Genomic DNA, 141,568 nt, shown 5'->3' with positions numbered 1-141,568 from the left:
CAAAAAATTAATAGACTTTCATTATTTTGAAAAAAATACTACTTGAAAAATATACTAAATATTAGAAACTTAAAGCATAGAATGAATCTAAATCTTCAGCGCGCAGTGATTATAGTCAAAATTCGATCATTACGATAGTGAAAATATTATTAATTTTATAAACACACATACATCTATGTAGAATACAATAATTGACCGGTATCGTAAAATCCGATGATACACAATTGAATTACAAATGTTCATAATATGCCGAGTGTTATGATATATTTTAGGACTCGTACATGATTATGATGTCATCGCGCGACGGAAGCCGACAACGCGATGTCACGATTGACTTTCAAACATGCTGACCGAGTTTCGTATGTAAGACTGAAGCTTTTATAAACAAATAAAAAAGCTTATCTTGTCATTCAATATAACAACTGGTGGTAGGACCTCTTGGGAGTCCGCACGGGTAGGTACCACTACCCCGCCTATTTCTGCCGTGAAGCAGTAATGCGTTTCGGTTCGAAGGGTGGGTTCGAAGCCGTTGTAACTATAATGAGACCTTAGAACTTATATCTCAAGGTGGGTGGCGCATTTACGCTGTAGATGTCTATGGGCCCCAACCACTTAACACCAGGGCTGTCAGCTCGCCCACTCATCTAAGCAATAAAAAAAAATTACAATGACCTTTTCCATTTCACTCAAGATATTCGGTATTTCAGGAGATGTTAATATTACTGGTGGCCCGGGTGTGGGCCAACACCCTGTCCATTTCTGCCGTGAAGCAGTAATGCGTTTCGGTTTGAAGGATAGGGGCAGCTGTTATAATATAAAAGCTGAGACGTAGAAGTCGTGTCTCAAGGTGGGTGGCATAGGTGGTTTGATGTTTATCAGCTCCGGTGACCGATTAATACCAGGTGGGCCGCGAGCTCGTCCATCGATCATAGCAATAAAAAATAGAATAGAAATTTCGTTTATATAATATTCGTTGACTTGCATGTTACTGGCTTGAATGAAACCAGCATGACACATTCTGTGTGCTATTCAAAGCCATGAAATAACATTTCGTGGAAATATGATACACGGTTAATGGAACAAACAATTTTGACCGTGTAATAATAAATGCGATAGAACTATGTATTTTTTTATCATTAAATTTTTTACTGTATCTTTTTTGTGCGATACAAGCTGCGCTTATTGCAGAGGCTTATTGAGAGATTATATTATCTATGTATATGATAAGTTTCTTGCAAATAAATATTCAATTTCAGTTGATGAATTTCAGATTTAAAAAATCGTCTGTGTGGTGAAGGACAAGTTTGAGGCCCACCTGGTATTGACCAGAGTCCATAGACATCACCACCGGAATGCCTCCATCCACCTCGGAACATTAGACGAAATCTTCTTAGACTTTCACTCACTTCAAAACGAACTCACGACTGCTTCGCAAAACAAACAGGTCTATGTGCCATTCAACTAAGATGCTGTGTAATAGATACGATCTCATTAATTAAAAAGTTTATATTTTCATATAAATATTACACTTGTTTTTAACCGATTCAATAAAAAGGAGAAGGTTATAAATTCGACTGATCTTTTGTAATCGTGTGGTACCACAGCCATTTGTTCTAGGTGAAACAATTTGGAAGGTTCTTTTCTGTTTATTTGAAAGCTGATTTTCTAATTTAATCCTGTTTAATTTTAATTTTGTCAAGACCAAGATCAGGCCAGCAGTTTGAGTTAGTTTGCATTATAATACACTATTAACTGCCTTTACTACATTGAATATACATTTAATTTTATTTAATGAAATCAGTTTTCGTTATTGCAAAAATTTTTTAGTATGTAAATACATTATACATAACAAACCAGGATCATAAGTCAGCGTGTGCTTGCTACGCGAAAGACGTTTCCAGGGGTGTCTCTGGACTTGTAATCAGTTTATCGGTTCAATCCCTGCACGTGTCGACTAACACTCAAATAATATATTAGACACTAGCTGACCCGGCAGACTACGTAGTGCCTCAATCAATAAATAAAAGACCTAAAATTTATTTAATTTCGAGAATTTTCATATTTATCTACCTTTTAAACCTTCCCTGAACTTCCACAAATAATTCAAGGCCAAAATTAGCCAAATCGGTCCACCCGTTCTCGAGTTTTAGCGAGACTAACGAACAGCAATTCATTTTTATATATATAGATATATAGATAGATAGATAAAAGCAACACAGAAACTATACAATAAACAAAAAAAACGTTTATTTTTCTTCTTCCATTGTCACGGTTCGGTCTCGTTAGCCGTCTAAAATTGTACAATGCGTCCTAATGCTCTAGTCCGAACGACCTTTTCAATCATTACAGTAAAATAATGGCTTTTGTTAAAATAACACACAGCTGAAACAGCAACAATATTAAGTTAATGAGCTCATTACGCAATATTTTCTAGTAAATACAACTCCATTTTCCTACATAGAAGAGAGCTCGTTTGTAAATAAACGAATGATAAATGATTTGCAAACAGTTGAGAATAAAAAGAGTTCTAAGTCAACATATGATTGCAGATGTTTTCACGAACTTAAAACATTGCGTATTCAAAAACATAATTTACAGTTTCATCTGTGAGATATAATAAAATAAATATAAACTACGTATCTGTGAGATAAATATAAACTATGTATATTAAATCTGGGAAATTGTAAAATTTATCAAAGCACAAAATTGTTTCAAAATATTTTAATTAATCTATATATAAAAAAGAAAGTCGTGTTAGTTACACTATTTATAACTCAGGAACGGCTGAACTGATTTGGCTGAAAATTGGTGAGGAGGTAGCTTAGAACCTTTTAACTTTTTATCACGTTCCCGTGGGTCGTGACATAAAAAGTGGTTTAACAAAACGCAACTGATATGGAATAGCAAAACGCAACTGACAGCTAAACGTAATATATTCTATGGTTAAAGTAGAATTTTGAAGTTGACCGGTTGATGTGTTTGAAACAAACCGTGTGGCGGAACAAAGTTCGCCGGGTCCACTATAGTTTAGTATAAAATATTGAAAGCATATTAGTAACAGTATGTAATTAAGTAGCTCCTGCTCCACCGAGCGACGCCAAGTTGTACAAATGGAAAAATTTGATTCGAGCCCTACACCCCAGCAGAGGGTAATAGGAAAGCATGATGATGATGATGATGTAATTAAGTATGTAGATTGCTTTTTTTTTTAAATCGCCTTATACGTATACCGTGGTAATTTTTTTTGCATAGGTGATCGTGTCCACCCGTTATGTAATTGTCTGGAAAATTTTGCTCTTACCGATAAAATAGCCTGTAATGTCTATGTATATGATAAGATTCTTGCAAATAAATATTCACCTATTGATGAATTTTAGATTAAAAAATCGTACTTTCCGTTTTTAATGTTTTTATTTTATATCGGTTTACAATGAAGCATACTTTACTCTAATTTATGTTCTATGTTTACTTATTTTCTTTACAATACTATGTAGACCCTATTAGATGTCCATAACAATTGACACATCCTTACGCGATCCATTTCCCATCGCCGACGTTAAGGATAATTGTACATTACATCGAGGCTTCCGTCCCATCGTGTTGCTGGATGAGGTGGGCAAGCTGCTGGAACGCATTCTGGCAGCCCGCATCATCCAGCATCTGGTCGGGGTGGGACCCGATCTGTCGGCGGAGCAGTATGGCTTCCGAGAGGGCCGCTCAACGGTAGACGCGATCCTTCGCGTGCGGGCCCTCTCGGAGGAGGCCGTCTCCAGGGGTGGGGTGGCTTTGGCGGTGTCGCTCGATATCGCCAATAACACCCTGCCCTGGTCCGTGATAGGGGGGGCGCTGGAACGACATAGAGTGCCCCCCTACCTTCGCCGGCTGGTGGGTTCCTACTTAGAGGACAGATCGGTCACGTGTACCGGACATGGTGGGATCCTGCACCGGTTCCCGGTCGTGCGCGGTGTTCCACAGGGGTCGGTGCTCGGCCCCCTTTTGTGGAATATCGGGTATGACTGGGTGCTGAGAGGTGCCCTCCTCCCGGGCCTGAGCGTAATATGTTACGCGGACGACACGTTGGTCGTGGCCCGGGGGGGGAGTTTTGCTGAGTCTGCCCGTCTTGCTACGGCTGGGGTGGCGCATGTCGTCGGCAAAATTAGGAGATTGGGCCTCGACGTGGCGCTCAGTAAATCCGAGGCCATGTGGTTCCACAGGCCCCGGAGAGTGCCACCTGTCGATGCCCATATCGTGGTTGGAGGCGTCCGTATCGGGGTCGGGGTGCAGTTGAAGTACCTCGGCCTCATTCTGGACAGTCGTTGGACCTTCCGTGCTCACTTTCAGAACCTGGTCCCTCGTTTGTTGGGGGTGGCCGGCGCGCTAAGCCGGCTTCTGCCCAACGTCGGGGGGCCTGACCAGGTGACGCGCCGTCTCTATACGGGGGTGGTGCGATCAATGGCCCTATACGGGGCGCCCGTGTGGGGCCAGTCCCTGGCCGTGGGGGTGGCGAAGCTGCTGCAACGGCCGCAACGCACCATCGCGGTCAGGGTCATCCGTGGTTACCGCACCATCTCCTTTGAGGCGGCGTGTGTACTGGCTGGGACGCCGCCTTGGGTTCTGGAAGCGGAGGCGCTCGCCGCTGACTATAGGTGGCGGGCTGAACTTCGTGCCCGGGGCGTGGCGCGTCCCAGCCCCAGTGTGGTCAGAGCACGGAGGGCCCAATCTCGGCGGTCCGTGCTGGAGTCGTGGTCCAGACGGCTGGCTGATCCTTCGGCTGGTCGTAGGACCGTCGAGGCGATTCGCCCGGTCCTTGTGGATTGGGTGAATCGTGACAGAGGACGCCTCACTTTCCGGCTTACGCAGGTGCTCACTGGGCATGGTTGTTTCGGTGAGTTCCTGCACCGGATCACAGCCGAGCCGACGGCAGAGTGCCACCATTGTGGTTGCGACTTGGACACGGCAGAGCATACGCTCGTCGCCTGCCCCGCATGGGAGGGGTGGCGCCGTGTCCTCGTCGCAAAAATAGGAACCGACTTGTCGTTGCCGAGTGTTGTGGCATCGATGCTCGGCGACGACGAGTCGTGGAAGGCGATGCTCGACTTCTGCGAGTGCACCATCTCGCAGAAGGAGGCGGCGGGGCGCGTGAGAGACGCACAATCCCGCCGCCGTCGAGCGGGGGCCAGGGAGGCGGATTTCGCCCAAGCCCTGGCCCTCTAAGTGTTTCGGGTCCCCCTCACATGTCGGTCTGGGGACCGGCGAGGGGGGCCTAAGAAGACGACGTGCAAGCTGCTCTGCACGCGTTTTACGCAAGAGCATCCGGGTGATGGAAGGCCGGCTATCCTCGACCCACGCTGGTTCTGGCCCAGCGGGGTATTCCGTAGGGTAACCCACTCTAACCGGCGCCATCTAGGCGGGCTTCGGACAGTCTGCCGACCGAGAGGGCTGGTGGTCGTGGCGCCGACGACCGCCAGTCCGGCGTCCCGAGGGGGAGGGTGATGGGAGAGATGTGCTCCGCACTAAACGCTTCACTTTCCCCCCTTTGCCTTGTCATGAGTTCAGTCTCATGCGAGGTTTGGACGTTGGTTGTTGAGCGACAGGAGGTTTTAGTCAGTTCGACTCTGACATACCCCGCCCAGTATCCCCAGAAAAGGGCGGAAGTCCGGCGATTTCCTCCTGACCAAAAAAAAAAAAAAACATCGAGGCTTCTGGAAGGTACTGGCCACGATCCTTAAATATGAAAACTAAGTCTAGCAGGAAAACGATATTGTGTTTATTATCCTATTTATAATTACTATCTATATATTTACTATTCTATTTGTTATTATTATTATACATTTTATCTCGTAACAAACACAATTGTCGTGAAAACAAAAGTGAGATAAGTTATGTTCCATTTTTTATTGAAATTCAGTGTCGTCAACAGCATTTAATCTAATATACATGTATGCATCGATAGACGAAGTATACAGCCGATTTAGAATGTCTTTAAAACGCTTTTATTAGCTTGGTGTGTATATAGATAAGTCTGTAATTAGCGGAATATTTGAACGTCATTTTTACCAATTTCAGAACGTCCGGGAAACATGAAAATTTGCATACGCATCAAGGACCGATGATAATACAATAATTTTATAACTTCGCTGTAATATCCTGAGCAGTATCAACCGTATAAAAAAGATGAATTGTATTTTTTTTTCCTACCTAATCGCGGGTAGTCTCAAGGAATCAGCAAAAGAACTGCTCTTGATGGGGCCAATGTTACCAATTCTCTCAGGTTGAGCCCGTGAGCTCACCTATCCGTCGGTGTAAATATCTCCGAGTTAATTGTTAGTTCGGTTTGCTATTTAAACGTGCTTTACGTTTTATTCAATAAAAAAATTTACTAGTGGTAGGACCTCTTATGAGTCCGCGCGGGTGCGTACCACCACCCTGCCTATTTCTACCGTAAAGCAGTAATGTATTTCGGTTTGAGGGGTGGGGCAGCCGTTGTAATTATACTTGAGACCTTAGAACTTATATCTCAAGGTGGGTGGCGCATTTACGTTGTGGATGTCTATGTGCTCCAGTAAGAACTTAACACCAGGTGGGCTGTGAGCTCGTCCACCGATTTAAGCAATAAAAAAAAGTCAACGCCGAAGGATCTTACAGTGTAATAAAGGGATCGGCTATCATCATTCTTCTATAATCTATCTGCTTAATCTTCACGCATCATCGGACCAAAGTTGACTTCTGTATCGTGAAATAAGTAGCGGCATTTACGGTATGTGTTATGTTAGTCTGCCTATTTACGACTATTAAAAAAAAATTGGTTGTCTGTAAGGTCGGTTTACTGACGATAGTTGAACGTGACAACGTCATAAGAAAATACTGATGGAATGGTTTCATTTTTCAATAGAACATTTTAATTTTATTTGTTTGATAGATATTTTGTATGGACAATTGACACCACATTCACTTTTCATTGAACTTCATACTTGACGAAAACATGTAAATGTATTATTGTACAGCAGCTGTCCACGCGGATGCATCGCTCACTCGAGACAGATGTCGAACGCTGCCGAACGCGGAGACCGATTGTGTCTCTTTGTCGCTCGTTGCGCGCTCTCGCTTGCACTTCAAGCCTTAAATGGAACGCCTCAATGAGTCATGTTTTTTCGTGCGTGCAGTCAGCTCCATCGAATTATAAGACGTTGTCACGTCAAAAATACCTTGTTCCATTATTATAATTATAATTAATCAAATCTAAAATATGTTGTGAGTATTGTAAGTTATTTTTCATTGTTTGTCGTTATGGAGAAGGCATTTGGAACAGTATCATTAACATACAACAGATTACGAGCGAGTCATTCCAACAAATGTAATGTATTTTGCATATTTAACGAGTGACAGCGAAGCGTGGCCGGGACTAAATAGTATTTAACGCAATAGTATCTATATATTAATACGTGAAGGAAAAACTTTGTACCCCTTTTTACGAAAATTGCGCGGACGGAGGAGTATGAAATTTCTCACACTTATAGAGAATATAGAGGAGTGCAGAATGTTTTTTTTTTTAATTATGCCTAAAAATACATTAAATCAATAAAAAAAACATTACACTCACTACCGTGTATTTGACGCACACACGCACGCATACTATTTATTTATTGTCAAACTTTTGTTCTTGACGTTTGTGGTAAAATTGAGAATAGATTTAAATATTGTTTGTCTTTATTAATATTTTTCCATAATGTAGTCTTGGCAAAATTTGTGATTATAGAAGTATAATAGTCTTTGAAAATAAAATCATAATAGTGATATATAATAACTTATAATTTCAATTAATTATAGTCTAATTTCGACTACCGGGCGACCACTAGTCTCTCTAAAATGTTCAAAAATCACGTATTATTGTTTTCGTTCGTTCCAATTTACCAATGTCATTTAAACATTGACATTTCGGTGATATCGTAACAGAAATCAGTTCTGGTGTAGAATTGCAAAAGTCTTAAAGAGCGTGCCTTATTCATACCGATTCGATATACTTATCAAACTTTTTAGTCCAAGGCGATGTTCACTTACAAATTCACATTTACATTTATGTGATTTGGCGTACCGATGTTAGGTACACACGGTTAATGTTTAAAAACCATTACGAATTAATTGCGTCTTTATTACTACACTTTTATGAAGTCTATTTCAAAAACATCTAATTAAACTTTTGTGAGTGAAAAAAAAAATTGTCCTCAGGTATAAATACGCTGCGTATTTACTTAAACATGCGAATACAAGGGTCTAGGCTCGGAATATGTTTTTGGTGCCGTGGTCCGTGGGGTCCTAGCGCTACAAGGCTTTTTAAGGAAATAGCAAAAAGGTGAGTCGACATCACAGGAGACCGAAGAGCTGGCAGCTACCTCGGAAATGTATACTTATCTCAACTTCACTTAAAAAAATTATAAATGTAGTTTGAAAATTATTAAACATACGTTTAAATATCAAACGTAACTAGCAATTAATTTCATATTTTTTAAACCTGTTGATTCTGATCAGAATATTAGAGGGACGATATAACATAATTGTATTATAGGGTTCTCTGTGTGTGTTCGGATTTTTAAGTTAATCGGACGTATTGAAATCAGCGAAAATGACATTCCAAAAGTGCGTTACATACTGTGGTTACATACATACATATATTACGGGTTCGAATCCCGCCAAGGGAAGATATTTGTATGATAAATATAAATGTCTTTTCCAGGGTTATGGATGTATATTACATATATGTATGTGTATAATAAAAATCTTACATTTATTTCCGTTATCTGGTACCTGTAACACAAGTTCTTTACGAATTTATCAAGGGACCAGTTAACGTGGCGTGATCGTTTTAAATATATATATATATATATACAGTCGTGGTCAACTAATTAGGGACAATCTCTAGTTAAGCCAAATTGTGAATATTTTTTTTATTTTCCAACGAGTCTTAGCAATATTCCCTATCTTTGACATGTAAGTGTAATTAGTCATTTATGTGCGCGATTATACAAACAATAACAACTTCTTAAACATTAAACCTCTTTACAGTATAGCTGATACAATATCATAGTGCTATTGGTTCAAAGAATGCTGGTTGGCCATTTAATTAGGGACACTGAGGTATTGCGTTTTAATTTCAAAATTGGAATTTTAATACTTTTTTGTTTCTTTTCTTATTGTTTAGTGGTTGTTTTGGCGGCAATCCAGATTTTTTATTTTAAGTTTTGAGAATTATTTTGAAGAAAAATGGGCAAAAATAAAAGTTGCGATCCAACACTACGAAAAATTATCATGAAGTTTGTCGAGCGTGGTTGGTCTTACCGAAGGATAGCACAACATTTAAATTGTTCAAAAACTATGGTATCCAATGCAGTGCAACATTTCAAGCGCTATAACACAGCTTTAAATGTGTCAGAACAAAAAGATCGAGAAAAACGACTCCGCAAGAAGATAGAATGATAACCAGGTTAGCTAAGAAAGATCCGTTTCTAGGCTCTATTTTAATTAAACACGAAGTGTTTGGGGCAAACGAAAGAGCCGGTGTATCTGCGAGGACCGTTCGACGACGTTTGGTAGAAGCAGGGTTGTTCGGAAGAGTGGCTCGCAAAGTACCGTTGTTGAAGAAAGAACATAGAAATGCTCGATTGGCATTTGCACGTAAATATGGACATTGGACCTACGCCCAATGGCAACATGTACTTTTCTCTGACAAGACCAAGGTTAATTTGATTTCTTCAGATGGAAGGCAATATGTACGGCGTCCTGTAAAAGCGGAACTGAATCCAAGATTCACAAAAAAACAGGTGAAACATGGCGGTGGAAACATTAAAATATGGGGTTCATTTTCTGAACGTGGAGTGGGACCTGTGAGGAAAGTTCAGGGTAAATTAGACCAACATCAATACAAGGCAATATTGGAAGAAACTATGCTTCCCTATGCTGAGGAGCATCTCCCTATTATATGGATGTTTCAGCAGGATAACGACCCGAAACATACCGCCCATTCAGTCAAGTCGTTTCTTACCAGTCAGTTTGTACCGGTGCTAGATTGGCCAGCAAATAGCCCGGACCTCAACCCAATTGAGCACCTTTGGCACGAAATCAAGAAAAAAGTTGTCACTTATCGTAATACAAATTTGGATGAACTTCATGAAGCTTTTTGTGAGGCATGGGCAAACATTCCTGTCGAAACATGTCAGAAACTGATAATGTCTATGCCACATCGGTGTCAAGCGGTAATTACTAACAAAGGTTTTGCTACTGGGTACTGATTTTACACGTAATAAAATGGAGCTGTTAAAGATATTATAACACTGAAGATTATAAGTTTTGTGTAACTGTATTTTTCATTATACTTTACTGTCCTTAATTAAATGTCCACTACAAAATTGTACCTTAATATTTAATACATGTTTAATCTTTGATATTAAATACTTTTTCTATTTATTAATTCTTTTATTTACAGCCATTTATAGCATAATAATCGGACCACATTATGCAAATGATAGGTGCTGAGAAATCAATAGGGTTTTATATTTAAATGTACATAACCGGTTATAGCCCTTCACTATCTTGAATGTCCCTAATTAGTTGACCACGACTGTATATATATATACATATATACCAAGCTAATAAAAGCGTGTTAAAACGTGCGTATAAAAACTTATTATATTTCAATTTTTCTGAAAAAAAATAGCTAATATAAATTCATATTAATAAAACATAAATATATGTATATTTAGACAAGGCAATTAAACTCACCTGTATCAACAAAATTGTACACAGTCTATTGCACGGTGCATTAATGCAGAATAAATATTTGCTGTTTAATGGGGTAATATTTGCAACGATATCAGTCATTACCGATCTACGCTAAACTCTTGCAAAGTATAATAATAGCAGGCTCGTTTATCCACGCCTAAGGTTTTAATTTAATGACTTTACTGGAACTATATTAATTGTAATATTCTTAGGTCTGTGATAAATCCATATTTCGGTGGTGCATTGATAAATGTTGATTTTGATCTTGATTCGTTTCAAAATATTTTTCTGAAGAATGGTAGGGTTGAATCATGATTAGCATTGGTTCTATGGTATATACTGGTTGGTAATGTGGGATGTGATGGGAATCGAACCCACGACCCTCAGCGCAACAGTCAAGCCGCTAACTATCACTAAGTCAATCAGGCTACTCACGGTTTTCCGATAATAATTACGGTGCATCTCAAAAAAAGAGGTGCTTTTATTTTTCTTACTGAGACTTTAAGAGTTCTATTTAGTCCTACATTCAATGTCTTCAATTTGATTTGCAACATAAAGTTTCTTCAGCAGCTTTCGGCTTCAAAAGCATTATGGTTGGTATGTAGACGAAGTTTTATTCACTCTTATTTAAAAAAAAACCAGTCTAATAATAATTCCTAAGCTATCAAAACCCTTTTCACATAAGTAAAAGGTTATCCTGAAGCTAACTTTGTGTAATAATTCGGTCGGACCCATACATAGGTCTTGTTTTGTTTTAATTGGAAAACGACGCAAAAGGTCCTCGATCGGGGATTCTTCTAGAAAAATTATGAACAACGGTATTGTTAAACTCCTTTTCAGTTATTTAGCGAAAAAGTAGGCTTTGCAATTCCCTACTACGTTAAGGACAAAAAGACAAAGTTTTCGTTTGAATTACAAATGAATAATTAAATTTTCATTGGTTGTGATTTAAAATTTACTGTTTTCGATTTAATTTTTAAATTAATAAAGTACTTACGAATTAATTCAAAGATGAAATTCAATTTTGTTCTTGAAACTCAAATTTGTTTTTGCAACAGTTTTTGTTTAGCATTCCAAATTTGTTTTTGTAACAGTTTAAAAAAAGCCGGCCTAGGGATTTTGGGGGGGGTAACTTTGTAAAACCAACCGACCACCATGACGTTTCCAGAAGTCCTTCCACAAAGTTCGAAATGACTTGTCTACAATAAAAAGCGATGCACTAGTGCTATCATCATAGATCATGTGACTTCGAAGACAGTAAAAAATCTCATATTATTAGATTGATCGGATCATATCAACTTCAATTCTCCAAGATCTGTCAGAATCATATATTTCGGAAAACAATTATTACTCTACAATAGGGGCTTAAATCTACAACTACAACTTGGGTATATCAGACGCTGTGGAATTTCCTTTAAAAAAAAAATACTTGCGACTAATTTCTAGTTATTTTTTGGATTTACCGAGGATTTTCTGTTGTTACCCTCTCGGTATTATAAAACACACGAGGGAGAACGAGAATCTCAATTATCAATGAATAAATCAATTTAGGTAGGTGTTGCCATTATTTCCTTTGCCTTCCTCTACGCGACTGGGAAAGAAACTTTGTATATAGGTACACAAGTACGGCGATGGTCGTCTTAAAATCGGTAAAGTCAGTATTATCATGAATGCGAAGTACACATCCGCAGTACTCATTCCTATACGTTAGTTGGCTGTGAAGGTCATATCAATTTCTAAAATTATCACTTCGTACACTCGCTTCACACATTTTATGAATGAAAACAAAATTATTAAAAAAAATACCAGTCAATCATCCGTGGTGTTTCCTCATCACTGAGACATGTTCCTCTTCAAATGAGATTTAAGGATACTCCCCGGTCATCGTTCTCGTCAAACCCGTAGCCTGCGAAGAAGGACTCGGCGAGTAATTAACCCACAGACACTGCGTTTCCGATCCGGTGGTAGATTCGGTGAAGCACCCTTGCTAGGGTTAGTGTTAGCAACGACATCAAGTTTGAGCCCCGTGAGCTCACCTACTCGTTAGGGTTACGCTGAAACGGTATCTCAAGACCATAAGCTTAGGTAGGAAAAAAAAATCGGATAGTCTATAATGTGTCCACGGCAGAGGTAGACACTTTCGCTAGACTGTCTTCGACGGCAATGTGGTATAAAGACTGGAATTCGTTGCATACCAACTTGCCGCCGAACTGAATTCGTTCAATGTCAATTCGAAAATGGTCGCACGTTCGGAGTTTAAAATCCTAATGTTGATTTGTAGATTTTGCCCAGATTGTTTGCGAGAGTGTACAGTGGTCATTAGAAGAGAAGAGTTGCTTTTTTTTCTATTTTAGTTACGCAACAAATATTTACATTGGTTTATTGTAATAATTATCTGACATACAATAAACACCACAATTAATTTACTCGTATGCTGTTTTTTTTTTATTTGACGGAAAAAACTTTTTTCATGCGTATTTACATCTATATAAAATCATTTGCCATTGCAAAATATGTATGACAAATCAGTTGTGAACGGTGCGCCAATTTACCAGTTTTTTTCCACTGTATTCGTAATTGGCGGGACAAAGTTTGTAATGAAGTTCCTTTTTAAATCCGCGTGAAAAAATCGTACTTAGCGATAGTTACAGTTGAGCGTGAAGTTTCGAGAAACGAAAAAAGGGATTGACTTTTGTTATAAGCAATTTGGTTATCAAAACGGGTGCAGGTCGCAGGTTTAGTAAAAAAAAACCACTTGATATACCTCATGTTCATACAGAGTCACATTGTATGTTGATATATAAACGACGTTCAATACAAACCCGCATAACACTTTGTTGTTTGTTCTAATTTATCATCCGCCCTTTATCATCACTTAATATAAAAACTGGTTCAGTTGAATGTCCGGTCATTTTCGTTACATTATTATCATATTGCATATGTTTATAAAGTATGGATATATATATATTAACAATGAATTTTGTTATATACATATATGCATGCATTACTGTGGTAAAAATAAAATTTAAAATTTTGTCATAAAACCAAATACTAAGAAACATTGAAATTAATAACCATACTGCACAATAAATTTTGTATTCTAAATCTTCGGTTAGACTAGCTTATCTTCACTCAGAAGCAATAATAAAGATGGGTTTCAAAAGCAATGCAGCAAATAAGACTTCAGTTTTGGGTCTCTACGTTGACAGCATTCGATCCAATCAAACCCATCCAACTTAGCCAGTAAAACTTGAACCCACCCCATCCTCGTCAATTAAATTTATTCACTACAAGGCAACTGCATTAATATTATTTTTTTAACTAATTCTAAAACAAGCACTGATGGCTATATACAATTACTTCCATCATCAACATCTACAGTCATATGGTACCACTAAAAGAAAATTATTAATATTCTATTAATCACATGAGTAATATGCGAATATAGTTTACTTAAGGAAAATACCTAATTTACTCTGTAATATGAACATAATGTATTCTATTCTGTTTTAGTGTGATAAGAAGGATTTATTAGCTTTTTTGATCTAAAAACTAAGACATTTTTATTAAACCACTAATTATTATCCTAACTACACACATGAATAAACATAAATTGTAAAATATGTTTTAATAACTCACAATATAGTTATGTGTGTAAAAAATAACTAGACTCATGAAACTTAAAAATATTTAATTTTAAATATTTTTTTATAAATATTTATTTTAAATAATATATTTAAATTACGTTATAGTTATTCATTCAGATATATTCTAAATTGTTATAATGTTTTTTTTATGAGTAAATGTTTCCGGACTAGTACTGTTTGTTATCACTTAGTACTGATAAAATCTCAACGAGTCGCATACCTGATAACAAAAACTATATCAATGATTGAATTTTATTTAAGTATTATGTAGTATATTATTGTTAGGTATATTATAATTAAAATTTTATGATTATAAAGATTTTTAAAATATGTTTGTTTATATTCAGAAAAATTTGTTATTAAACAAAACATATCATGTTTACATTTCTAATCTCATAAACTGGTCACACACTTCACAGACAATTTTCTAAATTTAGAATACGTACATGCATTAAACTCTTAACTCTAATTCATAATCATGTTCCCATAATTTTTGGATCGATCAATAACAAGTAATTGGCCATAAATATAACACTTACCTTAAATGACAATTAGTAAGATAATTTATGTTTGTATTCTGCTTGATAATTCACTAAATTCGCATTAAATCACAACAAAAACAAGTCTGTCGGAAAAAAAATACGACCTACAAAGTTCCGAATGTCATCATTTAAATTTCTACCCTTAAGCGGTTAGTATTTAATAGAGCACACGAAATTATGTTACACAATCGCGTCACTATATATCGGTGAAAGTGTCACATAAAATAGCGAGAAACACAAAATTTCCACAACGTAAATACACTGACTGCCGCAAACTGCAATGCTCACAGTACTGACGTTTGACAGAACCCACGAAAAAAATTAAAATGTTGCCACAATAATTATGCAATTCTACGGACTCAACGGACTTTCGGATTGAAAACTGGGAATTTATACGAACAATTTATGTTACCGTGTGCTAGAACTTTGTAACGATAGAAAAACTGAACAAATAGACTTGTGTAGTTTATAACAATGGTAACATTTCTTTACAAGTTATTCTGTATTAAATTGAGAAAATTTATTTGATTTGATTATAAATATTCAGCGATTTAATATATATATTTCGATTTTTCTCACTCTTATTAGTTTATTTTAGCATAAATTCAGACTTCTAGGAATCATGGCACATAGAATTAAGCTTGTAACACCACGATTGCGCTACGTTATACGTAGAATCTGTTTGTGTATTAAACTGGTAAATCATGGTTGTAAAGCAAAAAGATATTCAATTTTTAAAGTCAAACAAAGTAAAATACATTCAATTTAATACTCTGTAAATATAAAACATTAAAACGATGCAACTCGACGCGAAACCAGATTTGTTTAGTCGAGGTATCTAGATAGTATCTGTATATAATTGTTGCTAAATAAAACTTCAATACGGGCTTTTTCGCAGTTAGCTTCAATTAATGGTACCGTCACCGTTTAGTACTTATTACGTACCAACAGGACCATGCCGTAATTGAGATAATAATATCGGCTTTAAGCCGACTACCGAATAAAAGTGATGTTTTTTAAATGTATATTTGTGTGTGGTGTGCCAATAAGGATTCTGACGGATTCTAATATTTGAGGTGTCTTTAGATTCGTCTCAGTGGTGAAAGTGATTTATGGTACATTATTTGCAAATTGTGAATTCTATAGTAGAATAACAACATAAAACTAATTTATTTCATTGATTATAAACCAATACTATAACTAAAATTGTGAAATAGAAATAAAAAAAATCTGCTGCGTTAAAATTATTAATGAATGAGCGAAAAATTAAACGTGTTTCAGTGCGATTCAAACGTTTCCACTTAGCACCCTTTGTCCCCCGTTGCAATGTTTTATTAGATTACTAGCTGTACCCGTCCGCTTCGCTGGGCATTTAAAATTAACATTATTATTTCTCACCCCCACGAAGATTCTCATCATTAACGCCTCCGCAACTGGTGTAGGGAGTCCAAAACTCATATAAATATTAGCCTATCCATTAAGTACATGTATTTTCTACATGGATACCAACTTTCAAGTCAATCGGATGTACGGTTCAGACTTCAGTAGTTATAACGGAACACCCGTAAAAACCACTGTAGATTTACATATTAGTATAGATTGTTTTAGTTTTATTAGTTACTATTATGAATGCTTTTATGAATTTTTTTTAACTCATCTCTGCAGAAGTTTTCACTACTAACAATATTTAAAAATAATATACCTATGAATGCATGGACAATTCGTAAATGGGCGGTCTCATACATACCTACTCATGGGTCTAACTGAACCAACGCCGTCAAATTGGCGGACAAAAGCTAGTAGTATAATTACGAGATACGAAGCATGTGATGACACAACAACACAATCGCTCACACAAAGTTTCAAGCAGCTATTAAATGGATATTGTTTTACTGATTTACTTTCGGACCATTTAAATAATGCATTATTCAATGTTATTTAAAACAAAGTTCGACGTAAACACCAAACTTTTGGATAAATTTAATGCCCCGTAGCAATGATGTTATAGTAAAAAGACTATAACATCATTGCCCCGTAGTTATTTTTTTTAATTTCACCATATAACAAGCGATTGGGAGAAAAATAGACGTTAAAATATTCGACGAAGCACCGACCGGCGCGCGGCTCCCATTGTACGTTTTAGTAAAACTGGCGGGAAAATACGTGAAAAATGAAAAAAAACAACAAAATGTCCGCTCGAAAAATTCGAACGAAATCCGTGATTGTTTCGTTGAAATAAAAGAAATTTTTCGAATTGTAAAGTACTTCTTTATTACTTATGACTAAAAGAAAGCTGTGTATGCCAAAATTATTTTTTTAAATATTGTTCAGAGTTGATTGTTGAACAATTTACAAAAATGTTACAAAGATTCATTAAATCAATTTTCCGGTAGAAGGTACTACATGTACCTATTCGGTTTAAAATACACTAACTCCTTAGGAAATAATATTGTCCAAGTCATTACTTTTTACATTTACCGATTTACTGTTGATATAAATCTTATTATATACTTATAATTCATTTCGTTTTAATTATGAGTATGCCCAATCTAAATAATAAATTTATATAACTTTTACTTATAATAATTTTGAAACCCCTCCTCATGTGAAATACAGCTTTTGACATGTTTTTTTTTCCTTCACATAGTATATATAACGTGGGAAATACTAACAAATATTATGCTATATCCATAGTGTCAATTGTTGTGCAGCTTATCGTAAATTTTATTTGAACTTAAATGTTTATCTATGACACAATCGAAGATCGCAATATTATCATTGATTTAAAATGCATCTGTTATATTTTTCATTCGATCAATATCTACTAGTATACGAGTGTAAAGATGATTTTCTGTTACTAATATGACTCTATAAACTAAATTAGATAACCCGTCAATTTTGCATCTTTCAGCTCCATTGCTTAAAAGTCGATATCTGGAACAAAAAATTATTATTTATACGTGTATTTTTTTTGAGTTTTACCGTATTCTATTGTATCTATTGATGCAATGATTGATAAGGCAATGATTGACGTTTATTTGTAGTGAATAGTGGGACAGTTAGATTCGAGTTCAAACCCGCAGGGGCGCCTGCATTTAATACTACAGATGGTATCCAATAAAAAAATGTCGCTATCATTCTTCGAGTTATATAGTTCTATTGAGAAATACTCTCTTAGTAGAAGCTTCAATCTTCCAGCCATTGTTGATGATGGTCCAGCAGCTCTGTTGTTCAAGCTAGATTCCAAATATAAATGGTATCCAATAAAAAAATGTCGCTATCATGCTTCGAGTTTTATAGTTCTATTGAGAAATACTCTCTTAGTAGAAGTTTCAATCTTCCAGCCATTGTTGATGATGGTCCAGCAGCTCTGTTGTTCATGCTAAATTCCAATATAGCAGCTTAATAGCTTCAATTTTAGTGTTATTTTTTTAAATTTCATTTGAGAATAGAATACATTATATTTCACGGTGCCACCACAGATACCATCAATCAAATGCCTCCGCTCATGTCGAAGAGACGGGTAAATTTTTTTGAAAAACATGTCCATGCTTTTGCCGCTAGGGGCGCTGTTCCAACTGCATACAAATCCGAGTTAACATTTACGCTATCGAGAACGTTAAAAACACGCAGTAAGTATAATAGCCGGCAAACTTCTTGAGCATTTGTTGACGTAGTGGGGGTAAGTTTGCCCATGGTACACTCACGTGCAAAAACATTACTTACTCTGCGTCATAATGCTATTAAATTATTAAAATCAACATATGTATTTATTTATATATTTATTAGAACATCAGCAAAACATATAGGTTAATAATTGTAATAATTTAATCTTGGGGTAAAATAGATATTCCTTCTATTAAGTCAAAACTAGAGCTGTTGCCAGGTCTTGGTTCAGTTGAAGCGAAGCTGGTATTTGTAAATTTTTTTTCGTTATCATAATCTTTACCATCATCATCATCACTGTTTTCATCACCCGAGTCGCTATCATCGTGATGAGTCGACATAGGGCTCATCGGCGTAGTTTACAACTCGGTCGATTCGGTCTTCTTTTTTGTCTATAATTAGGTAATTATTTTTTGAAGATATTCGATTCGTAGTAATCGAATGTTACTTTTTTCATTTACCAGCTTCCGATTATTTTCTGTTCTTTTTTTCCATCTGAAGCCTAGCTCTTTCATAATTCGTCGTAAGCTTCATTCCGAGCCATTAAAATTTATATCTTCTTTAAATTTTTCGAAGCCTTTCTACGGTACGGAGTTTCGCTGCTTGTTATGTAGTTATTATGATTACATCTTTTTATTACAGATTGAACGAAACTATCCATTCCGGTAACTTTCTTCTTCCCTGATCTTTTCTTACCCGGAGTCCGAAACACGGCGAGCAAGCCAGAGCCTTTAGCTTCGTTAATAATGCACCTAACAGTACTCACTGATGTTTTTGTTGCTTCCGAAGTCTGTTTTAATTTTTCCATATCATTCTTCCCCTGTTTTATAAAGATGCAATATACGTCGTACACAAATTTTCTACCCTTTCTTTTAAGTACTACACCAGTTTGTCACGGCATAGTGTATGTTTTATAAAAAATCAACAAACACTCAACAAATAGCAATGGCAACAAAGTCCACAAGCAATTATAACAAATAACTTAACGATTAATAACGATAGACTTTCCACTGTACGCAAGCGTACTTTTGGGAGCAAGCGGAATGAGGGCGCGGTGCGGGACGCAAGGTTCGACTGATCTACCAATAACGCGCTCGATACGATTTCCCCTGCCGTCGCGCCTCACCCTCACCACCAAAGTGATCTAAAATTCGGTTCTGCGCAGTCAAGGTCATTTGCTCAAGAAGTTTGCCGATTACTATACACTGAACATTTACTTACTACTGGTGGTAGGACCTCTTGTGAGTCCGCGCGGGTGGGTACCACCACCCTGCCTATTTCTGCCGTGAAGCAGTAATGCGTTTCGGTTTGAAGGGTGGGGCAGCCGTTGCAACTATACTGAGATCTTAGAACTTATATCTCAAGATGGGTGGCGCATTTACGTTGTAGATGTCTATGGGCTCCAGTAATCACTTTACACCAGGTGGGCTGTGAGCTCGTCCAACCATCACTATATGGCCAGTAAAAAATACTGTCTCGGTTTTTTTAACATCAGCGCCGCCTACCACCTCTATTTGGTCCGTCCCCTCACAACAACTTATTGATATTTATGTATATATAAATACGATACAAGTTAACCAATATAAAGGATATCTTATCGCACGTAGATAACAGATAGCTGCAACCGTTGCGCGCTACATGTCGACCGCAATCTAATCAGTACCGAGCACATCGCTTCCTGAATTCCAATCAAACATTATTAACATTCGATTGGTGGATGTACATTGTAGGTACATGTACTTACGCATTTACGTATATATTTATCAATGCTTATCAGTAATGTAACACAAAGATTATAAAAGTTTATTCTTGATATCTCCTAAATTTTTTTATTGTTCTAGACGGAGGGACAAGTTGGGTATGAAAGTAGGCGGTAATGTGAGAAAGGGGGGTCCTGGAAAACTTTGATGGACTGTGCGTAATATTGAATCTGGACCGAGCGATTTGCGTCAAAAGGATGTGAGTGCAGAAGTGACAAAAAAATACATACTGCGTTGACGCCACGTAACGTGAGATAAGGGCAATAGAAGAAGACGAAGACGTAAGATATGCTGCTAAACAAGCATTTTTTCCGATATTAAGTGGATATCGGAGTTCAAAAACGTATGTATGTAAATTCTATATGTATCTTTGCAGCGATCCGAATGTTACTTTTTCATTGTCTTTACTAGTGGTAAGACCTCTTTTGAGTCCGCACGGCTAGGTACCACTGCCCTGCCTATTTCTGCCGGGAAGCAGTAATGCGTTTCGGTTTGAAGGATGGAGCAGCCGTTGTAACTATACTTGAGACTAGAACTTATATCTCAAAGTGGGTGGTGCATTTATATTGTTGGTGGGCTGTGAGCTCGTCCACACATCTAAGCAATAAAATAAAAACACCGTTACATACCTGTTTGGATTTACGTGCTGCTTGACGTGCGGAAGCGACGTGTAACGTGCCAAAGTCTTGTTGTATCTCACAATAGGAAGTTTTGCAGCGTGAATCCTAGTTAAAATAGTTAATTTTAATAGCTAAATCAAATCATTAGGTACTACGAAATACTTAAACATACCTCAACCTAAAGTAATGCCATTTAGTTTGAGAACCAAAAACAAACTGATTTAAAAGCTTTGCGATGTTGCCAGATAAAATGATTTCTAACCGAAATAAACAACTTAATAAATCAGAAATTACTCTTCCTAAATTTAATTGACATTTCTTGTGTTTTTATTGGTGCATGAACGATTTAACCGGCTTATCTGATGTTTGGTAGCTATCGGGGCCCCAGACTGTATGTACAGCATAGGTCGAAATCTCAATAGAATAAACAAAGACTACCTTAACATCAGTACATAAATGGAACAATTCATGGGTACTTCAAAACACGGGCTACCATAGGGACTCTATCAGGTCCAAATCATTTCCCAACAACACGCGATTGCAACGGTTTTCAAGAATGACGTCTCATTCTCGCTGCATGCCTTTATCTCACAATTCAGTAAAAATGTGTAGCACGTATAACGAACTGGCAAGATCGTCAACTGAGTTGGATGTTTTTACTTGTAGGTTAGTGACGTTTATAAAAATGTTTTTTTTATTTATTGCTTAGATGGATGGACGAGCTCACAGCCCACCTGGTGTTAAGTGTTTATTGGAGCCCATAGACATCTACAACGTAAATGCGCCACCCACCTCGAGATATAAGTTCTAAGGTCTCAGTACAGTTACAACGGCTACCCCACCTTTCGAACCGAAACGCATTACTGCTTCACGGCGGAAATAGGCGGGGTGGTGGTACCTAGCCGTGCGGACTCCCTAGAGGTCCTACCACCAGTGATTACGCAAATTATAATTTTTGCGGGTTTAAATTATAATTTTCCAGGTTAAGAATAGGTTTAGTGTAATTGTTTAATTGCATATTGTGAATAAAATTATTTCCTTACATTATAAGTTAGATTCGTTTTCATTATCGTGTTATTTTGTCGTATAGATGTAAGGACCATTGTGTACAAACTCAGCACTTAGCCGTGCGCACGTGGCTGATGTTGCAAGCCAGATTTTGTTTATTTTTACTTGTGTGTTTTTATGTATCTTTTTAGCTTGTGATGTGTATTATGTGCCTAATAAATTAAATAAAAAAAAATTATATAAGGAAATGGAATAAAAACCTCCAAAACAAATCGTTGTCTTCCCCTCCCCATCCCCAGTACACATTGGCGAAACCATTCACTGCCTCGAAATGTCTCACGCTCATCGAGGATACGCCACCGAAAAGCGTGTGGTATTTGTAATATGGCCTGAAAAGACAATATAATCTAAATTACATTACGTTTTAGGATATTTTTTTTATCAACAACATAAATGCCACTACTTACCCTCCTGTTCCTTTAGACTCCGAATATATGTCAAAAGTTTATTAAAGTCTACTACTACACTATTTAAAAAGAAATACCGGTCGCACTAAATTACATATTGGATCTTTTGTGAATTTGAAAATAAGCCTACAGCTGATGTTAATATGAAAAGATATACCTATGTCATATATGATGTCATACAGAATGTCGTACAGAATGGCAACTTCCGCGCGACATCATTTTTTACAGTATTCAAATACAATAAATATAGGAAAAGAGAAGTATAATCGATTTTCGTAATCGTCTCTCAAATCCCCAGTTCTCCCTTCTTCAGAAACGATCCACATAGTCAGTCATAGTTATGTTTCTAGTGTCCTTGGCTTAAAAGATGAGACACACATACTTATACTTTTTGTATTTATAAATATGTACATAGATACTTACATACATACGTACTTACATACGTACTTAATATATTTGAAATATGTACATCATCCACATTTCGGAAAAAAAAGATACTAATCAAAAGACTAAAAAACCGACACAAAAATGGCGGCCGACATGTCAAATCAAAGTACAACAACGATACTGGCGACATTTTGTATCGAACTCAGGCAATTATAATGAGGTATAAACAAAAAGGTTGTAATATCTTACAGGTTCTCCTTCTGCACGACAGTGCCGCACATATGCCTCGGAAAAGATGGACATGTGTACAGTATGCGGTCATCAAGAGGTATCAGATCTACATCGTGGAATACCACACATTGCCAATTGTTATATTTGAATATCTCTTTGAAGCCAACGTTAAAGAGACATCCTCGATTGAAACTTTGGTTGCCTGAAACAAAAAATATGTATAAAAAAGTAGCGGCATTTTTTTGAAAATTTTCATTGTGTACAAAAAGTTCTTAATAATCATAATGAGAAAGCTTGCTTTGGTTATAAATGAAATAAAAATTAAAAAGGTGAACAGAATTCAACTAGAATTTTCTACAACAACTCTAATGTAGTAAGGCAATTCGTCGAAAAATATATATTTACTAGCGACCCGCCCTCGCTTCGCTTCGGAAACATTAAAACACACATGAAACAAAACAAATTTTTTTTTTTAAAAAGTAGTCTATGTTCATCAGGGACAATGTCGGCTTCTAATGGAAAAATAATTTTTCAAATCGGTCCAGTAGTTTCGGAGCCTATTCGAAACAAACAAACAAACAAATCTTTCCTCTTTATACTATTAGTATAGATAAATGGGTACAAGAATCCGCCAATATAAATAAAAATATTAAACAGGGCGTACAAGAATTTGTTGTTTTTGCACTGCACGCTGTGTAACATAAATATTATAAATATAACTGACGCCAAATATGTACCGCAAGAACGCTCGGCGAGCCTTTCTGCTTTGTCATTTTGTTTTGAATTTCTAATAGTTTCTTTAAACTTTAGTTTTAAAACTTTAGTTTCATTAAAAAAATTTGACTTAACAAACAAGTACCGTTTCAAATATTGTTTGTTTTAAAGCTCATTATTCCATTCCCTTTACTATGGTTGCGTTGCACACCCTATATACATATATTTTTACTGGCGGTAGAACCTCTTGTGAGTCCGCACGGGTACCTACCCTGCCTATTTCTGCCGTGAAACAGTAATGCGTTTCAGTTTGAAGAGTGGGGCAGCTGTTGTAACTATACTGAGACCTTAGAACTGATATCTCAAGGTGGGTGGCGCATTTACGTTGTAACTGTCTATTGGCTCCGGTAACCACTTAACACCAGGTGGGCTGTGAGCTCGTCCAACCATCTAAACAATAAAAAAAAATAAAAAAATACGAAACATAAATAACACTTACCGGCTTGTTCTATAACAAATATACGGTACTCCAAATTCTGCCTCATCAAGAAGGGGTGAATTTTGAAAACGAACACAGCTAAATTCGTTTCCCTGTCTCTGTAATGGAACAAAAGAAAAGTTTCAAACAATGCAAATATACAATCCTTTCTATACAGTCACCGCAATTTTGTCAACAAAATACAGCATAATTTGTAATATTGACGTATTATTATGTTGGAATAGGAAGAAAAAAAATAGTATTTTATTTGTTGATATTTTGATTTGTTTTTTCGAAACTTAAGATTTGAAGAATAATTAAAACTATTTTTGCGTGATTATATATATTTACAAACATAATCTGTAATAGCATGGTATTACAGATTCACTAGCTTGTACCAGGTCTGAAATGTGCTAAATCTATTGACTCTATAGGGTGCATAGAACTTTTTGGCGCATTTTTTTTTGTTATTTTATTAACTTTTTGTTTTAACACAATTTTATTAACGTATTGTTTCCTCAGTTTTAAGAGTGTAACAATGTGGCTTATAAGTGTTTAGCATGTGAAAGTGCACACGGGCGGGAACATGAAACAAAGCTGCTGGACGTGGCTTTTTGGGTTCTTCTGAAAAATTCACTGAAGTCTCAGTAAATAAACACCGTTTTACTGAGCCTGAATTCCCACCCCACCATCCGATCTCATCACGTTTCATCTAATTTCATCCCATTTTATTTTAATCTCAAATGAATCAACTTTATCTCATTTAGCTCCATATCGTTTCTCATGTAACACAATATGTATGTATTTATTAACTGAAGATGATTATAAACTCGAACCTGGCAATAACGATGTTGCCAGAAGTTGATTACCATATTTTAAAAAGAAGAAGAAAGAAGAGTGTACATAGTATTTTATACTAAGTATATTGTTACGCCGGTAAGAGTACCGCCATCTATCGCCGAATAGTTGAACGAATATCGAATGATCTAGTAGCACTTAGAACGCTCGAGAAGTACTACGCCATCTATTGTCAGATAGCGGAAACACAATACTAGATATGTGTGGAATATTGTTTTATCGACTATAAAAGCATTGTAGAGTTGGCACGCAGTCAGACAGTAATCGGAACTACTCGAAGCGAAAGAGCGATCGGATCACCTGAAGCGAAGCGAAAGAAGCGAATTGAGAATTTTAAAGTGTAGTGTAGTGTTTTATGTGTTCTAAGTGTTGAATACAGTGTGAACTTGTAATTCGGTAGAATTTTATTTATCCCGAGCCCCAGCGCGTTACAATATCATGATTTACCTGTACGGCACCAGAATAGCCACTTTATGCCTGGAACGACAATTTTTTGGGTAGTAATATCCACCAGGTCTGATAGCAGAGAGCTGTTTGTGAAGTTCCTCGGATCCTAAATTCGCGCTGTCTGGAATGCAGACAAAAGGTTTTATGTTAACTTTTGTTAAAATTATTAAACGGCAATGTATAGCCAAAGCAATTCCGTACTTACAATTCGAGTGAATTTTGTGAAAGCAGAATGGCAAATGTCCATTTGTTTGTTCTTGTTTTCTTAATTCTGGAATGTGTTTAATTTCTGTATTATGTCGCATTTAAAGAATCATCATCATCATCAACATCATGATCAGCCCATAGTCGTCCACTGCTGGACATAGACATAGGCTAGACTAGACTAGACATAGGCCTCTCCCAATCCACACCACAGTGCCCGGTCGTCGGCTTTCCTCGTCCACCTCCTGCCTGCCACCGTTCGAAGATCATCGCACCACCTAGCCAGTCGTCCCACACTACGTTTTCCGTTGCGCGGACTCCACTCCAGAACCCGTCTGCTCCAGCAATCGTCAGTTCCACTATGGCCAGCCAAATAAAGAATACCTAATGATTATTAACATTGCGCTTACCCTGTGCTTTTTTTGTTTGTACAAATATATTTTCATCCCTACTCACTATGTCTTTCACAGTTGTGGATAACAACATTATATCTTGTACATTAGACGTATTCACTTCAACCATACGTCTAATAACAGAATAATTATTATCGTCTGAAAAAAAAGATACTTCTGAACTTATACTCTCCAATACTCTCATTTTTCTTACCTATTTTAATGGCCTTTGTTAATATTAAAGCAAACACGGTGTCAAGGTTATTTGGTTACATTATATCTTTACCAAATTTTATGTGGGTGTGTCTAAAAAGGTAAGATCCTCCACCGGGTGTGTTATTTTTATTTGCTCGGGTACCGTTGAGTGGGTAGCACCTTTCCACCTATTTCTACCCTAAAGCAATCATAGATTCCTGCTTATAGAGTGGGAGAGCCGTTATAACTAGTCAGGTCATAAGTATTGTCACACAGTAAAAACTTTTCTTTTAGAATGCTGGCCACAAAAAAGTTTATTGAATTCGAATTTCGAATTGTTTATGAAAATAAAAATGTATACTTTTAGAATTTTACTCATTTTTAAATATGGAGTGGACGCTTAAAGAAAACCGTGTTGCAGTTATTGCGTTGCATCGTTGCGGTTACGCGCCAATTCAAATTTTTAACATACTGAAAAACTTGAATATAACCAAAATATTCGTTTATCGTACCATCAAACGATACAATGAAGACTCTAGTGTAGATGACAGGTCAAGAAGTGGTCGCCCTCGGTCTGTTAGGACTCCAGCAGTGATAAAAGCTGTGAAGGCGCGAATTCAAAGAAATCCCAAACATAAGCAGAAACTGTTGGCCCTTCAGTTGGGGTTAAGCAGAACCACAGTGAAAAGGGTGTAAATGAAGACTTAGGGCTTCGGGCATATCGAAGAAAAACAGGACATCGTTTGAATGCTCGTCTAATGGACCTGAGACTGAAGAGATGCCGCGCTTTGTTGAAGCGGTACGCGGGAAAAAAATATCGGGAAATTCTTTTTTCGGATGAAAAATTTTTTACCGTAGAAGAGAGCTACAACAAACAAAATGATAAGGTGTACGCACACAGTAGTGAAGAAGCGAGCAACCGTATTCCGCGTGTCCAACGAGGTCATTTTCCATCCTCGCTCATGGTATGGTTGGGAGTTTCTTATTGGGGCTTAACAGAGGTACATTTTTGTGAGAAACGTGTAAAAACGAATGCAGTTGTGTATCAAAATACAGTCCTGACGAACCTTGTGGAACCTGTTTCTCATACCATGTTCAATAACAGACACTGGGTATTCCAACAAGATTCGGCGCCAGCTCATAGAGCGAAGAGCACACAAGACTGGCTGGCGGCGCGTGAAATCGACTTCATCCGGCACGAAGACTGGCCCTCCTCCACTCCAGATTTGAATCCGTTAGATTACAAGATATGGCAACACTTGGAGGAAAAGGCGTGCTCAAAGCCTTATCCCAATTTGGAGTCACTCAAGACATCCTTGATTAAGGCAGCCGCCGATATTGACATGGACCTCGTTCGTGCTGCGATAGACGACTGGCCGCGCAGATTGAAGGCCTGTATTCAAAATCACGGAGGTCATTTTGAATAAACTTTAGTGTCATAAGAATCTATGTTTTGTTAAGTTCATTTTGGTATATGAATGGTTACATAATGAATAAATTTGTTTCAATTATTTTACATTAAACATGTGACAGAATTTATGACCTGACTAGGTACAATATAATTAGAGCTTCGATCCCAATTTCTCAAAGATAGCGACGTTGCGATGTCCATCGGCAGTGGTAACTACTTAATTCGCATCTGTAACTTTGTCTGGTCTAAGACTAATAAAATGATGTCTGTGGTATCTATCTGTACAAGAACTATTCGAAACGTGACGTGACTTCTGCTTGCTTCTCTGCCGTTTAGGTTAGTAACAATCATAGATTGTTTGTTTTTGTTTATCTCTGTTTTTAGATATTATCGTAGATTATTGATTCGCGAAGCAGCTGCCCTTGAGTTGTTAGGTCTACTTTGGAGGCGCTCGGGCAGCTGTTAACAAATTCCACCCCTCCTGGCTGAGCCTTTGCTCGCCCACCTGCCCTGGTGAAACTGGAGGGGCCTCCGGACCACCAGTAATCCCTCAAACATAAAAAAGATAATATCGTTTGGTCTCAACAGAAATATACACAACAGTATTACAATGATCGTATCTCTACAAGAACTAGTCAAACTACGACGAGCCTTCTGTTTGTTTCTCCTTCCGCTGGGGCAAGCTAACAATCATACTCAATCTCATACTCATATCAACTGCATTTTTTATTAAAAATATATTATGTAACCTTTATAAATTGATTCAAATTCATCAATCTTAACTATTTTCTCAGGTACTTCAGTAAACGTTTGTTTTGGTAACGCTCTGTATTGTGAAATTAAAAGTAAAATTCCGGATATTATGAATAGAAGCATAATCCATCGTCTGTTCGTATATTCATTTCTTTGCGTCACACTATCTGTACAGCTATGTAGAGATATCGGCGTTCTGTCTCTTTCTAAAATACAAACAAAATTGTATATAAGCTTACTATCAAATATTGTATAACGCATCGGGACACGACAAATGAAGCGAAAGCGCGCCACCTAGTGAATGTGGACCGCAACTACTCGTCAAACATCGGCTCACTTCGGATGCGCTTCGGAAGAGTCGAGATGTCAAAAACTTTTTCAGCTATTTGAATAGGGTTATACTTAATTGAAATTCAATTATAAACATCGAACTGTTAATGCCAAATGATACCAAATAAAACGGACCTTTAACTACAAAGATAATTTGTCGGGTGCTAAGCGAAATGCCGCTTAAACCAAATAGCCTTTCACCCCTCGTTATTATATTTTTTTTAATATCTATATCTATACTCTATACTAATATTATAAAGAGGAAAGATTTGTTTGTTTGTTTGTTTCGAATAGGCTCCGGAACTACTGGACCGATTTGAAAAATTCTTTTTCCATTAGAAGCCGACATTGTCCCTGATGAACATAGGCTAATTTAAAAAAAAAAAAATATTTTATTTTTTTGGTTTCATGTGTGTTTTAATGTTTCCGAAGCGAAGCGAGGGCGGGTCGCTAGTACGTAATAAAAAAGTCACTTACTTTTGTAAATTCCTAGACACTTTAAAATCTTCCTCACTGGTATGAAATTCATGTCTAAAAGTTATCGATTGAATGAAGCACATAAAGACATTTTCGAAATGACACGGTTATTGTTTGGGTTGTGTGTTTGTAAATAAAACATGTACAACTAACAATGTTTTTAATGCTGCTACAGGTATTAAATCGCAATAGACTCGGGATTTTCTTTCGCTCAAATTTAAAATTAATCACGTATATTAATTTGAAACAAAAATAAAAGATTTACGGAGAATGTGCTTTGTTAAACATCCAAAACAATATCTTACTAATTATGTATAATCAAAATTTGATGTTACAAAATTGAAAGGGCTCTTGCATATGTATGTGTTTATGATGATTTAAGAAAAGAAAAATATGAACTTATATACACTTATATAAGGTGTGAAAGCTTAAATACATCAACGTGTGTTTGAATATTGGGAGTGCTGTTGTTCCTAGAATAAAATCAACGACCCTTCTCGTGAGTTACATAGAAGGTGCCTAAAAGAATCACCGGACACTGGCAGTAGCGTTCCACTGACACTGGTAGAACATCTTGTGAGTCTGCAATCATGAGTATGTGTTCCAGTTTGAACGGTTGGCGGTGCTCAAAATGAAGTCACTCTGGATAACTCCAACACATTTGAGCTCATATTACTTAAGTCAGCGCGATCGCGCAGCGTTTTCTGAAAAATAAATGAATCAGTCAACACCCGGATTAAATGATTAATACAGATAATGATACAGATAATAATATTAATACAGACCTCGGTTCGTTTTCATCTTGATAATATGGCGAAACAACATTCTTTTGCAGAAAAGTTTCAAATTGTGATTCGAATATACAGGAAAATTCTAGTCAACGGAATTAACATTTATTTTTATCTTTACCATAATTATCATTGAAATTTTTATTTTAAGCTTTAAATTCAGTAAAATCTTAGTTTTCCTAAACAGTCAATCGGAAGATCCTAACCCATCAAACTACATTCTCACTTTTCGAAAGATAACTTGTGAAAGTCATCACACTGTTCACTTAACATCGCAATTGTTCCGGGAATAAATTCCCGAAATACCTCGTTCTTCGGAAGTACAATGGAATGTCCGGAAATCGGTATCTACTCAGAAAACAATATCTACTCAGAAATCGAAACGACAATTTCTACCTACCTATACGATACCTATTTCTAGTAGTAGGAGGTACTGTCAAATATAAGATAACTTTTAATTTTTAACGTAAAAGTAAGGAAGTGGTCAAATTTCAACATAGGTAGTAAAAAATATCAAAAATTTTCGTGATGCTGCTTTTACACTTATCTGTGATTTATCTGATTTTTTAATTTAATACATACGTATTTGTTATTTTTTATTTATTTATTGAAAAGTATTACTGCTTCATAGGCAGGGTGGTAGTACCTACCCGTGCAGACTCACAAGAGATCCTACCACCAGTAATTACGCAAATTATAATTTTGCGGGTTTGATTTTTATTACACGATGTTATTCCTTCACCGTGGAAGTCAATTGTGAACATTTATTGAGTACGTATTTCACTAGAATTGGTACCCGCCTAGGCGCCTGCGGGATTAGAACACCGGTGCATCGCAATGTTGTTCTTATTCATGCCTTACGGAAATTATTTATAAAAAAAAAAAAGGTATCTGCGCACGGAGATTTGCGTATTCCGCTTCACGTCCCAGAAATTGCAATTAGTATTGTGTATTATGTGAAACCATTTAATTTTATGGACACAAAACTTTAATTGGAACTTTTATTGGAAACAAAACATTAATATTACAGTAATAATCCTAAATAACGTTACGAATCGAATCCGTCAAATTTACAAAAGTAAACTTTTTGACTTTATGAAGTAGTTTGCATATTTTGGTATCGCTAACAAATTTGCTAATATAAATATCACCATTGTCTGTGTCGGTCTCCAATTTCTTAAACAAGTCATTTACTTGCTCTATATTTGGATTAACCATTTTTTCTGGCATCAATTTAAAGTGCCATGGCAAACAAATTTGCAGTACATTCCATATAACAGATTGGCTCACGGCATATGTAATGTTAGGATCTTCCAAAGGTTCGGGCTTCAGTTCTACTTCTTCTTCTTCTTTTATCTCTGGAGTTTTCTCTTCGATAACTTCAACATCTTCTTGACAGGGCGGACAAATAAACGTAGTTTTAATATCAGTAGTAGACTGTGCCAGTTTACTTTGACTAACCAAATTCTTTTGACTCCTTGGCACTCGAGCACTTTGGGCACTCTCAATCTTCTTTGCTTTAGCAACCTTAGTTTTCTTTCCTTTCTTATCGCTCAAAGATGGTTCAGTATACTGTATTTCTTCGATCGTAGTACCTTCACAAATATTAACTACTTTTGTTAGGAGTGTGGTCAGAAATTGTTCAGTACATTTATGTGCACAAGCTAAACATTCGTCTTTATATTTTTTCTGCTCTATTAATTTACAAATAACATCTTGACAGTCTTCTAATTTGTAACAGACTTTCTTTCCGACGGCCATCGAAATGGCCATAGCGAAACCTTCAATGGGATCTGCACTTTTACAAAATGCCAACAAGAAAGCAGGATAGTTCATTAAGTTCTCACTGGTTTCGAATAGTTCAAACAAATAGTGTTTAATTAAATTTAATCTTAATATGGCATGTGGATCTTCAAGATCAAAATCTATGTCGAACCAAAATTCGCTTTTTAGAAAACTATCTCTGTCGAGCAACTCTGTAGACTCATTGTCAGCACAACGGAAATGTTTCCGTATTCTTAGGAGCTCCTCTACAGATGGAAATTTAATATTCAAACAGTATATCAAGAAATCTCTCCAATCAACATGAACTGTATCGCCGTATATTAACATCACTAATTTCGGTATCTGTTCTGGATCTAAACGATTCCACAACGGTGGAAGTATAGGGCCATCACAGGATTCTTTACCGAACAAAAGGAAATCTTGCAAAAGGTAAATGAACGCTTGCTGAAAGACTATACCGGTAGGTGCAACTAATTTAAATTGTGATCTTAATCTTGCTAATTGACCAACTTTAAAGTCCATCTCACCAAAAACTATTTCAATTTCTCCTTTTTCCGTCAACGTGTCTAAATTCGCAAACTGTATTAAATTGTGGTCAATAACAAACGTATCGTGCTCAAGTGTAAGACTTTCTGGGACTTTTCTACCATTTTCAATGGCCATTTGAAGGTACTTGCATAAACGATCAACAGACTTGATCTCACCTAAATAATATTTATTGATATCGTTTTGTATTTCAGTGAATGTTTTATAAATATGATCATTGAACAGTTTCATATCTTGATGGCATTTATTCTGAAGAGCTGTTAGTCGCAAGTTGAATCTAAACATTTCTCCGTTTATACCCATGGTCCATTCATCAATGCATTTCAAAGCGTTCTCTTTGAAAATCTCCTCTGAACTGATCGACATCTCGGAATTATTTCCTTCCTTTTTCTTAGGAGCTTGTGACGCTTTAGCTATCTCATTGTATTCTTTACTAATTAACGACCTATAAGAATCATTCGTGTCTTTCACAATTTTCATGGCAAATTTAACATTGTTCTCAATAATTAAATTAAATGGATTGTTGCTGTAATCAATTTGTATGTTTTTCGACCACATTTCTTGATGATTAGCTTTCAACTGTTTGTATATTTTATCTTCGCCACTTTTCTTACCAGAACCATCATCAGTGTCCCTTGTTATTTTAGTTAAATCTTTTGAAGACAATCGATCTGAAGGAAGTGGTTTCTTCAACATTGCATAATAAAAATCATGAAAAATTTGAAACGTCAACATAGATCTGCAATAAAACATACTGTAATTTTCAGTAAAAATATTACTATAACTACGTAACTACTCGGGATACATAATAAATAATAGGTAAAAGAGAGGCCTCCCTCTACTTTGCCACGTGTTAAACCAGGACATAAGTTTAGAAAACCACAGAATGTTGTATCAAACTGTTTTAAAATACAATCATGAATGAAAACTTTAAAGCTTGCACTCTATAGTTTCGTCACTCGACCTGCGGCAACCATATAAATTAATTACACTATAATATTTGATAATAACTATTGAGATTATACCTGTTTAATTCCATTTGCATAAAAGATATATACGTATTAACCATTGTGGTTAATTCTTCCATAGTCCAATTATCGGAGAGAAGTAATTGTCTTTGTTGTTCGGCGTACAATTTCCTTACGTCGCAAATGTGATACAATTTATTTTGGAGCTCTTTAACCCGACAATGCCATTCGTTCTTAGTTAAACCAATATTTTGCCAATCAATTTCAAAATCATTGTAATCTTTTTGAAATTTCATTACTAAGTCTTGTTTATGCGATGGCAGTGTTATGATCTGCTCCATTTTATCCTTAACAAATCTGCTGTAAGGTACCAGACAATTCATTTGTAATCTCTTAGAGAACAGTAATTGTTTCATGTCATAAATGTAAGTTTTTTCTATTTCTTCCCAACAAGATGCTAGGGCCACACCTATTGTATCTACTATAGGCAACTGTGCATAGTCCCAGTCTTCTTCGCCAGCTATAACTTTGACCTCTTCGGGGCTTATAACCGATATTTTTTCATTTTCTTCACTAGCTGTAGCTGCTACAGGAAAGACATCTTCAGTACATTCTTCTTGGGAGCTCGGTGATTTTACAACCTGTAATTCTTTTGTAATTGACATTTTACTAGACTTAGATCCTCTGCGTATTTTTTCTTTAGACTTTCCATTACTTACTTCAGGCTTTACGATTTTTGATTTCGTTCTTTTGTCTTCAGATGATGGAAACTCGAGTAGACTCAAAATTCCTTCTCCAAACAATTTATCGCATGATTTTATAGGAATTTCTAGATCTCCAATAATATATTTGCAAATCTGTGCTAGTAAATCTTTTTCGATGATTTCGTAATACATACTGTAATTGATTCCCATGGCTGAATAAAATCTATCAATAAATTCCGAATTTTCGAGGGTCAAATCCCACACAAAGTTTTCATGTAAAATATTTTCAGTTTCTTTTAATTTTATGTAACATGTAAAGTAGCTTTGAAACGGCTTCTCGTTCGGTAATTTATGGGGATTATTTACGAGATTAGACGATCTGAGTAGTGTGAAAGGATCATTGTCTTTTATCTGATGTTTGGCTATGTTTTCTTCTAAATATATATCGTCGTTATCATTTAATTCTGATTCATGAGGTGGAGCTCGACCCGAAAATGTTTCCTCCAATATTCTAGCTTCTCGATATGAGTTTGGATAGTTTATAATGACAAACCCGTCAACATTCAGACTTTTTAAGTATTCAACTATCATAGCCGAAAGCAAATAATCGGTTAACCAACTACCAGAACTAAGTGTATCGTAGGCGTAACGACCGAGCTCTGCTGCAGTGGATAATTTAATGTCCTCTTCTGGTATAGCCTTAGGTGTCTGCGTTTGCTTAGTATTCACAGGAATTGTACCCAGCATGGTTGCAACGGCCACCTCATTCGATTTGTTTTCTACTTCATCTTCAATTTTAGTTAATCGAATAAGTTCTTTATTTTGGATGTCTTCGTCGGGAATTCCCGAAATAAATTTATCATAACACAATTCTACATCTGTACAACCGACCATCTCAAATTTATATTTTCTCATGCAAAAATTAATAGCAGATTCAAGTCTAACAACTTGTATCTTGCGAAAATTTAATAAAGTCTGCATGGCAACGGTCAGAGATCTATCTGGAAGACCACGAAGTACAGCTTTAGCTAAATATGCTGGTAAATCCGCTGGCGTCTTTTGTGGCGGATACGGATATTTTATTTCAAGTAAGCTATATACAACATGACCTAAGATTCTAGTACCCAGATATTCATATTTTCTGTCATCAGCTTCTGGATCATAATTAGAAATTAAACATTCTAAATTCCACGGGTGTGAATAGTCGTGATACTCCTTAAACTCGACATCATTTAAAGCATTCTGTCGGTCTAGTTCAAGCCTCACAACCTCTTCATACTGCGGATCCTCATGCTCAACTTTTAAAATGTCTTCCATTGGATCCAGAATATCAAAAATAGGTTGGTGTTTATAATATAAATTTTTCCATTCGTGAATAAAATGAAGAGGTATTTCATCACCAATTAGTAATTTAAAATATGCGTATTTAGTAACGTAGTCTACTATAGACAACATCGTATCGTAACATATTTCATAATAATGCTGGCGTTTTCTTTTCATTTTCTCGGCATATAGCTTTTTATGGAGCGTATTTTGTCTGCGTTTTTCAAAATCTATCTCAGCCACTTCTAAACTGATTTGTTCTTTGACGTTTTCAAGGTATTGGTTGAATTGTTGCTCTCTCTGTTCGGAAAATTGTTTTTCCGCTTGTATTCTATTTTTAATTAAATTTCTTGTTTGTTGTTTCGTTTCCATAAGTTGCGTACACAATTGTTTCTCGAATTGCGATAATTTCATAACTTTCTTTGCCAATTCTGCATCAAGATTACTTTCCTCTTCAGCCACGGTAAGTTCCCAAAGTGAGCCACTAATTGTATTCCCGATTTGTTTTTGGAACTCTTCTGATTCAGTTTTATCTTGAATTTTAATATGTAAATTATTCATGTAGTTCCTAGCCCACTCTGTGTCCACTAAAAACTTTTGCCTTTCAACAGCTTGTTCATCCAACTTCAAAAGTTCTGCATAAGTATAATTTTGAAATGTACATGGATACCTCAGCGAAAATTTTTCCATTTCTTTGTTATCTTTTTCTTGCTCTTTGTTTGGAGTTTTTGGAATGCTTTTGAGAAATGGGGCATTTTTCTCATTAGCATTTTTAAGCACTTTCGAATATTTATGCTTCATATACTCATACGTTTCCTTCACTTGCTTAGCTTTTATCTTTTGCCACTCTACAAAATGCTTCTCGTTCAGTAAAAATCTAGACAAATCATCAACAACAGACTCACGTTCCTCTTTCACTATGTCTACTTTGAATCGTGTTTCCGGTTTTTCTACTAAATTTGTCATCATCTTTCTTTCCCGTTTAATAAAATCTGTTCTATCTTTTTTATCGAGGGTTAAAAACAGCTGATAAAATAGTCTGAGCAACGATGAACCCTTTCCTTCCATGAGGCAACGTAGATCGTCATCATTTAAATTTATATCCAGCGTCCTTAACCACTCGGATAAATATTTCCAATTGTTTTTAATGTGTTCGGCAGCATTGCTCGATCTTATGAGAAAGTGTTTTTCATCATTGATAACTTTATAACTCAATAGTACAGAAGCAAGAACAAAGCCGTTTTTCATCATTTCCCCGAATTCGTGAGCTTCCCATTTTATTGGTCTTTCCAATCTTTCCGTAAGCCATTCTTTTAATATTTCCGCCATTTCATATCCTGTGTGATAATTTATAAAAGATGTGTATGTTTATTCTTTTTATATTTTGTGAAAAGCATTTGTCAACAAGAATACAATATTTTCGATGTAATTCGTTTTTGACAATTTGACACTGAAGTATGTCTATGCAATTTGATTGATTTTATACGTTTCTTAATCACTTCTTAATTTACTTGACAAGTCCAAAAACTTCGCAGGCTCTTTTTGCAAAACTGCCAATTATTAAATTAGTTTTCGCGCCATATCAAACAAGCACTCGTGGAGATGTGAAATGGTTCAACACGAGTCCCGGAATGCTTATTCCCAGCAAGTAGCAAGCAGTTTATTATGACAATCTAGGAATATGTTACTTGATATTAATTACCTACCGATAAACTTATCATCTTTTAACTCTATACTAATATTATAAAGCTGAAGAGTTTGTTTGTTTTGAACGCGCTAATCTCAGGAACTACTGGTTCGAAAAATTCTCTCAGTGTTAGATAGCCCATTTATCGAGGAAGGCTATAGGCTATATAGCATCACGCTAAGACCAATACAAGCGGAGCACCAATAAAGAATGTTTCAAAATCGGGGTTATTTTTACCTTTTGAGATCTTCCGCTGCGTGCGCTGCAGAAACGGTTTAAGTTTCGCTAAAATAATGTATGACAGAATTGTTCCCCTTTAAAAGATCTAAAAAAAGTCCACGACAGGATATGTCTATATGTTAAGGTTGGCTCACTATTACGTTTTTATGCTAACCAAATTTGTTCTAAAATAAAGCATTAATTTTGTGAACTATTCCACGCGGACGAAGTCGCGGTCAAAAGCTAGTTAGAAATAAAATTTCTCAGAGCGATGAAAGTTTCCTAGACAATTATCTTTATAATCACGACGTTTTCATGTTAAATTCTATTCCTTAAAGTAGATTTCAGTTTTTTTTCTTACATTGAACATGTTATTCAATATTATATTTTGTAACTCAATATTGAAATTAGTTTCTCATCTCCTTAAGAAGCCATCTAACTATTTCAATAAAATATATAAAAGTCATTGACCTTGACATAAAAATAGGAAGATGAAGGTAACAAAATATAAAAAAGTGTCTGAGACCTTAAAATAAAGTATTCGATGTACCAATACCGAGAAATGCAACTATGCCGTGGTTAAAATCTTTGCTTTATTTTAGTAAGTGTTGTTTTTTTTTACAAACTTTACATACACAATTACATCGTTAATCGTTTTAATATTCTGGCTAATCTATTTTGGGATTTTTGTAAAGAGCATTAAATTCTTTACGAAATTCCATATTTTTACTGAAAGGATTGTTGAAGTTCCTTGTTAATTACTTGATCGTGTTAATTACTAAGATTGGCTAAACATTTAGCTATCACTTATCAGTAGCCGTAAATAAATAGAAAAATAAACCCTAAGGGTAAAAATAAATTAAAATATCACAAGCTCGTTATTTTTGTATTATTGTATGTATAATAGAGAGAATTTTTTAAAAGATGTACATTTTTCACTGAAGTAGGTCTATGACATTTTTATGTGTTGGCAGCACTGGTCTTTAGTGTCATTCAATATTATGACTTTTGTGATGTTTATTTTCACTGTTTTTCACACATATTTCCCAATTATTGACTAAATCTAATTCAGGATGAAATGCAATGATTTTGAGAAAAGCGTAAGTTATTTTAAACAAACGAAAACTATTGTGATTGAAATAAATGGTAATAAGAAAATTAATATAAATAATTGTATTGTTTACAGAAGTCTCGCCACATGAATCTTGAAAATTTAGATAAAGCTTTACATGATTTAGGCATGCTGAGTGCAATAACTGAAGCGAGGCGTGAATATTTACGTGAAACGAAGTCTAACTACAGTGTAATGCGGTTGAACACGCGTTATGTATCAAACGTCACAGTCGGATACTGCATGAAAAGAGCGACGAATAAAAACAGACTGTGTCCTTACGTAGTGCCCATTAGGCACAGAACCAAGAGTGAGAACTCAGATGCGCTCGCCAATGACCCGAGTGATAATGGATGCGAATTCAAAAGCAGTATGTTTGAGCCATCAACCAGTAGCTACATCCATGACTGCATAAAAAGTCCAGCGAAAAGATGCCAGTCCCTCGAGAACCTCAATCTAGCCGTTGAACCACCGATAAACGCGGAAACATCCCCCGAAATGGATTGTGTCTCGACACGAATACAAAAACTACAAGTTGATGAATGACATCAGCCACCAAGACCTCAGAATTTAGTGATAACCAACAAGTCATATTTACTCTGAGAGTGGTAGCACATAGCAGTAGTAGAAGTGATCTAAAGGATGTAAAATAATATGTTTATCAGTGTATTTGTGTTAGGGAATAAGTAGTGGAATATTCTTGTTCCTAGCTTGGTGTAATTGATTTGATTTTGCATGTGTTGTGTATGTATTCTAACCTGATTTGTTTTTAATGCAGCTAATGGGAAATGGAAAATCATAGACGAAATTTAATGCTCAAAAATTTTAAGTACAAATTGATACTTTTGTATCAAAATATTAATGAGTTTTGAAACTTCAGTATTTGTTGAATATATTATAGTGATTTACTAGCAAGTATGATTTTTTTTCTTAAACGGGATCATGTCCCTACTTTATCTAACATAATGTAACAGTACAGAAATAATAATAATAAACATATTTACATTTCCTTATATTGAAACATAAAACATTGTATTACAATAAGCATTATTGTAATTGTTTCCTATAAATAATTGACAACAGAGAAGTTAATACAGTGAATGATTCTTGAATTATGTTAAAAAGTATGTACATGTAATACAAAAATCTTAAACCATTTTGGATATTGTATTAATTTGCTTTATGGATGTGTTAATTTTAAAGATAAACAAATAATTAAAGACTGCATTGAGATCTCACTTAAAAGCTGAGCCATTATTAGTTTGAGATGCATTCTAGTAATTTTTCATGTTTTTCATCATTATTAAAAACACACACACAATATGTTTGTTAACATATTTTGTTATTTTGTTCAAATGATTTAATTAACAGATCTTTAAAAATAAATATTGCTTTAAATTACTTGATTCATTTTCATGTTTGAAATTCCTGCAGCCTGCTTATTTTTGAAAAATGTTACCAGCTTGAATTTGTATATAAGTAGGCTTCATATTTCTAATGACCTTCCTAGCTCATATTATGTAGAAACATTCCCACATTTATCTCACAGGTGATCTCATATTTTAATTTGACAATTTCCAACTTATATTGTAAACTGAAGTGAATACTCATAGCTGACTCAATATCGACACATAATATTTATTCATTTACCTTTCACATTCAAACAGCCACATTGTTCTTTTTTCAAAATATACTAATATAGACCAGTGAATTATCATCCATTCTTACCCTCAGCCTGTAAATATTAATTTGATACACTATTGAACCGCTTTTAATCAGTTTTAAAATTATAGAAAAATAGCCTCTCCTAAATTAAAACAAAACTAAAGTTGTGTTCAAAAAATATAATCAACCCATATAATCGAGAAGAGAAAAGCTAACAGAATGTAAGCCCGCACCGGTAGGCACCTCCTTGCTTATTTCTGACGCAAAGTAGTCTAGTATTTCCGATTTGAAGTACGGGAAAACTTTAACATAATACCTACTAGTTCTTCTTCTACTAATATTACATAATACCAGTTACTTCCGCTTAATCCATACAGAAAAGGGCGGTTCGGATCGTCGATAATCCCATTTTCACGGAACGTTTGGAATCGTTTTGTACCGTATATTTCATGGAGAGTGCTCTGAGGAATTGTTTGAGATGATACCATCATCTCGTTTTTACCATTGCACCGCCCGCCACCGGAGTAGAGTTCACTCATACTACCTGGAGCCACTGCGTTCAACCAATGCGTTTCCAGCGATCTTTTTGCCACGTACCATCCGGCTTTGGAATGAACTCCCGTCCGCGGTGTTTCCCGAGCGCTATGACATACATATCCTTCTTTAAACGAGGCTTGTGGCTTAACGGTAAGCAGCGGCTTGGCTCTGCCCCTGACATTGCTGAAGTCCATGGGCGACGGTAACCACTCACCATCAGGTAGGCCGTATGCTCGTCTGCCTACAAGGGCAATAAAAAATAGTTAACATCTCATAACAAAATCAATTTATCCCAATGCTACTTTGTCGAGACCTTTCATCAATAAATGTCTCATTAGTCACCTTAGCTGATAATTATAAGACCGGAATCAGTGTTGGTAATTTTGTTTACATTTGTTAAAATGACTCTTTGTATTCTTGATAAGCTTTCAGTACCTATACACACTAACGTAAGACCATAAGAGGGGAGAGGCTTTCAGAATTATGTTTTATTCTCTTACAAGCTAAATTCCATATAGGTGTTTTTGTCTCTTTCCATTATAATTTTTGTTTCATCGAGTTTCCACTATTTGTGATTATAAAGGCGTTGAAGAGGTCCCAATCAGACATTCTCTAATCTACAAAGGTTTAATGATAAGAAAAAAACAAGGATAAAATTAATTTATTCGCACTTTCTGAGTATGCTTAACGCTTACAGAATAATAATAACAAAAAAAAAACAATATTTGTATATAAGTATTATTGCATTTTGACTTGATGCTTAAAAATTATTCACAGCGCCTTCACTTTCAATTGTTTCATTTTGGGAGTTTTTCGTTTCTGCTGGCGCTTTTGCTCTTTTAATTCCCAACGACGCTGTTTCTCTGGGTCGTCTTCCTATAAAACAATATTGCATTAGATATACGAACAATACCATTTTACTAATTAAAAAATTTACTGTCTCGTTAGCCGAGTGATTGGTAACACAATGGAAGCAAATACCGATACTACTACTACTAATGCTGCACTGGCGCTAAGACCCCGAAGTAGTTAGTACTTAGGGTCTTGGACTTCGACAATAAACGCCATCATTCGTCCTGATAAAAGTCGTCGTGGCCTAAAGGATAAGACGTCCTGTGCATTCGAATCCCGCAGGCGGATACCAATTTTTCTAATGAAATGCGTACTCAACAAATGTTCACGATTGACTTCCACGGTGAAGGAATAACATCGTGTAATAAAAATCAAACCCGCAAAATTATAATTTGCGTAATCACTGGTGGTAGGACCTCTTGGGACTCCGCACAGGTAGGTACCACCACCCTGCCTATTTCCGCCGTGAAGCAGTAATGCGTTTCGATTCGAAGGGTGGGGTAGCTGTTGTAACTGTACTGAGACCTTAGAACTTATATCTCGAGGTGGGTGGCGCATTTACATTGTAGGTGTCTATGGGCTCCAGTAACCACTTAACACCAGGTAGTTTGTGAGCTCGTCCATCCATCTAAGAAATAAAAAAAAAAAAAAAAAAAAAAAAAAAAAAAAAAAAAAAAAAAAAAAAAAAAAAAAAAAAAAAAAAAAAAAAAAAAAAAAAAATGCTGCGCAACAACATCTTGCCTGTCCGTCACTTGGGGCTCACGTGGAATCCCTTCCACAGCGTCAGGGAGCCGTGCTTGGGCCACCCCCTACGGCGCGTCGTTTCTCCGGTACACCCACTTAACAACCCTATCCTGCTCCAGCAGAACTACATACCTGCAACTTGAGCTACCGTGTCTTTTCATCTCCCCCACAATATATGGCTCACCAAAAACTACAGATTATACTCAGATTTTTTTTAATGATTGACAGATTACTGATGGCCCGGAGGCCTTTCCAGTTTCACCAGGACAGGTGGGCGAGCAAAAGCTCAGCCAGGAGGGGTGGGATTTGCTAATAGCTGCCCGAGCGCCTCCGAAGGAGACCTAACGACTCAAGAGCAATTGCTTCGCGAATGAATCTACTACCGGATCGGAATCGCAACCCGCTGAGAAGATCCGGCGAGAAACTCAGCGGACTGATTCATGAGTTAGGTTTCACGTCGACCTCTTTGTCGAGTTCGACGAGTACGGTAACCGGGGTTTATACTCAGATCATACTTACTGCGAGTATGCGTTCCTTCTCTTGTTTCCGTTTCTCCTCCCGCCTCAGAGCGGCCTGCTCTTGTCTGGCAGCGTGCGCCCCCCGGAGCCAGGCCTCCGCCACCTTCTGACGACGCTTCTCGCACTTAGCCAATGCCTGACATAACACACGGACGGATATGTCATTATGAATTATTTACTTAATTAGTTATCACAAAAAAAAATATTGCGCTGTTAAAATACGGCAGAGCTTCGCCTTTATAAAATTTAATGTTTCGCGAAATACGAAGAAAAAAAACAAATCAATCAAACGATTTGTGTACCGTTGTATGTTGCCGTTACTGTGTTAGAAACATTCCTTGAAGTTCATGAAGTCATATTTTGGCTCACTAGGATATACTACACGCAAACTCATAGAACACTTTTTACTGGTGGTAGGACCTCTTGTGAGTCCGCGCGGGTAGGTACCACCACCCCGCCTATTTCTGCCGTGAAGCAGTAATGCGTTTCGGTTTGAAGGGTGGGGCGGCCGTTGTAACTATACTTGAGACCTTAGAACTTATATCTCAAGGTGGGTGGCGCATTTACGTCGTAGATGTCTATGAGCTCCAGTAACCACTTACACCAGGAGGGCTGTGAGCTCGTCTACCCATCTGAGCAATAAAAAAAAGAACGATAAAATAAATAGAAAGAAAGAAAGAAAGAGAGAGAGAGAGAGAGAGAGAGAAATCACTGGATTGATACACGCGTGGTGTACCAATCCTATGATATAACATATACACATACACACACATAAACATAGGTACATACATATATCCGTAAATATACATACAATTAATACACAATGTAATATAATAATTATTATTAAAAATTTGAATACAGTGTTGAATACATAAGTTGTACTTTGGTGAGATTTTATTTATCCAGAATCTGAGCGCGTAACAATACTCTATCTCACCTCTTTGCTGAGCTTGAACCTCTTGAGCTTGTCGAGGATGTAGAAGACGAGCTGCAGCAGCGGGCGGAGCTCGTCCCCGCCGCCGTCCGGGCCCAGCGCCAGGCTCACCAGCATCACGCGCTCCGTCTCCGGGGGCTTCGTTGATGCCGTCTCCCTGACGACGACATTTCGTTGTTGTAATTAATAAAACTAGTGTTGTTCCCGCAGTAGTCGAAATTCGACTATCTATACTAATAATATTATAAAGAGGAAATGTTTGTTTGTTTGTTTGTATTGAATAGGCTTCGAAACTACTGAACAGATTTGAAAAATTCTTTCAATTTGGAAGCAACACTATTCCCGAGTGACATAGGCTATAATCTTTTTTGAAAAAAAAATTTGGATATTTTTAATCTTTTTTGAAAAAAATTTGTTTTTTTTTTTATTTATTGCTTAGATGGGTGGACAAGTTCACAGCCTACCTGGTGTTAAGTGATTACTGGAGCCCATAGACATCTACAACGTAAATGCGCCACCCACCTTGAGATATAAGCTCTAAGGTCTCAGTATAGTTACAGCAGCTGCCCCACTCTTCAAACCGAAACGCATAACTGCTTCACGTCAGAAATAGGCAGAATGGTGGCACCTACCCGTGCGGACTCACAAGAAGTCCTACCACCAGTAATTACGCAAATTATAATTATGCGGGTTTCATTTTTATTACACGATGGATGGATGGATCCTTCACCGTGGAAGTCAATCGTGAACATTTGCCGAGTACGTATTTCATTAGAAAAATTGGTATCGGCCTGCGGGATTCGAACACCGGTGCATCGCTCAACACGAATGCACTGGACGTCTTATCCTTTAGGCCACGACGACTTCACGACTACGACGATAAGCGCGCGTCAGACCAGTCAAGGACATCACTCGACGTCAGACAAATACGGGGAGGAGCGAGCTGCCCCCCGCGCGTCGCTTCAGGCCCCTATGGACATGAACTCTTTTTTTTATTTCTTAGATGAGTGGACGAGCTCACAGCCCACCTGGTGTTAAGTGGTTACTGGAGCCCATAGACATCTACAACGTAAATGCGCCACCCACCTTGAGATATAAGTTCTAAGGTCTCAAGTATAGTTACAACGGCTACCCCACCCTTTCAAACCGAAACGCATTACTGCTTCACGGCAGAAATAGACAGGGTGGTGGTACCCACCCGCGCGGACTCACAAGAGGTTCTACCACCAGTAAGGTAAAAGTAGTCTGAAAAAAAATAAGCGAGTGTTGGATACTGACTCGAGGTGCTTGGGCCCGGCGTACTTGTCGGAGAGGTGCAGGTAGAGCAGGTGGCGGTGGTGCAGCTGCAGCGCGGCGCACACGCGCGCGTCCAGCAGCGCCGCGCCCGGCTCCGCGCACTCCGCCACCACGCTCAGCGCGCCCGGCACGCCCAGCCGCTCGCCCGCGCGCCGCTCGCCGCAGTACACGCTCTGCACCACGCACCGCACGCACGCAAACACTCCTTTATTCTAACTTTATTTACTTTTTGAAGTGAAACTTGTTTAGAATCGTTGTGATGTGCTTTCAAACGCGATGAAACGAAAAAAATAAGTGTACCGCGATTGGCTTGCCGAAGCGGCTCCGAGCGGCGCCGACAAATCACGAAATGCTCCACACGGTCTCGCGTCCCCGACTAGTTCAGTGTGTTTTTGATGTTTCTTTGTGGTACATAACGAGCGATGCGACTGGGCCGGTGTTCGAATCCTAACAGGTACTAGTCTTTGTAATAACCACCATACACCACCAATACACCAACAACCTGATTACCTCTCACTTGATTAGGTGCTATTGTAACAGCACGAAAACATTTCTTTATTCAAGTTTTATATCACCCATGGCTTTAAGTGATTTGAAGTCGTCGTGGCCTAAAGGATAAGACGCCCGGTGCATTCGTATCGAACAAAGCGACTGTACCGGTGTTCGAATCCTAGACAGGTACTAGTTTTTCTAATAAAATATCTACTTAAGAAATGCTCACGAATGGCTTCCACGATGAAGGAATACCGTCATTTAAAAAAAAAATAGGTTTTAGAATAACCTGTGAACATCAACAACTAGACCATTCAACATAGCCACATGGAAACACTACCTCCACGATCCGCTTCCGGAGATATATTTTCTCGTGTAACACTTGGCTCTTGATACTTGGGAATAAAGTTCTTCAAACATTGTCGGGAGGGGTATCCAGAGGCGACGGTACCCACTTAAAAGTTCACACACACTTCATCATCGAGGGTATCAAAAGAGACCTAAAAGTAAAGTTTCATACCAAATCGTGCATTTCCCTGGCGAGTTTCGCGGCTATCTTCTTCTGAGCGATACAGAACACGAAGGGATCCATATCGTCTTTGCCGAGCTCTATGCGGATCTGCAGCGTGTCCGGAGTGGGCCGCACCACGCCCAGCAGCACGTGGACGAGGTCTTGCCGCTGTTTCGAAACGAATTAAGGTAAAAAAATTGCTTATTTATGGGTGGACGAGCTCACGATCCGCCTGGTGTTAAGTCCTTTAATCTACAAGGTAAATGCCGCCACCCACCTTGAAATTTGAGTTCTAAGGTCTCTGGTATGTTGTATAGTTACGACGGCTGCGCCACCCTTCAAACCGAAACGCATTACTGCTTCACGGCAGAAATAGGCGGGGTGGTGGTAGCCACCGGCGCGGACTCACAAGAGGTCCTACCACCAGTAATTACGCAAATTATAATTTTGCGGGTTTCACTTTTATTACACGATGTTATTCCTTCAGCGTGGAAGTCAATCGTAAACATTTGTTGAGTGCGTATTTCATTAGAAAAATTGGTACCCGCCTGGGATACGAACACCGGTGCATCGCTCAACACGAATGCACCGGACGTCTTATCCTTTAGGCCACGACGACTTCAAATAGAATGTAAATCTAATAGAACGAATGTTCAAAGTCCCAGTGCCCAAGTTAGGTATAGACGGCCTGTCTAGTGCCAAGTGGCTGCGAGATACTGATATGGCAAATGTCATCGCCCATTTTAACGACATTGAAGTCTCAAGGTATTATCAATGAACGGAATTCCAATATGTCCTAAAACGGCTTAGTGTGAGTGCGAAGTCTGTCGGCGGTTACCTTGATGAGTTTGAGCGTGAGCAGCATGCCCTCGCAGCAGCTGCGGCCGCTGCACCACATCGTGAAGCAGTGCTCCGCCTCGCGCCTCCAGCCGCGCTCGTCCGCGCCGCTCACCACCTCCGCGCCAGTCTCGCCTGCACACACACACACAACCAGACATCAGCCCGCTGAGGTTCTCGCGGGATCTTCTCAGCGGGTCGCGATTCCGATCCGGTAGTAGATTCATTCGCGAAGCAGTTGCTCTTGAGTTGTTAGGTTTCCTTCGGAGGCGCTCGGGCAGCTGTTAGCAAATCCCATCCCACCTGGCTGAGCCTTTGCTCGCCCACCTGTCCTGGTGAAACTGGAAAGGTCGCCGGGCCACCAGTAATCTTTCAATCATAAAAAAAACACACACACACACACCCAACCAAACATCAAACTAACAATTCCGCATTCAAGACTTTCTCCTGAGTTACGTACTTTCAATAAAAGATATGCCCAGATAACTTAACGGTAGGCAGCGGCTTGGCTCTGTCCCTGGAGTTGCTAAAGTCCATGGGCGACGGTAACCACTAAACATAGGTTGGCCGTAAGTTCACGAACTTCACATCTTTACTTTAATTATAGTGTGCACTAGATAGACTACTATGTTTACTGGTGGGACGGGCGTCTTCTGAGCCCGAGTCGGTATTAGTGATATGTGATGCCTGATATTAGAGTGATGCGTATTTCTGCAGCAAAGTAACAGTGCGTTCACATTTTGAAGGGTGGAACAGCTACTATACAATTGAGACTCAGACCTTGTTCATCACCTTCACATTATGATGTCTATGGACAACAATATCTCAAAGCCAGAAAGGGCATTAACTTCACCCATATATGTAACTAGCGGCCCGCTCCGGCTCCGCTTGGGTCTTTAACAAAAATTTCAACGATATTTGACGTTGTTTTATTTTTTTAAATAAAAGAACACTTATTGCGGCATAACTGTATTAGTTAGACATTTGCTATCGCGACACTTTTTGTAAATAATAATGTGTTCTTCAAAGTCGCAGTACATTATTTTATTCTATCATCAATAGTTTTCGCAGGGCACGTGATGTACGGAATATTTTAGGTAATTTTTTACACCTTGGGTTACATTATTGGAGTTTTAGTAAGGATCCCTAATTTTTTCAAAAAAGATTATAGCCTATGTCACTCGGGAATAGTGTAGCTTCCAAACAGTGAAAGAATTTTTCAAATCGGTTCAGTAGTTTCGGACCCTATTCAATACAAAGAAACAAGCAAATCTTTCCCCTTTATAATATTAGTCTAGAAAAAGTTTAAAATAAAAACTTCTAAATTATCAAGGTAAAAATTACTACTCTTTTTATATTGCCAAAATATTTCCGTTGCCATATGAAACACTGCACAGAGAATATTATAAGCCACTTATTATCTCAGATTATTTCACAATTTCTGCAACTCTATATATAGAACGCATTTGTTTGTCTCAATTTATTAATATCTGTAACCTACCAAAAAAAAACCTAAATAGACGTACCGACTAGAGTGAAATTATCCTCCAGAAGCGGTTTGTGTAGCTTCAGAAAGTTCACGGCTATAGACGTGTTCTTGGCGCGACCAATGGCATAGGCGAGCGCGTACGACGCCAGCAGACAGCAGAGTATGCCCTCCAGCCAGTACGCATCCCAGCGAGGTCGAGCCGTTATAGGAACCTGGAACAATGACTCATCGCTATTGAGGCTTTTATCTCCGATACCTGCGACCTGTCAGAAAATGTGAAGGATTTCCAGAGGGCATTTTGTCAACTTATAACCAAAATGGTTCGACGAGCATACTAATTCTTAGACACAGCACACTGAGTTTTCACCGTATCTTCCCACTGTATAGTGTTCCAGTAGTAGATTCTGCAAAGCACTGCTCTTACTAGGGCTAATGTTAGCAACGTGGTCAGGTTAGAGCCAGCTCACCTACTCGCCCATTTAAGCTGGCATAACCACTCAAGGTCACCAGCATAGGTACGGAAAATATAAGAGTCAGTTCGTCATTAAATTCGTTGTGATCATGTAATTTAATAAAATTAGACAAACTACAACAAATTTTCACTATCTTACCTTAGAAATAGTAATCTTTGGTTGTTCCATTGTACGAGGAGTGGTTTCCTGGAACCCTTCAAACTCCTCAGGGTCTTGGAAATGCTCAAATTCATTGTCCTCATCCTTAAATAAACAAATTTCAATGTATATTTTATTAAGTAGGCAGTCTAAACGCGTACCGAATTCTAAAACTGCATTCTAAAACACCTTACACTAATATTGTTGGTCAAAGTATCAATAACATTAATTCAATCATATTGCTCTATAGGTTAGAGTGCACTACAGGTTTTTAACAGAAAACGAAGCATAGTAATTAAAACACATTTCTCACAATAAGCACCCTATTCCTTAAATTGCTCTAAATCTAAGTTGTTTTAATTTTATTTTATGGTTTACTTATAATTAGTGAGCCTTCTATTCAATTATGTATTGTCTGTGTATTTTACATACCTCTAATATTATTTCATCTTCAATTTCAACCACAGCCTCAAATTCTTTAGGTGGTGGTTTCACTTTTTGTGACAGCACATCAGGTACTTCTTCTGTATAATCTGAAATAATTATGTTACAGATGTTTTTTTTTTATTGCCTTTGTAGGCAGACGAGCATACGGCCCACCTGATGGCGAGTGGTTACCGTCGCCCATGGACTTCAGCAATGCCAGGGGCAGAGTCAAGCCGCTGCCTAAAAATGTGACAACATATCAATTTAAGGGGCACAATACTATAACTATAGCACATACAAATACCAACTATTACAACACCTGGATTCATGTCTAGTGTTTGTGTTAATTTTAAGTTATTTTCAGATTTTATTCTTGCATTTTTTTTTTTTTTTATATTATTTCCAATATTTCTGATACTTTACACGTTTCATGATCTTTAAATTAACGTTTTACGTTTGTTTTACGACATGTGAAAACCAAAGGAACTACAACAACTAGATGCCAGAAGCAAACGAAACAACAAGCACATCTATCATACCATTGACGGGTGTATCATCTTCAGCATCAAACTGTTCAAATTCAGCAAAATCATCATCTTCCAGAGTAGTGTCTTCAAAACCATAAACAAACTGTATTCCGCAGAGAAATCCAATCAATAGAAATGTTATCCGCATTTTGTACCTGAAGATTATTATTTTATTTCATTGAATTTTTTATAATTAAATACATGGATAATTAGTATTGGACATATTCAGTAAAACATTGTCAAAAATATTCATAAAAATTATAGCTAGCCTAAATTTAAATTGGTCTTATAAAATATTATCATTTTCTTTGTTTTCTTGTTACTGAAATGTAGTTAAAATATTGTTGAGGGTATTTACTAACTTCAATACAGAATTTTCACAAATTGTAATAAATTTTAATTTAATTTCAACAGCACCCTACATAAAATGATTTTTTGTGTTCTAACATTGTCATATGACAGTCAACATTAAAATACAAAATAAGTAACTTCCTAATAATTACCTTGGAGGTAAGATAAGATTTATCTTAACTCCAAGGTTAGGAAAATTAATGTAAAAAAGGCAAAGTAATGCAATATTGAAGGTGTTTTTATTCATGGATCATGTTACAAATCTTATAATGTCCTTTATATTATGTCATTAATGTTCGTAAATAAATTATTGGATATAATTGGACGCATTTGCATAATGTGCTGATGCAGATATTTAATCCAGATTTCTTTGAGATGAAGTTTATTTGTTATTAATTAGGTATTTAGTAACCAAAGTAAAATTTCGAAGGTCTAACTCAAAAAACTATGACCGACTTTGCATTTTTATCTCAAATTCTTTCCTTCAACAAAAATATTAAAATTACTAACTATTACCTGTATTTGGTTCCTTGCTTTTTTAATTTTAATCACCAATTCATTAATAAACGGTTGTTAATATTTTCTTACATAAATTATTTCAAGCATGGGATCCTATTTCTTTACATTTGACATAAAAAATAGTTTTGATTTTACGAAGTGACAAGGCGCTTTGTCAGTTTTATGTTTTAGCACTAAGAAATTGGCATATTAATTATTCACTATTGGTCAAATAAAATCACTCTTGCAACTTATAGCCAATAGGATGGCTTGCAAATTCTCGCAGCACGTGATGGAACAACAGAATCCACAGGAAACAGTCTAATGAAATGTCAGCAATAGTAATGTCACCGTGTCACGTCACTCACGTCACATGTTTTTTTTTTACGAACACGGCTACTTATCTTTTAAGTCCAACTGAGTTATTACACTTCTTCAGTAATAATTGTCAATAATGTAACGGCAATTTATTGATGGTTCATTGAAAACTGACGAAATACTTAATGTCTGATTAAACAAACAATTCATAAATATATTTTTTGCATTGATGGAAGAATGAATTCACGGCCTTGGTCCTCAAGTTTGTTCTTTAATCGCTCGTGAATAACTATTCAGAAGCTACGATTATATTCGGCGTCTTTTTTGTTTAAGCTATGTTGTTATGTATGTATGCTTATGTTATATGATTAAGCAATAATCACTACATACTTTTCAAAATCCAGTGCATAATTTGTTTTTAACGGCCTTTATTTACCTACCTTTATTTATTATTTTACATGCACTTTGTTTTAGCAAAATAGGAGTGCGAATAAACTAAAAATATTAATGGCCGTACAAAGGTAGTTTTTTATACCTTTTATTGTAAGCTATATTGTTTTAATTTAGTTTTAGACTTTTAGACTCCATACAGAAGAGGGTCGTTCGGATCGTCGATAATCCCATTCTCACGGATCGTTGGAACCTCTGAGTCTGCGAAGGGACTTCGGTTCTCTCTGTGTTTTGTACCGTATGTTCCATGGAGAGTGCATTGAGGATTTTTTAAGATGATACTATCATCTCGTTTTTACCATCGCACCGCCCGCCACCGGAGTAAACTTCATCCCTACTACCTGGAACTACTGCGTTCAGCCACAGTGCTTTCCAGAGATCTTTTTCGCCACGTACCTTCCGGCTTTGAAATGAGCTCACCTCCACGGTGTTTCCCGAGCGCTATGTCCTTCTTCAAACGAGGCTTGCGGAGAGGATTAAACGGTAGACAGCGGCTTGGCTCTGCCCCTGGTATTATTGACGTCCATGAGCAACGGTAACCACTGACCACTCACTCAGGTGGGCTGTATGCTCGTCTGCCTAACGGCAATTAAAAAAATAATAATAATAGGGGTTAAAGTAATTTTTTTTTATTGCCCTTGTAGGCAGACGAGCATACGGCCCACCTGATGGTGAGTGAAACTTTTTTCAAATGGTACCTAAGAGGTTCTTCTTTCTTGTTTGACTTTCTGTTGGACGGTTATATTTGAGGGGACTGGGGTCTGTAGGTGATGAGGGGCTATTTAAAAACACACTGCTTCATTATAATTATATTGCAGATAGCTTGAACACTTTTACACCATTATAAAATTATTATCTTTATATTTTTATAAAACTATTACATGTTCCTCTTGCCGTGTCTAGATGAGAAATCCTGTGACTTTCTTACGAGAACACAATCATCTGTTTTTTAAACATTTAAAATAATTCTAATATTCGAAATTAGTAATCATGTGTCAAGTGTTGCCTGCCATTACATTTATATTCAAACTCCAACACTTTCAGTTGTTTTTTTATTCAGCTTAGACTAGAAAGATGGATACTTCGAAAATTCGAGGAATTTTTGAATACGAGTTCCGACGCGGAACTAACGCTGCACAAACAGTTCGTAATATCAATGTTGCGTTTGGGGGTTTGACTGCTAATGAACGCGCCGTGCGATTTTGGTTTAAACTCTTTCGTGTTGGAAAACTTTTTGTCGCGTAGAAAATTGTTGAAATCACGAAAAAAATGGTAGTCCGTTGGAGCAAGGTCTGGCGAATACGGAGGGTGACGAATGGTTTCTAATTCCAGTTCCTGTAGAGTTAAAACGGTTTCTCGTGCTGTATGAGGTCTCACGGCTCAAGAAGAGTGGCAATATTCCCATTGTAAGTTTAAAAGGCTTTGGTACATCTGGCATCCACATAAATGCAAACAAAAATAGAACCGTATAAACCGTTATCCGCTAAAAACCAATAGAACATAATATATGTATATCGACTAATTAACTTAAAATCAAAAACAGTTAATTACTGATCATTTTTTGCTTAATGTAGAATTGGCTAACGAATTATTATTTATTGCGTAACTGTGCTCTCAAAAATCCGTTACGAACTGTAAATTCGTATGAATGGCATATCACCAATCGCTCTAATTAAGTTAACACCAATATTTAAAGGACATTGTACGATCATTCTGAAGTGCCGCTAGAGAAACATTTTGAAGAAAAAAAAGGATCTTTAACAGCCTTCTTCCAAAGTCCGTGAATGCACCTAATATGCACTGACTTAAGAACTTATATTGGCGTTCCAGAAAAAATATATTTATAAATAAGGTTGACTTATAAATGATACTGTATGTAAGATGCTCTGTGTTAACCCTATCCCGCCGTCGCAATGGCCCCGACTGGGCTCTGTCCCGTTTCCGCGGCTGGGCGCCGGCTGTGAGTGGTATGAGTTTTTGGTGAGGTTCAACTCCCACATACCCCACCCTCACGGCAGATCCGGTGATTTTGTCCTCTACAAAAAAATGTAAGGAGTTCATCCACGCGACCCGCACTCACATAGATAGATACCCTCCAGCCCTTATAATCTAGATTTTCGGATAACTATGTTTTGTGACGAACTTCAAACTCCACAGTGATCTAGGCGTCAAACCCTTATGTCCTGAAACCTGAAGTCAACACTGGAATGCTGCTCCGATAAGGCGATATGACACAACAACCGTCTCATCGTGGCCACCGCAGACTACAATCTGAACCGAGCTCACTCAGTAGCCAGTCACCATCACAGGCATAGGGACCCTGGTCATCGTCTACTCATCTGATATGCTGCTGAGATACAATCATAGGTCCCAATTTAGAGGGGACATCGGACTGTAGGCTAGTAGCGATATACAAGTTGTGATGGCTCTAGTTACCACTTAAAACCAAATAGGCCGTGAGCTCGTACATCATAGATACAAAAAAAAAGTACCTACACATTTATATAATATACTCTATGACAATCTGAAATTACTGACTCATTTTATCCTATAATGTTATCTTATACCTTTAGACGAGCAATTCTTGTATATTATATATAATCTGAATCTCGGAAACGGCTCCGATGATTCAGTATAGAGGGGATTTCGGGGGCGATAAATCGATCTAGCTACGATTTATTTTCAGAAAATGTTGTTTTATTCGTGTTTTCAATAATCAACTCTTCCCGACATCTATTGGCGAATAATAATATTATTTTTCTTAATTGAGGGCAACTAACGGCTTTAAAGACACAACAAGATGGCGTTATCATCTAGTTTATCCTATAGCAGGTAAAATCGTTTAATGGCACTACATTCTAAAACAAGATTTGTTCACTAAAATTAGGTTCATTTTTTATACCGGATATAAGTGGTACATACGTCGTCAGAAAGCATAATTTAAGATATTAGGAAATTAAATTTTAATTACAATTTTTCGGGTCACCGTGTATTCATTAGCAAATCCAGTTGGCGTCGAAACCAAAAAAAAAAACATATATAATAAAGTATGGTAGCAGGAGAAGAAAAGATCTACAAAGACTTCTAAAAGTCATTGAACTTTACCCTGAACGTCTTAGTCCAACTTGACGGAGCAGGTCCTAGATTAAGACAAGCATTTAAAATTGAATAAACCGGTTTTAGAGCAGCCTGGCGACAACGACAAACTGGATTATTTGAAGTGTAGGTATTGCATGCGGCGTTGAAGGGTAACAACATAAGGGCCGTTTGAAATTTCAATAATACAAAATGATAACAAAAAAGAATACTGAATTCACCAAAATAAAATTGAGAGTATGATCAATTAAATCAATTAAATATGCATCATTGAGTATAAGTCAAAACGTCTTTAGGTATGTTAATAAAATTCTTATGGGGTCATATAAGACGCATAAAGAAAATAAAAACCGCCACATCTAAAATGTTCTGAGTTAGCACACATAAAAAAGCTGTCGAATTTCGAACAATATATCCTTTATTGGAGTCTTTTGTAACAGTGTTTAATTTTCTTTCTTTAGTTCTGGTGCCTCTTCTTTGCCCTGGTCTGATTACTAGTTTTTATCGCAGTATGAAATATCAGTGTTAAATATTATAATATGATTTTAAAATTTATATTCTAAATGCTAAATGCTAAATATTAACTGAAATTTCTTTAAAAATTGTATGAGAAAAGTAACGCTCCGAAATTAGTATCAATGACGATCTAAAGCATAAATTTCTGTTAAGGAATTTTCAATACTAAAGTCTACTAAATACTAAAGCTGTATCAAACAAACACTTCGCAAACAACACAGATTTTTCAAACATTGTTTTATTTTAGAGAACTTTAGATAGTACCTACGTAATTTAAAAAAACTTTACAAGAGTAATACTAGATTTAAGTGACGTATATTAAAATGATGACATAAAGGACAGTCAGTATTCAGTAATTAACGCTTTACAGATGTAATTATGCTTCATGAAACTGTATCGAAATCGTGTCAAAATAAATACAGCAAAGAATAACAACAATTATCGTCCATCTATATTACACTATCCAAATGATTCAACGACACCACAGAATTTACTAGGTACTTCGAAAGATATCCCACCCTCAGACACAGCCCACTGAGTTTCTCGCCGGATTTTATCAGTGGGTCCCGTTTCCGATCCGTTAGTATATTTTGCGAAGCACGGCTCTTGCTAGGGCTCGTGTTAGCAACGTCGTCAGGTTTGAGCCCCGTGAGCTCACCTACCAGTTAAGGTTACGCTGATATAGCCTCTCAAGGCTATCACATTAGGTAGGAAAAAAATAATCGAAAGAAGTTTAAATGCATCCAATTTTTACAACTAGCGCTTTTAATGTATGACGAATGAGTAGGTACTAGTAATATCTTAGTAATTCTCTCATGTATATTAAAAAATACTCGCCCTAACGTAAACGTTTATAGACAAATATTTAGTTTAATAGTCACCAGCTTGTACGAGTTTGAATGTTATGCAGGCTGCATTATTGCAATACTGACAATAATTGTAGCATATAATTGTTGGGCGACATTACAATCTGCTTAGTGCTAAATGGTTAGAAGCCCATAAATATCACAACGTGAGTGCCAAAGATCAAAATGTCAATTGCATTGCATGACGAATATGTATCCTACTCTTCAAATCGGAATAAAGGATAACTCCGCGGCAAAAATGGGCCGTAAATTTTTGAGTTAATTCTCCGGCTATTTCATCAGTCGCCTGTTACGATATCCGCGGAGAGATGACGCACTGTTGTTCTAGGTCGACACCACACAATCAAAAAATCTTATTACAATGAGACTTGAGTTATTAAAAAATTCTTACACTGACTTCAACAGGCAATAACATCTTCAGGACATCTACTTTCGTCTAATCCAAGAACAATAATTGCTTTTAAAAGATTTTGCAACTTCTCTACAATTATTATCTTCGATTTTTGCGAGTCATAGACATAATCAAACCCACTTTTACGGCTTAAGGTAGACATTTCTTTTATTATCATTCTATTGTTTTATAAAATTATTTATTAATAAAAACAGCATTCATAAATTTTGATATATTAGTGAGGAAAAAACCCTCAGAAGCGGATATCAAATTGGCAGTCAAACAAAACACGTCCATATTGGAATCAGATAATTTCACGGAATGATGTGATTCAGTGGTCCTCGGTCAGTGAATATAAGCGCGCTAAGGCCACGATCAATGTCAGTCTGTATGTTGTGCGAGCGCATACACATCATTTTTTAATATTATATTTTTTTTGTTTGTGTATTTTCGACGCAATGGCTTCGGCTGTGATCAGGTTTTGTGCGTTGCTGTTGGTTGCCGGAGTCTGTTTCGCCGATGTTTGTTAGTATTGTTTTAAGTATTTTTGTTTTTATTTCTTAAAACAACATTCGTATCTCGTTCTATTTTTAAATTTTTTTTGCGTTAATTATGATTTTTTTCAATGTACACATAAATCGTTCTCATTATCTTAAATTGATTGACCTAAAGAATCAGAAGTTCACTTTCAGTTTAACTTATTTATTTATTTTAACAACGGAACACTAGTCTTAAATCTAATGCTAATATAGTTACGTAATAATATATAATAGTTCTGGAACTCATAATTATTCAAAGACACGTAAGATTAACTTAAGTCACTGATTTTATAAATTAAATTAAATGTGCCATTCATATTACACAGATATTTTGAAGATTATGTTTTAGCGTATAATTTTTGACTAATAGTCATGTCCAATTCTAACTAACGCAGTACTTTTTTCAATATACTTAAGCCAACACAATACGCTATGAAAAAAAAAAGAACTGTTGACATAAATTTTCGAACAGTTTTCTTTTTTCCGCCATAATTAACAATTTACGCGTAATGAAACATATTGTACGTAGTGAATATTTTCTATTCACACTTACAGTTCTCCGAAAAACTAGATTAGAACTATTAGCTATGCTATTAGTGTAGACTTTAAGGCTGCGTGTTGCTCTGGTAAGCGCGTCACCAGCCTGTTCCAATTAAGTTGCATTTAATAATGCCCATGACTTCAATCTCAAAATGACTAATGTCTCTTCAGTATCTTAACACGCGAGTGAAGGGCTCTTATCTAACAATAACGTAAAATGAATTAAATATTCTTTAATTTAATAATTCTTTGTATGGTACATAATACCGTGATAAAAAAAAAGTTGTAAACATAGACAATTCAAAAGTATTATATTCATGAATCACCTTTGTTCTTCCCAAGTAGAATATTAAATCTATATTATTATAAAATCATGATAGAACTGTATTAAGTAATTTGATTTTAAAACTAGTTTATTCAAGTGGCCCTGGCATTGCTAATATCGATGAGCTATTGTAACCTCAATCATGAGCCATACTAGTATTATATTAATAATTGAAATAAAAAAATGTACTTTTTGGCGGGAAAGCGAGGAGTGAAGTTTTTTTTTTTTATTGCTTAGATGGGTGGATGAGCTCACAGCCCACCTGGTGTTAAGTGGTTACTGGAGCCCATAGACATCCACAACGTAAATGCGCCACCCACCTTGAGATACAAGTTCTAAGATCTCGAGTATAGTTACAACGGCTACCCCACCCTTCAAACCGAAACGCATTACTGCTTCACGGTAGAAATAGGCAGGGTGGTGGCCCACCCGCGCGGACTCACAAGAGGTCCTACCACCAGTAATTACGCAAATTATAATTTTGCGGGTTTCAATTTTATTACACGATGTTATTCCTTCACCGTGGAAGTCAATCGTGAACATTTGTTGAGTACGTATTTCATTACAAAAATTGGTACCCGCCTGCGGGATTCGAACACCGGTGCACCGCTTCAACATGAATGCACCGGACGTCTTATCCGTTAGGCCACGACGACTACAGTTACTACTACAGTAATTCTGTGAATTATTTTTATTTTCATAATTTAGTGTTTCTTCAGGTTTAAACGTATAATATTTAACGTTTAGCATCTGTGCAGGAATTTAGTATCTCGGCTATTTCGCAAAAACCCACTCAAATCTCGGTAAATTCCTTAAATTTGCTGGGACATTATTTAATTTCATCTTAACTCGTATTATTCCATTTCATTCAGTTAAATCTCAATTACAATTTTAATAAAACCAAACATCATTTTACATTTCCTATTTCATAAAACAGCGTACGTTTTCATATAACAATTGAGGGTTTTTACAAGCCCCTGACACTGGGAATAATGGCATCGTAGAAATCTAATATCATAAAAAACACATACCTATAGCTGTTTTAATTACAGAAGTTGTGTTTCTAATTCGCATAGCGTCACCTATAGGTTAAACCATACCACACACGGTAGCTACTAGTCTATCCTAATATAAAAATTTACAGTGGTTTTTACGGATGTTTCGTTATAACTACTGAACCGTGCATCCGATTGACTTGAAACTTGGTATCCATGTAGAAAATACATGTACTCAATGGATAGGCTAATATTTATATGAGTGTTGAACTCCCTAATAATAATGACAATAAATAAGAATGTTAATTTTAAATGCCCAGCGAAGCGGGCGAGTACGGCTAGTCATACATATAAATCTAATATATAAAATTCTCGTGTCACAGTTTTCGTTGCCATACTCCTCCGAAACGGCTCGACCGATTTTCGTGAATCTTAGCGTGCATATCGGTCAGGGTTGAGAATCGAACAACATCTATTTTTCATCCTCCTAAATGTTAAGGGTGGTCCACCTCTAAATTTTATTTGTTATTTTTTAGACGAAAATTTTTGTTTTTATTTTTTTATGATACAGCATACAAAAATACATACAACCCTAAATTTTCACCCTTCTACGATCAACCCTTATTTTTTATTTGCTAATTAAAAACTTTAAATTTTTTTGCGAGAATTTTGTTTTCATTTTGTCATGACGTAGAATAAAAAAAATCATATTACTCTGAAATTTTCACCCCTCTACGATCAACCCCTATTTTTATTTGTTAATTATAAACTTTAATTTTTTTGGCAAGATTTTCATTTTTATTTTTATTTTGTCATGAATTAATTCAATTGAATTAATTCATGACAAAATAAAAATAAAAATGAAAATCTTGAAAATAAAAAATCTGATGTTACTCTCAATTTTTCATCCCTCTATGATCAACCCCTATTTTTTATTTGTTACTTATAAACTTTAATTTTTTTGGCAAGTTTTTTATTTTGTTTTGTCATGACTTAAAATAAAAAAAATCATATTACTCTCAATTTTCACTCTTATACAATCAACCCCTATTTTTCCATCCCGATTAATATTTTTTTTATTCTATGCACAGATCCGCAATAAGGTTGCAAGATGGCAATCAAATATTATAATTGTAGTACGATAAATTCTTATTCAGAGTTTATAATTTCAAGTTCCTTTAATTATGATTTTTTTTAAATTGAATTTGGTCTCCCGCCCTCGCCGGTCAACTACTGATCAACTATCAATCGATCAGCTATCCCCGCCAGGTGTCACCACTCATCCAGCAAACATCACGTAGTAGGGATGAGAACGAAGCCGGTCTCCTGTCTTACTTACTCACTATACATCATAGATTATACACTTAATATATTTGAGACATACTATACATTTTTCAGCCATGTTTTATTGGTTTTATTTGTGTATCAATAGTATGTTCAGTAGGTCTGAGAATTAGCTACTATCTATTTTTCATACCCCTAAGTGAAAAGGGTGGTCTACCCCAAACATTTATTTTTTATTTTAATTTTTTGGATATTTTTTTTGTTTATGATGAGGTATTATGTGGTTAAGTGAGGTTTTTTTTTTCTCAGTAGAATTTCCCTAGAAATCTTATTTAAGGCAACACAACGTTTGCCGGGTCAGCTAGTGTCATATAAATATGAACTTGTAATGTGTAATGTATTGAATAATTTATGTCGGAAATCCTGGTCTGACTAGTCGATTCTCCCACGTAAAGTTCATGTAAATGTCAGTTCGTATGTTATTGTTTTTGTTTGTATTTTTTTCCATCTCAAGGTGGGTGGGTCTTCCACATTGCAGCCCTACCTAGCCCTGATGTCTATGGGCTCTGGCCTGAACACTAGCCGTAGACCGTGAGCTCGTTAAATATAAGCAATAAAAAACACCAATTTATTATTGATATATTTGGTGCTAGGTTATCGCGGGTTAAAAAAATACATTTTGGTCAATCTTGTTCTACTTACCGAAAACTTTGACAAAATACAGATAAATAAATATTTTGGTGAAAAAATAATGTGTAACCCAATTGAACTTAACACTGCATCAATTTAATCATTTTATTCAAACAACTGCAAGTTTTAATTTATATAAGTAACATTTAACGCTATGAATAACTTCTCTTTGATCTATTTGATCTTTCTATCTATTTGATCGTTAATTCCTAAATTGCTTCGTTCCTTAATTCAATGTTTGTTGCATGAAATGTGTTCACTATAAAGCCTTTGCTCGCCCAACTGTCCTGGTGAAACTGGAATGGCCATCGGGTCACCAGTAATCGTTCCTTCCGAAAAAAAGTAATGTGTTCTCGAAGACTTGCGACCGCAAGAACTATTAGATATTCTTGTGGTAAACGTATAAATCAACAAAACTGTCCTAAATTAAACAGATCCACGACACCTTTGTCTTTCCTTAAAAAATACATCTAATAACCCCTATACAAATATTAACAAGAAAAATGATCTCTAGAAATTTTCAGCCTGGGTTAAACGTCAATTTAAGTCTACATTCCCAACATCTTTGTCATTGCTTATATAAAAAAATATTTAGTAAATGTCCATAGATATAATAACTTCATGGGGATATTTTTGTAACTACCACTACATATTTCCGAAGCAACAATGTAATCCCATATCAAGGCATTAATTCTTAATCGTTAAATTAATTGCTCATCGATCATTGTCATCTGATCTTTGCAATTACTAATGCATTGAATGCTATTGTTACCAATATAACTTTATAATTAACATGGAAATCTAGTTTGCTATTAATCATTCAGCTAATGTATGCTTAACATACCAACCACTATTCAAAGAATATGACAGAAAAACATAAAATATGGGCATTCTCCGGTTTCCGCAATCGCAAATATGACGTGTCACGTAAATGAACTTCAATCAATATTATCCGACGTGTCTAATCATTTATAATATTCATGACGGTAGTGGTCCGTGTCCAATTGTTAAGTATTCATTAAATGAATATTGTAGACATTAACGACTTTCTAATATTATAAAAAAAAAGTAATTACCCGAATCAAAAATTAAAGTAATAATTCATTTGTCCTGGTGAATCTGATCAAGCAAAAACAATTAAATTTCTGTATTCTTTTCGATCCTTGATACATTGGAAAATTTTAAAGGAAAGTCACTGAAAATTACGTAAAAAGGTTTAATTACAAAAACACAGATCAAGCTTGTAAAAAAGTGCTAATAGATCATATTTTAACCCCCACAAGCAATCGAATTAAAAAATAAGTTGAAAACTAATTACTAGTAATAAATTACAGAATGAACACGTGAAAAATATTTTTCATTACTTTAGGGATTTATTGACTAGTTATCATGTTATATAAAATTTCATCACAAAAAAAAACTAAGGCAAAGGACTCGTAATTGGCATTTGTTGTCTGTTAATGTATATTCTTTGGTCGTGGCTGGCAAAGGACTCGGCAAAGGCAAAGGACTCGTAATTGGCATTTGTTGTCTGTTAATGTATATTCTTTGGTCGTGGCTGGCAAAGGACTCGGCAAAGGCAAAGGACTCGTAATTGGCATTTTTTGTCTGTTAATGTATATTCTTTGGTCGTGGCTGGCAAAGGACTCGGCTAAGCACAAAGGACTCGTAATTGGCATTTGTTGTCTGTTAATGTATATTCTTTGGTCGTGGCTGGTTGGAGATCTCTGAAAGCATATTCTTAGTAACATTTTAAGTAGCACTAGACATGCCCCGCGGTTTCACATGCGTTATATACAAATATATTCAGAATTATTATATTAGAATATAGTTAGAATATAATTCAGAAAATGAAAGACTTGGCGTATTTTCGGGATAAAAGTTTACTTATATCAATCTCCGGTCCAGACTACCAACTAATTTTTAGAAATGTCAAATCATGAAACAGACAATACTGTCGTATTTTTAAATAGAGATAAACCCGGCGTTGACCGGGTCATGTCACTTACCCCGATAAACAGTATCCAAGTTATAAACTACCCATAAGAGAGACTTCATTCAATTAATTCTCTTCAGCCATTTATGCGTGACTGTATAACAAACGTACAAATGTACGAGCTCCCATTTTTAGGACATTATTTAGTGTACAATCTTTGTTGCAACCGGATGCAAGTTATTGCAACCTGTTGCATCGGCACGGCTAGATTCAACAGCTCAAGATCAAGGCTGTATGATATTATTATATTTAAAAAAGTTTCGGACTAATCTTAGCTATAGGAATATGTATAATGACCCCAAAAATAAGATCTGATAAAATAGCTGTTGGTTTAGACGAGTACCTATAATAATAATGAGGATTCCAAGATTACATTTGACTAATGTTTTGCCTGATATTTTCGAGCGACACATAAATGTATCTGTCAACTTTCCCAAAAAGATAAAGCATAACGAATTTGAGTCGATGTGGCTTAAAGGATGAGTCGCCCTACATACAGACGGTCTACATAAACTTTTGTGATGAAAAATATTTACTTAACTCGTGTTGACGACTGACTTTCATGATGAAGGAATAAACATCATGTAATAAAAGTCAAACCCGCAAAAAAAATCTACATAATTACTAAGCAATTGAGACATAGACAAGCCTCAAGCCTCAAGGTGAAGCATTCACATTGTGATGTCTCTGGGCTGCAGTAATCACTTAACAGCAGGTGGGCTGTATGTTCGTTCACTCGTCCAAGCAATAAAAATAAGAGATGCTTTTTTTATATTCAATGAACCTGGTGCGTAATTTATTAAAAGCTATAAATGTAATTAATATTGTTTCCGGGTTATCTTACTTGCAGATAATGCACTGATGCTACATATCTGATGTGTGCAGTCAATGTCAATGGAAACAACTTTATAATTGAATCTATTAAAACATCGACAAATACAATATTCCTTTTATAAATTTGCATAAATTTTCGTTTACAAATCAGCAGCATCTTTTGTTAAGTTTTTTTTAAACTTGCACGCGATGACTCACTGACTGACGCATGTACCTGTTATTGAAAAAATAATTACAAATGTCTATGCCAGGCCACTCACAAAGAGGAACCTCTTGCCGATTTCGTAATAGAACACTATTTAAATCACGGTAAAAACCAAACGGACTTGTCTATTACATTTCGCGAGTTCCGGTAACTTCAAGGAATTCTGTAATCTATTTTTAAAAATGATTTCAGTAGGGAATACGTGAAACGTATTGGTTAAGATAGGGGTAACTCTTTGCTATGAGGAGGCAGTCTCCTCCCGGTGATGGTCACGGGGCGACCTAAGGGGGTTGAGACTGCGCCGCACGCTACCGTCACTCTAGCGCGCTGGCACCAGGAGGACGGGACGACGCGTCGGCGGCTGCGGACTGCGATGCGGTCCGCTTTTTCGTCGTCGCTGTCGTCGCCGAACATACTGTGGAAGAGCAACCCGGTCGGCGGTGTATCCCGTTCCGACCCGGCAGGCTGGTTCTGGCCCAGCGGGGTATCCCGGAACACCAGCGGCATCGCCCGGGCGGCCTGAAGGGCCGCCGTACCGCGGAGACTGACGTCGTTGGTCGTCGACTATCGCCTCGACGACCCGTCGGTCGGGCGTCCTCGGGGTGGCGCCGCGTGTCTGGTTGTAGTGTTGACCGCGGGAACCCCCCTACTCTGACCGGGTTTTGACCCCGGACGGAGATCGGACGCCGGGTGTAAGAGTGCAGGGGAGTCGTTTAGTGGGTGGGCCCTAAATTCCTTGGGCCCGCGGTCTGCTCTCAACACCTGCAGATCGTTGAGTCTCACATACCCCGCGCGCCCCCTAGGCGCGGGGACCTCGTAGGAGGTTCGGCCCTCGGCCCGAAAAAAAAAAAAAAAGGGGTAACTCTTTGCGCAGAACATTTTCAGGTCATTAACACCCTAACGACACTGCCTCTATGTACCACGAACCATATAAGTGAAAACAGTATTGGTTTGGTTTGCTGTATACGCTTGCTCCAACTTTAGGAACAAAACGCAAGATCAATTCGCGACAGACATTTAACAGATACCTAACCCTGCGTAATCGAGTCAGACCTACAAAATGCACTCGAGCTAAAATTCCATAGCATAAAAGACAAATTTCTTTGGAGAAAAAAGCCTTGAGTAGTCTGGGCCTTGACCCGAACTCCGGATCCGTCACTGTGCCAGCAAACAAGCAAGCAGCAATTTACATAAATATTTCGTTATGTTTGCCACGTACCACAATCGAATACCTACTGCATTATTTTATTGAGGCATCATTTTTATTAGAACTTTTATTAAGGTTTTGAACTTCGTATTTCACCGCTGTTTGAGAGTCAATGACATTTTTTTGATAAATAAATTAAATTTATTTGACATTTCAGTCCGGTGTTGCAATGTTCAATCGATTGATTTTCTTTTTTTTTTGTTCAAATATTGTTAATCATTGACCTTGGTATAAATAATTACAAATTATAAAAAACTTAGTAAACCTTAAGAGTTATAGCTACTGTTTGAAATAAAATGCTGTGTATGTTTGAAAGAAAGGAGTAATGAGTACCCTGTGAAGATATCCAACAATAACTTGGACCTCACACAAGCCTATCTTCAGCCAAAAGATTCTTGATGCCTGGTACCATTTACGAATTCTTGATTACAGCGGAACTCCCCCCTGTGACGGAGGTGTGTCTTGGCTGTATTTGCCAGGCTATCTCTGGATGCAAACAAGGTCTGCAGTGCGAGGGTGAGACGTGCGGCCTCTTCCGCATCACATGGGGCTACTGGGCTGATGCCGGAAAACCCACTATCAATGGTCTTTCACCTGACGCTCCGGATGGTAAGTTTTTACTGCGACACAGGCATTTAATCATTATCGCGCTGATAGCCTTGCGGTAACGAGCTAACTTGGACCTCATTGTTTAGTCTTTCTGCCACCTTGAGGTCGAAGTCTCAATTGAATTGCATGAGGTCTATGATCATCTAAAAATTGGAACGCGTTACTGCTTAGCGGCATAAATATGTAGAATGGTAGTAGTACCTACCTGTGCTTAGTTATAACATATTCTAACACAGTACCCTCACGAAACACTGCTGCTCATTCTCTGGTGAATCTCTTATTTGCCTTTTACGACAACTACGGGAGTAGACGGTGTGGTGAGCACGGTCATATTCCAGACAGGACTGCAAATACCCGAAAATTATGGAAGCAGAATATCGTTTTTTTTTTCATTATCATAAACAATTACATCATAAGCCCTAGCCTATTAACTATAATGATAATATATACGAAATTCCTGACAAGGTCAACTTCTAACAGCGATGACAAATTTTTATGTAATGGAAAACTCGATTTCTTACACCTAACCTTGATTCCTAAAACAAAAATTCCTCAACGTTCTTTTGTTATTTTTAAATCTATACAAAAATCTTAAAACTATTTTTCTTCTGAACGTTTCTAAATTATTCGAGAATTTGATTAAAATTAATGTTGAAACTCCTTTCTCACATAGCATAGATAATACCTAGCCTTAATAATTAATAAAAATCATTACATAGGTATGTACATTAATAAATAATTATTACATTTATGTTTTATTTTGTCATTGTACCATATATATCACCTGATCACCAGATCAATCATCAATTAGCCAATATTTTATCAATTTGGCGTCACTAGTACTATTTACTAACAGTGAAAATGATTTACCAAAATAGCTTTCATTAATATTTAGAATCGGGAGTACTAAAAAAAATGTTGCCCAGTAAGTTTGTGTTTTTGGTTCGCGACCTTTATTTCGTATTTCAATTGCTTTGTTGGTCCGGTCGTTAATAACCTTGACTACTTATCACAGGACTGATCCCTGGTTGGCGTATTTTAAGATATCTTATAGATATTCAAAATATATATTGTTTTTTATCTACTCGCCTCGTGTGGGTTTTCAGCAATAACAAAGAAATTCTTGTCTAGGGCTGCTGGAATTTAATATGTTTTTTTTTATTTTTTATTGCTCATATGGGTAGACGAACTCACAGCCCACCTGGTGTTAAGTGGTTACTGGAGCCTATAGACAACTACAACGTAAATGCGTCACCCACCTTGAGATATAAGTCCTAAGGTCTCAGTATAGTTAGTTACAACGGCTGCTCCACCCTTAAACCGAAACGCATTACTCCTTCACGGCAGAAATGCGGTAGGCAGCGGCTTGGCTCTGCCCCTGGCATTGCTGAAATCCATGGGCGACGGAAACCACTCACCATCAGGTGGGCCGTATGCTCGTCTGCCTACAAGGGCAATAAAAAAAAAAAAATAAAAAAAAATTGGCAGGACGGTGGTACCTACCCGTGCGGACTCACAAGAGGTCCTACCACCAGTAATTACGCAAATTATAATTTTGCGGGTTTGATTTTTATTACACGATGCTTGCTATTCCTTCGCCGTGGAAGTCAATCGTGAACATTTGTTAAGTGTGTATTTCATTAGATAAAATGGTACCCGCCTGCGGGATATGAACACCGCTGCATCGCTACATACGAATGCATCGGGCGTCTTATCCTTTAGGCCACGACGACTTCGAAATGTTTTTATAAAATTATATTTCTCATAAATAGTCGATGATAATTTGTCGCTGCCCTAATTTAAGACCATAGAGCACTCATATGAATAATAAAATGTATAAAATATGATATTAAAAAATTAATAAAAAAAATTCGAAAGAGGTTTTATTGGGTCGTACTTAAATTTTTTTTTTATTATTTTCAGCCTACTCTAGCTGCACTGTAGACCCGTACTGCGCCGCGCAGACCGTCCAAAACTACATGAAAAGATTTGGCCAGGTAAGACGAAACCCATTATAAATTTTAATTTCGTAGAAAAACATAATTTGTAATAATAATGCTATTTTTTGTGTCACCTCTATGGACTCCTAAGCCATTTTTCCGATAGTTTCGAAACTTGGTACAGTTATAGACGGGCCAAGATTTTTTTATACTACTATTTACTATAGTAAATTAGTTCTAAATAATATTGAAGTTTCCGACACGAGACACATAAAGTTGCATCCACTTTTTAGTATATCGAATTAGCTTTTTTTATAAAGTCTCTAAAGACCAATTAGATACGATTAAAATTTCGTTATTTCGTTAAGGTGAATTTACATTACGAAATTAGTGGTATGAAATTAATTTCGTGACATTAGTTTTACCAACAGTTTCACGTGTAATTTAATACTTTCGTAATGCATGCATTAAGTTCATGCATGCAAATCAGTTTCGTGCCCTGCACGATTTTTTGGTGAAATTAGTGTCATGCAACTAATTTCATAGTGCAGACGCGACGTGAAACTAATGTCGCGAAAGGGCCTGCGCTGTGCGGACGTGTGTATTGTTAGTTCGGACGCGCTTCAAGCGTTGAAAATGGCAAACCAACAATGGAGTATAGAAAAAAAAATTGATCTTAATGAATATCAGCGACAAGGGTGTCTCTGGGACTCGAAACACCTACAGTAAAAAATCAAAATTATCTTCACTCATTCGAAAATAGTTTTTATAACTCTCAGGATCTTCATCTGCTAATTCAGAGACTAACTTCATTGCACCTAAATACCTTCTTGTTGACCATCCTTGAATCTACCAAATTTTTTTTTGATAGTATTTTTTTAAGTTTGTAGGTATAATATACCTATAAACTTAAAATGAAGAAATGCTTATATTATAAGAAATGCTTATATTATAAACATTTCTTTAGCTACATTGAATATAGCAAATTATAACTTTGATGCTGAAGGCGCCATGGTTACTGCGATACTGTGGATTTCGCGACACTAATTTTTTAACGAAATTACTTTCGCATATATCGAAACTACTTTCGTGAAACTGAGCTCAACATGCATGACACTAATTTCGTAATGTAAATCCCGCATTATCTATAATAGTAACTACATTTTAACCAACTTACCATACCATAAATTCTAAAATGGATTGGGATAAAAGTTCTATAATTAATAAAGTACATAATTATGCCTTAAAAGATTAGGCAAACGTTGTAATCGTAACGAGAAATCTAACTATGGTGTTCGAATCCTGCAGGCAAGTGCCTTTTTTTCACTAATTAATTGTACAATGAAGGAATAATATCTTGTACCCCATCTGGTAGAATAAGGGGATAAGATAAAACCGAACAACAATGAACAAACAATTGAATAAAACGAGAATCAAGACGCTTAAATCTTTAGCATAAGATAGATAATCTACATTTACATATCTAAACTTGGTATCCTTCTCAGGACAATAGCTTATAAACTATACAATGGGATTAATAATGTTTCGTATTAGCTTCATGTATGGAAGATCCAGTAGGCTTTTTATATTATACATTGTACCTAAGACTGTCAATTGTTATAATTAGCATACGTGCGGTGACATCACCGACAAATAACAATATGGTGGTTACCTCGAACTCCATAATAAATATCATGTCCATGACGTTATGCGGGATCGGAATCACATATTTGTAGAATAAGAAGTTTAAGAAGGGATCGCGGCGCATATAATTAAACTATTCTATTGTACCAAAATCTTCTGTTAATTGAATATCAAATCTTTGACATCTTTTTTACGTCTTGCTCATTCAACCATCATCGCCATCTCCCTTTTGTCTGTCATTCTGTCGGTGATTCTCTTTTCCATTTCTTACCATTTTCACTCACGTCACGGTGGGCCGTATGCTCGTCTGCCTAAAAAGGCAATAAAAAAAAAACTTAGCGCTCCTGTTTTCATCATACGAATCCTACATACATATTTAATATTTTAATCAAAATATGGCGTTTAATATGGACTAGAGAAAAAATTCCGTCGCTTTTTTACGTACGACAATATTGTGGAAGACATTTTCGGTGTGTACGTTTGACAATTTCATTGATGCCCCATTTGGATATGATTCATTAAAAGTGTGTACGTTTGATAGTTTCATTGATGCCCCATTAGGGTATGATTAATTAAAAATAATAAAAAGTTCGCGTACAACTTGGTGCACGTGAATGAAGTGAAACTTCTTTTTCGATGTGTAGTATTGTGGTTTTCTTCATTATTCATCCTTATTTCAGATTGCTCTTGTAATAGGGAATGCTGTGTATAAGAGATGCGACATCTTCAACATCTACCACTAGATCGGAAACGCGACCCACTGAGAAGATCCGGCGAGAAACTCAGTGGGCTGTGTCTATGGATATCTCTTTAGTGACGCCGTATTTGCTATTGAATTTCCTCCGCATCTGCGATCTTTAAACGCGAACATCGTAAAATTTATATTTATTATATTTTTAGGACTGCAACGGCGACGGAGTGGTCAACTGCTATGACTACATGGCGATCCACAAGAAGGGAGGCTACGGGTGCACCGGCGAACTTCCTTTTAACTATGTAAACGTGTTTAACCAGTGCATCAATGTCTTCGCGCAGTACCGATCTTAAATAGCTTTGTCTAATCAAAAACCCGACCAAATTACTGTAACCTGCCACTGTTTTATGGTAATCCGTCATAGTTTCCATCAACGCCAATATTCTTTTTACGATTAATCTCTACAATTCATCTAGAATTGGAATAAAGATGTTCATATAAAAGCATTTTCATCAAACGGTTCTTCTCGTGTATTCGAAATACAAATTGGAAAATGTAATTTAATAGAAAATATATATTTTTTTAACAATCAGAATAAACTAGTCTTTAGAATAAACCCATCGTTTTAATTCACGAATCAAAAACTGACCGTAATGGCTAAATAAGTACAAACAAGTAAGTATGAAGTCGTCGTGGCCTAAAGGATAAGACGGTGCATTCGTATCTTGCGATGCACCGGTGCTCGAATCTCGCAAGCAGGTACCAATTTGTGTAATGAAATACGTACTCAACAAATGTTCACGAGTCACGTCTGCGCTGCAGGAATAACATCGTGTAATAATAATCAAACCCGCAACATTTTAATTTGCATAATTATTGGTGGTAGGACGTCTTGTGAGTCCGCACGGGTAGGTACTACCACCCTGCCTGTTTCCGCCGTGATACGGTAATGCTTTTCGGCTTGAAAGGTGAAGTAGTCGTTGTACTGTAAAAACTGAGACCCTAGAACTCATAACTGAGGGTATGTGGTGGCATTTACGTTGTGGATATCTATGGGCTCCGGTAGCAAATTCACATCAGGTGGGCCGTGAGCTCGTCCGCCCATATAAACAACAAAAAAAATAAAAACATATCTTTATCACGACAGTAGTGACACATTTTTTTGGGGACAGAAGAATTTCAGGCGCCCTGGAGGACTTTCCACTATTTGCTAACAAATGTCCGAGTATCGTCGAAAGAGACCTTTTTTTTTATTTTTTTTCGGGCCGATGGCCGAACCTCCTACGAGGTCCCCGCGCCTAGGGGGCGCGCGGTGTATGTGGGACTTGACGATCTGCAAGGTGTTGGAAGCAGACCACGGGCCCAAGGAATTTTAGGGCCCACTCACTTTACTGGTGGTAGGACCTCTTGTGAGTCCGCACGGGTAGGTACCACCGCGCCGCCTATTTCTGCCGTGAAGCAGTAATGCGTTTCGGTTTGAAGGGTGGGGCAGCCGTTGTAACTATACTGAGACCTTAGAACTTATATCTCAAGGTGTGTGGCGCATTTACGCTGTAGATGTCTATGGGCTCCAGTAACCACTTAACACCAGGTGGGCTGTGAGCTCCTCCACACATCTAAGCAATAAAAAAATAAAATAAAATAAAAAACGACTCCCCTGCACTCAACAGTGAAAGGCTTCGCGAGTGCATCTACCGCCGGATGGAAACCATGACCAGCTGAGAAGATATTACGAAAAACACAGCAGACTTATGTTATAGGCTATCTGTATCAAGTACGGTGGCCCGTGTGATGGTCACTCTTAGTATTAGAACTAGAATCATTGATAGTTTCCTTTACCGTCCGATAAGCCCCCTCCTGAAATAGGCAAACCATACGAACGACTGATTCATAGACGCCTCTAGGACTTTACCATCTCAAAAGGCATCCTCACTGACGAACAGTTTTGATTCCGAGCCAAGCACTCGTGCGTCTAACAAGTGCATGACTTCACAGAGCGCATCTAAGTAGTGCTTAACAGTGCAAGACCCGTTCCCACGAGAGCCTTCTTCTTCGATATCATGAAGGTGCTCGACAAAATCTTAAGCACAACGGTTTAATTTACAAACAACAAAGCATGGGAGTACCAGATAGTTTCGTGGTCATCATAATCAAGGCTCGGCCGGAGTCCTGCCAGGCTTCGTTCTTTCTACGATACTTTTAGCCTTTCGTAGCCGTAGTCGTCGAATTTGTCGATACCGATGAAAACTTCGACCTAATCCATAGACGCAACCCACAAAGCTTTCTGCCGGATTTTCTCTGTAGAACCCGGTGGTAGATTCTGTGAAGCACTGCTCTTGCTTGGACTAGTGTTAGATACGAGGGATACGCGAGTGAAACGCCAGCTATTAACACACTGTCCTAAATTTGTTGAAATACCCCGAATGCTTAGGCACACGCACACATACTTAACAACCAGACTTAGCAAATTCTCTCATGCTGAGCCCATGAGCTCACCTACCAGTCCGCGCGTAGTGGAATAGCTCCTTAAACTACCCATGATTAGGTAGAGAAAAAAGTGCTTCCATCATGCTGGATCAAGACATGCCTGGGGAGTCAACGGAAACAGCCTGTTGCAGGGACAATAACGACGACGGCTATCTGATCTGATACATAAGTATTGAAATTAAAGTTGAATTTCAAGCTAAATTTTACTTTACTGCACACAATAGGTCCCAAACAAAAATCACATCACAAACACCGCCACCTACCTTGAGACATACTATTTAAATCTTAGTTGGAACAGCGCCCCTAGCGGCAAACGTAGGCAAACGTTCCAACTCCATACAAATTTGAGTTAACTTTTACGCAATAGTGAAGTTAAATAACTCACACTAAGCACACAGGCTAATATCTTTATTTCATCAACGTAATATAGACAGCACGTGATTATCCTCAAAAAATATATGCTTTCGATACATTATATCGATAAATACAATTATCGATAGTATCAACGGAGCGTGACTGGAATCCGTTAGTTCTTTATAAAATATTTCGCAATTCAAGTCAGTCAACAAGGAATTCAGTTTAAATTTGGTCGAACAAATAGAGGAACATTAATTATTTTATTTGACGATATTACAACTATGACAAAAATAGTCCATTAATATAATTATAAAACACACCATGCGTCACAAACATCTTATTTACTATTGCTGAGAAATATTGAAGCATAGCTACAACACCCTGGCTGAGTCTTTACTCGTTGACAATGACCAAGGGCAACTAAACGAACAAACGACACGAGCTGACAAATATGATTTATCAAGTTCCAATTCTGTCTTTATCCTGTTTATTATCCGAGCCATTGTTTTTTCAAAAATTACCAATTCTGATTAGATTGAATTAAGGAGCTTTCCCTCTAATATTAAACGCTTCAACCGCAATTATTTGAACATTATCTTTTTTTTTTTTTTTTATTGCCTTTGTAGGCAGACGAGCATACGGCCCACCTGATGGTAAGTGGTCACCGTCGCTCATGGACGTCAGCAATGCCAGGGGCAGAGCCAAGCCGCTGCCTACCATAAAGTACTCTCCGCAAGCCTCGTTTGAAGAAGGACATGTCATATCTATATCTCAGAATAAATAATACACGAACAATAGAACCAGGATCTAAATAAGATCATAAAAGTTCATGAGAAGTCGCATTTATGAATTAATATCAAACACACAGCGTATTAAGTGCGCCCAGTCACGCTGCTTAGCTTACATGTTCATAATTTAATGAATTCCAAATCGTGACTTGAAACCGCAATGAACTATAAGAAAGGACGTGGGCGTAACTGTAGAGGTCAAATTGGTTTTTAGTCAATCGCGGACAAAGGGATCTTTCTGATATTTTGTATCATCAATAAAAATACGCCTAGCAAAATTGATGTAATGTGAAATAATTGGTATCATGTTTTTGCTTTTAAAGTTTACAATGAGCGCATCGCTTATGAATTTATTACTGGCGGTAGGACCTCTTGTGAGTCCGCACGGGTAGGTACCATCTAAGAAATAAAAAAATAAAAAAAAGAATTGCTGGACCAATTTTTTTTGTTTTTTTTTTATTGCCCTTGTAGGCGGACGAGCATACGGCCCACCTGATGGTGAGTGGTTACCGTCGCCCATGGACTTCGGCAATGCCAGGGGCAGAGCCAAGCCGCTGCCTACCGTTTTATGTTAAACTTTCGTAAATATCTATATGAGGTTCTACGAAACGAAATTTTAACAAATGGGTTACGTGTGGATTGTCGGTCGGGTAAGTTCGAAATAAAATTCTAAAATAATATTACATTTGATTTTATCGTTTAACACCTGATTTAGGTACTAGTCAAATCCGCACCGCTTTGCTGGCCTATCATTAATTTGACTTTGGTCTTGGCAATTTTCCTTAAACGAAATCGTTCCAGCCGCTTCGGAATCTATATACTGGAGGAGCCCATAGACATCTATAACGTTAATGCGCCACCCACCTTGAGATAGGTATAAGTTCTAAGGTCTCACTATAGTTACAACGGCTGCCCCACCCTTCAAACCGAAACGCATTACTGCTTCACGGCAGAAATAGGCAGGGCGGTGGTACCCACCCGCGCGGACTCACAAGAGGTCCTACCACCAGTAATTACGGAAATTATAATTTTGAGGTTTGATTTTTATTACACGATGTTATTTCTTCACCGTGGAAGTCAATCGTGAACATTTGTTGAGTACGTATTTCATTAGAAAAATTGGTACCCGCCTGAGATTCGTACACCGGTGCATCGCTCAACACGAATGCATCGGACGTCAAATCCGTTAGGCCACGACGACCTTATACATATCGACTTAAATGGACGAATATATTAATTAAGAATTAAGAGTAAAATTTACCTCGCGACAGATTCGTTACGGCTAGAGAGAAAAAATACAATTTAGGAAGAGCGAGAGTGAGAAAATAGACAGAGCGTCTCGCGAACCACTCGACCGTCGAGAGAGGGAAAGAACAAAGCGAGCTAGGTCGTTTCTCTTATACACAGCATGCACAAGAGAAATTTGATTTAAGGATGAAAAATGAAGAAAACCACAATACTACACACCGCAAAAGAAGTTTTACTTCTTTCACTTGTACCAAATTGCACGCGCACCATTTTTTATGTTATATTTTTTTATATGTTGTTTCTGCTTTGATAAGGAACGGAACACCCGAATCTTTTATAATTTAAACTTCATTACTTATTTTTGCATCCGGATCTATTCCGGATCTGTTCGACGTCATATCTCATCGGACTTAAAAACAGATTAACGGCTTATATATTCCATTTATATACAAAGATACAATTGAATGATATTTATGACTCCAATGAAAAACGATGCTCGCATCATCAAGCGATTTTTTTGCTTGTTTGCCAATGTTTTTTTTTGCGTGTTCGATTCCAAGAAGAATGATATTACGTATTAAACAGATTAAGCTCCGCGATATTTTTAAATAGAATGGTCCAGTTAAGCTTTGCGTCCGCAAAGTATGGACCTGTACAAATTAATATTGTACACCTAAATATGTCTATAAAAGTTACGTGACGTTTTGGTTTGTTGTTTTTCGAAATGTGTCCATTTTATTTGTTTGGGATTATGTGTCTACTTTGTTCCGCTTTGGGTACGTAATTAGATGGTTATGATAATTTTAAAGATTGTTCAGTACAGATTTTTCCTAAGGCTTATATTTCAAATTAAAAATAATGTAAATTCTAGATTTCACAAATGTTAAGAGTGCGTTTCCAGAGATCTTTTTTGTCACGTACCATTCGGCTTTGAAACAAGCTCCCCTCTGCGGTGTTTCCCGAGCGCTGTAACATTATAATATACTACTGGTATATATTACTGGTAGTAGGACCTCTTGTGAGTCCGCGCGGGTAGGAACCACCACCCTGCCTATTTCAGCCGTGAAGCAGTAATGCGTTTCGGTTTGAAGGGTAGGGCAGCCGTTCTAACTATACTTGAGACCTTAGAACTTATATCTCAAGGTGGGTGGCGCATTTACGTTGTAGATGTCTATGAGCTCCAGTAACCACTTAACATCAGGTGGGCTGTGAGCTCGTCCACCCATCTAAGCAATAAAAAAAAGATGATTTACTACCCATTTTATGTTCAGCTGTAACTCTCGAAGCCGTCAATGCTAAACCAATACTCATCGCTAAGGACCTCATTCGAAGAATTACACACGCCGCGAAAATTCAATCCAGAGGTTGCAAAAAAGATCTCGGAAAGCACACTGTGAATAGGGACAGTGCTTCTAGTGAGTAGGGATGAAATAAAACTAATCAACTAATGTTCAAGTGGATGCTGGAGCCCTTAGGCATCACAACGTGATATTGATTAGACATGAAATCAAAGTTAATGAATGAAATGATCAAATGAGTCAAAGAATGATATGAATATAGATCAATATATCAGTAGAATTTCAATTTTTTTTCCTACCTAAGCTGATAGCCTTGAGATGCTATTTCAGCGTAACTTTAGCTAGTAGGTGAACTCACGGGGTTCAATTCCGGAGTGATGCTAACACTGACCCTAGCAAGAGCAGTGCTTCGCAGAATCTACCACCGGATCTACCACTGAGAATATCCGGCGAGAAACTTAGTGGGCTTAATTTCAATAACTGCTCTCGTTCGTCTTATTGCACAGGATTACGTATTTCAAACCTAAACGGCTCTTGTGTCCGATGCTTGTGTCACGTTACCGGCTGCGATCTGTCTCACAAATGCACGGACGGTTACTGCGGGCCGTTTTACATCTCCAGGGTGTACTGGGTGGACGCTGGGAAACCGACGCTGCCTGATGATGACCCTAATCGGAAGGAAGGTAGGAAGATTTTTTTTTATTGCTTGGAAGAGTGGATAAACTCACAGCCCACCTGGTGTTAAATGGTTACTGGAGCCCATAGACATCTACGACGTAAATGCACCACCCACCTTGAAAAATAAGTTCTAAGGTCTCAAGTATAGTTACAACGGCTGCCCCAACCTTCAAACCGAAACGCATTACTGCTTCACGGCAGAAATAGGTAGGGTGGTGGTACCTACCCGTGCGGATTTACAAGAGGTCCGACCACTAGTGAGATATTTGATATCGAAATCACATTTCCTATAAATGAGCGACGATACTTCGACGTTCCTTACGGCTCCTGTTAATGCAATTAGAGCAACATACTCAAAACTCGTAAACAACTTTTAGTAGGTGTATATAACAATCGCAATTTGGCTAAACGTAGCCATGCAACACAAATTATATAATATATAATATTATTTGCATTTGTGAAACTTTCAGCATTCGAAGATTGCGCACGAGACTACAACTGCTCCATTAGAATAGTCGAGAGCTACATGGCTAAGTTCGGAAAGGTAAACTGGATTATTTACAAATAACAAATATCCACTATTAGGTATATATTTGAGATAAAGAATGTGCACATGTACAATTGTTGCCATTAATAAAAAAAATGTAACTATCTTACCAAACTGACGTGTTCAAATCTCAAAAGGGAATTCTCAAACAATGCATTTACAGGTACGCTTAATAACATTTAGTTTTCGTTTTTGGTATATAGTAAGTACATATAAATCTAATAATAAATCCAATAATGTTGGGAGTTGGATAAACAATTGACGGAAATAAAAAAAAATGTATGAATTTTTTTTTTTGCCCTTGTAGGCAGACGGGGATACGGACCACCTGATGGTGAGTGGTTACCGTCGCCCATAGACGTCAGCAATGCCAGGGGCAGAGCCAACCCGCTGCCTACCGTAAAGTACTCTCCACAGGCCTCGTTTGAAAAAGGACAATATCGAAGGACTGAATACCAGTTATATTACACAGAAACCACAACAACTATAATATTTATTACTGATGTTAGATCATCTGTTAAACCCGCACGGGTCAGTACCACTACCCTGTATATTACAACCGCGAAGCAGTATTGCCTTTGATGGATGGGGCAGCCGTTGTACTATAAAACTGAGATTTAGAACTCATGTCAAAAGGTGGGTGACGGTCTTTACATTGTTGATGTCTATGGGCTCCGGTAACTATTTAACACCATTAAGGCCGTGATGTATTCGTCCACTCATTTAAAAATTAAACAAAAAACATTACTTAAAGTATCCACAGTACGCATTTCAGTCAGGAATTACGCATATTTACAAAATATCCTATATAGTTCGATTCTTTGATACCAGTGTGATCAGAACGTTTGCCGCTAGGGGCGCTGTTCCAACTTTGAGTTAACTTTTACGCTATCGAGAACGTTAAAAAACTCGCAATAAGCTAACAGAAATTTATTTTATAACCTACAATTTGTAAAAGTTGTAAACTCCTGTCACTGACGGTTGAAAAATATATTTTTTGTATTGCTTAGATGGTTGGACAAACTCACAGCCCACCTGGTGTTAAGTGGTTACTAAAACCCATAGACATCTACAGCGTAAATGCGCCACCCACCTTGAGATATGAGTTCTAAGGTCTCAAGTATAGTCACAACGGCTGCCCCACCCTTTAAACCGAAACGCATTACTGCTTCAGGGCAGAAATAGGCAGGGTGATGGTACCTACCCGTGCGGACACACATAAGGTCCTACCACCAGTAAAATTTCATTATTTTCAGGACTGCAACGGTGACGGCGTGACTAATTGCTTCGATTACATGATGATCAACTTCCACGGAGGGCGCGCGTGCTCCGAGCCCCTATTCCTAAGTTCACAGGGTCTAAAATGGCTCGCGCACTACCAACAATGTCGATTTTAACCACAACCCACATTCTCGTTTAGTATAAATCTATACACTGTACAAACTATAAATTCATTATGTCAATATAATAAATAATTAAGTTATTTTCATTCATTTGACTCATTCATTAATTATTGAAATTCATCATTTCAATATATAAAATAATTAAGTTTAAATTATAAATAATATTTTCGTTGTGTTTCGAGAAACACACATACATAATAAAAACTGCTTTTAAAATTTAAAATCGCGTTGTTATTGTCAACAATACAGACAAATTCGAACCGTTCAGAAAAAAAATGAATAAACAACATACATAATTAAATATGAAAAATTTATTTTCGAGCATCAGTCAAATTAGATCTACATTTTGTAATCTTCGTCTAGTATGAACTTAAATTAACTTTACAAATAAATTTACTTAACACTAACCTAAATATACCCTCCTCATATTTATATAACAAATAAATAGAGTACATCGAACGAATAGTTCTTTCATCAAAATTGAATTTGACTACTTTTTGATAATCCCTTAATATAAGTACAGTAAAATGCTTAAATTCATACTCTACCATCTCTACTAAGTAAAAAGATATTCATTGTTTTTATTTTGAATTGATTCGAATACATTTAATAATTTTATAAATCTAGCAACATTAAAATATCATAGACAAATATGTAGAAGTAAAATAGGAAATAATGTTTTTTAAATAATCTGTGTTTCAATATGCACTATTTATTACCTTTATCATATTTCTAAAAGAGTTGAGTTATTAATTTCTTCGTTGAAACCGCGATCCGAATCGCCAATAAAGTCGTGAATGCGTTGAAAATTGAAAGCGAATCAGTGTGCTTAGTGCAAGTTTTGCCGCTAGGGGCGCTGTTCCAACTCCATACAAATTTGAGTTAACTTTTACGCGATTGAGAAATCAAAAACCTCACACTAGGAGCACACTGAAAGAGACATTTTTATGAGCAAACGAGCGACAGCCCATAAGGACGAGTTAAGTGAGAACCGGAGCCCAAAATCACGACGCACTATCCATCTCAACCCGAACGTCACTACCCACTTTGAAACAGACCTGAATCTCATTTGTGTTGTATATTCGTATCATAGCCTAAAGTTCAAAGAAGCACACTGAAAGCTTCATAATTACACATCTAAATCTTTTAAAATTCTAAACTTCTTAATTATGTATTACCTTAACTAAACACAATTAAACTATGATGCCTAATGTATATATTAAAAACAATAAGATAATGATTCAAAGCGCATTGGGAAATCATTAGGAGACTCAGGCGAAAGTGACAAGCGGAGCCGGTGACTGCCAATCTTCTTCGTCAATCTCTTCGTCTGATTCTTCCTGGAATCGGACCTAGAAATATAAACTTGGGTGATTTCTTTTTATGGGATGGAGCGACTTCTTATTTCACGTAGGCATTTTATTTTCACCGGGACCGGTGGTAGAACTTGAAGACTCAATCGAGAGTCGCTTCCTAACTGCCCGAGCGCCACTAAAGGAGATAGATGGATCATGGAGATGTCAAATGCTCAATCAGACCAGAAACTCATTGAGTTATGGTAATTGAACATAAAATACTCCTTTGTCACAAACATTATTAGTGCGATCCTGCGGACCGAATGGTAAACAGTCGACATCGTCCAAAACACGTCATTTCGGATCCTCCCGATCCACTAACGGTGCTTTTAGGTACCTCAAGCACCGGTCATCGTTCTCGTCGAGCCCGTCCACTTACGACGAAAGGCTCGGCGAGTAAATTAACCCACAGACACAGCCCACTGAATTTCTCGCCGGATTTTCTCAGTGGGCCGCGTTTCCGATCCGGTGGTAGACTCTGCGAAGCACGGCTCTTGCTAGGGTTCGTGTTAGCAACAACGTCAGGTTTGAGCCCCGCGAGCTAGCCTACTATATACCTAGTCAGGTCATAAATTCTGTCACATGTTTAATGTAAAATAATTGAAACAAGTTTATTCATTATGTAACCATTCATATACCAAATTGAACTTAACAAAACATAGATTCTTATGACACTAAAGTTTATTCAAAATGACCTCCGTGATTTTGAATACAGGCCTTCAATCTGCGCGGCCAGTCGTCTATCGCAGCACGAACGAGGTCCATGTCAATATCGGCGGCTGCCTTAATCAAGGATGTCTTGAGTGACTCCAAATTGGGATGAAGCTTTGAGCACGCCTTTTCCTCCAAGTGTTGCCATATCTTGTTATCTAACGGATTCAAATCTGGACTGGAGGAGGGCCAGTCTTCGTGCCGAATGAAGTCGATTTCACGCGCCGCCAGCCAGTCTTGTGTGCTCTTCGCTCTATGAGCTGGCGCCGAATCTTGTTGGAATACCCAGTGCCTGTTATTGAACATGGTATGAGAAACAGGTTCCACAAGGTTCGTCAGGACTGTATTTTGATACACAACTGCATTCGTTTTTACACCTTTCTCACAAAAATGTACCTCTGTTAAGCCCCAATAAGAAACTCCCAACCATACCATGAGCGAGGATGGAAAATGACCTCGTTGGACACGCGGAATACGGTTGATTCTTCACTACTGTGTGCGTACACCTTATCATTTTGTTTGTTGTAGCTCTCTTCTACGGTAAAAATGTTTTCATCCGAAAAAAGAATTTCCTGATATTTTTTTCCCGCGTACCGCTTCAACAAAGCGCGGCATCTCTTCAGTCTCAGGTCCATTAGACGAGCATTCAAACGATGTCCTGTTTTTCTTCGATATGCTCGAAGCCCTAAGTCTTCATTTAACACCCTTTTCACCGTGGTTCTGCTTAACCCCATCTGAAGGGCCAACAGTTTCTGCTTACGTTTGGGATTTCTTTGAATTCGCGCCTTCACAGCTTTTATCACTGCTGGAGTCCTAACAGACCGAGGGCGACCACTTCTTGACCTGTCATCTACATCTTCATTGTATCGTTTGATGGTACGATAAACGAATCTTTTGGTTATATTCAAATTTTTCAGCATGTTAAAAATTTGAATTGGCGCGTAACCGCAACGATGCAACGCAATAACTGCAACACGGTCTTCTTTAAGCGTCCACTCCATATTTAAAAATGAGTAAAATTCTAAAAGTATACCTTTTTATTTTCATGAACAATTCGAAATTCGAAATCAATAAACTTTTTTGTGGCCAGCATTCTAAAAGAAAAGTTTTTACTGTGTGACAATACTTATAACCTGACTAGGTAGTTCGGTGAATCTAAAATAAACCCTCGAGGTTACTAAATAGATAGGAAAAAAAAGTAATCTCTAGGACCTTAAAGTATACGAGTGAGTGATTAATAATAATAAAACTTACCCAAGGTGCTGTCCGTTTCGCGTTTGAATTCATAGAACCAGCCTGATTAGCTTGCCATAACTGAAATAAATGTTGCCAGACTTTAAAAGGAGACTTTCTTAATACCAAAACTTTTTTTTCAAATCTTTTATTTGAGAAGCTTCATTTAGTGTGTACTTATAACAACTATGATTAAAAATGAATGACACTATCTAATATTAATCCATATAATGACACTATCTAATATTTCAAATACTGGTGAAAGAATGTCTTGCGAGTCCGCAAGATTAAGTATCACTACCCTGCCTATTTCTGCCGTGAAGCAATAATGTTTGCAATAAGCTTTGAAGGATGGGCGGCAGCGGTTGTACTGTAAAAACTGTGATCTTAGAACATATCATGTCTCGAGGTGGGTGGCGGCATTTACGTTGTAGATGTCTATGGGCTCCGGTAACCACTTAACACCAGGTGGGTCGTGACCTTATCCACCCATCTCAGGAATCAATATGGATATTAAATAATTAAATATAATTAAAAATAATTAAAAATTACCTGATACGCGTCATTGAAAGCGTGTGCCAAGGACAGAGCGAGAGCGCGTGCTTGTTTCCTTTGAGAGCAAACGAACACATGGACGATATGTGAATCGTTCTCATCATTTCCCTTCGCTCCCTCTACAACAGCGAAAACTCGAGAATTCGCCACGTCAGCCGAACAGTATGAGATGCTACGAAAAAAATAAATATTTCAATTAATCTTCTTCTTTTTCTCCACTTTATCCCACTAGGTGGGGTCGGCACAGCTAATTTTTCTCTTCCATTCTCTTCTATCAGCCGTCATCTCAACACTCACTCCTCTCTCTCTCATATCGTCATTCACACACTCCATCCATGTCTTCTTCGGTCGACCTCTTCCCCCTCTACCTTGCACTACCATTTCCATACATCTCATATACAAACATACAAACATACATACATACATATCATATTTCAATTAATGACTAAATCAAAGAGTAATAGACACTTATTGTAGCATACTTATTATACACCAAAATAAAAAAAATTGCAGACGGTCTTATCACTAAGAGCGATCTCTTCCAGACAAGGTGGAAAAAAATATTTTAAGAAAGAAGGTGTAGGTGAGCTCGAAAGGTAATAAACCGGAGGTGTTGCTAACACTGGCCCTAGCAAGAGCAGTGTTTCGCAGAATCTAGCACCGGATCGGAAACATGATCCACTGAGAAGATGCGGCGAGAAACTCAGTAGTCTGTGTCTGTGGGTTAATTTACTCGCCGAGCCCTTTGTCGTAAGCGACGGGTTCGACGAGAACGGTGACCGGTGCTTGAGGTACCTAAAAGCACCGTTAATGCATCGGAAGGATCCGTAATGAAGTGTTTATAGGGACAGTCGATTTACCATTCGGTCCACAGGATCGGATATGCTGCTCCGGATGCTGATATTCCATAATGGCTTAGTTAGAGCGATTCGTAGCTTTTACTAAAACGCTACTACTTAATCTACCATTAATCTATATATATATATATATAAATGAATTGCTGTTCTTTAGTCTCGCTAAAACTTCAGAACGGCTGGACCGATTTGGCTAATTTTGATCTTGAATTATTTGTAGAAGTCCAGAGAAGGTTTAAAAGGTAGATAAATATGAAAATGCTCGGAATTAAATAAAAATAACAATTTTGTTTTTCCTTTGATGTGTCCCCCGTCGAACGGGTTCCTTTTGTTTGTGCTAAGTTTATTTTATACAAAAGTTTTGGTCTTTTATTTATAGATTGAGGCACTACGAAGTCTGCCGGGTCAGCTAGTTCCTTATAAATGTTTTGGTTCAACGGTTACATTATAAAAAAAACTGCACTAAATAAATAAACAAAACAACATATTTTACATTATTGCAGTTTTAATCAAATATAATTTTATGATTAAAGAAATATTAATTTAAAAAAAATTAAATAATTGCATTGTTAATTATTTTTTATACAATATAAAACTAATTAAGATACAACGTTTTATAGACAATTAATTTATCGCAATTTATGCAGCAATTATTTTTGCAATAAATTCTTATGTATTATGAACAACAGCTACTACGAGAGTCTTTGTTATCAATGAAAAGTCGTTGACTTTTTCAAATCGTATCATAAAATTTTCAGAAGAGTCTTTTGTTATTACTTAGATGGGTGGACGAGCTCACAGCCCACCTGGTGCTAAGTGAGTACTGGAGCCCATAGACATCTACAACGTAAATGCGCTACCCACCTTGAGATAAGTTCTAAGGTCTCAGTATAGTTACAACGGCTGCCCCACCCTTCAAACCGAAACGCATTACTGCTTCACGGCAGAAATAGGCAGGGTAGTGTTACCTGCCCGTGCGGACTCACAAGAGGTCCTACCACCAGTAAAAACGCTTCACGACAGAAATAATTATCCGTCCGCGACGGGGCAATGCAAAGCTGCCGTGCGTCGAATGAAACATGTCTTGTCGGGTCCCCCGGATTCACTCTCGGTGCTGTTAGGACCCTCAAGCACCGGTCACAGTCCACGTAGAGTTTGTCGACTACGACGAAGACTTCGACGAGTGAACTAACCCAAGGATACAGCCCACTGAGTTTCTCGCCGGATCTACTCAGTGGGTCGCGATTCCGATCCGGTGGTAGATTCTGCGAAGGACTGCTCTTACTAGGGCAGGATCTGCTAGTGTTAGCATGCTCTCTCAGGTTGAACCCGTTAGCTCACCTACCCGTCCGCGCGTAACTGGAATAGCTTCTTAGTCTACCAGCAAATAGGTAGGGGAAAAAAGAAAGAAAGACAGAAATACGATGGAATGGTTTGGAGTCAATGTTATCGCATCTGTAACTGGTGGTAGGGTTCTGTGTAGAAGCCCGCCCGGGTTGGTACCACCGTCCTGTCTATTTCTGCCGCAAAACAGTAATACTGTGTTCCGGTCTGAAGGACAGGATAGCCGGTGTAACATACATAAGGCTGCCCATCCAGGCCAGGATAGGCAGCGCATCTGAGTCACTGATGTAGTTTGTATGTCTATGGGCGACGTTTATCATTTCCCATCAGATGAGCCGTAAGCTCGTCTGCCTATCGAAAGCAATAAAAAAAAAAAAAAATCTTTTTCAAAGAAATAATCCGTAACACAGAGACTATTCCGGTTGGTGCTACTCCAATGTCAAACATAAATACTTAATTTGAATTACTTATACGGTAATATTCAACGTCTGATAACAAATCAGATTGAATCGCATAAGAGCTTAGTTTAAAAACACGTTACTGGGGTCAGGATATCAGGACAAAGTAATAAAATTGTTGTTTTAACATCGGTCCTTGACACTTATGTAAATTTTCAAATCATTCGAACGTCCTGTAATAAGCGCAAATTACGATGGAAGTTTTGCGTTACTTAGATACAAGTCAAAACATTGAAAGCTTGTTAATAAAAAGTGGTTCTAATTCCTCGGCCTAATTTAACGGCCGTCTGGTGTAGTGGTAAGTGACCTGGTCACTACACAAGGGGGTCGCGGGTTCGAATCCCGCCAAGGGAATATATTTATTTGTATGATAAATATTAATGTCTTTTCCAGGGTTATGGATGTATATTGGATATATGTATGTGTATAATAAAAATCTTACATAATTTATTTCCGTTATCTGGTACCTGTAACACAAGTTCTTTACGAACTTAGCACGGGACCAGTTAACGCAGCGTGATTGTTATTAAAATATTTATTTATTTATTATTCGTGTCAGCTTGTTAGTAAAAAGTAGTTCTAATTCCTCGTGTCTAAGATTCGGGAAAGCCAACGAAACTAGTACATTTTAAGTTAATTTTAATGAGTTACCTGTAAATGGAAACCGCTAATACGTTATTCTCTGTTTCGGCGTCAGTCACAATGATACCTTTTATGTTGATGTCGACGTTAACTTTTTGAGGTTTCTTCTTCAGGGCTGCAATAAAAACAATTTCAATGATTAATGTTAGTCTGAAGATTGAAATTCGACCATATGCATTGGCATCATAAGATTTAGATTACATTTATTTGTTACTTTTATTCAAAGGGTTTGATATTTTTAAGAAAAGGAAATGACATTTTCGATGCCTCCAATGAACACTACGCCAACTCTCTCTCTTCGTAGATTTACAGGAGGAGCGTTTAAACGAAAAAAAATTATAAAAACTTTATTGCAGATATTTATGGTTTTTTTGTGTAACTAGCTGATTTACTCTTGCTTCGAACCCCATCAATAATGATTAATTGTAATACTTTTAACATAGTGAAGCGATTTGCAAAAATAACGAAAATTTCAAAATTTTAAGTTAGAGTAGTGTTCATTGGAGGCATCGAATTCCAAAAAAAATATATGTTAACTCTAAGTTCGTGTTGCGTGATTTGTTTTATTTTGTCTATTTAGTGTTTCTTCAGGTTTAAATATGTAATAACGGTGATTTATTAACTGTTTAGTATCTGTGAAAGTGCACAAATGTGGAAAAATCAAACAAAGCTGCCGAACGTAACTTCTCGAAATCCTCCAAAAAGTTCACTATAAAAGTCTCAGTAAATGACCACCATTTTACTGAGATTATATTTCATACCATATCATCTCATCTCATTTCGTTTCATTTCATTTCATTTCACTTCATAATAGCATTATTCATAAAAATAAGCATATAAATTAAATTAAGACTTGACCTAAAGGTCTTAGTTACGAGGTCATAAAATCCCTTAAACAAAAAAAATCTAGGGAAATAAATTAGGGGTCAAGGACCGTCTTCTGGTAAAAGGTTCTGTACCCATTTTATTTTTACCCTGTGACATGTTAGAATCGTAAACGATGTACTATTCAAGTGGCTTACTTTTGGCAGACTGTAAGGCGGTGCGTACACCAATAGCGGTGGCGGGGGCTGAAGCGGCTCGCTCGACCGGGGCCGAGCCGGCGTAGCGGACGTCCATCTTGCTGTTCGGATCTCGGACTTCGCGCCACCAACCCTCGCCTTCGCAATCAGCTAATGCCCATTCTTCACTCAATTCTGAGAACCAACATTTAATCAAACATAGAGTTTTTGCTAAGGCTCCTGTCAAAATAGAAATTCAAATGTTTAATACGTGAAGCAAAAACTTTGTACCCCTTTTTACAAAATTGCACGGAGAGAGGAGTATGAAATTTCCTACACTTATAGAGAAGTAGTGCAGAATGTTACTTTTGTTTTAATTATGCATAAAAAATACAGTAAATCAAACATTACACAGAAACTACCTCGTATTTGACATACACACGCTTATAATAGATTGGGGAAAATGTGTTTTCGCATTATAGTATGTATGAACATGTAATAAAATCTCTTTGGCTTATATACTATTTGCATCTGGCTGGTTTTCGTAAATTATTTTATAGAAAAGTAGACGATATTCAAATATTAACGCATAACGCCTTAGTCGTTCGCAACCACGATCACTCAAGTATTCTAAACATCCGAAACAAACATAATAATTAAATAAACATGAGATTCAATTCTACGGTTTTGATTTAATTATTATATTGGCATACTCTACTCTAATTTTTTTCGGACAGTAGGCCGAACATTCAGTGATGGATTTAGGCTTAATGGCGCTCAAGGACCTGTTTATCGCGCCACTCTTAATGTTAGAATAAATTTTATTAATTCTAATCCAAAAACTTTATTTTAAATTTAAAATAACTTTATAATTATTATTTTAATGAAAATTAATCTGAACTTATTTTCAAAAGAGACTACTTACTGTCTTATTTTTATTCATCTCTGAAATTTTGGCATTTAAAAAATTTTGCCGCCCCTCATATCATGCCACGCTAGGCCACGGCCTCACGGGCCTAGACGTAAATCCATCACTGCGAACATCACACTATTTGATACTCTACTCTAATTAGGTCAAGTTCGACTAACCGACCTCTGCATCCTCTAGTGACGTTCAACTAAATTGATAAAAGAGATTTCGCGAATACGATCCTACGTCTGACCCACATAAATACACTTGTGCACTAATTACGCAGCTCCGCTATTACGCTGTTCGTGTAACGGCTTCAATATCAAAGGGCTTACAGTAAATAAATAAAAATTCTCGCCCGACCGTTAAGTTGTCGTGGCCTAAAGGATAAGACGTCCGGTGCATTCGTATATAGCGATGCACCGATGTTCGAATCCCGCAGACGGGTACCAATTTTTCTAATGAAATACGTACTCAACAAATGTTCACGATTGACTTCCACGGTGAAGGAATAACATCGTGTAATAAAAATCAAACTCGCAAAAATTAAAATTTGCGTAATCACTGGTGGTAGAATCTCTTGGGAGTCCGCACGGGTAGGTACTACCACCCTGCCTATTGCTACCGTGAAGCAGTAATGCGTTTCGGTTTGAAGGATGGGGCAACTATACTGAGATCTTAGAACTTATATCTCCAGGTGTGTGGCGCATTTACGTCGTAGATGTCTATGGGCTCCAGTAACCACTTAACACCAGGTGGGCTGTGAGCTCGTCCACCCAACTAAGCAATAAAAAAAAACACCAGGTGGGCTGTGAGTTCGGCCACCAAAGTAAGCAATAAAAAAAAAACTTATTGGATTCAGAAAACAGAAGCGCATAGTGTAAGATAACTACGGAATGTCATCAGCTACCCCTAACATACAGAACGGCCTTTTAGGATGGACTGAGAAACAGGCCACTATGATACGTGAGCTTACAGTTCAATATTCCAAACCAAAACGCGTGACTGTATCATATTTGAAATATAGTGGAAGCTGATTTCAATTAGAGTGAACTATAGAAAAACAGTGTGATTCCCTATTAACACCGAAATATAACTATGTATGTAATATATAGTATGAATCTGTGTGAGTAAATAGTTCGTAGTAAGCTATGCTCAATAAAACACTTAAACGTTCACGGAAATATCTCTCTGCTCTTATGATGGGAATTTCTGTGAAAAAGCGGCGCGACATTATAACCCTCTTATCGATGCCGCCTCTAATTAAAAATTCCAAAAAACATAAAGCCGGCGTGGCTCTAAGGATCTGCTATCGGCTTCTCCCCAATCCACTCTGGGTGTCTTTAGGCACTCCAAGTATCGATTACTGTTCTGGTACAAAAGTTCGGTAAAAGTTCGGCGTACAATCTAGCCGATTCTAGCCCATAGAAACAAGCCATTGAGTTTCTCGCCCGTCCCTTGGTAGATTCAGCGACACTTGAAGAATTTGAATAGTCTCTTAGGCTACGATTAGGTTAGGTAGGAAAAGAAAAAGCAAACAAAAGAATGAAGAAAATTAAGGCACACATCTCTAAGTCGCTGTCTGCTCCCCACAACTGCAGAACTTCAAGTACCATGTACCCTTAGGTGCGGAGAAACATCGCAGGAGGTTCGGCCACCAGCCCGAAAAAAAAATAAAAAAATAAGGGAACGGTTGTATTGAAATCGTAATTTAAAAATTAAGAAATACAAATTTTTTACATACCTATTTCTGGTTAGTGATAAGAGATCTGTGCCGGCTTTTTTATTTTTATTGTTTTTAATCATATATTTTCCTTTTAATTTATCAACGTTAAACTCATTGTTATGTCCATGCTATTAATATTTAAAAAATTGTCAACTAATAAATATACACACTCACGAATTGGAGCCTTAATTAAAACTTAAAAAACTTCTTTCAACTGGCGTGTAATTCTTGTTTGCCTTTGGCGTCGACATGCGTTAACCTTGTAAAACTATTCATAATAACAATTAAATCAAACTTTTGGTCATCAGACGCAATTTACGTAACTTGAATGAATATGAATACACTCATATTTTTACATTGATTTTCTCTTTCTTTTTCTCTTCCTAGCTAGTCATCCCACACGGTGATGAAGGGGTCAGCTTTCCTTATTTTTCTCCTCTTTTCGCTCTGTATTCGACATCATCGTCAGTAACATTGCATTCCGTCTTCCTTCAGCACTACATGTTTCCCCCTAATCTTGGGTCTTTTTCTAGATCGGAGAGATCAAGCAACAGTGCCAAATTTCCGACATAGTCTAGTGACGTCCCTGTTACTTAACCATCATCTGTTTACATTGATTCATTGCGTCTAAATCGAAACGCCTATAAGCAAACGTCGCATTTAACCATGGTTATCTAGGCCAGACAGTGTTGATAGTTAACTGGGTCGCAGTTCAGTATTAGGCGCAATAAGTTGAACCTATGACACAAGAATCAGTCATCCGATGCGATTAACATGTAATAAACCGTTTTTGTTTACGTTGTCTGTGTTATCTTAGAGATTTTATTTATTTCTGGGTCTATCAAGGTTTTGTTGAAAATAATGCCTTCAACCCGTAATATTATAATGATGTTATAATAATAATAACTCAACGTGAACTAGTCCCAAACTATGGTTCCCTGTATGTACTATGGGAACCAGAGACATAATATACATGCATTACTTAAATACGTTTAAATGTATTTAATACCCAGAAAAAGAGAAAACAAAACTCTTCATCTCACGAATATTTGCCCGATGCGGGATTCAAATACCGTCGAGTAATCACGCGCATTCGCCATTTTACTACCGATTTAGATCACTTATTACAAAATATTTAGTAGAAAAGTAGTAGTCTACCTATTCACGAGATTTTTTCTGGTGGTAGCGTTATCTTTTTTTTTACTGCTTAGATGGGTGGACGAGCTCACAGCCCACCTGGTGTTAAGTGGTACTGGTTACTGGAGCCCATAGACATCCACAACGTAAATGCGCCACCCACCTTGAGATATAAGTTCTAAGGTCTCAAGTACAGTTAAAACGGCTGCCCCACCCTTCAAACCGAAACCCATTACTGCTTCACGGTAGAAATAGGCAGGGTGGTGGTACCCACCCGCGCGGACATAAGAGGTCCTACCATCACTATCAATCATTTCGATTTGAAGGGTGAGACAGCCACAATACAAAATGGTTAATTGAAGCAAAAGGATCATGCTTGCTTGCTTGCATGCTTAGTCACTACTAAACGCCCCATGATCCGTTTGCAAAAAAAAAACACCTATTTGCAGTTACAAATAAATTCTTCAGAACTACTAAGTCTATCGCATTTTCTCGTAAGCTCAGTCCTATGTTTGTCTCGTATTCAAATCAAAAACTTACTGAAGACGTTCTTAAGAATGAATAATTTAATAAAATTGAAAAGAATTTTTTTTTACACGCCTCTACAAAGCATATATGCATGCATTTGCGTTTACAGGAAAACAACATTAGAATTGAGATTTTGCAAGTTATAAGTATTTGTTTTTGTTTACAATAGTGGATAAAGGGAAATAGCAAGAGACCGTCGCGCTGCGTCACAAACGTTTGCCATTAGACACTTGATTACTTGATAATACTTGACACTACTAGCTACTATTATAATATATTCCGGGTGGTGTTTTTTTAAACAAATATTTTATCTAAGCTCTAGTACCACAACAATGTCGTTTATAAAAAATAACTTAAGTACATACATCCGCTCTTCATCCTCACCTAAATTTTTATCTTGGGTACATTTAGGTACATGTTAATCTCAATATCGCATACCTATATTTTAATACCCGTATCAACTGCCGCTTAATTACAAACATATTAGAGACGTTTTATCGTAATTTTGTTGAATATTCAGCCTCATATCTTAAAGTGGGTGGCGGCGTTCGCGTAGTTATCCAAAAGCCACGTAAAGGTTACCACTAAACACGAAAAGTGCCGAAAAATACGATCCTCTCTAGACCAATAAAACAAATTTAAAATTTAATCCCTCTCATACCCCTTACTTCGCTCATATATTTCCAATACTGTAAAATTCAAACAACGTGGAAGCCATTAAGTAAATTACTAGCTGACCCGGCAGCTTTTGTATAAAATAAACTTAAAACAAACAAAAGGAATCCGTCCGACGGGGGGGGACATCAAAGGAAAAACAAAATTGTTATTTTTATTTAATTTCGAGCATTTTCATATTTATCTACCTTTGAAACCTTCTCTAGACTTCCAGAAATAATTCAAGACGAAAATTAGCCAAATCGGTCCAGTCGTTCTCGAGTTTTAGCGAGACTAACGAACAGCAATTCATTTTTATATATATAGAAGATAGATATGGATCTTGGATCTTACCACTATACTCTAACTTTTAAATACTGACAGCGCGATATGTTTTTCTTTCGCATTTGGATTGTCAACCAGCGTCTAATTTGAACGACCGAAACAAAACACTAAAGAGGATTAGATTCGATTTTTTTTTAAGATATTGTGATTTATGGTATATCCAATAAGCTAGGCGGGCACTTAAGACATTAATAAGATTTAACAGCTTGCGACTTTCTCGCTTTAGTTTTTTGCGCTCTATCTATGCCATACATACTCTGCTTCGAAACGGATTGTCGTCCTATTCTACTTACACATCATCTTAACCTACACATCTTGTTTTATAACGGTTATTATTTTATTCTATTAGGTACGTATTGTATTAGATCCTCATGCTAGTTTAATTATTATCATAGAAACTTTACTGCTACTAAACTTGTTCATCTTAAGTAGGTACGTAAAATTACCATTACGGTGTTTATATTGTAATCTGTGGGCATTGGAGAGCACATCGTAATCCTATATTCATACACTGGGCGTCTTATCCTTTAGACTTCATATCGTACGGTAGATGAGGGCAATTACCCGGTAGCGACGAGTGTTAAAGAATGCAGCGTTAATATTTTATTTTATTTGATAGAACACTGGCTGTTAGTAAATAAAAATAAATTCAATTTCATTTCTGTTATAGAATAATCTTTGTTTATTTTATTTTCTTTTCATTCGTGGATTATTATTATCTTATAAATAAATGAATTATTATTATATAAGGTGAGCGGTCATTTCAAAATCGCGCAAAACAGAGATGTAGTGAGGTGAAAAACGCATTAAAGAAAAATTAATCGAATATACTTAAACATTCATAAACATAGACTGGTCTGTGAAAATATAAAGTATTAGGTACATGCTATAAAGCCAAACTGGAATCTCACTGTACTTTTTATACGAACATGACACTAAGAGAGCTCCTGATTCCGCTCTAATTAGAGTGAAACTACATACCAGAGTGAACACCGCCTTATCGAGTGGTGGTCTACCGAACTTGGAACTTATAATGACGCTTCCCCCATTCAGCTAAAACTGGTTACAAGTCTTGGAAAGAAATGATGCTGCTCCGAAAGAAAGTGGTCGTTGCCACCCATCCACTTTGGCATAATCACTATACTTCTAATTACAGACTACTGTCAAGCCTTGCTGAAGAAAAGCATATCGTTATGCACAGGAAATACCGTCAAGGAAATTAACTCAAACTCTCAAGGGGAAAGAAGATATCTAGTACGAATTATTAAGAAGCGATGGTTGCACGAAAAATTAGTGAGCTCTATTTTTCCCCCTACCTATAGAATAGGGGGCTATTTCAGCTACACCCGGACAGGTAGGTGAGCTCACTAGCTCAACGTGAGAGAATTTGCTAACACTAGTCCTAGCAACGGCAGTGCTTCGTAGAAAATACTACCGGATCGTAATCGCGACCCACTGAGAAGATCCGGCGAGAAACTCAGTGAGCTGAGCTCAATTTTGATAGCGAAAGGTACTGTGATGACACCAGAAATAACTTTTTCTTGAAACTATACCTGTAGAATCAACAGTAGGACAGAATCAGGTACACAATTTACGCTCCATTCCCCTAATCTTCCGTACGTGGTATTCCCCAATGGTGAGGGTCAGGACCATCCTTGTGTATCACTTTCTTTCGCACGATTTATCTCTAACTCTTTTTGTCTCTGGCGGTGGAGGGCGTTGTGAAAAGTATGGGAAAAGGCCTCGAGATTGCAGCCCAATGCGTCGGTCGACCAGATCCGCTCTTGATACCGCAGTTCACAAGGCCCCTCTTGGCTGAGCCTTTGCTCGCCCACCTGTCCTGGTGAAACTGGAAAGGCCTCCGGGCCACCAGTAATCTTTCAATCATAAAATAAAATAATAAAAACTTTACAACGTCCTCTACGATCCACCCAGGCCATCCATTAATTTGAGAACAATGACGATCCCACAAGTCGTTGCTGTGCAAAACCACACGGAAGTTCTAGGTACTTTGGAGCGGCAATCCAGTGTTAGGATTAGTATTTGAAAGAAATGTGTTCTCCCTATCTAATCGATAGTAGCGTAAGGGGCTATTCCAGCTACGCTCAGCCTAGTAGTTGAACTGACAGGCTCAACCTGAGAGAGCAAAGCCTAAACTCGCCTCTAGTAAAGTAGAATTATATGCCAGGCGAGTAGACACAATACTTACTAACGTTAAGGCGTTTTAGGAGCTCGCTCGAGATTTAGAGGGATATATTCGGTTTGAAAACGCGATTTACCAACAAATTTCCCGCTATCAAAAAAAGGTTCGCGGAAGTCAAATCAAAACAATAATAAATGTCGAGTGATGTTATTGTCAGAAAAAATACGGTAAGACCGTCTTGTTTTCCAAACTCGATAATGAATCACGGGGTAAATATCGTAATGAAAGATATTTGGTATTTGGGTCTGAGTGTAACTACTTGTTCTTATCTTGTACATGTTATCGGTAGAATCCTTTTTTTCATGTTTTTCGGCAATTCGCCCCCATTCACTTCAATTACTATACCTCTTGTCTAGGGCATAGAATAACTGAACAAAAAGGTTCAAAAGCAAGCCATTAGATTGTAAATTAGTGAATAATCTATTGTGACAACAATCTACAACAAAATGCCTTATCTCTAATTCTAAAGTATTATGGAAAAAGAACATGTAATTTTTTTTTAGTGCGTAGATCACACGCAAACGCACACAAACATTATAATCTGAATGCGCTGCCACCCACCTGTGTGCGAGTTTTTTAACGTTCTCGTTAACGTAAAAGTTAATTTAAATTTGTATGCAGTTGGAGCAGTATGTGGGACTTGACGATCTGCAGATGTTGGGAGCAGACCGCGGGCCCAAGGATGTTTTAGGGCCCTACCGTACTAAACGACTACCCTGTACTCTTACACCCGACGTCCGATCTCGTCCGGGGTCAGAACCCGGTCAGAGTAGGGGGGTTCCCGCCGTCACTACAACCAGACTCGCGGTGCCACCCTTAGGACGGGGCAGCCGCCGACGCGTCGTCCCATCCTCCTGGTGCCAGCGCGCTAGAGTAACGGTAGCTTGCGGCGTAGCCTCAACCCCCTCAGGTCAACCTGTGACCATTACCGGGTGAACTCCATACAAATTTGAGTTGTGTTTTACGCTATCGAGAACGTTAAAAAACTCTCACTAAGCACACTGGAGACATCGGGTTTAAATTTCTGTACATATAACGCATGACTACTTCATGGTAGAAATATTTTAATGTGCAGGTTGGTAGTACCTACCCATGCGGGCTTACAATACACCCTACTACCAGCAAATGCCCGTTTGTTTGCTTGTTTGTTTGTTTGTATGTATGCCAAAGCGTTGAGACATCGCTATCTGGTAACTCAAATAACTTACGACCGAAGATATCATATCTTAGCGTGTTTTTCATATCAAATAAAACAAAAAATAAATACAACAATGATATTCCCAAATAAACAGCTACTAATCGCTATAATTATTATTAATTCATAAACTACGAATACTATTTTATTAAAAAAGAAGGTTCACTTAAAAATTGTTAATTTAGTCTGTATTTGAATTATTTATATCATAATAAATTAATAAAGAAATATTAGATTAATTTGCGTTAAATTCGTCAGCAAAATTGCATTCGTCAGCAAAAATGTATAATTTATAGCTTATTATTATTACATTATTATCTTAGAATTTTTTATTTTTCATATCTTGGGATTTTTCGACAGAATTATATTATATTGCCTAGATGATATTTCCACGTTTATATATATTTATTAGTAATAGAATTATGATCTATATAATTTATAACCAGCTGCTAAAATAATATAAAATCAGAAAAAGTATGTTTTTTTTTTTAGATTTCAAAAAAACTATTTTAGACCACACGGTTTTAGTTAAAACGTTAAAAGTGCAAATTATCTCAAGTTTTCAATAAATATTATGTTAATAAATAAATAATATGTACTCACTTTTGTGTTTCGAATGATTTTTCCACATTTTTCTTAACAAAGTTGCCATTTTCACTGGGTTACTTTGCTCTTTGCTATATCTGAAAGCGACCTCTTCCAGCGCGTTGTACAGACTAAACTGTTCGCGTAGACGAGTTTGTAACTCACAACCTCTATTTGTAACATGCAAGACATTAATGTCTGTTCGCTCCGGTAGACTGTTGTATTTTAATATATATATATAATCTATGATGCTTGTGATTTACATTTTGTTCTGACAGTTTATACTTAGCTATACTACTTCTTAATTTATCATTCAGTCTTTTAATATTACAACGATCCGTAACTGAAAAAGGAGAGTACACATTATTACGCACCGAAACATAATTTATATTGGTTACAAGTCAGTCAATAGGCAGGTATAATTTTCATAATAAGCACGGTAACAACTGGTTTGTCATAGGGAAACGCTGAAAAAAATTTATGTTGCGGAATTCTATATATATAACCAACAACAAAGACACATCTATCAAAATAGACAATATCTACCTCTAAATGACGAGGAAAAATAAAATACAACTTTAAATACATACAAATTTTGACATTATGTAATGTTTAAATAACCTCTAAGGGTTTTACTTGAATATCTAAATACAGTAGCCCACTAATCAATACAATTTTACAGTTTTTCAATATGCTGATAAAGTGGATTTATTTAAATTACTTATTCTGGCCATAAATACTGTTACAATTAAAAATAAACAAAATATTACATTTGAATTTGGAATCTGTCATTTTTATATGATTGCTCATTGAGTTTTCTTATTTTAGCGCCAATACATTGTACAATATTTTGCGATATTAAAATGGAGTGGGGTGATAAAGAGAACCGAATCGCTATGATTGCATTACACAAAGTAGGTATGGAGCCAAATGCAATTTTTAAAACTCTCCATACGCTTGGTATTAGTAAAACTGTTTGTGTACCGCGTATTTTAAAAGATGACTTAGGATTTGCAGCCTATAAGAGACGTACTGGTCATTTCTTAACTGATAATTTAAAATAGAATAGGGTGGTAAAATCGAAACAACTACTGAAGCGGTACGCAAAGGGAGGTCATAGAAAAATTTTGTTTACGGATAAGAAATTTTTTACAATTGAGCAACATTTTAACAAACAAAATGACCGTAGTTATGCTCAAAGCTCTAAGGAAGCTTCCCAATTAGTCGACAGAGTGCAAATTGGGCACTATCCGTCTTCAGTGATGGTTTGCCATACTTTTGTGAAAAAGGTATCAAAACATCAGCACAAGTGTATCAAGATACCATTCTTGAGAAGGTAGTGAAGCCCCTTAACAACACCATGTTCAATAATCAAGAATGGTCCTTCCAGCAAGACTCGGCGCCAGGTCATAAAGCTCGGTCTACGCAGTCTTAGTTGGAAACGAACGTTTCGGACTTCATCAGAGCTGAAGACTGGCCGTCGTCTAGTCCCGATCTTAATCCGCTGGATTATGATTTATGGTCAGTTTTAGAGAGTACGGCTTGCTCTAAACGCCATTATAATTTGGAGTCCCTAAAACAATTTGTACGATTGGCAGTGAAAAATTTTCCCCTGGAAAGAGTGCGTGCTTCTATTGATAACTGGCCTCAACGTTTAAAGGACTGTATTGCAGCCAATGGAGACCACTTCGAATAAGCTTCTTATACTTTAAATTGTTTTATATTTATGTATTAAACTAAAACACTGTAAAAGTAATAAATGTTATTTGCAATAGAATTTTTTTTTTCCTTTGTCTCAGTATTTATGGCCAGACTCGGTATGTATTGATATTATGTCTGTTGCCCCGTAATTGTATTGAGGTGTTAAAAGACAAATGCAACAAGAACGAACTTTTTTTTGTTCTTCAAATGATATTTTTTATCTAAACAACGTTCTCTACGAGATCGAATCAGAAATGAGGAGATCCGTAGAAGAACCGAAGTTGCTGACATAGCCCGTTTGGATTAGCAAGCTGAAGTGGCAGTGGGCAGGTCACATAGCGCGAAGATCGGACGGCCGATGGGGCAGAAAGATCCTCGAATGGAGACCACGTATTGGCAAGCGCAGTGTGGGACGACCACCTACCAGATGGACAGACGACCTGTGTGCTTAGTGCGAGTTTTGTAACGTTCTCGATAGCGTAAAAGTTAACCCAATTTTGTATGCAGTTGGAACAGTGCCCCTAGCGGCAAACGTAGGGAAGAAATTTTTTTTTTTCTACCTAATCTGGTAGCCTTGAGAGCAAGGGCGGATCCAGCTTTGGCGCCAGGAGGTGGTCACATAGTCGTGGGCAAATTAAGAACTTATAATTTAATTTTTATAACAATAGATAATAAATAAATCATGATGTTCTTCAATTAGTCCAAGTTAGTTCAAGTCCTGGAACTAGCTCAGGGGGAGGTCATGACCCCCATGACCTCCCCCCTGGATCCGCCGTTGCTTGAGAGGCTATTTCAGCGTAACCTTAACTAGTAGGTGAGCTCACGGGACTCAAACCTGACGACGTTGCTAACACGAACCCTAGCAAGAGCCGTGCTTCGCAGAATCTACCACCGGATCGGAAACGCGACCCACTGAGAAGATCCGGCGAGAAATCAGTGGGCTGTGTCTGAGGGTCGTAGGGAAACGATCCCATTCCATACAAATATGAGCTAACTTTTGCGCTATGGAGAACGTTAAAAAACTCGCACAAAGCACACTGGTGAAAATCGCTGGGTCACGTTGGATGCAGGTGGCAACGGACCGGCCGCGCTGGACACCAGTTGCAGAGGCGTATGTTCAGCAGTGAACAATAGACAAACATAGTGATGATGATGATCCAAATAACATTTCTTACGCCGCTCTGCTGTTGTGCCATTTCTTACGGAACACGTTTCAACTCCATACAAATTTGAGTTAACTTTTACGCTATCGGGAACGTGAAAAGTATTTGATAATTTATTTTCGTATATTGGTACGGATTTTGTACAATTAGGCTTTTGTTATTATTGATACCTAAGTTTCCATCTTCGGTACCACATGCACAAAGTCTGAGCCGTCTACGTTAGCCCACGAGGACAGTAGGTATAGGTATTTATTAAAGTGATAATGAAAATCCTAGACGACGGAGATTTCTACTAAATCTGTCTTCTTACCCCTCAATATTATAACGACGTTCGTGCAACATTAGAAGTGAAGGATGCGACACAAAATATTTAAGGGTCAAAAGATCACTCTTAAAACTTAAAAATATTGTTATAACCGCACCGGACTACTGAGGGTGCCATCTCGTGTTGAATGATAGAACAATGAATGCGCCATCTAGTGGGAAAACTAGTGTTCATTAAAAAAAAATTATTATTATTATTATTCGCATGTTATATGATGCGAATTATTAAAAGCTCACGCCTAAATCAAACTAAAAGATTAACTACTACGAGTAAATATTAGTAATTGGCTTTGAAATGATGATGATAACGCGAATTCCTTCAGGGGTTCTCTGTAATATTTCCTGAACTACGACTGCAAATATAACGCGAATAATGTAGGTGCGAGGACACACCCTTGTTTTATTCCACAGGTAACGGGGAAAAACTCTGACTGATCAGCGTTTAAAACGACACAACTCTGCATGTCGTCATGGAGGAGTCTCACAAGTCTCACAAGCTTCTCTGTGCATCCAAGTTTCCGCAGCACTATCCAGAGGGCTTCTCGCGGTACCCTATCGAATGCCTTCTCAAGGTCAACAAAACAGAGATACATATTACGACTCTCTTATCTGCTTTTTACTTGCAACTGACGCAGTAAGAAATCCGCCTTACAAGTACCACGGTCCGGTCGGAAGTCAAGCTGAGGTTTTGGCAAAACCTTTACAGACAGTTCCCTGAAGCGGCTTAGAAGAGCTCTGGCGATGACTTTCCGAGGTACTGAAATACCGCAGTAAGAACCGCAATCAGATCGGTCACTTTTGCCCTTATATAGGACCCGAACGAGAGATTCCTTAAAAGAGTTAGGGACTTGTTCTTGTTCCCACATAACGACAAATAGTTCCCACATCGGTAAAGCGCAAATCCTCACCGCCGTACCTCAATAGCTCTCCCGGTATGGAGTCAACACCAACCGCGCGTTTATTTTACTGTTGCTTAATAATAGTTTTACACTCCCATATAGATTCCATGGAACTGCTGTCGAATATTTCTATCAAAACCCACTTCAGAGCCCGGAATTCATTATCAATCATTTGGTAAACCTCTTTGCGTTACGTACATATAAAAATAATATATCATACTATAACCCTATGGTAAGAATGGTCAGGCAGTATAATGATTTGGCTAAATGTCAAGGTAACCTTGATATCTTTGAACCTAGACTCAAGGGATTTGTCAAATGAGTGAAGGATATCCTATTTAACAATGGCTAGTTGTCAATATTTGTAATTTCAATTGTGTTTTCAATAGCCAAAGCTATGCACATTAATATGGTTTTGTTGAGTGCACATACTATTTAGATTGCAATCCAGATTAGATCTAGGTACTACTTTTACGATTTAGCTAATATGTACTGTAATGATTGTAATTTTATGAAAATATGTTAAAAGAAAAAAAAAGTCAGAGCAACGTCATCAAGAGCAACGGCTCGTCAAGCTCGAGGGCGTGAGATTGCTGAGGTAAGGGGCCATCCATAAAGTACGTCACACGAATTTTAGGACTTTTGAACCCCTCCCCCCCTCCTTGTCACAGGTTGTCACATTTTTATAACCCCCCCCTCCTGATGTGACGTCACACATTTTTTAAATTTATGTATGTATTTAAAAATAATCGAGAGAAAACAGCTATTTTCATTTTTTTCTTATTTTTATTAAATAATAATCTAATAAAATCAACATAAAGTCCAACATTTCATAAAACCGAAAAAACAAACGACTAGTTAGAAAATAATAAACGATTAATTATATTAATTAAAGATAAAAAACTTAATTATCGAGTGTCCATGGACTTTGGATCCACTCTTTTATATCAGCTATTACTGGTAAATCAGGCACTTCATTTTCGTTCTGAATTTGAACGTCAGGAACATCCTTAGTGTCGACATCATTCTCTTCCATCCATAAAGCATCGTCATCATTCATTTATCATTTCATCATTTATGCGATTGTTTGTGTTGATTAGCGGCTTTATATGAGGAAAAATATAAACCACATACGCTACACGATCTTTTAAATATGTATGACTCGACACTAGGGCAATAACTATCGTATGGAACTTGTTAAATTTTAACATGTGACGTCACAAAAGTATTGACCCCCCCATGCCCCTTGTCACACGATGTCACACTTCGGTGATACCCTCCCTCCCCATTAACGTGTGACGTACTTTATGGATGGCCCCTAAGGAGCGAACGTGGTCTAGGTTAACGGAATGATCCACGTTGAGCAAATTGTTAAAATGCTCCGCCCACCGCTTGAGTATTTCCTCCCTGCTTATAAGAAGCCCCTCGCGACTGGTCGGTCTCAGTGGGATCTTTGCCGTACAGGATACACCGAGCAATTTTCGCACCTCAGCATAAAAGTCACCGAGCTGCTTTGTATCAGCGAGCCACTGCATCCGACAAACCCTCTCCCACCACAATTTCTCTTTCGCTTTTCGTACGAGCTTACGCAGTATCAGGCTACCACGACGTATCCCCATAACACTTCCACCATTGTGTGCTCCACTGTGCCGCCTCAGGAGCCGACGGTGTTTGTCAATAGAGCATCCATCAGTACCCCATCATTCTCATCAAACCAGTCCTCATGTTTTCGGATTCTCAGATCCAGAGTAGATGTGGCGGTGTCAACAATATGAGAAGATAGGGACTTCCAGACAGTATCAACAACCAGATTTTGGATCGAGGAGCAACAACGCAGTGCTCCAGGTTTCGGCATATTTTGCTCTCGTGTTAATATCTTAGAGTCGCTCAAGATTCAGACACTTCTGTTTTAAGCTTTTGAATCTACAAGGATGCCGAAGACGAAGACCTAACTGTGTGACAAGACTCTGATCAGTCCAACAATGAGCACCACGCATAGCACGGGTAACTTGGAAAGATCTTTTTGACGCACGATAGCGTAACCGATAAGGTGCCAATGTATCGATCTAGGATGCATCCAGTTATCTTGTGCTTGGCAGGCAATCTGAACATAGTGCTCGTAATTGCAAGGTCTAATTGTGCTCAACGGCTAAGTAGTAGTTGTCCATTGCTGTTCATATTACCAACACTATGACTACCTAAAACTTTAGGCCAGGCTTCGTAATCTCGTCCTACTCTGGCGTTAAAGTCACCCATGAGTAAGATCAGTTCTCTCAGGCGTAAACGATCTATGCAGTCCGTTAATTCCTCGTAGAATTTGTCCTTTGTTTTATCAGACTTGTATAGTGTAGGAGCATAGACACTGATGATATTAAGGTAGTTGTCATGTTCCATGTGAAGGCGTAATGTGGTAATGCGGTCGGAGATGCGTATAGGGTACTCCTGAACCTCCCGAGCTACAATGGCAGTCTTGCGTTCGGGACAGGAACTTACCTCACGGTCAAGGAGTCCACGCACATTCCACGCGACAAACGACAGTGACGTTGATTTACTAACATTATTTTTCCTATGGCTTCGACCGCGAATTTTACACGCGGAAGCAACCGCGGTTGCTACCCTCCATAAGGGTTAGAGTGAGCATTTGTTTAGGACACCTTTTCTAGCTCCCTCTCCGGCTGAGCGAGGACGGCAGTGCCTCCCTGAATAGGGCTACTTGGTCACCCCGGGTATTGCCGAATCCGCTCTATTACCCCAATGCAGAACAAAAGCGACCACGATGTAAAACTACACCGGTCAGCGGTCAGTTACGCAGGATATATTAACGTGCACAAGCGTACGCGCGAACCACAGGTGCACATACTCTTCCTCATCTTCCTAGACCCAGTGGAACGGGGATTGTTACGACTAGAGCAAGACTCGAACAGATGGATGATGCTATTAAAGGTGCATACTCATGAATAAAGAGGTTCAATGATAATCAACAAAATATTTATAAAATAAAATTTAATCATATAAATTATTTGATTATATTTTACAATCTTTTGAAAATCATTTATTGGTACTACATTTACTGAATGTCTACATTCAACTTATTGAGTTAGCTATTTGATTAAAAACAAGTGATAAAACAAATTGAGCACATTTAAATAATGAAATACAATCAAAAATTCTACTGAACGATTTAAAACAACGAAACTGGAAGCATATAATAACAAACATTTAATATTTAAAAAACTCTACATTTCTAGCTAATACATACAAAATCTACTACAATGTACAGTTCAAAAAATTCTAATTACAATATGTACTTATTACATTATATTCAGTATAAATTTGCTTCAATTGACTGCCATAACTTGTTTCAATATTTAATTTCACTATCTACATATATCAAAATTTACTGTTAGAAAAATAAAATAAAAATTAATTTCAATCTGGTTAAAGAAAAAATTCCACATGATCACGACCGCTCTGCCAAGAGCAACCGACTATGATGAAGGAAAGACTTTGAACCAAGCCCTTTTTTATGATTACAGTAACAAGGGTGAACGTAAAATCCCTGGCATTATTAATATAGCAGGGACGTGCGAGAGTGTAATGAAATGTTCCCAATTTGCGTGCATACTTTAACCAATTTTGAAATATAAATTTGTCTCTTTTACAAAACTAATTTCCGATGCATTTTCACAAAAGACTATTTTTTAAATCATATTAGGGCAGAAAGAAATCAAAAGAGATGAAAAATTGTAAAAGCTCAAATTGATTTTAATAAAATTCAATAATGTGATATAGCTAACACAATTATTTGGTTTTTAATCTTATTAAACTAAAATAATCTTAATTCAATTGTGCTTAGCCCTGATCAATACTAGCAATACATATAACTTAATATGCAACTGCACACCAATCTATCATATTCAAAAGCTTTACGAACATGAAACTTTACTTTCAGAACTTAATAATTACAGCTGAAAATATACAAATTCTGTAATGGGGCTTTATGTCTTGTCAAAATCTAATCGGTTTTTTAAAAAGCCCTTTAAACAATTCAACAAACGCATGGATTGTATATCACGTTTAACTAAAACTGAGTTACAAAACATTATTTCTTGCATCTGTCAAATTATCTCAGTATCAAACTGGAATTGATCTTGTTTATTAGATAGCTTTCAGATGATATACTTAAATAGGTAAATACTATAAATTTTGCATTCAATTATCATTTTTTAATTTTATTTAGGGCACCATGTCGGTACTTAAATCTAAATTTATATGTTTTGAAAATAAATTCAGTGAAATATATGTACATTTGTTTATTTGTTTAACAAATTATTTCAACAATTACTTGATAGCTGTATAAATTGTAAAATGGTGTTAATTTATTGTCATGTTTTCATTTCTATAAAATAATAGAAATTGTTTTCAGTAAACAATGTATTAATGATGCATTTTAACATGTATTTAATGCCTTTATAATTTGAGAATATATTATGCAATATTAATGTAATATTTCAGATTCTGCAATAATCTATATTTAATTTATTGGCACTACAGCTTTAAGTAGTAGTCATGAGTCCTACTATCACACATAACAAAACAAATCTATTTGTTTTTAAAAGATCTCTACCTTTTGGTTTCAAGTGATTAAAATGTCACTGGTAAGGTGTTAATGACGTATCACTTTATGAATGCAGTAAGATTTATTTAATGTCATATGACTTACACAACAGTATGGACTCATTAGACTACAATAACTATAATAATAATAAAATCACAATTCCTTATATGGTTGGGAGTTATATATTATTATTATATTTTAATTTTTATAGGAAGTCACTTCACCTCTTTCTTTAGAGTAACAGTCTTATCTGTGGGTTTCAAAGGTGGTTTAGCTGTGGATCATTTCTTTTTTCTATCCTGAGTGCACTTAGGGCAGTACCATTTACCCTTCGGTTTAATTTTCAGATCAACACAAGCAAAATGGAACCACTCAATTGGGCAATCTGGGTTATCACAACCAATCATTTCACCATATGAAACTTGATGACACAGACAGTATGTTGGTTCATTAGGATCCACCGGCATGTCAAGCACATCACTGGGGTGTGCCATGCCAGCTACTGAATCCAAATCAGCAGTCTCTTCCTGTTCTTTTGTAACATTTGTTGTGGTGGTGGTACCTTTGCGCTGAACTTTCTTCTTTGCAGCTGACCTTCCGGATGCGACAGCGTCTTCTTCACTGGAGGCTCCGGCACGCTTCTTTTTACCAGTCGTAGCAGCTGCTTTCTCAGTACCTTTATGCTTTTTCCTACCTTTTTTAGCTGTGGCCGGATTTGTTTCCTGATCTGCAGCAGCCTGTTGAGCTGCACGAGCACTCATTACTTTCTCTTGTATTTCAGACTCAAAACGCGCGAGGTCAGAATCAAGTCTACGTATATGCTTGTCTACTAATTCGTAGGTCTGAATTGCAAGTTGCACTTTATCGTCTCCATACTCTTTAGCTTTATTGAATAATCCTTGAATAGTGTTCACCTTTTCTTTTTTTGTTTCTTCATCCATTTTTGGAATACTTGGAAGCAACTCATCGGCCATAAGGTCAATGGTTCTCATTAACCCGTGAGCGCGGTCATCCAAATCTCTCATCAACTTGAAGTTTCTTTGCAGTTCAATCGGCAAGTGCTGTAGACTGTCCAAATAATGCTCCAAATAAAGAGCAGAAGTCATTTTGATAAAATTTGTGCGTGCGACACTTTGACAATAAATGAAAGTAGTATAACAGAAAACTCAAATGTTTACCTTATAGCTATGTCTAGAAAAATATTTTCTATCACTATTCATAAACTTAACTATACGGTACTGCTAATGCTCTTTTGTTTTATAATTAAAATTCAAAATCTAAGAACACTTCATTACAATTCACTTGCAATTTTCTTTCAAGCTCAAACAAGCGAACATTTCAATGTTGCCATGTTTTACACTAATAGATTCTTCGTTTCCTGATTAGTGATTAGTTTTAATTTGTAGGTATGTACCTACCAAAACCTATTTCCTGCAAGAGTGATTCAAAATTAATCAAATAATAATTAGGTACCTGTATACATATTTGTACCATTAATTTGCAAAGTAAATTTATTTATAATAAAAAAAACTGTTAAAAACAAAAACAAAATTATTGAAATCTTGTGTTTCACGTACGTTTTTACCAAACAGAAACAATCGTTACTAATTTGATTTACCTACATATCTGCCAGTAGCCTCGAGGGGCTGTTCTGACTTCACCTTGAGCTCACGGGTCACTCAAAAATTTTCCTGAAATCTGCCCTAACAAGAGCAGTGTTTCCCTGAATCTGCCACGGGGTCGGAATCACGACACACTGAGAATACCTCGCGAGTAACTCAGAAATCTTCGTCGCATTTGACGAATTTACGAGAACGGGACGGGCAATCTTTTTATTAGGTCATGTTATTGTACGATAATAATGTCAAGCAATAAATTGTTATTCAAAATTAGAAATTGAATATTTTGGATACCTTTTTGTTTTGCACCTAAAAGACTAAAATGATCAGATCGTGGCCTAATAAACTTCCTAATGTTGCAAATTGCAAGTTTAAAATTCAAGGTACATAATTTTAAATTCATAGGCAATTTTCTCACGCTCGAAAAATCCCTAATAATTTCATTTTAGGAAAAAAATTAACTAGCTTCTTAGATGAGTATTTAGACTTATCGGGAGACCTGTTTTAATATCATAAACATTCCAACCACTATGAGTGACTACTAAAGAAGTGAAAATTAAAGAAATGGGTGGTAGTGAAAATTTGTTTTGATATCGTTTTCCACAAAATATCAATGACAATATCTATGTCCATAGAATAATCAAAACCTGTTGTATGTATGTAGTATGTAGGTACGAAATTTGATCTATAATTAATTATTATTCTTTTCCTTTTTTTAAGGGATTTTATGACCAGGTAACTAAGACCTTTAAGTCATGTCTTATTTTAATTTATATTCATATTTTTACGAACAATGATAATATTAAGAAGTGAAATGAAATGAAATGAAGATGGTTAATTTGACACATTAATCAACTGGGATGAAATGAAATGAAATGAGATGAGATGATATGACATGGGATGACATATAATCTCAGTAAAATGGTGGTCAATTACTGAGACTTTTTCAGTGGACTTTTTGGAGGATCCCGAGAAGTTACGTTCAGCGGCTTTGTTTCATTTTCCTGCATTTGTGCACATTCACAGATATTTAACAGTTAATAAACCACCATTATTACACACTTAAACCTGAAGAAACACTAAATAGACAAATAAAACAAATCGCACAATCTCACTCCTCGTGTTCCCGCCAGAAAGTCTATTCTTTTCCTGAATATTGCTATTGTTGCCAATGTCGACTTTGTAAAAACGATATCAAAAGAAATGACGTTCCAATAAAATGGTAAAAATTTTTTGAGAATTAAATGATCTTTTCTACACTCACAATTGTACACTTTCACCGATGTTAAACGTTAAATAAGCCACCATTATAACATGTTCAAAGCTGAAGAAACACTAAATGTAAATTAAACAATTTACACTGCGATTCTTGCGTTCCCGCCAAAAAGTGGTCGATCAGCTTTCACATTTCAAATTTCAAGATATTTACGGTCATTGACTAGTCGTCTTTTTAGTCAATATTAGCTGTTTACGAGTTGTCTTACTTTCTATAGCCAGTAAAGTAGGAATGAGAAAGTATTGTAGAATTCTAGGTACCGCATTCACACTCTTCAGATTCACTGTCTATGCCCTAAACTCGTCCAAATGGATCGACTCACTCCACATCCATACACTCGGTACTGTTGCACGTTCTAACGATAGATGCAGCAGTAGGCCAGATCACTGTACTCGAAGAGTTCAACGTGGAACGTAGCCCATAAACACAACCTACCGAGTTTCTCACCGGATCTTTTCAATGGATCGCTATTCTGATCCGGTGGTAGATTCTACAAAGCACTGCTTTTGCTAGAACTAGTGTTAGAAATTCTCTTAGGTTGAGCCCGTGACTAGCTGGAATAACCCCTTATGCTATTAGCGATCAGGTAGGAAGCAAACAGCAAACAACACATATTTACCTTAATTACCTATCATTAGACCAGAACGATGGGAAATGCAATAAAAGAGATTAATATAACTTACACTGTATTAGCAAATAAACAATTTATAAAACATTCTCATAAGTGAAATTTATCTGGGGATACGGTACATATCCTCGCGGCCCAGAGTAATGGAGCAAACATTTCAATTCATATCTAAAATATTGTCAAAAACTTGGAACACAATTGGCGCCGTGACTTTGACACCATCCGTATTAAGAATTTACTGCGCATAACTATTTTATGTTTTACATTAAAAAGTAAAATAATATTTAAAAAAATGTTGCAAATAAATAATTAGTAGTTTTCCACATCTGGGCAAAGTGATGAGGCATTCACATAATATTTTTAATATAAAACATGCTTTATTCATTTTTCTTAAACCTATAATTACATTTCATACAAGTTTCTTCTCATTTACATACAAACTAGTACCTACGTGGTGCACTTAGAATTTTTACGCAACGTAGGTTACTAATTGAATGATGTCGGATGAAGAGATGATTTGTGAAAATTGAAAACTAATCCATAATGCGAAAATTAAATAAAAATCATTTTGTAAATGTCAAGAGAACATAATTTCTATTATTAATACACAATTGTATAAATTTAGCTTAAATGAAATGTATTATGAGTAGGTACAAAATTCGAACTTACGTCTAGCTAGGTACAACATTACAGTTAGTTTAAACAATTTGGTACACATTCGTTGCTCATTATAACACTTAAACACAGTATTAACAACCGCTTGGAAATGAAGGAATGGGAATGTTTTTTTTTTTTAAACAAAAAATTTCAGTTTTTTGCCACTTCCTTTCAAGTTTTTTTTAAGGAACATCATCTGTTTCTACCATTTTGTAAGTTTTTAATTAAAAATTAAAGAATGGAAGAATTTTTTGGATGCATTACAAATTAAATACTTCGACATGATTATTGGCACTATACATTTGAAAAAATTCATGGAACTATCTTGTAAGCGGACACACAGTCAATAATTTATTGCCTTATAAAATATTATAACAAATGCATTAAACATGGAAAAATGGTTAAATGGAGTATTCATAAGTAAATTTATAAACGCATCGAATACACAAGTAATCGACTAGCAAAAATTTTCCTGTTTCAATTAAAGCATGGGCATTTTACTACTAAAAGTATAAAAATTTATATGATTTGATATCTTGCAAAACTTCTTTGCTATATGAATTCCTAAACTAACAAGCAAAGCACCAATATCTTGTGCTCAGGGCTTCTCCAATATGATATATGTATAATTTTATAGTGACAAAACTGCACATTCATGATGATTGATCAAATGAATGATTATAGGGAAATCATTAATTGACTTACGCTTGACAATTAAATCAATTATTTAGAAAATAAAATTTTAAAGTTATTATAGACACACCCTTAAAATTTTTAGAAAGCATTTTCTCCTTGAACATATTCTGGTCACTATTAGAAATTCAATAAAGATTTTTGGTTTCATTAAACATTATAAATTACACAAGATGTCGTCGAACTAACAACAGTCGCGGATTATTTCGAATAGATAATATAATTTCATCTAAATTTAACTAGAAGCCACAATTTGAAGTAAATATGCGTACTATCATGTTAACCGTACAAAATAGTTTAGGAATGAATATTTTTACACTGGATATACCACCAATACATGAGTAAATATTCATTGCATTGCATTGAATAAATATTCATTGTAAATAAACATTGCCCAAATGACATCGCTCTCTATCCCGCATCCATCTCAGTCTCATCGAAAACAAACCACCGTAGACTAGAAGTTTTCAATAATTTTACAAGGCCGATACACATTCGATCACACGAACATCAGTACGGAGTCAGCTACACAAGTGTTTCATACTTGTCAAGAACCTGCGACTGATTGTTTTCGTCGCCGTGAGAGCGGGAGCGGGTCCGCACGGGCGTGTCGGGCGTCGCACGAGGTCGCGGCTTACGGTCGTGGCCGCACGTGCATGCCACTGACGCCTGGCGCTTGAGCGTGTGGGCACGTGTGCCCGCCCAGTGCGCCTCCAGGGACTCGCTGCGACCGTAGGCGTGACGTCGCGGCCGCATTGTGCCGCCCTGTACCGCACAGCCCTGAGCCGCGCCGCCCTGCCCGGTACAACCCTGCGCTGCAGCACCCTGCACCGGTCCCTCGTTGCGCACACACGCCCCTGCTCGCCGAAATGAATCGAAAACTCGTTCTTCGATTTCCTCGATATCTTTCTTTTTAACGAGCCAGATCTCCTCTGATCCGCGCGTGAAATAACTGGACCCCTTGCTTACCGAATGGCGAGGATCCCGCCTCTGGACCGACGTTTTGGAGCGAGCCTCCGTATCATCATCAGATTGATCGCGAGTACGATTTCCGTCAGGCCCTGCGACGTTGCGAAAAGCAGTATCGCGGGATGGGAAACGATCAGCAATTTTCGCACCGAGACTCGGTGATCGAATGGTGATTTCAGAGGTCACTGCGGTCTGACGGAATTCTGGCTTTATTATTTTCTGGGGTTCGGGCCGAGGCCGGTCTCCGTTTGTGGGTTGCCACCGCGAAGAGACAGAGTTGATTCGATCCGATTGAGGAACAGGCGAGCTAACAGATGGAGACTCATCTTTTGCATCAGAGGTTAGACGAGAAACGCGGGGCCGGCGCATGGACCCCGGTCGGGACAGACGTCCCACGGTCGCTTCCTCTGCTGCTTTCTCAAATTTCTTAATCTTATCACCAACTCCATTAGACTCCTCTTCCTTTGATTCATTTGTGCTTTCATTTACGGGTCTAGTCTCAGTCTTATTCTGTTCTATTTCGGGTGCAACAAGTGTCAATTTTTCGATTTTTGGAGGAATTTCACGAACGATAGAATCATCCCGTTTTAGCGCTTTGGCATGCATGTTCCGATCGCTTTTTGATTGACTTTCATTCGATTTTAGTTGAAGAGGTGGAGATGTAACTGTTTCTAGATTGACGAGTTCTATTGGTGGAGGTGGCAGATCGTCGGGCGGTGACGGGGAGCTTTTCAATGCTGAGGTACTCTCATTTGTTTTAGTTTTGGGCAACGGTAACGGAACAACAGGTGAATTCGACGTTTTCGATTCAACAGTTTTCTTTATTGAAGATGAGCGTTCAAATACAGCAGGAGATGGCTTTTTTACGATTTGAGTCGTAGCTAATGATGTAAGTTTAATAGAACCTTTTTTTGGAGGAGACGAAGTTTGAAGAATAGAACGTGGAGCTTCTCGAGAAAGGACAGGAGTTTTGGGTGGCGAGGATTCCTTATTTGGGGTCGTAAATTCCGGCGGGGATACGGTTTTCGTGGGCATAGACGGAGAGTCGGTCGAGCGGCGCGCCTCTATATCGCGACTCAGAAACGATGGGTTCCGAGACACTCGGCAGGGGTCCCGGGGCGAGGCGCGACGTCACGCCCGAGGCTCCGTCCACTGGTCCGAGTCCTCCTCGGAGTCCGACTCGCCGGAGCTGGAGTCGCTCAGCTCGACCGCCACCCGCCGCGCCAGTATCGACGCCACGTCCAGTAGCGGCGGCGCGCCCCGCAATGTATCGTACCGACCCGTCGTCTCGTCGCACCGCTTCTCCACTTTCCTCAGTTTTATACCTGAAAATTTAAATTAAGATTTGCAACGTATTTATAAATAAGTAGTTTACATTAGATTATTAATCTGTACTCAGAAATTAATAAGCGTCATCATAAAGTGACTTGAAAATTATGATGACGCTTTGTCAGTAAAGTAGTAAATTTGAATAGAATAAATTTATAGTCACCAGTTCTTTGTAGGTTTTTAAAATAAATTGCAATAGTATGCGTGCGGGTCGTAGTGTAGTTATTGAAAAATCTATATATATAAAAATGAATTGATGTTCGTTAGTCTCGCTAAAACTCGAGAACGGCTGGACCGATTTGGCTAATTTTGGTCTTGAATTATTTGTGGAAGTCCAGAGAAGGTTTAAAAGGTAGATAAATATGAAAATGCTCAGAATTAAATAAAAATAACAATTTTGTTTTTCCCCTTTATTGTGTTCCCCGTCGGACGGATTCCTTTTGTTTGTTTTAAGTTTATTTTACAAAAGTTTAGGTCTTTTATTTATCGATTGAGGCACTACGAAGTCTGCCGGGTCCTAGTTAGTCAATATTACTTTTTAATTTATTTTTGTGCAATAAAGAATTGGGCCTAGCGTTTTAAATATACCTATCTAATTACAATAATTGAACAGGAGAAAAAAGTTTTAAATCACGTTAATTAAAAAATAACTAACCAACAACCAGTAAACAAAGTTTTATGTCTAGGCTATGATACATACCATCACGTATGGCCTTTAGTAGATCAGAGCGCGGATCGGGCGGCGGTTCTGGTTGGTCTCGTGGCGGCTTGAGGGCAGAGGCGCCACGCAGCAGAGAAGCCGGAGAGGGTGCGCGGGGTCGGTCCTCTGGAGGCGCCGGGGGGCGGGCGGGGCGGGAGGTGCTGGGGGCGGGGGCACGCATGATGTAGCACTCTCCTCTGACGACATCATGCCTGAAACACGATTTATAATGTCTAGGTGTTCCGTTATAATCGTTTCTCCGGCTATCAATCTAGTCTCCCCCTCTCCCCCTGTTAGAACTCGATCTAATACTATTCTTTTTTTTATTTTTTATTGCTTAGATGGGTGGACGAACTCACAGCCCACCTGGTGTTAAGTGGTTACTGGAGCCCATAGAAATCTACAACGTAAATGCGCCATCCACCTTGAGTTATAAATTCTAAGGTTTCAAGTATAGTTACAATGGCTGCCCCACCCTTCAAACTGAAACGCATTACTGCTTCACGGCAGAAACAGGCAGAGTGGTGGTACCTACCACCAGTATTATTCTATTATCGATTCACATTATAGTTCCTCAGCTTGTCTTACATTGTTTTCTCTTTTATTCATACTTTAAGTACTGGCGTTATAGGCGAGTTGTCCATAGAACGAAACCAAAAATCAATGTAATCAAGATGCCAATTTCTATATGACAGCATAATAAATAACATATAAACAATGAGCTCCGGTCTAGCATCAGATGGTTCGTCTAAGCCGCGTTCTGTTGAATTAAAACGAAAACATATGGTTCCGTTTTTATTTAAAGTTTAACGAGAGATTCGCAATACCGATGACAGCGTGCATGTGGTCGAGATGGGCGTCCAGTGCGGTGCGGTGCGGCGGGGAGGCTCCGTTGTGTAGCGGCGCGTTAGTCTCGGGCGGCGGTGGGGGTGGCGGTAACGTAGACCTGTGATAAATAAATCTTACATTATTTTTGAAGCCAAACACTGAATATTTTACAAACTTTTATTGATGGTAGAACTTCTTGAGAGTCCGCGCGGGTAGGTACCACCACCCTACCTATTTCTGCCGTGAAGCAGTAATGCGTTTCGGTTTGAAGAGTGGTGCATCTATTGTAACTATACCTGAGACCTTAGTACTTATATCTCAAGGTGGGAGGCGCATTTACGTTGTAGATGTCTATGGGCTCTAGTAACTACCTAACAGGGGCTGTGAGCTCGTCCACCCATCTAAGCAACAACAAAAAGCGACTCATCATTTTGACATAATTTATCACGAAATAAAAATAAAAATTTAAATTGCACCTGTGACTAGAATATATTTCATATTATCAATGGTTGTGGTCTAATGGCTAATTATATTCATTTTCATGTAGGCAAGCCTTAAATAATTAACTTTTACCTCAGAAGGTTACGCAATTAGAGAGATAATGCATGCATGATGCTCCAAACTATTGTTATGTGATTAGGCAGTTCAATTTCAAATTAAATAGAATAAGCAAAATGAGCAGTGGATTTATATTTCATGTTCGTAAGGTCACGTTGTAATCATTATATTAACGCAGGCAGTAAAGTGACCTGGTAGGCGTGTTCAGGGCGGAGGGCGACGCGAGCGGCTGCAGGGGCGGCGGCGGCGCGGCGGCGGCGAGCGCGGCGGAGAGGGCGGGCGGCGCGGGGGGCGGCACGGACGGGCGCGCGCGGCGAGGCGTGCCGGCGCCGCCCGCCACCGACACGTAGATCGGCTCCGACACCGAACCGTACGGACTCTCTTCCGGCATTACAGCTGAGAAATAAAATGTATGCACGTCTGGATATTATGGACGGGAAAAAAAACCAAAAGAGAAAAAAATATATAGCAACATCTTCTTCCAGTGACATTTCAATAAGCATGGCGCGTAACGGAAGGAATTTAGATGGCGCGTAACCGAAAAACGTTACATACATTTTTTCCTCCCTACGTCGATAAAAAAGTTTCACTTCAAAAATTACTAGATGAAAAATAAAATTTTTTTATTTTTTATTTTTGTCTTTTAGAAATTATATTTAAACACGAATAACATATTGATAAAAGTATGAAATATTCCAAGATCGTTTAGGCATTTTTAAGTGAACACGTGAGTTCAAAAGACACAAATAATATTATATGTATAAATAAACAATTCATTTTCTTGGTCTAACCTTAAACCAATAAGATTAAGTGAAATAGATGATACTTGAACTTTTTTTTCATTAATAAAAAAAAATATGAAAAAACAATGCCTCACCATGTCCGTTACCAGTCAATCTCGTTCTGTTGTTCTGCTGGTTCTCAATTTCTATAGAGTTCGGTCTAGCCGGTTGTGTGGACATCGATCGATTAATTGAAGTGCCATAAATACCGTCAGGAACGTTTGTTGCTGCAAAATTGTACTTTTTATTCAATATGTGCTCGGATTTACAATTTACTTCTTTATATCACTGTGAAGGTTTTCTTTTAATCTTGACACTTTGTTTACTATAGTATTTGCTCTGTTTAACCCTTTGACTGCTACAAGGGTCACCAGTGCCCTACGTGTCGAGCTGAAGTAGTTATGTCGGCAAACTAACAAACATTTATTTTTAAAACAATAAAATTAAGAGCGTCATCTCTTTAGTAAAGATCAATTTTAGCTCATTAACATTTTAACTAAAATAAAGTAAATGTTCTTAATATTTTTAGTGAGGCTGTTTTTACATGTGAAAGGTTATTTGGTTTAAACAACATTTTTGAAACTTTACGAGAGAGCCATTTAAACTTTAAAATTTGGAAAAAATATCTTAACACAAAAAAACTTCTTCAGCTATTTCAATGTGGTTAACTTAATTAAAGTTCAATTTAAAACATTGAATAGTTGATACTAATACCAATCAAAAGGCAGCTTTAATTACAAAAATAAATGTCGCGTATTAAGCGAAATGTCGCCTTTCACCCCTCGATATATATATTCATGCTAAGCTGTTTTGGGAGGCACTAGTTCGGTGAATCTAGAATAACCCCTCGAGGTTACTAGAATAGGTAAAAATAATTCAATTCGTTTGGGAGGAAGTGTACAGTCGGTACTGACCGTGGTAGAGGGTGTCGGCGCGGCGGTCGGTGGGCGAGGTGTGCGGCATGATGTGCTCGCCGCGGTTGAGCGCGGCCTCGCGGTGCCGGTCGCGCGTGGAGTGCGGCGGCCGCACGCGCCGCGCCCCCCGACCCTCCGCGCCGCCGCTGCGGGGCTGACGCACCTGATACAGACATTCGTTACATATTGCTAGTACATATATATCGATATCGGTATACTGGGTGTTAGGAGACCCCTTCCGAAAACGAAACCAGACGATAGTACTAATGAACTCTGATGATGGGAAAGAAAAAAAATCGATCCTGATTTTTAATAAAACATATTTTTTATGAAATTCATTTTTAATGAAACGATAAATTCATAAAAAAAGTGTATGTGTGTGTGTGTGTGCAAGTCACACACAGTAGAAGTGAAACTTATAAATAAGATAAAGATATAGATATACTGACTATCCCACTACACAGGAGTATACATATGGACAAAGTTTAGTAGACGATAGTGGGGATGCTACGAAAAGTCGCACAAAGAGGAGACCAAGAACGTCTAATGTGTTCTATCTCATTCTCTCGCCGGCTGAATCCTATACATTTATGTGTTTGTGTCTCTATGGACTTATTTTTTCGTTTCATCGAGTTTGAAATCACAACGATTCTAAAGAAGTTTCACTTCAAAAATACATTACTTTACTTTAAAAAAAAACCAGCAATGAAACACTAAATCAAAAACAGCTAATGCTCGGGTCAACGAACGCACGGGCGCACGGCCCTTAGCGCTGCGTTTTGTCTTCATTTTCGGAAGCGGTTTCCTAGGACCCAGTATAGTATGATCACTGACACCTCAAGTTAGAAGATTCATTGTACGCATTCTATTCCCTCTATTATTGACCGTTTCCAAGAAAATAAGTTTTGATAACACCAGAACTCTTCAATAATTACTAAACAAATCAAAAAGATAATCGTTTGACAAAGAGACGAGAAAGTAGTACTCAAATATTTTGCCTTTACCTATTTATTCATTTGTATTTAAATAAAAACAATTGAAAGAGAACAACAGTTGACAGAATTCACTTATTCCAATAATGGTCTAATGACGATATCGACTATACAACCTGACCAGACAACAAATAAATAAAAAATAAATAAATAAATTTGTATCGATGTCTCAATTCAAGCTGATACACAGTACAATCACAATCAAAACAACAATCAACGATTTGTTTGGAAAATAATGGTCTCTTGGAAAGGGCTAGTAGAGCTCGGGGATTCTCGATTCTGTGTATAATCCTTGTAGACATAATATATTTACTGGTGGTAGGCCTCTTGTGAGTCCGCACGGGTACTACCACCCTGCCTATTTCTGCCGTGATGCAGTAATGCGTTTTGATTTAAAGGGTGGGGCAGCAAAAGAATAAACTTTCACTGTCATTATCCGTCCACAAATTAAATAGCTCCTTAACATTCTATCATTCAAAAATATTTTCACTTTCTGCGTAAATGAAGTGGAGGTAAAATTTAGCGTTATGCCAAAGTAACTATTCCACGCGGACGACGTCGCGGACTAAAGCTAGTGTTAACTGTATAACTCATGCAAATTTTTATTTTCCCACTATCGTAAATTTAATTCGAGAATCCTCAACAAACCTTCTTCCCTCTATCGTGCTGAATTCGTTCCGTATCTTGGAGCATTTCCCTTCGCCACAGCTCGAAGAAGTAATCGGGGTCCGTGTAGAACTTCCTCGCGTCCCTGCCGTCGTCTCTGAACTCGTTGAGGCGTTCGAGGGGCGGCGGCCGGTCGCACTTGGCGTACGTCGCCAGCATCGCGGACGGCATCGTGTTGCGGGAGAAAAGCTGTTGCTCGAACGAACGAGACGAACGGAAGGCCTTACGCATCTGGATGTCTTGGATTGACACTGAAAATAATCATTAGTAAGCCGAATATAAATTTCGATAATTATTGCTTAAATAAATAGAAAGTTGACTATGGAAATAAACTAGACCAGGGCTGTCTAAGCTACACACCTTCGCGGGCTAATAAAATTGACTACAAAAAATGGAGGGCCACAGAAAAAAATATTTTCAAAAACTAAATACTCTCCGGTAGTTCTCCCAATAATAGTAAAAGATAGCTTCACTTTTAAATGGTGACATGGGAGTGGAATGTTACCAGAATAAAGATAAATTATACCAAATATTGATTATATGTTTTGGCAAAAAATCTATCATTCAAACTGTTTATCCAAAACTATTTTCGGATTAAAACCTGCATCGCCGGCCGCATTAAAACAAGCTGTGGGTCGTTTTTCGGACAATCCTGAACTAGAGAACAGAGCAGTAGTACTGTTCTATTAACCCTTTGCACTCGATAGATGAGCCTCACTCACCACTTTGTTTGATTTTTTTTATTGCTTAGATAGGTGGAAGAGCTCTCCTGGTGTTAAGTATTTACTGGAGCCCATAGACATCTACAACGCAAACGCGCCACCCAGCTTGAGATACAAGTTCTAAGGTCTCAGTATAGTTACAACGGCTGCCCCACCCTTCAAACCGAAACGCATTACTGCTTCACGGCAGAAATAGGCAGGGCGGTGGTACCTACCCGCGCGGACTCACAAGTGGCCCTACCACCAGTAAAAAATGATGATTGATGCGGAAATTCAATGCGCTGTTTTAACTATTTATGTTTCTTTGTTTACTGATATACACCTTTTTTATGTTCCCGATATCGATAATTTTGTCATTTTGTCATTCAATCATGTGGTGAGCGAGATTCACCTCTCGAAGACAAAGGGTTAATAATACAATTAATTTGAAATCATGACAACTCAGTTGAAGAGCGTAATTCAAGACCAGAGTGTAAACGCTGATTGTTGACTCCACTGTGGACTTCTTATGACTTAAATGGATTGTGATAAAGAGTATGAGTAATAATAAAACAAAAAATCACCTTCTTCAACACCAGAATCGAGTTGCGTCACCTTTATAGCAAGCCTGTCTATCCTCGCTTGGAGCACATTAGTTCTGTCCGCCAGGTTCGTGGCCTCCCGGGTCAATTCACCAAACATGTCCTCAGCATGCTTGGAGAGGGAAGAGAGTTGTCTGTAATATTGGAACAGTGTATTGGTAATAATGTTTATCGCATTCTATTGCTTAGATGGGTGGACGAGCTCACAGCCCACCTGGTGTCACGTGGTTACTGGAGCCCATAGACATCTACGACGTAAATGCCAGCCACCCACCTTGAGATATAAGTTCTAAGGTCCAAAGTATAGTTACAACGGCTGCCTCAACCTTCAAACCGAAACGCAATTACTGCTTCACGGCAGAAATAGGCAGGGTGGTTTTCGATTAATGTTTCGAGAAAATTATCTCTTCCTTCTTGAAGAGTCATTTCACCGGTTTCTGCTAATTGAAACCCAACTGTGACATGATGGAATGACTATACAACTATCATATTTTATATTAGTGGTACAGGACTGAAGACCTAAGGGTATTCGAATTACGACTGACATGTCCTTGACACGAGGTATTATAAGACTGGCTCATTTCATTCTCAATCTATTCATTATAGACAAAAACAAAATAGCTAAGAAGTACCATTTTCAACTCTGTTTATCAAGCAATGTTTATTTGTTTGTATGTAATGGAATCTTTGAACGTCATTTTCGCCGACCAAGACCGCGCCCGATTAACATGAAAATTTGCTTACGCGTCAAGGATCGATAGCAATAAAATGCCTTAATAATTTCACTCTAACTAGAGGTCCCGCAGTAGTCGGAATTCGACTATAATTATTTGGATTTGTAAGTTTGTACACTATTATGATTGTGTTTTATATGTACTTCTATAATCATAAATTTCGCCAAGACTACACTATAAAAAATATTAACAAAGACAAACAATATTTTTAATCTATTCTCAATTTGACAACAGACGTCAAGAACAAAAGTTTGACAATAAATAGTATGCATACGTGTGTGCGTCAAATACATGGTATGTAATCTGTGTAATGTTTTCTTTATTGATTTAATGTATCTTTTATGCATTATTTAAAAAAAAATTAGCATTGTGCACTTCTTCTCTATATTCTCTATAATTGTGGAAAATATCATACTCCTCCGTCCGCGCAATTTTCGTAAAAAGGGATACAAAGTTTTTACTTCACGTATTAATATATAGATATCCGAACAACAGATATCAACAGAATAATAAATAAAAAAGAAATTAATAATTATTAATTCGGTTAGCTATTTAAGCTTGTTCTTTTTTTTTATTTATAAACTACAAATTTTTTCATTTGTTTAAATAATAATTAGAAACATTGACGATCTTATTATTATTAGTAAGAATCAACAGATATGAGTAGAAGGGTTGTTTTGATAATATCCCACGCCTTTTTACAATAAATTCACTTTTTCTTACACTATTCTTAATTCAAATTTATTTTCTATTTTTTAGTTGGATTTTCTATAAAAGCGTATTTTGTAAGTTTTTTTAATACTATTATTTAAAAACTTTAAAAATAAATATTTTTAAATTTTTTAGTTGAATTTCAATTTTATAATTATTATTTTTTTCAATTTTTTTTTAAATGTTGAATGTCTTTGGTCCTTAATAAGTATGCTAAATTTCGAGTTAATCCGACATTTTGAAGGGGGTCAAAATCATGTTCAAAGATTCCGTTACATACATATACGTCTGAAGCTAATAAAAGCGTATTAAAAAATAGAAACTGTTTCTTGTTATGTTTATTGAAATCTTGAGATGTCAAAGGTTTCGGTCAAATTTCGATCGATCGTTAGTTGAAACTTAGGCTTATTATGTAATTTAATGCGTAGTAAGGTGGGGGTCTAGGGAACGTTGTATAGTACGCACCTGACAGTGTTCGCAAGGGTGCCATTGGTGACGGCCTCCAGTTCCGAAGGCACCGAGAGCCGCTCCGGTACCGTGCCCCGAGACACGTGCACCGGCTCCACGCAGCGCTTCGGCAGCGGCATGGCTGCGTCCACCTCCCAGCTACCTCGTCTGCATCACTGGTCAGAAAAATTACACCGTATTACATTTACAGATCTGTAAAGAAAGAATGTTTACAATCTAGGACCTCTTGAATCCGCACGGGTGGGTACCATCGCCCTGCCTATCTCTGCCGTGAAGCAGTTATGCGTTTCGGTTTGAGGGCGGGGCAGCCGTTGTAACTATACTTGAGACCTTAGAACTTCTTTCTATCTCAAGGTGGGTAGCGCGTTTACGTCGTAGACGTCTATGGGCTCTAGTAACTACTTAACACCAGGTTGGCTGTAAGCACCATCAAAGCAATAAAAAAAAAAGAAAAAAAATCAGAAGCGTCTTGCAACGTCTTAAAACAAAGGCAGATAATTGATTGCCGACACAAAAACAAAATAAAAATGCATTGAATTAAAATAAAACTTATTTTAATTCAAATCTAATCAACCTATTAACGTAGAAATCCATTCCTCTTTGAGGGGAAAAATTACACGGTATTACATTTACAGATCTGTAAGGAAAGAATGTTTACGATCAGAAGCGTCTTGCAACAGGCACTTCTGCGAATAACGTGCTTAAAACAAAGGCAGATAATCGATCGCCGACACAAAAACATAAATGCACACATCATTGCACATCATGCACATGTCATTTTAATTCAAATGTAATTAACGTAGAAATTTACTACTTTGAGGGCATTATAAAAGCCTACACAGGTGAAACTGAAATGTGCAAATGTTTTACTAAGACATACACAAGATGCTGATTCAAATTTCCCTATCTATTCATTGATATTGTTTTTATTGGACGGGCGCATTGCTGCCGTGTACCATAAGCGTTTGGACTTGAAGGGTCAACAAGGAGATGAAACAATAATTATGCAACAGAAGGGACTTCATATTTTAAGAGGGGTGGCCGCATTCACGCTATGAAGCCTATGGGCTCCGTTAGCACTGTATAGACCGTGAGCTCGCTCATTTATTTACGATATAATTTAAGAATTATTTCCCGACATTAGAGCCGCAAGGTCTCAGATATGAATAATTTGAAAATATTATTGTATTTTATTTATAACGATATATCGATAAGAACATTTTTAAGTTGTAGTTCATTAATAGCTCGTTGAAAACAGTCACGTTCCGCCGTGATAATCGTTACTTGTATGCAAAACACAAATTTATTATTTATAAATTACTCGCACGCCACCAACTGTAAGTTATTTTTACTATGCCTATAAACTAAAATGATATGGCAGTGCATAAAATACGAACAAACAAACGAACAGCAAAAAACGACATCATTTTTATTTATTAGATTACTCGAAATATTATAGTGGTGGTTGTAAATAATGGAAAGTTCGCAACTGACAGTATTCGCAAGAGTGTCGTCACCGGACATCAAAGAACCTACACTCTAATCCGTATAAAACACGTTTTATCTTTTCAAAAAGCAATCCAACCATATTTCTGATGTGTACATCTTGTTTGAAGCTAGCTTAAGAGTAATTCCCCGTAAAGAAAACGCTTGGAGGGGGGCGCGAATAAAAGTTGTCGAACACATAAGGGGAAAGGTCGGGAAACCGACATTTAAATATTCGATTCCAATTATATAGCCTGTTTTTGTCGGCTTTCTGTAAGTACGGACTTCTGTAAGAATCGAAAGTACGCTTGGAAAGTCCGATACTTGGGTTTTGGTCGTTACCTGAATTATTGAAGCGAAACATTAAGACTCCTCAACGTGGGTTACATTGGAGCGTCTGTCGCTCGACTGTTTTCCGGAGTTTCACGCTTCGCACGTGTTCCTTACGATAAAATATTAGTAAAGTTGGCGTGTGCATTTACAAAGCGATGTGTGGCGTGTCAGACATGATGCGTGCTATTCTATTAAAGTGGCGAACTAGTTTCGTTTCCGTTATCACGTCATGATCGTGTTAGATTTGAATAAACACATACGTTCTCAATACCATGAGCTAGTGGCGTCCGCAGAATACATATTGGGTAATTCATAACAACTTAAAAAAAACAGGTAAATCAGTGAGATGATAATATGAAACAGCTTCTTGAACAATGAGGAACTTAAGGCCGCTGCATACGTGACGGGTTTTTATACGGACGGGACGTGAACGGAACGGGGACGTGACTGCCTCGTTCAAAACGGGAACGTAATGTAAATGCATACGCACCGTGACAGTGACTCGGATCTAACGTGCTAGTGTTGTGAACAAGGAAAGGTGGATTTTTCATTTCAAGAATTGGCTTTAATTGCTATTGCTCTAGATGACGAAGTAGCTACGACCGTGAACAGGAAAAAGAGATTTTCTGTACATCCTACATGGCAGAATAGAATTATATATTATTATATAATTAAATTATATAATGCTGGATTTGACCGTACACACTCGATTAGTTTTTCGTTATCCATTTTCGACACTTGCGTATCAAGACGTCACTAGTTCTCTCTCCGGAACGAACGGAGTGACTGTGCATACGTAGCGGAAACACGGACGGGACGGGACGTACTAAACATCGTCGGCGACGATGTTTAGCACGTCCCGTGAGTGCCACGTACCCGTCCCGTCCGTGTCTCCGTGAAATATGCTCTTTCATATACATTTTGTATGAAACGATGTTTGCCAAACTTCCCGTCCCGTCCCGTCCGTATAAAAACCCGTCACGTATGCAGCGGCCTTAACTCTACTGGTGGTAGGGTGTCTTATGAGCCCGGACGCGTAGCTACGACAACCCCACCTATTTAGACTGTGAATCAATAATAGTTTAAAGGTACGTTAGTTGTTGTACTATCAACTGAGACTTAAATTTCAGTTGGCAGCCTGTTAGCAAAACGTAATATACATTGAGTAAATACGCTATAGAATTTACTGCTTTGCCAGCATACTTGGCTTAAACTTAAAATAATTTAAAAAATTGTCATATTTTTCATGTGGCAAAAATGATAGACGAGCTGACGGCCAATCTCATCTTAAATGGTCACCTTCGCAAATAAATATCAACGATGCCACACAGCGAAGCTGCTCCGTACAGACTAATTAACATGATAATTATACAGACGTATAAATACTAGTTTTCCCATATTAGAGTAGACGGATCGTAAACCGCAAACTAGCGATCCGATATTGAAGCTTTCTAAAGCCTTCGAAGACTTACTGATTGCGATTGTAATTGCATAGAAAAATTAATTAATTTGTTTTCATTAAACCGTTGCGCATCAAACCCGTTGAGCGCTTTAGTCGTATCTTCGTTTTTCATTATTTCTAGAGGTATCTAGATTTCACCCACTCCCGACTAGGCGCGTTAACACCTTCGCCATTTGCCCTATCATAATGTATTACCAACCCATACCGTGGGCCCCGAAGGTCAAATACTTAGTCACCCCCAACAGAGGGATGATATTCCGCCCCCACTTAAAGACGGTACGCGACCGTGCCGCGTTCATACTAGAAGCCTCCATCCGATGATTTGCAAACGAAATAAATTGTCCCTTAGAAATAAGGGGACACTCTACAAGACTTGCATATTTATTTATTTATTTATACGCCTATGCAAGTGTAGTGTTCGCTCAGTCGGCCCGCACTAACTTGAAACCCCTTCAAATCATTCATTCCCGTTTTTGCAGGATAACCGTCGGAGCCCTGTGGTTCGTCAGGAACATCGACCTGCACGACGACCTGGACCTAGAGTCCATCATTAAGTATCTACAGTTGGCATCAATGCGCCACTTCGATAAAGCGGCGCGACATGCGAATCCTCTCATCGTGGCCGCCGGAAACTACCTAGCCGATCCTGCGGACCAAATGGTAAACAGTCGACGTCGTCTAAAACACGTCATTTCGGATCCTCCCAATCCACTAACGGTGCTTTTACGTACCCCAAGCACCGGTCATCGTTCTCGTCGAACCCGTCGCTTGCGACGAAGGGCTCGGCGAGTAAATTAACCCACAGACACAGCCCACTGGATCTTCTCAGTAGTGGGTCGCGTTTCCGATCCGGTGGTAGATTCTGCGAAGCACGGCTTTTGCTAGGGTTCGTGTTAGAAACATCGTCAGGTTTGAGCCCCGTGAGCTCTACATACTAGTTAAGGTTACGCTGATATGGTCTCTCTAGAGTCTAGACCATCAGTTGAGGTAATGAAAAAAAAAAATGATTTCACAAAATGCTAACAACAGTTTATAGATAGCTTTGCATTCCGAACAACAACATACCGACCGTCGGTTTTCCGAGCAAAAACGTCCGCTCGGCGGACAATTTGCAATTGTGGTTTCTACAGGGTAAAATTTCTTTTGACTATGGTGATACTAACAATCAACGTAAGATAGAAGGCGCGCGAGCAGACCCAAGATATCGACGTTTTTCATAAAATTGTCAACAGTCAACGGACTTCCCTGGTTACTTATAAAAACATAGTTTAAATTGTATTTTTTTTTATTGCTTAGATGGGTGGACGACCTCACAGCCCACCTGGTGTTAAGTGGTTACTGGGCTTAGACGCGCCACCCACCTTGAGATACAAGTTCTAAAGTCTCAGTATAGTTACAACGGCTGCCCCACCCATCAAACCGAAACGCATTTTTTTATTTTTTTTATTGCTTAGATGTGTGGACGAGCTCACAGCCCACCTGGTGTTAAGTGGTTACTGGAGCCCATAGATATCTACAACGTAAATGCGCCACATACCTTGAGATATAGTTCTAAGGTCTCAGTATAGTCACAACGGCTGCCCCACCCTTCAAACCGAAACGCATTACTGCTTCACGGCAGAAATAGGCGGGGCGGTGGTACCTACCCGCGCGGACTCATAAGTGGTCCTACCACCAGTAAGTATTTAAACATATAGGAAACAAATTAACCATTAAGTTCTGTAAAGAGATTATTGTAGTCTTTACAGTTTGTCTTCTTTAGCGCTGTCAATTTAAATATTTGTTCAATATTATAGCTACTAGTAAGTACATCTTATATTGTACAACAATGTTATAGTTATTTGTCTTATTTTTATTATGACCAGTGTGACATGAACCCCCCTTGGGAACGGTACGCTTTTGTAAAATAGCAATTCTATATTAATAGGAGAAGGGGAGTTAATTATATTCGGACAACGAAAACAACTGCCCTCACATTAAGCTGCTAAAAGATTAATCATTTGCCGAATAAAAGTTCTACTATTTATAATGTACGTCACGTAATGTAGGGGTCAGCGAAAATGTCAGACAAAAGTCGCACTCAGAGTACTCAGGAGACAAAGGCAAGGGCTGCTAGAAGCGAAGGTTTTGGAGAGATTCAAGATTAGATTTTACATTCTTCAAGACTTGTTCAGATACTTTGTTAATTGGGACGGATTTTTTGTATTAACTTAACCTGGTCATTGCATGTGCTTTGCTTCAAATATTTTCCTTACTGCTCGTGACTACATTTATATTTGGTCTTACCTGGTCAGACCAACTATTTAGGATTGCATCTTGTTTTGAATCTTACCAGAAGATCTATGTGCTTCTTGAAATTTAACTTCAAAAGATTGAGAGGGTATGTAAAGTTCATCATTTTTACTGGTGGTAGGACCTGTGAGTCTGCGCGGGTGGGTACCACCACCCTGCCTATTTCTGCCGTGAAGCAGTAATGCGTTTCGGTTTGAAGGGTGGGGCAGCTGTTGTAACTATACTTGAGACCTTAGAACTTATATCTCAAAGTGGGTGGCGCATTTACGTTGTGGATGTCTATGGGCTCCAGAAACCACTTAACACCAGGTGGGCTGTGAGCTCGTCCACCCATCTAAGCAATAAATAAAAAAAACCACAACAACTTTCTGGTGTGAGGTCAATTTCAAACTTACATTTTAACGAATACAATACATAATACAATACTAATGTAGAGAAAAAATATTCAGACTTATTAAAATAGAGTCGTGAAGGGGCAATAAAAACTACATACAATGGTGCATTAATATCGTGCGAGAATTGCTTTCTTTTTTATGTAACATCCTAATTAATGAACTACAAGTCGAAAGTTTTACGTATTTTACGAAAAAGTACATTACTGTCGGACACCTATTTAATAGTACTTCCTTAATTAATTTGTTAATTAACAGCCATTAAAGGAACTACCACCACAACTGGCATTATCAAAATGAAATAATTACTAGCAGGTCAACCGCCGAATTTCACATAGCTACCTACAGCCAATAACAACCTAATTCCTACCCATAGTTCACACATTGGCCACTGGTGATAAGGAGTGTTACAAGTCCGCCAAATATTGACCCAGGGGCCAGTTTATTTCTGTCTAAAAGCAGAAATAAACTGCGGATCAAAAATTATCTGACCTTTCACGGAATCGCAGTATTTCCAAATCACTTCCAAACCAGACGGCGGTATTCCGATATTGACATCTATAGACTTTTATACCAAACATTGGATAGATCGTTAGACCACGATTTAAATAGGTACATAATATATTTTTAAATCTTAATATCATGGACAATCAGTAACAGTTATAATACAATATGCCCACAAATGCGTATGCATCTCAACGGAGATAATCCAAACAAAGATTGACATCACCGGTACGCGTTAGAAGTCTTACGTCATACAGATATTATGTTGTGTCGAAGGGGCTGGTTCTCGTAAGAACAGTTGCTTATAAGCACCGAGATTATCGTGAGCGATTTTATCACGAAAACACCACATACGATTATGGCTTTCAACTATTCACACGAAAAAAAAACTAATTAATCAGAAGGCATCCTTGTGGACTACTCACAGGCTTATCTGTTATGATAATTGATACGAAACAGATTTCAATGCACATTATTTTCTAGACCCCAAAGTAGAAATTTTCAGGTTGCAATGAGAGCATAGAATAGGAGCAATGAGAAACGAATTGAAGCGAAGCCATCTAGTGGCCGACGCCCGTAAACATTTTTGTTGAGTGCTCGAATTGCTAATCTATAACTAATTTATATGTATTATCTATGCACTACAGTGCAATACGCGCGAGCCATAGATAGATAGATGTATTGAACTGAAATTCGCGCAATTTTGTTGCAAAGAACAGAATGTAGTGGAAGTTTAATTATTTTGTACTAGATTATATGTAGATACGTTCTTTTATGAGTTTGCTTGTGAGATATTTCGCAGCTTATTTCAAACGTTTAATTAAATATTTGAAGGAAGCTAATTTAGTTCAATTGAACCTTGATGTTTTAGTGCGTCTTAGTAATAGTTGACAATGCCATGAGTTGCAATGCAAGATTTTTTTAATTGCTTAGATGGATTGACGAGCTCACATCCCACCAGAGCCTATGGCCATTAAACATGGTAAACGCCGCCATTCCCCTTGAAACATAATTTTTAAATCTCAGTTTTACAGAGAACCTTCTCATCGTGGCCGCCGGTAACTACGTCCCGATCATGCGGACAGAATGGAAAGCAGTCGACGTCGCACAAAACGCGTTATTTCGGATCCTCCCGATCCACTAACGGCCTCTTACTAGGGTTCGTGTTAGCAACGTCGTCAGATTTGAGCCCCGTGAGCTCACCTACTAGTTAAGGTTACGCTGAAATAGCCTCTCAAGGCTATCAGCCTAGGTAGGAAAAAAACGGTTGCCACACCCTTCAAACCGAAACGCAATCCGGCAGAAATAGGCAGGGCGGTGCTCCCAAAACGCCCTACCACCAGAAATGAATATGATTTCCGAGTGATAATCCACCTTTAACGAAGATATCCTGCGGTGTTGATAAAATTAATCTGACACCGTAGCCAATTGTAGAGGGCAAATCATGAGAAAGGTCAACGAACCGTCACATCTGGAACTTTAAAAAGTTTTCAAATAAAGGGACGTAAAAAACACACGGTACGATAGAATAAATTCAGTAGTGATATTACTAGTCACTTTAGTTTCACTCTCATTTTGTCACATAACAAATAAAACATTTAAACGTTAATAACAATTCTCTTTCATGTCTCTCGCGACACCATTAATATTTCGTAAGGCATGATATTAGATCATCAATAAATAATATATGCCTGAGTTGCTAGTTTCAAACAATTACTGTTTCGTTCGCATTGAAAATAACACAGACGAAACAATTAGAATCAATTAAACGCCAAAAGTGTTATTTTATTGACGTAGATGGATACTCATCTGATGTTAAGTTCTTACCTACTAAGCTCATACCGCATCGTGAAGCACCCATTCAAAATGGTACACAAGAACGAATGTTATTACATTTTTTTCGTGAAATTTCTTTGTCGATCGACAAAACCGACAAGATCAAAATCCAAAAAAAAATACATAAGTAAATGTTATTTTACTAAACCTAATTCTGGATTCCACTCATTACAAAACACGTGTGGCACTCGGGGACTGCCACAGTAAAGCTATTGCATAGCATTTTTTATCAGCTTATGCAATTATAATTATAATAATAATTAAATAAGACCACGCTATATTTATAAACATTAACATAAGCAAAACATTAACTGTCCCCTCCACTTCGATAAAGCGGCACGACACGAGAACCCTCTCATCGTGGCCGCCGGTAACTACATTCCCGATCCTGCGGACAGAATGGAAAGCAGTCGACGTCGCCCAAAACACGTCATCTCGGATCCTCCCGATCCGATAACGGTGCTTCTAGGTACTTCAAGCACCGGTCACCGTTCTCTTCGAACCCGTCGCTTGCGACGAAGGGCTCGACGCGTAAATTAACTCTCAAACACAGCCCACTGAGTTTCTCGCCGGATCTTCTCAGTGGGTCGCGTTTCCGATCCGGTGGTAGATTCTGCGAAGCACGGCTCTTACTAGGGTTCGTGTTAGCAACGTCATCAGGTTTGAGCCCCGTGAGCTCACCTACAAAAGTTAGGTTTACGCTGACATAGCCTCTCAAGGCAACTGTCCTCTTCACACTCATAAGCTAGACCGCGCGACAGAGAGCAACGTGTGAATGTATTGAACGCGAGCTATATGGTAGGCGGAGTGGGGGTGTTAGGTTTTATTTTCGTTACGGAATTTCTTAATTCAGCCGTCATCAAGGTTGATATTTCGGGAATAACGTGAACTCAGTAAAATTAATAAACGCGGTAATAGCCCGTTCAAAAATTGCATATAAAATGGCGATATTTAAAATCCTAATTCACAATTAGCAACCATGACAATTACAACTTGTTTTCAGATTTGCCTGCATACAATTAGACAATGTACTAGGCTGCACTAAAAGTATCGGGAATGGAATATTTCCACTGTTCCTGTCATATTAAAATCTTTGTAATTGAAAACTCCTTGGTTTTAAAAATCGAATACCATTTATTTATTTAAAAAAAGATTCTCGGTCTTGTCACGAGGTTTTGTCAAACTTGTTTAGTCGTTGAGAAAATGGAATTGACTCGAGAAAATTCAAGAGCGATGATTTATTATGACTTTCGAAGTGGTTAAACACAAAAACAGTGTGTTGACTGGATGATTTCTGCATTTGGTGATGAAGCCCCATCCAAAACCACAATTTATCGCTGGTTTGCTGAGTTTCAACGTGGACGTGTCAAGCTCAGTGATGATCCCCGTCAAGGTCGTCCAAAAACTGCAGTCACCCAAGAAAACGTTGATGCTGTGCGTAAGCTGATTGAGGAAGATCGACATGTGACATACCGCGAAATTCAGGCAACTTTAGACATTGGCATGAGTCAAATACAAATAATCTTGCATGAACAATTAGGTGTAAAAAAGTTGTTTTCCCGATGGATACCGCATTCGCTCTGTGAAGAGCAAAAAGCGGCTCGCGTTACTTTGTGCGTCAGAACTCTCGAAAGATTCCACGCAGGAGACTCAAATGCTGTATACAACATTGTATCAGGTGACGAATCCTGGATATACGCGTACGAACCCGAAACAAAAAACCAGTCACGAGTTTGGGTGTTCGAAAATGAGTTAAAGCCAACAAAAATTGTTCGTTCACGGAGTGTTGCAAAAAAAAATGGTGGCCACGTTTGTTTCCAAAACCGGCCATGTTACGACTATTCCTCTTGAGGGACAAAGAACGGTTAATGCAGAATGGTATGCTAGCATTTGTTTGCCACAGGTCGTTTCTGAACTCCGTAAAGAGAACTGCAACCGCCGCATCATCCTCCATCACGACAATGCGAGTTCTCACACCGCGCACAGAACAAAAGAGTTTTTAGAGCAAGAAAACATAGAATTATTAGACCATCCGCCGTACAGCCCCGACCTAAGCCCTAATGATTTCTATACTTTCCCTAAAATAAAGAATAAATTGCGTGGACAGAGATTTTCATCACCTGAAGAAGCTGTGGACGCCTACAAAACGGCCATTTTGGAGACCCCAACTTCCGAATGGAATGGTTGCTTCAATGATTGGTTCCATCGTATGGAAAAATGTGTCAAATTTCGCGGAGAATACTTCGAAAAGCAATAAATACATTTTTAAATAGTAATGTTGTGTCACTTCGTTAATTCCCGAAATTTTCAGTGCCGCCCTCGTATCATTAATTTATGGATGCAAGCAAAAAGACAATGAAAAAATCGATCTTATCGAAAATGACACGTACAGTATAGTCATAGAAAAATGAATTAATATTGCAGTTACATTTTTGTTAAATCTATTATAAATATTACTATGACCGAAACGTGTCAATCTGTGATTCAATCTATTTTGAGTCTGTTTTTTTTATTGCCCTTGTAGGTATACGGCCCACCTGATGGTGAGTGATTACCGTCGCTCATGGACTGCAGCAATACCAGGGGAAGAGCCAAGCCACTGCCTACCGCTGAAACTCTTTTCCAATAATCAAGAAGTCCTAGACTTTAATTAAATATTCTAATTATTATTTTTGATCAGAATACGCAGAAGAATCAAAAACACCACTTCACCCGTAATTTATCATATCATATAGCAAGAAACGAGATGAAGCTGATTTCATTTTTTTCATAAGCAACCGATTTTGACTGATTCGGTGGTGCAGTAGTTGCGCCACGGGCTGTTGCGCTGAGCGTTGTGGGTTCGATTCCCACATAGGACAAACATTCGTGTGATGAGCAGGTCTGTTTGCTCGTTGTCTGGGTTATAATATATATATAAGAAAAAAAAACAGAATTTTTGATAATGCATATAATGCATAGTCGTTTTTAGAAACTATTTTATTTAATTTGTTGCTAAGCAATTATCATTCACACGGACACGTCAAAGAACGGGATATGTACGAGTGGATTTAAATCGACACATCCGCTGTTTTAATTCATTCGTAATCGAACAGTCCCCCCACGCGGAGCAGATACAGATAACAACGTATTTGTTTTTGAATACTATTGTAAAAAAGTCGGAGCGATTCGCTGGTCATCTGTGTGCTTAGTGTGAGTTTTTTCACGTTCTCGATAGCGTAAAAGTTGTATTTGGTTGGAATTCAATCGTTTGCCTACGTTTGCCGCTAGGGGCGCTGTTCCAACTGCATACAAATTTGAGTTAACTTTTACGCTATCGAGAAAGTTAAAAAACTCACACTAAGCACACTGGTGTTAAATCAAACTGTGTCAAGTTGTGAAAATATAATCTTAAATTATATTGTTCGCAATTTCACCTGAGTTATGTCATGCCTTTAATGGTCCTTTTCGAATGGATGTGTCCGTGGACCAAGTACTGGTATTATAGGGTGACGTGCCGGAGATCTATTTCGGAGGATATTTGTAAATAAATAATTATGTACTATGCAATAAATTTTAATATTCATGTCATTTGAAGAACAAAAGTCGTTCTGATTTAAAGGCTGTCATTATTATAACGCGATTGAGACTTCATGGCCTTATGTCTCAAGATGGTGATATTTCCCACAATAAAAATTCCCGGTTTTGTTAGAACTACACATATATATAAATCGTAGATTATTGCACTACCTAAGAAATTAATGCATGTAGCGTTTAAACTTTGAATTAGCTTGTCGAATTGATAAATTTCCGCATGATCGAATAACTATTATAACGGCTCAAACAGAAATGAAAAACATTACAGTTTTAACGTTACAAAGAATTAATGCCCACGCAACAACGTACGTACGTGTTGGCTACAATCCTTTGATATTTACATTGAAAAAAAAAACCGAAAGGGCGTCGCTGTGCAAGAAAGTGATGGTTGCTATATCGCTATATCATCATAACCATTTACCTAACTTTAATAAACTGGATGACAATGAAGCTTTCTACACAGATTAGGGACAGGTGGAGCGCTAATTCTTGGACCTTCGAGTAGGCGCCTAGAGATAATATTAAATTTATTTCGCACTAAGTGCTTTGCCTTACGAACGTTTCTTTGCTCTAGACTACTCTAGAGGCTGTCTGCTCCCTAGATTGAGTTGTTACAACAATACATCTTTATCTCCCGTTGTTAGACTTGCCATCGCAGAGGGCAGGGTGATAAGAGATATACAATTTTTTAAGTATTTCCGGGATAGTTTAATCTAGAGTTTAATACTATGATGCTCTTATAACCCTAACTTTAAACAGTAGTAGATGGATTACCCTCCCCCAACTACCAAACCCCGCAAAACAATCACTAGAGGCTGGACAAGAACATAAGACTTCATGGTTACTGTTTTGCCTCTGTTATGTTTATAACTTGCAGCTGTGTGACACATACAAACAGCTACCAATAATATAGGACATATCAGATATCAATTCTTAAAATTATTGATCAAAAATACTTTTAAAAATCAGGATATACTTAAAACTACATTCATTCTGATTCAACTATTCTAATAGTGATTTGTTTACAGTGGCATGACATTAAATGATATATTTTGGTATTAAAAGATCATTAATATTGTAGTTAATCAAATGATGTTACAAAATATTGTTAGTTTATTGTTAAGTTACAGTGTTCATTATAAATATCTTGTATGAGAATCTATTACAACATTTGTAACAAAATCTCTTCAGGGTAAAAGTGCAGTGTTTAAGATCATCTTGAGCACTGTAGTAGTATATTTGATGGTCATAAAAGTTAGCCTTCAGTTTGAAATTGGTAAATCAAATTTTTATATTTGAATTTGTCATATACAGCCCACCTGGTGTTAAGTGGTTACTGGAGCCCATAGACATCCACAACGTAAATGCGCCACCCACCTTGAGATATAAGTTCTAAGGTCTCAGTATAGTTACAACGGCTGTCCCGCCCTTCAAACCGAAACGCATTACTGCTTCACGGCAGAAATAGGCAGAGCGGTGGTACCCACCCGCGCGGACTCACAAGAGGTCCCACCACCAGTAATTACGATGTTATTCCTTCACCGTGGAAGTCAATCGTGAACATTTGTTGAGTACGTATTTCATTAGAAAAATTGGTACCCGCCTGAGATTCGAACATCGGTGCATCGCTCAACACGAGTGCACCGGACGTCTTATCCGTTAGGCCACGACGACTAAAGTATTGCATCATAAAGACTTGCAATACGAAGTATTGTAATCCCATTAGGATAGCTGTCAACATTTTGTCTATTTAACATGCAAAATAATGCTTATAGGCCTAGTACATGTTCATGTATGTATCCAATAAATAATCAAAAACCAAGGTAGGCCCCTTGATGTAAAATAATCAAAAGATGATAGATATTTAGGATTTATTTATAATTGATTGTTAATCACCTTTAAAAATATAATACATGTAACCATCCTATAATAGAGTAGATACATTCTTACAAAATCCCGTATTGTGCCAAACCATGTTATATGAGACTTGAAACCAGAACAAAAGGGGAGTAATTTTTCTGAATGAAACATCTCAACTATGTAATGTAACTAACCTATTATATATTTGAAATTAGTTAAATTTCAGTTATTCCCATATATTGTGTTCAAAGTGCATAATGTAATGTGCTTAATAACTTTAAACAAAACCCTCATTACTGTGTTGTAAAAGTATTTTAGTATGATGGTTTCGGGGAATTTCTTTTTGGGGTTTGAGTGTATCAGTGTTACAAAATACTGTGTTATAAGAGGGTTACGTCTACAATGTATATCATACAAAATTATAATTTAAGATTTTCATGATTTCATGTTATAACGAGTTAAAAACACTCAGAACTTTCTCTCTTTACCAAATATCACTTTACCTTTATTGCCAGACTATCCCAGTGACTAATTTTTTTGTGTAAATTTTCAATTTATTTTGTGCAATCTGCACATAACTAACGTTGCTGCCCAAAGTTAGTCAAAGATAGTTGTGGTGTTAATTGTAGTAACAAAGTTGATTCTGGAAAAGTGATCTAAAGTTAAAATAACCCATAAAAGCTCCAAACACTGTACACTGTAAATACTGTATCATAAAACATATTAGTTTCTTTGTTTTTGATTTCTTTAATTCGCTTATTAAATTTGAACCGTACTTCTTTCCATCTATGAACATTTTATTCAAAACTTTAAATCTAATTGGATCTTCTTTACATACTTATTTTTACCATACTAGGTAATTTAATGATACGTCAATTTTAGACTTATATTATGTATTCGGTTTATAGATAAGGATTTGTTAAAAATAGTTTTTTTTTAATACTGAATTTGATTATATTTTTAATTAAATTTGATTTCTCTATAACTTTCAAGAAATAATCGTTCATATATTTCATAGACATTCGCATTTTACGTATTTCTATCAATGATGACAGTTAAACATAGGTGTGGTGACACTTTACACTAATGATAAACCTTCGGTGCTTACCACTACGCCCTAGAGGTATTACAATGCGAAACAATTAACTTGTAAAAAATTTACAATCTAATACATGGGAAATATGCAATAAACATATCCCTTACTAATATATTAACGAAACAATTTTAAGATACAAAATCAAATAATAAAGAAATACCTACTCACCCTCTCCACCCAAGGAAGTCAACAATTTATCTTTACTTTGGTGTTAACTTTGAACACTACAACTGTCACGTTTTTCCAGGTCACATTAAACGGGTACACTATTCTTAACAAACGTTTTACAATGATAACAAACTCAAGATATTACGAGAATTACACATTAGGACCGCCGCTTACTGTGCCACAAAACGAAAATGGCAGGCAGCGTTAAAATCAATGTTGCCATATCTACAACTGGGCTGCCAAGCCAATCTCTTATTATACACTGAATATATGTCAATCTGCCAGTGGAGGTATACTAAAAGATATTCTTACGACAAAATAAGTTATCAACTGTCTTTATTTATGGCATAATAATATACAGAAATAAAAAATCTATTATCTTGACCTGAAAGTAGGATAAATTCTTGTTTTGTGTTCACTAGAATAATATTATGTTGTTTGAATATCAATGAATAAGTGCAAAGCAATGATTAAAAAAAAATACACTTCACTTTCGCATTTATTAATTTTTATTTTTATTTTGTATGTAATGGTATTCTTTTTTTTAATGGCGCATAACTGTTACTAACAGTTTTCAAAAAAATCTAAATGACTATAATCATTTGCTTTCATTAGACCTTGGATCTACCTGATAGAAATGCTAAGCCATTCTTTAATTAATTTATTGTATAGATGCGTGAAAAAGATAATGGCCAATAACCTGAAACTCCATACAATTTTTCATTTTACTACAACTTAACATTATATATTACCAACACTGAAAAAAATATTTCAGGTTTACTGTCTACATCCTAACCTACAAGTCATCAAACATGAGCAGGAAATTGATGTGCCTTTGGAAAACATACAGCATTGTATTATGAAGAAGCAGTGTGTACTTAGCTTAAATTCCTTGTCTATGTCCAACCATAGACAGTCAATTTAGTTCCATCTTTAGCCGCTAGGTGCTGCCAGCAAGTATAAAGGAAGCGCAGCCATCTTTGATCTTCGCTTCTACCCGATGATATGTAGGCGAAGTAAAATGTCCCTTAGAAATAAGGTGACACTCTACAAAACTTGCATACGCCCCGTCATGACCTATGCAAGTGTAGTGTTCGCTCACGCGGCCCGCATACACCTAAAAACATTTCAAATTATTCAATCCCGTTTTTGCAGGATAGCCGTCGGAGCCCCGTGGTTCGTCAGGAACGTCGACCTCCATGACGACCTGGACTTAGAGTCCATCAGTAAGTATCTTCAGTCGGCGTCCATGCGCCACTTCGATAAAGCGGCACGACACGAGAACCCTCTCATCGTGGCCGCCGGTAACTACATTCCCGATCCTGCGGACAGAATGGAAAGCAGTCGACGTCGCCCAAAACACGTTATCTCGGATCCTCCCGATCCACTAACGGTGCTTTTAGGTACTTCAAGCACCGGTCACCGTTCTCGTCGAACCCGTCGCTTGCGACGAAGGGCTCGACGAGTAAATTAACTCTCAGACACAGCCCACTGAGTTTCTCGCCGGATCTTCTCAGTGGGTCGCGTTTCCAATCCGGTGGTAGATTCTGCGAAGCACGACTCTTGCTAGGGTTCGTGTTAGCAACATCGTCAGGTTTGAGCCCCGTGAGCTCACCTACTAAAGTTAGGGTTACGCTGACATAGCCTCTCAAGGCTCTCAGCTTAGGTAGGAAAAAAAAAAAAATTGATCTTCATAGCGTTGTGTACTTTCGTACTGTGAAGTCGCAAGTCCACAAATATTTATTCGACTTCTTATTAATTGCAAAAAATATTTATTTTGTGTTTCTATGAGTGTTATTTTGCAATCATTACGAGTATTATTTACCAATCCTATCATCGGACGCCATGAATCACGCATCATCTGTTGGAGGTGATGTTGAGTCAAGCTCCATAAATTCCGAGAGGGAAGATGTCCAGGCGAGACGCGATGGAGACGCCTCGCGTTCGAACAGCTCGTCAAGCGAAAAAGAACAAAAGGAGTCTCTGCGTAAGAAACGACGGGATTCAAAGGTAACGGTCGATCTTCGGATCGTCTCGTTATCCCACCAGGTCAGTGACGTTGTAAATCTAATAATGCATCAACTGTGTGTAACAATTGAATGTAACGAAAATTGTTGTAAACAAATTGATCTCGTCAATACGGAAATTTTGACAAAAACACAACAGATTTAAACTAATAATCTTTGTAACATAATGACTGAAAACTTTGACAAATCGTCTCCGTCGTACAAGTTACCCGTAAAAGCGTTTTAAATTGTATACGGAAAAAAGGGCCGTATGGATAGAAATAAGACGTCAAAGTTTAATTTCCGTGGTCTCTAACAAAGTATCCTGTTGCCAACGCACCACTCATTGAGGAATTTTTGTTTGATAATACTAAATTGAAATCTATTCAGTCCCTCGGAGGGCTATAATCCTATTTGTCACGACCTCGTAAAAAAGGCAAGCCAAACATTATAAACAATCATAGTCCGTAACATCTGGCACAATCCAGAGGGGGGCAATTAAAGACACCGACGAGAGGCACTGAGTGCCACCAAAATTGTAATAATTTGTAAACCATGTATGGTTACCAAATACCGTAAAAAAAAAAAAAAAAAAAATTTCTGCGGAAGAAAAGCGACGGATCAATGCGTCCAATTTTCGATCTTCGAGAGTCTAACAAGGTCGTAAAGATAAAAAACCTAACTGTTTTCGGACACCTCGGTACCAAACTTTCTCCACCCAGGGGACTGGATGATAGAATTGAACATTTCTCAGGAATATTTTTCTAGTATCAGTCGCAAAATTTCGTCGATACTTCTTGAGGATCAGTACCAAGGTACCAGTATCAGTACCTTCAGGAAGGAATCGGTACCCTCTTATGAGTTAGTATGAAATGACATGCCTACCCTTCGGTCTGGCTTCAGAGCCACACCTTTTTTGCTTCTATAACATGCGGGTCGCAGAGACCTTGCGTGCAAAGGGAACTCGAGTGCTAGTGTCTACCTAGACGACTTCCTTTTGGTCGACCAAGACAAATCCAAGTTGAAACTTCAGGCTGCAGAAGCTGTGAAGCTTTTGGATTAACCTTTTTTGCTTCCATAACATGCTGGGTCGCAGAGACCTTGCGTGCAAAAGGAACTCGAGTGCTAGTCTACCTAGACGACTTCCTTTTGGTCGACCAAAACAAATCCAAGTTGAAACTTCAGGCTGCAGAAGCTGTGAAGCTTTTGGATTATCTGGGCTGGCATGTCAATTTCCATTATATAGGGTGCTCGGTCGCTCGGTCGCGGAGATATTGCGTGCAAAGTCGAATGCCAGCTTACCTACACGACTTAATCTTGTTTCACCAAGACAAATAAACGTTTTTGTTCCCATAGCATGCTCGGTCGCGGAGACCTTGCGTACATAGGGAAGTCAAATGTTAACGTACCTACGCGACTTTCTCTTGGTCCTTGAAGACAAACACACCTTTTTGCTTCCATAGCATGCTCGGTCGCGGAGGCATTGCGTGCAAAATCGAAGTGCTAGCTTACCTACACGACTTGATCTTGTTTCACCAAGACAAATAAACGTTTTTGCTCCCATAGCATGCCCGGTCGCGAAGACCTTAGTACATAGGGAAGTCAAATATTAACCTACCTACGCGATTTTTTCTTGGTCCATGAAGACAAAAACACATTTTTTGCTTCCATGGCATGCTCGGTCGCGGAGACATTGCGTGCAAAGGGATTTTGAGTGTTATCCCACCTACGCAAATCCCACCTACGCAAATCCCACCTGGTTCATCAAAAAAAAAAAAAGTCCAAGTTGAGTCTTCAGGCCACATAACCTGTAAAGTTCTTGGATTATTTGGGCTGCCAAGTCAGCCTTACAAAAAAAAAATCAATTAGTACACAGGTTCAAGAGATGACATGTCTAGGGATTCGATGGAAAATTGCGAGAAATAAAGTGGCCACTCAACAACATCCTAGCTCAAACTCTGACGGAATTACATCAATCTACGCTAACTTGCAAATTTTCTTGCGAAGTTTCAAGAAAAAACACCCCCGTAAAAAACAGGCCATCCTGTATGTGTTAACAATTAAATGCAGTGCTGACGCGGAGCCACATGTCAGACATTGCCGATGCACAAAACCAACCATTTCCTGGCAACGGAAGCTTCGGACATGTGTAGGGGTTACAAATGCAGTGCTGACGCGGAGCCACATGTCAAACATTGCCGAGACACAAAACCAACCATTTCCTGGCAACGGAAGCTTCGGACATGGGTAGGGGTTACAATTAGACAAAATATTAACGTCCTGTCTATGGTCAGCTCAACAACAGAAACTATTCACCCACAAAAGAGCTATTTGCAATGGTAGTGACAATCAAAATGAATCTGAAAGTATTTCACTAGCGTTGACCTTTCGATTTTTAAACCTAAGCGATAAGTTCAAGATAACTGTCAGCTTAACTCTCGGGGAAATACAACATCGTAGCCGACAGGCTATCACGAGGAAATCAACCTGCGAAATGGCACTTTTTACCACAAGTGACCACAAAAGTTTTCCGAAAGTGGGGTCATCCGGATATAAACCCTTTCGCCGACCAAGATTGGACCTAGAGGATGCAACTAGCATGGAGAATTCCTCCTCTCAACCTTCTCCCCAGAGTACTGACTCACTTCAACAGTGTCTAGGGAACCTACCTGGTAGTGTTCCCAGACTGAACGAAAGCATTTGGGTTTCCAAGCCCTCAGATCCCGAACGCTAGATAACTCGCACGAAATCCAAAACCTTCCTCCTCCACAGATTAAACATTAACCCTGAAAGCTTGGGGGGGGGGGAGGTTGTACAAATAATAGACTGGTCTACACAGGAGAAGATTTATTGAAAATTAGCTGGTGTCAATCCACTTTGTCAGCATACTTACCAGCAACTAGAAGATGGTGCATATGGTGCTACAGTTTTAAAATTGATCCTAAGTCTGCACATGTTGCCAAATTCTTTCTTCTTTTCCAAAAAGAAAATTTTGCCTATAAAACAATCCTTCTGCATCATAAAGCAGCGCTGTCGACTTTCTGTGGGCGAAATACATGTAGGACAGCAAACATTCTCAAGCTCTCTAATAAAAATTGCTATTCTAAAAAAGCCATCGGAATAGCTAAACAAAATTCAACTACTTATTACAATTTTACTAAGTGTAGTCCCATTCACATGAGATCCGACAACAGTTCTAAATTGGTTTTCTTCAAACCCTGCCACCAGATCACGCCTCAATGTAGCTTGAAGGACACCAACATGCATGTTGCTGGCTACTGGACGCACAGTTAATGACCTTACTTTGCTCAACATTTCTAAAGACAGTTTCTTTGATAACAGAGAAAAACATCTTTCTGATACCAGTCTTTGGGTCTAAAATTGAAATCCATACTCGTCAATAATCTGCATAAGTGCCTTCTAAACATGAAACTAAAGACATGCCCAGTAAAATTCGTAAGGACTTTTTTCTATGTGTGTTGTCACAAAAGCGGCATCCCGTACTGTAATTGGAAACTGGTCTTCGTTCAACCTTACGAGGTAATGGCATCAACGCATCTCTAAGAAGTTGTAGATCAGCAGTAGCCTCTGAGATGGATTGATAATGAACCAATGGACGAAATACTTTCTAGAGGCAATTGCAAATCAGACAAACGTTTACAATAATTATTGCCGAATAATAGAGCTTCCTAAAGATCCTCACGATTCTTTTTTTCAAAACATTTACTCCTACATGATGTATATACATCATTTATACATTTTATTGTATATACAAGATAAAATGTTTATTACAAACTTATAAATATTTTTTAATTATTGAATTAACAGGGAAGTTAACAACTGTGTTTTTTCGATTTAATAATTAT

General features: G+C 37.6%; 10 protein-coding genes across 12 annotated transcripts in view; 3 read left to right on the top strand and 7 right to left on the bottom strand.

The window, feature by feature from the left end:
• _Bre4 (glycosyltransferase) overlaps positions 1-15,260 on the bottom strand; it is a 153,314-nt gene extending 138,054 nt beyond the window's left edge. For both annotated transcript variants that reach the window (XM_089736850.1, XM_028184938.2), the window contains exon 1: positions 14,960-15,260. The gene's annotated coding sequence lies outside the window, so the exon portion shown is untranslated. The remainder of the gene's footprint in view (positions 1-14,959) is intronic.
• Positions 15,261-17,656: 2,396 nt separating this feature from the next.
• On the bottom strand, positions 17,657-29,412 carry LOC114252115 (beta1,4-N-acetylgalactosaminyltransferase B). Its single transcript, XM_089736865.1, has 10 exons — positions 29,361-29,412; positions 28,550-28,759; positions 26,213-26,353; positions 25,804-25,869; positions 25,599-25,719; positions 24,315-24,412; positions 23,120-23,303; positions 22,277-22,405; positions 21,018-21,113; positions 17,657-17,896 (listed from the first exon to the last, which is right to left on the bottom strand). Exons 1-10 carry the CDS (start codon positions 29,410-29,412, stop codon positions 17,746-17,748), a joined length of 1,248 nt encoding a protein of 415 aa, XP_089592991.1. The 3' UTR covers positions 17,657-17,745.
• Positions 29,413-31,186: 1,774 nt separating this feature from the next.
• On the bottom strand, positions 31,187-36,803 carry LOC114252351 (sperm flagella and cilia-associated protein 2). Its single transcript, XM_028186841.2, has 2 exons — positions 33,505-36,803; positions 31,187-33,218 (listed from the first exon to the last, which is right to left on the bottom strand). Exons 1-2 carry the CDS (start codon positions 36,801-36,803, stop codon positions 31,187-31,189), a joined length of 5,331 nt encoding a protein of 1,776 aa, XP_028042642.2.
• A 1,537-nt stretch (positions 36,804-38,340) lies between these two features.
• LOC114250959 (uncharacterized) lies at positions 38,341-39,892 on the top strand. The gene is made up of 2 exons (XM_028185083.2): positions 38,341-38,480; positions 38,567-39,892. Exons 1-2 carry the CDS (start codon positions 38,454-38,456, stop codon positions 39,035-39,037), a joined length of 498 nt encoding a protein of 165 aa, XP_028040884.1. The 5' UTR covers positions 38,341-38,453; the 3' UTR covers positions 39,038-39,892.
• Positions 39,893-41,338: 1,446 nt separating this feature from the next.
• Positions 41,339-51,109, bottom strand: LOC114252070 (PAT complex subunit CCDC47). The gene is made up of 11 exons (XM_028186557.2): positions 50,798-51,109; positions 49,943-50,085; positions 49,410-49,510; positions 48,978-49,082; positions 48,404-48,578; positions 46,879-47,012; positions 46,050-46,208; positions 45,020-45,210; positions 43,745-43,898; positions 42,809-42,943; positions 41,339-41,569 (listed from the first exon to the last, which is right to left on the bottom strand). Exons 2-11 carry the CDS (start codon positions 50,076-50,078, stop codon positions 41,465-41,467), a joined length of 1,395 nt encoding a protein of 464 aa, XP_028042358.2. The 5' UTR covers positions 50,079-50,085; positions 50,798-51,109; the 3' UTR covers positions 41,339-41,464.
• A 5,671-nt stretch (positions 51,110-56,780) lies between these two features.
• Positions 56,781-70,534, top strand: LOC114252125 (lysozyme). The gene is made up of 4 exons (XM_028186635.2): positions 56,781-56,941; positions 65,464-65,640; positions 67,564-67,637; positions 70,125-70,534. Exons 1-4 carry the CDS (start codon positions 56,875-56,877, stop codon positions 70,269-70,271), a joined length of 465 nt encoding a protein of 154 aa, XP_028042436.2. The 5' UTR covers positions 56,781-56,874; the 3' UTR covers positions 70,272-70,534.
• A 4,862-nt stretch (positions 70,535-75,396) lies between these two features.
• Positions 75,397-78,810, top strand: LOC114251454 (lysozyme). The gene is made up of 4 exons (XM_089739272.1): positions 75,397-75,574; positions 76,603-76,779; positions 77,245-77,318; positions 78,578-78,810. Exons 1-4 carry the CDS (start codon positions 75,523-75,525, stop codon positions 78,716-78,718), a joined length of 444 nt encoding a protein of 147 aa, XP_089595398.1. The 5' UTR covers positions 75,397-75,522; the 3' UTR covers positions 78,719-78,810.
• Positions 78,811-79,019: 209 nt separating this feature from the next.
• On the bottom strand, positions 79,020-96,368 carry LOC114252188 (low density lipoprotein receptor adapter protein 1). 2 transcript variants are annotated; one of them, XM_028186696.2, is made up of 6 exons: positions 96,179-96,368; positions 86,899-87,072; positions 85,886-85,991; positions 82,576-82,750; positions 82,045-82,104; positions 79,020-80,076 (listed from the first exon to the last, which is right to left on the bottom strand). In XM_028186696.2, the coding sequence occupies exons 1-6, from the start codon at positions 96,225-96,227 to the stop codon at positions 79,996-79,998; spliced, it is 645 nt and encodes a 214-aa protein (XP_028042497.2). In that variant the 5' UTR covers positions 96,228-96,368; the 3' UTR covers positions 79,020-79,995. The 2 variants fall into 2 exon arrangements, with proteins under 2 accessions (XP_028042497.2, XP_089595392.1); XM_089739266.1 differs by lacking the exon at positions 96,179-96,368 and adding an exon at positions 93,159-93,411.
• A 6,865-nt stretch (positions 96,369-103,233) lies between these two features.
• Positions 103,234-107,649, bottom strand: Ing5 (inhibitor of growth protein 5). The gene has a single exon (XM_089736972.1). It carries the CDS (start codon positions 105,969-105,971, stop codon positions 105,147-105,149), a length of 825 nt encoding a protein of 274 aa, XP_089593098.1. The 5' UTR covers positions 105,972-107,649; the 3' UTR covers positions 103,234-105,146.
• Positions 107,650-108,433: 784 nt separating this feature from the next.
• SCAR (wiskott-Aldrich syndrome protein family member 3 SCAR) lies at positions 108,434-135,911 on the bottom strand. The gene is given in 11 exon segments (XM_028184236.2): positions 108,434-112,032; positions 112,737-112,875; positions 112,878-112,948; positions 113,564-113,682; positions 114,314-114,518; positions 115,000-115,131; positions 115,819-115,981; positions 117,459-117,727; positions 118,762-118,913; positions 120,690-120,847; positions 135,697-135,911. Coding segments are annotated over 10 exon segments (1,566 nt in total). The 5' UTR covers positions 120,812-120,847; positions 135,697-135,911; the 3' UTR covers positions 108,434-111,838.
• Between the last annotated feature and the right edge of the window lie 5,657 nt (positions 135,912-141,568).

The sequence above is a fragment of the Bombyx mandarina genome, chromosome 03 (genome assembly GCF_030267445.1).
Source record: "Bombyx mandarina strain Sakado chromosome 03, ASM3026744v2".
In the NCBI taxonomy this organism is placed as follows: domain Eukaryota; kingdom Metazoa; phylum Arthropoda; class Insecta; order Lepidoptera; family Bombycidae; genus Bombyx; species Bombyx mandarina.
The sequence above is the reverse complement of the archived record's forward strand: the minus strand, read 5'-3'. Positions and strand labels throughout refer to the sequence as shown.

Coding starts and splice junctions, on each gene's coding strand:
- LOC114252115 (XM_089736865.1), bottom strand. CDS start 29,412: ATGAATTTCATACCAGTGAGGAAGATTTTAAAGTGTCTAGGAATTTAC. Junction 28,760..29,360: donor GTGTCTAGGAATTTACAAAA/GTAAGTGACTTT, acceptor TTTGTATTTTAG/AAAGAGACAGAACGCCGATA. Junction 24,413..25,598: donor GCTATTCTGGTGCCGTACAG/GTAAATCATGAT, acceptor GTTCCATTACAG/AGACAGGGAAACGAATTTAG.
- LOC114252351 (XM_028186841.2), bottom strand. CDS start 36,803: ATGGCGGAAATATTAAAAGAATGGCTTACGGAAAGATTGGAAAGACCA. Junction 33,219..33,504: donor ATGCAAATGGAATTAAACAG/GTATAATCTCAA, acceptor GTTTTATTGCAG/ATCTATGTTGACGTTTCAAA.
- LOC114250959 (XM_028185083.2), top strand. CDS start 38,454: ATGAAATGCAATGATTTTGAGAAAAGC. Junction 38,481..38,566: donor GCAATGATTTTGAGAAAAGC/GTAAGTTATTTT, acceptor TATTGTTTACAG/AAGTCTCGCCACATGAATCT.
- LOC114252070 (XM_028186557.2), bottom strand. CDS start 50,078: ATGCGGATAACATTTCTATTGATTGGATTTCTCTGCGGAATACAGTTT. Junction 49,511..49,942: donor AGATGATACACCCGTCAATG/GTATGATAGATG, acceptor TAATTATTTCAG/ATTATACAGAAGAAGTACCT. Junction 43,899..45,019: donor GCCGGGCCCAAGCACCTCGA/GTCAGTATCCAA, acceptor TGTCGTCGTCAG/GGAGACGGCATCAACGAAGC.
- LOC114252125 (XM_028186635.2), top strand. CDS start 56,875: ATGGCTTCGGCTGTGATCAGGTTTTGTGCGTTGCTGTTGGTTGCCGGA. Junction 56,942..65,463: donor AGTCTGTTTCGCCGATGTTT/GTTAGTATTGTT, acceptor TCTTGATTACAG/CGGAACTCCCCCCTGTGACG. Junction 65,641..67,563: donor TTCACCTGACGCTCCGGATG/GTAAGTTTTTAC, acceptor TATTATTTTCAG/CCTACTCTAGCTGCACTGTA.
- LOC114251454 (XM_089739272.1), top strand. CDS start 75,523: ATGTGTCCATTTTATTTGTTTGGGATTATGTGTCTACTTTGTTCCGCT. Junction 75,575..76,602: donor TCTACTTTGTTCCGCTTTGG/GTACGTAATTAG, acceptor CTTATTGCACAG/GATTACGTATTTCAAACCTA. Junction 76,780..77,244: donor TGACCCTAATCGGAAGGAAG/GTAGGAAGATTT, acceptor TGAAACTTTCAG/CATTCGAAGATTGCGCACGA.
- LOC114252188 (XM_028186696.2), bottom strand. CDS start 96,227: ATGGCAACTTTGTTAAGAAAAATGTGGAAAAATCATTCGAAACACAAA. Junction 87,073..96,178: donor AAATCATTCGAAACACAAAA/GTGAGTACATAT, acceptor GTTGGTTCTCAG/AATTGAGTGAAGAATGGGCA. Junction 85,992..86,898: donor CGCCTTACAGTCTGCCAAAA/GTAAGCCACTTG, acceptor TTTTTATTGCAG/CCCTGAAGAAGAAACCTCAA.
- Ing5 (XM_089736972.1), bottom strand. CDS start 105,971: ATGACTTCTGCTCTTTATTTGGAGCATTATTTGGACAGTCTACAGCAC.